Below are 144,179 nucleotides of genomic sequence, written 5' to 3' on the forward strand. Positions count from 1 at the left end.
GGTGCTGGAGGGTGGAGCTTATAGGGGGGCTGCCGGTGGGTACTCAGCACTCACCATTTTTTTCCATGGTGGGTAGCAAGTGGGGTGGGCTGTCCAGGCTTCTTGCTCCAGCTCCTGACTGGGAGCTGGGTCAGAGGGAAGCCACCCTGGCTTCTTGTCCTGCGGGCTCCAAGTTGGGAGCAGGGGAGGGGGAAGCTGCCCCGGCTTCTTATCCAGGCTCCCAGGGAAGCGGTGGAGGATGAAGCTAAGCCTTGTTCCTGCTTTGATTATCTTTTGTCTCGATACTGCCTCCTCCTCTTCCTTTTCTGGCAGCCCTCTTGTGTCCATTCTCTCCAAAATGCTTCAGCTAATAACATTTCCCACTACTGCTGCTCCAATCTCTGTCACCCCAACTTTTAAAATTATTTCCCCCATCTCTTTCTACATTACTGTCATCTTGAAGCACAAGAGATTTCCATGCATCTCTCTTTCTCATTAGCCTCAATGAAATGGACATTTTGAGATCAAAATTTACCTGCTAATAGACTTGGTCAAAAATTTCGGACAGAACAATTTTCTGTTGGAAAATACTGATTTGACTAAATCAAAACACTTTGTGGGAATGTATCTACTGTATTGTAAAAAATTGGACATGAAATTATAATAAAGTTGAAATGTTTTTACTTTTATAATATTATAATTTATTTTAATATATACTGTAATATATAAATAAATTTACAATTAGGACTATATTGTAACAAAAAGTTTAAAAAATCAACTAAACATTTTAATATGGTTGTTTTGATGTTTCCAAATAAAATATCTGGCAAATCTTGTTTCATGGGAAATTTTGATATTTCGACCTTGTTCCAATTTAGGATGAAAGGGAATTTCAAAATGTCAATTTCCCAGAGATCAGAAATTCAGTCTCCAGACCACCTCTACTTGGACAATAACAGGTTTGTAGTTTTAATTTTCCTTTTGATCTCTGATGGAAAGTTTTATGTAATTTTCATGATGCAGATCATGTTATCGTTGGTAGTGATAGCTTATTAACTCCATAGATGCTTAGAATTTGAGCACTATATATCAAGTTTCTGTGTGCATTCTTTTATTTGATGCAGTTTCTAGTTCTAGCTTCATTAGTTACAAGTTAATCCATCTTCATCACTGCCCCTGCTTGGTTCAGACTAATTATCAGAGGCATAATGCTGTATTTTACTATCTTCAAATGGCAGACAGAAATGGGATAGATGTGATGTATGACTATTTTCTTCCAAAGTTTTGGAAATCTATGGTATGATAAATTGTGCAAAAAAAATTTATTTTCCAAATAGGAGTGCATTGTTAAAACAGCATTATCTACTTGACGCAGTGCATTTTTGTCAATCCTTAACTGTCACAACATTTTGTAATAAAGGCATTCTCTGGTCGTTATGTGTTGATTAACCACAATATGGGGCTCAACATTTTTTCTTATAGATAAGGAAAACGTCTCCTCTCTAGCATATATATATATATATATATATATATATATATATATATATATATATATATATATATATATATATATATATATATTGGATGCAGTATAACGTTAGCTTAATACATTACATTTCAGATTAGCTATAAAAATTTCACTGGCTATTGCAAACTAAGTGATTTTTTTCCATCTTTGGTAGTATAAAGGCAATGTCAGCAGAGGCGTCCCCCCTCCAGAGCGAGTTTAAAAACTTTATTCAGTGTTGTTTATAAGCAAAGCAGCCTTGGAAATTAAAATGTTTCCTTACCAAATTTATTTTCCTCTGACATTTGTTCATGATTGTAGGGCTCGTTATGAGCACTGGCATGCCCGCATAATTTTCTTTTCAAATTCAGGGTGCTGAAAAACTGTTCTATTAATAATTGTAATAGCACAGAGGCAGTTTACCAAACACTTCTAATGAAAAGTGCTCTCAATATAGATGCCAGTGTGTTAGCTATAAAATGATTTGTCACATGGAGGAGAAAAAGGTAGCAAATGATAGAATTCGATATTAAGAATGAAGTACAGACAATTTCCATCACTTCTTGCACTTGCTCATGGTATTTTTCTTGAGTAGCTTAAATAATTCAAAGGATGAGATCATCTTCTCTTAGAAGTTTTATCTGCAGATTTTATTTTCTTCTTTAAAAACAGAAACATAGTTTAACGTACGTTTCCTTAAAAGTTGTAAGGATTGACAATTAAAGGTGAACTCCTGGGTCTATTAAGATAATGGGAGTTTTGTCATTGACTTTGGTGAGGCCGGGATTTCATCTTACATTTTATTAGCATTGGTATTTCAAGCTACTTGAATATTAACTTACTTATGAAATAATAATTGTATTCTGGACTAAATAAATTCCAAGGCCAAAGTCCAAGTTTTTTATAGGAAATAAACTCCAAAGCGAAAGCCGGGGTGTTTCTTAGGCCCAGAAAGATTTATGATTGAGTTAAAAGGGTCATCTGTTAATTTCAGTGTAACAACAAAGAAATATCATTAATTTTAGCATGGTAGTCCCTAAAAGCCAGGATTCCATTGTGTTAGGCACTATGCAAACATAGAACAGAGATGGTCTCTGCCTCACAAAGCTTACAACCTGAGAATAAACTAAGAGATGGATGCAACAGACAGATTGGGGTAACACATGGAAGCAATGAGATGACACCAGCCATCATGATAAGCAGTGGTCCCAGCATCCCAGCTGCCTAACCACAGCTGAGTTTTTGTAGCCATCCTGGCAGAAAGAAATTTTAAGGCAGACTTTGAAAGAGGATGATGAGGTAGTTTTGTGGATATTTACTGGTAGCTCCTCCTTAGCATAAGGGGCAGCATGGGAGAAAGCATGAAGGTGCTTTTTGACAAATGTTACCATTGGGCAATTAAGATTGGCTTCATTTGCAGAATGAAGGTCTGAGATGTATGGTGAGGATAGGCTGTGAAGGCATCAAAAGTGATGACAAGTTGTTTGTGGTTAACAAGGTGAGGAAGGGGAAGCTAGTGGAGGGATGCAAAGAGAGGGGGCTTATAAGGTTAAAGCAATGAGCCAGAAACATGATCTTTGCAACAGCATTTTGAATGGCTATAAGTGGAACAAAATGGGATTTATCAAAAACAGAGAAGACAAGTATACAGTAGTCAAGTCATATGATGATCAGGACCTGAATGAGAGATTTAGTTGTATGGATGGAGAAAAAAGGCTAACTCCTAGAGATGTTATACAGGAAGAACTAGGGAGATATAGAAATACTCCTCTTTTACTCTTGCACTTTGCTGGCTACCATATATCCCTGTGAACTGTTTGGCTGCTTCCCTCAGTACTCGATAGCCCCATGCCTTAGTTTGGGAAATAACTGGACAGTGATTATGCAAATCCCTACACTCTCTGTGATTGGTTGAGGATTATTCTTAGCTAGAGTCTATGGATTTGCTTTTGGATGGCTATTGAAAATAACGGTACAGTAATTATTAATATTACACTACCCTGAGCTTCTGAGAATTGCATAGCTAAGACATAAGCCCCAAACCAACAAAGCACTTAGGATAACTATAACCTAATTATAATCTTTAATGTGACTACTCACAAGTTTATGTTAAACAGGTGCTTTTCTGGATCGGGACCTATGTGTATAACTGGGATTGCCATTAAAAGTCCACATTTCCCTGCAGGTGCTACATAGTTAAGACCGGTATTTTGAAGGAAACCTTATCCTTACCTGCAGTGCCTGTTGTTTCAAACCCTGAGTGCTCAGCATTGGTTTACCATTGAAATTAGGCGAATGCATGCTACGTGCTTTGGAAGATCCCACTCATTGTGGCTGTTCCCTGCATAGGGGGGGTCTCCTCATGACTTCTTCCCTGCCTTATACACCTTGCAGGGCCAGACATCATCTGACCTTAAAGTTCTTTTGTAATTTAGATATTTTTTAGCTATTGGCAACTTGGCTTTACAGGCAGAGGGGAAAGATAGTACTAATAAAAATGTCTAAAGCTCTCTAAAATGATCAAAAATAATTGTAGTATAGTAATATAGATGGCATAAATAAAATGTGTGATAATATAAAGGTTTTAATGGGGATAACTTGCTTACCTCACAAGTTTAGGATGACTGCAGTATTCAGATGAATTATAAATCCCGTTTGTGTGCCAGTAAAACCATAGAACAAATGGAAAATGGGTGCACAGCAATAATTAATTATAATTGTTGCTCTTGTTCAAGGGATCAGAAAATGATGTGCTCAAAAACAGATGTGGTAGCATAGATAGAGTGAAACGTACCCTTTCTGTAGAGTGCAAAAGAAGAGAAGAAACACTAATAATAATAATAAAAAGTAGAGGACTGATAGCAATAGAATTCTGCGATATGAACAAGGGGAACAAGTGGTCCTTTGGACCCATCTAGTAAAGATCCACTTTCGGAAATAAAAGATGTGTTATGCATCCATCTCCAGTTCTAGGAGGAGGATTACATAGCCATTTGTTTGAAACTGAAGACATGGCTGTGGAGACAATTGTATTTACTGCATATAACAGAAAGAAATGTTCGATGGAATGGTAAGGCCTACAGTTTGAACCTTCCTCAGTAGGGTGTGTTTTAATTTGTTGGCAGTACTTTATGTCTATGGGAAACTATACCATACAAATTAAAATGTATATGTATCAATGTCTGTATATCTCCTATTCTAGGAGGAGGACTACATAGCCAATTGTTTGAAACTTTATAGTCCAGTAGTCTTTTCAATGCAAAATTCTTTATTTCCTGAAACTACCTGGTTGTACTGAAAAGATTACCTGACTAGGAACACTTAGAGGGTTTACTAGCTATTCCATGGATGGAGTTCATACACTGTAGTAGATCTTTTCTCAGCCTCACAGGAGTACAAAAGTTTTCCTGTGATTTAGATTTGATAAACAGATCACACATGATCATTTTGTCCAGGAAATTAAAGGAGACCTAGAAAACTTAACATCTTGTCTAGCTTTTTATAGTTATCAAAAGCAAAGTACATTGAGATTCTTAGATGGAAGGCACTATGCAAGTGGTTGTTACTATTATTATTATATTTTATTATTACTACTTAGCAAGTTTTGGTTTGTTGAAACAACAATATATTTTAGACTGCTGGATGAGACATTAGTCAGCCTCCAGCAGTGTTATCATTCAATTTCTTACACTATTCTCATGCAATCTAATCAATAATTCTTCTTGTCATAAAAATACAAAATCAGCAACAAGCAATTCATGAATTTTATGACATAGCTAAATTTCCATTAGTCTTGGGATTTATAGATTGCACACTCATCCCCTTTCATGCTCCTGCACAGAACAAAAGCATATTCAGAATATGAAAGCTATTAAATTCCTGAATATGCAGATGATGTAAAATGCCAAGGATAAAAGATCCCACAGGGAATGGTGTTGGATTCAGTTTTATTTCAAATTCTTATTCATCATCTGGAAGAAGAGGGAAAAGGCCATTATTTCAAGCCCCTATTCCTGCAAACCTTTGCTAACACAGGAAATACTTACTCATGTATGTAGTCCCATTGACCTCAAGTGGACTACCGGTGTAAGTAAGGATTGAGCCCTAAATTTGGCAATGATACTAACAATGGGAAACATTACAACATTTCAGATACCAATGTGGGAAGTGAAATGATATGGAGTATTTAAGACAGGCCAGACATATGGCTAGGGACCGGAGAGGCAAAGTATATTAGACATGGGTCTGAAAGGAAGCAGATCCTACATTCTAATTCTGACTCTGGCAATAGACTTCTTCTATAGCTTTAGTTAAGTCTTAACATTTCTGCCTTGGTATCCCCATCTTACAGGAGTGTTGTGGTGATTTAAGCAGTTTGTAAAGCACTATCTATGTGCCAAAATTAATCAGAAAGCACAAAAAGGAAAAAAAAAAATCTCCAGTGATCAGGAATCATGCTTCTTCCTTCTTCCCACTCCCAGTTTGTTTGGACAATTTTCCTTTGCAAAACTCATTTAAATGTTGGCACTGGTGCACAGACCCTAGGATGAGCAGTTGGACTCTATTTCTGCAGCAGAAGCTGAGGAGTGGGGGAGATATCTCCACTGTAGCACACACTGTGTGTAACATGAGTCAGTTAAGTTTGTCAGTTGAGTTTGGCGTGTATCCCAGAGAATCCTCTTGCTTCCCCTATGGTGTGTATAAGTTGCTTATGCATTTACAGGCTTGATCAAAATGATAGGGCTGGCTCTTCTTTTAATATTAATGATTTGTTATGAATCTTGGTCTAAGAAGAGTTGTTCCTAATCTGGATAGGGTAACATCTGATAAAAGATTCTCCAGTGGCTATACCTGCAGGTGAAACATGAAAAATGAGACTGGTCTTAACTGATATATATGGCTAATTAAATGATGTGCACCTCTTCAAAAAAACATCTGCTTGATAGAGATAAATTCTCAGCCTATTTCAAAAGGAATTATCTTCAGCACTGTCACTTAGCAGTAACAGTTACATTGTACCTACATTTGTAGTAGTGGCTGGCTTTAGAAAAAGATCACTAAAGTAATTGCACTTAGGAAAGTTCATAGCTAAATATTTATTGCAGTCCTGAATAATTTTCTCTTTAAGCTATGAAATGCCTACAGTTGATTGGCATAACACACTAATCCTGGGTCATAAAAGGATAGCTACAGAATAGGAATGAAAGGGGTAATAGGTGTTTCAGGAAGACTTGTGCTTTAAATGAAAGGTAAAAAAATTAAGACAAAGCAAACAGGAATAATGCTTATGTCAGGTAAATCATGCTCAATGAAGGATTAAGCTAGCAAGCTTTCATATTAATCACACAGCCAAAGTGCTATAGGCAACAAAGTCTGCTTTTTGAACCATAGTGCTGGTTAGCAGTTATACAGAAAAATGGCTTATCAGAGCATACAGTTACTGACAAGCTTCCATGGCAACATTTGTGAAAAAGAACCTTAACCTAAACAGAACTTGCTTATATGAATGAAACATTTCCAGTGTTTATGGAACTGAGGTAGCCTCCGAAGCAAGGATGGAAACCATGGTTATTTTTGTTGTTACTGCTACGTGAGATGAAAAATCTAATGGTGATGACAAGTACTTATAAGCTTTTTTTCCATGGCACTTTCAGTAACTCAGCAAAATGGCTCTTTAGGAGAACAAATATTGCAATCTTAGGTCCCATTCCAGCTCTTATTGGAGACAAAGTGGTCTGAGCAGGGGCTGCTATGTGATTTGATCTATTTGCAGTACATTCACCACTGTATTATTCAGATAACATACAAAATGTAGAGTAGTATCACTTGTTTGGAAAAGGACCAGACTCTACTTCTCCCTCATTTTACTTTGTATTCTTACGGGGGATTATTCTTGGTGTTGTTTGGCAATTTTCAGACCATTCTGTAGTCACCATTATTGAGGGAAGGCTTATGCAAAAAGATGTCTTGCATTGTTCCTTAACACTGGTAAGACAAAGACTCATTCTGATATTTCAGTGGTTCCCAAAGATTTCAGGATCCCCCCCTTACTCCTGTCTGCGCCTCCCCCTGGAGCAGGGCCATGGCTCCCGGGAGGGGGGGAAAGGAAGAATGTGGACGGGGTTAAGGGGGCCAATGCTGGGGCCGCAGCTGGGGATGGGTCTGGAGCCACGTCTGGGGGCAGAGTCCCAGCCGAGGCTGGGGGCAGTGCCGGGGCTGGAGCAGAGCTGGGGACAGAGCGGGTGTCAAAGTTCTTTCCCCACTCTGAACTTTAGAGTACAGATATGGGGACCTGCATGTGAACCTCTAAACTGAATTAACAGCTTAGATCTGGTTTTGCTGCCACCACTCCCAAATATTAACTCCCTTCCCTGGGTACCCTTGAGAGACTTCTCCACCAATTCCTAGTGAGTCCAGATCCAATCCCCTTGGATCTTAAAACAAGGAAAAATCAATCAGGTTCTTAAAAAGAAGGCTTTTAATTAAAGAAAGAAAGGTAAAAAATCATCTCTGTAAAATCAGGATGGAAATTAACTTTACAGGGTAATCAGATTCAAAGAGCCCAGAGGAACACCCTCTAGCCTTAAGTTCAAAGTTACAGCAAACAGAGGTAAACCCTCTAGCAAAAGGTACATTTACAAGTTGAGAAAACAAAGATAAACCTAACATGCCTTGCCTGGCTGTTACTTACAAGTCTGAAATCTGAGAGGCTTGTTCAGAAAGATTTGGAGAGCATGGATTGATGTCTGGTCCCTTTTAGTCCCAAGAATGAACATCCCCCAAAACAAAGAGCACAAACAAAAGCCTTCCCCCACCCCCCACCAAGATTTGAAAGTATCTTGTCGCCTTATTGGTCCTTTGGGTCAGGTGTCAGCCAGGTTACCTGAGCTTCTTAACCCTTTACAGGTAAAAGGATTTTGGTGTCTCTGGCCAGGAGGGATTTTATAGTATTGTACACAGGAGGGCTGTTACCCTTCCCTTTATAGTTATGACAGCGGGGCTGGGTGGTGCTCCCTCCCGGGCCCCCCCCCCAACCTTCCTCCAAGTCCCCCCAGGGGATGTGCCCCACCATTTGGGGACCACTGTGATATCTGTACAGGGAATTTCACAGATAAGGTTCTAAAACAGAGATATTTATGCTCTCTGGCACCCAAAATTTACCTTGAGGATCATCAGTCACAATCTCCCACTACATTTCTGTTGATATGCTAGGGTGTGGAAGTAGCAGCAGCTTTTGAAATGACTAGTTTGTAGGTCACTGAGGGCTTTGAAGATTAGAACTGGTACCCAGTGTTGCCAACTCTCATGATTTTGTCATGAGTCTCATGATAATTGTTTTCCTCACAGTCCCAGGTCCTGGAATCAAGTGGATATGTAACGATTTTAGCCTTCGTTCTTAAAGAAAAAGAGAGTTTCTAGCCCTTTTGGCTGTGGAGAAAGCTTCAAAATGTGATCCTAGTGGACCCTAAAGCCTGAAAAAGAAGAAGACAAATAAAAAGAACACCAAATCTATTCTTCTTACATAATCTCATGATTTTAAAGCTAATCTCATGATTTGTGGTGTGCCTGACTCCTGATTTTTTGAATGTTTGGGGTTGGTAATATTGGGTACCAGAAGTGTAATGAGAATTAGATAAGTTGGCAGAAGGATGCTCCTTTCCATTTAAATAGAGCAAAGATTTTATGTTGCTCAAGAAATATTTTGCTGTTGTTTTAACCCAATAGAAGGTCTTAGATTCATCAGCATGGCCAGATTCACCAGTGTGGCGCCAGTTATCTCAGAGACATTCTCACCCCTATTATGACTTTTTTATTTAACATCACAAATTATAAACATAGTACTTAAAAGTACCATAATTGTGTCTGGATTTGTTGTTGGCTGATAGCTCAGCAGAGCAAATTTAATCCAAATAGGTTTTGAAGCTGGACACATCTTGATAAGCATAAAACAGAGACTTTAATTACTCTAAAACTGCCATATGAATTTGTCATTGAACAGAACTTTAACATTTAGCAAAATGACAGTAAATGCCATTTAAAAACCACAGCCCAAATTTTCACATTTGGATGCCTAACAGAAGACACCCAAATCCATGTTTAAGCATCTAAATAAATAGTTTGTTAGTATCATCTCTTAAATTGAAACTGTTAAGTTTTCTCATGGTTTACTGAGTCTATCAACAATCTAGCCTGAGACACTAAACCCTTTGGAGAAGGAAACTGATCTTTCTATCTGCCTGTAAAGCATCAGGAAGTTTCACTATATTTTTAATAAATAACACTAATCTTCAGGGAATAAACTACTGTTAGAATTTTATTGCCTTCTCAAATAATTGTCTGTTTGGTATATCACAGCTACAAATAAATAGTTTTCATAGAATCATAGAAGATTAGGGTAGGAAGAGATCTCAAGAGGTCATCTAGTCCAACCCCCTGCTCAAAGCAGGACCAACACCAACTAAATCATCCCAGCCAGGGCTTTGTCAAGCTGGGCCTTAAAAATCTCTAACGATGGAGATTCCACCAGCTCCCTAGGTAACCCAATCCAGTGCTTCACCACGCTCCTAGTGAAATAATTTTTCCTAATATCCAACCTAGACCTCCCCCCTCTGCAACTTGAGACCATTGCTCCTTGTTCTGTCATCTGCCACCACTGAGAACAGCTGAGCTCCATCCTCTTTGGAACCCCCCTTCAGGTAGTTGAGGGTGTCTATCAAATTCCCCCCCCCTCTTCTCTTCTGCAGACTTAATAAGCCCAATTCCCTCAGACTCTCCTTATAAGTCATGTGCCCCAGCCCCCTAATCATTTTCGTTGCCCTCCACTGGACTCTCTCCAGTTTGTCCACATCCTTTCTGTAGTGGGGGGGGGGCCCAAACTTGACTCAATACTGGCCTCACCAGTGCCGCATAGAGGGGAATAATCACTTCCCTCGATCTGCTGGCAATGCTCCTACTAATGTAGCCCAATATGCCGCTAGCCTTCTTGGCAGGAAGGGCACACTGTTGACTCATATCCAGCTTCTCATCCACTGTAATCCCCAGGTCCTTTTCTGCAGAACTGTCAGTTAGCCAGTTGATCCCGAGCCTGTAGCAGTGCATGAGATTCTTCCGTCCTAAGTGCAGGACTCTGCACTTGTCCTTTTTGAACCTCATCAAATTTTGTTTGTCCCTATCCTCCAATTTGTCTAGGTTTTGTCCAGACAGACTGGATAACCATAACTGAGCTTATACATGGCATGGGTCTTTGATGTTTTTCAGTTGTATTAATGTTTTCAATTTCATTGTCTAAATAAGTTAATCTGTGTCTCTAGATGACTTCAGGGAACTTGGAAGGGTGCAGTAGGAGAAAAATGTCTAAGTAGGGTGACCAAATAGCAAGTGTGAAAAACTGGGACACTTTTTTTCTTTGTGTGTGTGATGGGGGGGACAGGCGGCAATATAGTTGCATATATAAGACAAAACCCCTAATATCCGGACATCGGTCACTCTATGTCTAAGTGATCTTCTCAGAGATCCTTCCTGTCCTGCAAGTGAAGGAAGACACAGGAGGAAAAAAGACCCCAAATAGTTTTTAAAAGGTCCCTCTCTCAGCAGGGAAGAGACATAGTTGAGGGAAACAGACTGACACCCAGACCTGAGAGTTTTAGAATATCTAAGAATGAGAGGCCTGCCTAGGGGCTCTCCCAAGGGATGGTAAACCTCTAGGTAAGATAGGTATGAATGTAGACTTTTTGTTATTTTAACAATTAATTTTCTCTTAAGTTTTGCTTTATTCCTACTGTTAAGATTCAACAATACTTTGGTTTAAGAAGGCTGTCTGATGGGAGAATTCACCACTGATCACAAACTCCAGAAGAAAAGAACCACAGGTGCTAAACCCAGTCAGACCTTATCATAACTATAAAGGGAAGGGGGTAACAGCTGTCCTGTGTACAGTACTATAAAATCCCTCCTGGCCAGAGACTCCAAAATCCTTTTCCCTGTAAAGGGTTAAGAAGCTCAGGTAACTTGACTGGCATCTGACCCAAAGGACCAATAAGGGGACAAGATACTTTCAAATCTTGGCGGGGGGGGAGGGGGGAGAGAAGGCTTTTGTTTGTGCTCTTTGTTTGGGAGTTCGTTCGCTCTTGGGACTGAGAGGGACCAGATATCAATCCAGGTTCTCCACATCTTTCTAAACAAGTCTCTCCTATTTCAAACTTGTAAGTAAATAGCCAGGCAAGGCGTCTTAGTTTTACTTTGTTTTCTCAACTTGTAAATGTACCTTTTACTAAAGTGTTTCTTTGTTTGCTGTACTTTGAACCTAAGACTAGAGGGGAGTCCTCTGAGGTCTTTAAGTTTGATTACCCTGTAAGGTTAATTTCCATACTGATTTTACAGAGATGATTTTTACCTTTTTCTTTAATTAAAAGCCTTTTTAAGAACCTGATTGATTTTTCCTTGTTTTTAGATCCAAGGGGGTTGGATCTGTATTCACCAGGAGTTGGTGGGAGGAAGGAGAGGAATGGTTAATTTCTCCTTGTTTTAAGATCCAAGGGGTTTGGATCTGTATTCACTAGGGAATTGGTAAAGGTTTCTCAAGGCTACCCAGGGAAGGGAATTAGTTTTTAAGAATGGTGGCAGCGAACCAAAACTAAGCTGGTAGTTAAGCTTAGAAGTTTTCATGCAGGCCCCTACATTTGTACCCTAAAGTTCAAAGTGGGGATACAGCCTTGACAGACCTGCTTGGGCAGTATGATTGAGACACAAGGTATAGTAAGTAGCCCAGGTCCCGGTGTAGGAGTGGGAGAATCATGGGACTCCTACCAGGAGAGGTAAAGGCTCAAGGTCTGAGACCTGAGTAGGTGCACCCGGAGAGAAGATGTAAACTGTAACTCTGCCATTTTAGCTCATTTTACAAAAGTAACTTTACAGCCAGTGAACATCTCTCCAATACTATTTCTTGTGTGATTTTTTTTATTTTGAAAGTTTTAATACTAAGGGATACATGATTCTCTATTGTCTCCTTTGGGCACTGACTACCTGACAGGCAGCTGAACTGATGTTCTGCTGAACTGGGGGTGAGAGGCAAAATTTACAGAGCATGTGGTAGAGATGGAGGTGGGGAATGCAGTGGTTAGCTTTTAAATTAGATGTGGCTTGACCTTCTTGGCTATAATGTATATATTTTTATACCATGAAAACCATTTGTTTTCTTTTTCTTCTTCATTATATAATTTGTTTTTTGCATGAAGTTTGCTTTGCCTTGGCAACTCTTTCCACTTTTGTAGCATGATTTCCTTCTGCTTGAGTTGCCCATATAATTTTCTATAGTTTTGTTAATATGAAGTTTCCCATTATCTTTTTCAGAATCTCACTGCAAACTTACAGCCAAATTCAGCCATATACATTAGTACCTTACATCATTAGTCTCATGATTTAATGAGATTATTCATCAAGTAAGATACTACTCAGAGTGAATAATGGTGGCATAATTTGGCTTTAGTAATTTACATGATCCATTTAGTTGCTTGCTAATGTGATCATCTCCAGCATACACAAATGTCGTTTTTAGCTTTTCTTTAAGTGATTGACAAATTGATCATAGTCCCATTTTCTTCTTGCATCGTTTGTCTAAACAAATGTCTGTCACATTGGCAGATTTACATATGCTGCAAAACAGTAATATGCTTTTCAGACTCGTTTCCATAATTACAGTTAATTTCAGTATCCATAATAGGATCAAATATATCTTTAATAGGCAAACTTCACAGTGTAACACTGCACACCAGCGGTTTGTCTGTGGCTCATATACAGAGTTGAAATATCTCCTTCTATGTTTTTTCATCTTCTGATGTTGCCAATTCACATGTATAATCAAACAGCTCCATTATTACAAGGCCGCAGTGTTTGTAGATAGGCTTATGCTCAAACCTTAATATCTTTCTGTCACTTAGTGTTGGAGTACTTAAAATATAATTAGGCACACAATTAATGACCACTATTCATTTGCAGATTGCAGTCATATTTATGGTTAGCATCCCTATGATAGATACATATTGTAGCACCTACACCCTCTGCTGTTTGTATTGAATATAGCTATTAAAATGATTACATTTACTTTGCTTTCTTTATTCTTCACTTCAGAGAGTGAATTGGAGTACATCCTGTGCCAGCTTTGTTACAGTATTTGTGTGCATGAGGACAATGAGAATTAAGATTTCAGGACCAAGCCCCTGTGTGGTTATCAGACCCTAACATCTTTTTCTCATTTGGTGGTATTCCTCAAATACTGCCGTTTTCCCCTGCATGCTAAAGTTTCAGTTATGTATTTTTCCTTCCCTTAAATGATACTTGTTTTGCATATTGTGTGCTGCTGGGTTAGTGTCAATGCAGTTTTATAAAACCTTGGAATTCAGTTTGAGTTGTGTGTCTGAAGTACCAGTGATTGCAAAGTCACACTGAATCTTAGCTCTTTACTGATGGCACTACTTGCAGGGTTTATTGTTTTGGTATCACTGATTTTTTTTTTTTAAAAAAGGTAATTCGCTCAAAATTTCTCCCCATCCCAACACTTCATGAAAGTCTCAATATCTTTGACCTGCATTGGTGATCCTGCTTGATTCCATTCCCTCTTAGAATCAAGCATGCTCTTTGTGGTGTCAAGTGAACAGCTTTGTTGTTATGTGTGTATATCATTAATTAGTTAACAATTAAGATGTAAAGAGCAAGGCAATGGCACAAGAGAACAAAGAAGTGGGAGAAGCTCAGGCTCTATGAGTTGTGAGTTGCCTATGCAGAGTCAATGTATTTTTCGTGTAACCAACAGACAGATGGTGATTGAATAAAATTGCTATTTCTTGGTAGTCTTTTTTTTTTTTTTTTTTCTCCAGCATCTGGTATACTCACTCCATCTTATCTGTTCCTTATTTCTGTCAGTCTCTTTTTCCATCAGGCTTAGATTGTTTACTTGCTTTTCCGATGTCTAAGAAGCACACTGATGACACAGTAGTCTAAAACACCCAAAATCTCTCTTGGTGGTTTCTGTTTAAACATAATTCAACAGGAAAAGAAACAAAATTTGAGTCTTCTGGAGTTCAATAGCTGAAATCCATCTGGGAAGAATAGTAGTCATTTTAGTAGACAGCCTGCACAACTCAGGGATCTTTCCAAAAGAAATTAACAGAACTATTTTAAGGTGATTTTTGACTGTGAAGCCCAGCAGTGACTTCTACAGCATCTCAAGTTCTAAAATACAGAAGTCTACTGAGAGATCAAATAGTATCAGCACTAGCAGCTGACCTCTCTCTATTCTCCTGAGCAGATTATGAACCACTGACACTAACATTATTGCCATATCTTGTCCAGGCCTATATCCTACTTGATTGGAAATCAAGGAATTGGAGGATATCAGATGCTGTTGGAGTTGGTCAAACATTACCTTCCCAATGGCCTTCCTCAAAAGGAGTTATTAGATACCAGACAATAATTAGGAGAACATTAAGGACAAGAAATGGTTTCCTGAGTATCCTCAACCACAGGTTGAGAAGTTGCTCTCTTTAAGGAAGGTACTAAAAATCTCTGCCAGTAAAGGGTTCAGGTATTCTCAGTAGGCTTCCAGCAGCCATGAAGATTTTGGATGCAAACCACAGGTGGCTGACTGCAGCTCTTCTGGAGCATTAGAACCTCTAGTTGCAGAAATTGGATAAAAGTCAATCAGGGAAGGAGGTGCATTTGCTCCCTCCTGCTTTCATATTGTTACCATAGATACTGTGAGATTGCCCTGAATCTGGTTAATGTTATGAGAAAAGTAGATTAAAACTCCTCACAATGGGAAAGTGCCCACTGGGAAATTGCCTAAAGGCAATCTGGATTGATTGTATGGACCACCACCATCTCCAATAGTTTTACTGGTTGTGACTTCATAGAGATTATCACAGAGGAGAAGGACCTCTCTGTCCATTTGATTTAGAAATTAAATCCTTGTGTTGCAGTTAGTCAGATTTGGTGCTCAAATCCTTATCCTCCCCCTCCTTTATTGACTCAGCATCTTTACCACACTTCATTCAGAAAATATTTGGCAGGTACTGTGTCATTGTACTTGTAAACTCCCTAGTTGGTTATGTTTCACTGTAGGGCTCCCTCTTCTATACATCTTTCTGCTAGAGGAAGTCTGAGTTCTGAAAAGAGAAGAGGAAGGTGACCCAATGCTTGGTTGAGCTTTTTTCCTGAAGAATCAATGGATGGCAATACCAATGACTTACTTTAAAATAGAATTTGAACATCTTTCATTGGCAGGTAAAAATGAAGCCTCCTGAGAATGAAGTTTACAATACAGTATATCTATCTACATGCACATGAACCATGTAGGAATAATTATTTTATGTTCTTTCCCCCCCCCACAGGAACAGGATAAAATATAAATTCCTGACAGCTAGTTTTCGCACAGACAGCTATCATTTCTGAATGTGTGTAGACAGGAGAACTTGGTTCCCTTAGCAACCAAAGCCACTTGAAAGCTCTTTAAACTCTCTCTCATTATTCAGGTTCTCTTTTATTGTAACCGTTGGTCAACCAGGTAGCAAAGAGAAAAATAGTTATCAGGTGGATTAAAATGGAGCAAGTTAGCAGATATTTGGGGTGGGGGGAGTGTGACTACTTATTGTTTCCCAGAAGACTAAAAATAGGTCTTGCAAATGATCATAGTCCCCACACCAAAGCTTATGGCTGAAATTCAAGTTTTCAGCTTTCTTCAGAGTTTAACTTACAAACCCCAAAAGACTATTCCATCTTCGGGGAACAATAATTGAAACTGAAGCAGAAAATGAGACTTTTTTTCATTCAACAGGGGGCTTCACAGCCTAATCATCTGGCATCTGGCAAAATGACAGAGACAGCAAGTAGCCTGCAGAAACACCACTGTTTGCCATGATCCAGTCAGCTTTCAGAAGATGAATAGGGTTAGCACTTAGATGGGAGAGCTTCAAAGATACCTAATCTTCTGAGATGGTGATGTCAGTCCCATGCAGCAGCCTGCCACATAGGTGCTAGAGAAAGTAATGCTGGTGATTCAGTAGGTTTTATTCTTACATCTGAATCAGTACTGAATTAATGTCCTCGTATATTGTTAGAGGGCACTGTGCTGATGGATATGCCTTTTTATTTTGTTTTCTAATGAGATGATGAGCTGAGGCCCTGCCTGCTTGTTTTCATTAAAGATTCTAGTACATACAGGACAACTATATGTTAATTAGGTTACAAAGTCACGCGTTTGACAGGAAATGTCAGATATATGGTAACATGTGCAAGCACATTTATGTTGCATAGGCAACCATGCATCTTGCTACCTTGTGCATCCAATCTGTGCAGTGCAGGAGGCAGGGCTCGTATGGAAAAAATATGTGATCATGTGATTATAGAATACCATAGCACATATGCACAAGGGGGAACCAAATCTGGCATTTTTAAACTTTTTGGTTGTTTGAATTTGCAACCTAAATAATAATCTTTTAATATACTATTTTGTATGTATTCTCCTATTTTTAAGGGGAAAAAGTAAAAACAAATTCCACTACGTATATCAACCGTGTATCCCCACCCCCATCATCAGATCTGGAACCCTTTATTTTCATTACTGTAGCACAAACTATTACTCAAGCTGCAAGACTAATTGTTGGCACTATCTGCTGGGTCCACGGGCGTGGCCTGGCTTGGATTTCTCTCTCCCCACCCCTCTACCACCCCAGGAGGCAGGGGGATCTTCAGTTCCATCTGGTGTCCCAGAGAAGGACATGGGCTGCTGAGTGGATTGCTAAGATCTTTTTTCTTTCTCCCCTTACCCATGTGAGTTGAAGGATCTCCTGTCCCTTGTGATGACAGTTACGCCATTCAGTCGAGGATAGGGTTGCCAATGTTGGTTGGACATATTCCTGGAGGTTTCATCACATGACATAATTTTAAATCTTTAATTCCTGGAGTCTCCAAGACAATCCTGGAGGGTTGGCAACTATAGTTGAGGATAAGCATACCTGTTTGCATAACTTTTAGTACTTGGAGATCCTTTGAGATTTATAAGCCACAACCATACTCAATACTTAGCTGGAGAATGGAAGTTGGGAAGAGGAAGGGTGGTCCCTTATCTAAACCTTTAAAAAGTTAGGGGTCAATTATTAATTAATCTAACTGTATTTATTCACCCTTTTCATTTTAGATTTGTCCGGAACATTCAAAATAGCAGGGGGGGGTTTCTCCATAAGAACATTTCTGATCCACCTAGAGTAACTGGAGAACAACAAACCACTTCCTCCTCATCCACCCTATCTTCAATGTAACAATCAGAAGTCTCGCTTTATTGATGAATTGACCAGAATGCAGCCTATATATATATATATATTATATGCTGACAGACCCAGACCAGTGGGGTACAGGAGTCTGGTAGAGGGCAAATATACTCCTCACTGGATGAGTAGTTTTCTGTTCCCTGAGTGACCAGAGCAGGGGCTGTACTAGAGTAATCAGGAACTTGCTAGAACCAGCTAAGGCAGGCAGGCTAATTAGGACACCTGGAGCCAATTAAGAAGAAGCTTCTAGAATCAATTAAGGCAGGCTAATCAGGGCACCTGGGTTTTAAAAAGGAGCTCACCCCAGTTTGTGGTGGGAGTGTGAGGAGCTGAGAGTCAGAGGGTGTGCTGCTGGAGGACTGAGGAGTACAAGCGTTATCAGACACCAGGAAGAAGGTCCTTTGGTGAGAATAAGGAAGGTGTTTGGAGGAGGCCATGGGGAAGTAGCCCGGGAGTTGTAGTTGTCATGCAGCTGTTACAGGAGGCACTATAGACAGCTGCAGTCCACAGGGCCCTGGGCTGGAACCTGGAGTAGAGGGCGGGCCCGGGTTCCCCCCAAACCCTGGACCGTGGGTTCTCCCAGAGGGGAAGGTCTCTGGGCTGTTCCCCAACCCACATGGTGAATCTCTGAGGCAAGAAAATCCGCCAATAAGCGTAGGACCCACCAAGATATAGGAGGAACTTTGTCACTATATATATATATAGTTACATGTTACCTATGTAATATGGAACAGTTCAAATAAAATGTTAAAAGTAATTGAAAATTACTGAATTAAAGTATAGATTAAAAGTGACAGCCAGTAAATTGCCCACTAGCCAACACTTCAATCATATAGGCACCTATTACCCCCCACCCTGTCCTGATTTTTCACACTTGCTCTTTGGTCACCCTACTTCAGTCAGGCCCAGGTTAAAGAAGGTCGGATCTCTGTGCACTATGGAAGTTGGGGAGCCCCCACCTTCTGTAAACTAGACAGAAAAAGTGTCCCTGCTCCATATATACTCCACCCAACACAGACCCCAGAATTTCCCTCTCCTCACCACACACACAGACACCTGAATGCCTCTCCCACCCCGTTTATATCCCACCAACTCTCCACCAGCCCCCACCCCAGAAACCCTGACATACACCACACTCATTGCAGCCCCCAACACCTCAGCTCCACCAGCCAGAGCCCCCAACATTCCAGTCCTCAACTCCACTGCTGCCCCACCCCCATCCCCACCCCCACTCACGCCATAGCCCACCAGCAACTCACCTGCAGCTCCTCATCTGCTGCCCCCAGGACCCATCTGGTCACTCTCCTGCGCACCTCTGGCTCAGTGCTTTGCTCTCATCCCAAGCCCGAGTGGCTCCTCCTGATTCTGGTGGCCCAGTTCTGCTCATTCCCATCACCTGCCCTGCACTTACACAACCCCCACGCCACTCAGGTTTAGCACACCTGCCCCTCTGTCATGATGGAGGGACAGCCAGGCCAAATTTGAGCAGTGCCACTCAATTTTTTTTTTCTCCTGGTCGTCAGGGGCCTCCCTCAGATGTGGCTGTGCAAGTGCACAAGTGCATATTGGTTATTCCAGGTCTGACTTCCGTATGTTAAGATTGGCCTATAGGCTGCAGCTGAAGGAAGAAGAGAAGCTGTGGGGAGCAGCTTTTTTCATGGCAGTCCATAGGTCATTGCTACATCTTTGAAATGCGTATGACTCACTCAGGGACGTTTCTGTCACGTTTTTGTTGCATCTGTTGTTTTTGGTAGTTTCAAATTTATTTAAAACACTACAGCTACATCTACATATTGGAGAGCAGAGAAGTATGCTACGAAACATGGTTTGGTTTTGGCAAAATGTCAAGCATTGTGATTGGGTTTTCAAACCACATCGGCCTGTGGGTTTGGAGCCCCTTTCTAAGATGTTGTTAGTAACTCTTCAACTGAAATCAGAGCATGGAGTAAAGTCTCCGCATTACAAAAGGCGCAAGAGGAACACATACCACCCTGTTGAACTCCACCAAAATGCACAGAAGCACTTTACATTCAGTCACCTGCCGTTGTCTTCTTCAGGGAAGCCCTGCTTACCCCATTGTCCGTCCTTACAAAGACAGCTAGTCTGTTTCCTCTCTCTGCTGCAGAGTGTGGGCCTAGAGAATCTTCTGTTTCGCTCACCAATTTGGCATTTAGAGAGAAACATAGTGGAGCTCTCCACCCCCAACTGGGGTCAGATTAATTAAATAGCATCCAGAATCATGTTCAGGATCCAAATACCTGCATGACTGAATATTTTCATCTGATATTCAACTTCTAGGGATTTGGGTTGTGTACCCCCTCCCCCCCATATGCTGCTGCTTTGGGATATAGTTTATGGTGGAATCCCTCTAAACACATATCAGGTCCCTGGGGGGTTAGTTTCTGGTGGAATGTAATATTATGATGTTATGTGACAATGGCAAAGACTCACAAAAGAGCTGCTTTCTTTTAACACTGTACAAGGAAGCTAATGAGAAAAAGAACAAGGATATTTTATCTAAATCTACTGTCTCACTCTCTGCTTCCCTGCTGAGCTTCTGCCTATAACTGTCCCTAGACCCCTCCTAACTGACTTCTTGCTAATGAAATATTACACAACCTCCCAATGAGGAACTGTTTGGATCCAGTTTCATGAATCTACATTCTGTCCTCCCCAAAATATATTATGAAACACCATGTGCAAACTTTCCATTAATAGGAAAAAGTCAAAAGGGTTTCATTTGAGATTCCTCTTTTGTCCAGTGTGTTCTAGTTAGCAAAATTTGGAATATTCAGTAAGGGAGCAAGTACCATTGCATGAAGGCCTTAAAACTGCCTACGAGGGAAAAAAAAGGGAAAGACAACTTGGAAAAGTGTATAGAAATGATACATTCATTTAGTGTAGAACTTACTGTCTGTCTTTCCTTTCAACTTGTCTGCCTGTCAGTGTTTAGACAGAAGTCATGTGAGCTTTTGAGCTGCAGGGACTGAGATAGAGGAGAATGTGTGCGTTAATGCAGAGTGCTACTGGAGACCTGGCAGAGTGAGAGTGAGACAGAGAGTGTGTGTAAAAGGGGGAAGTGCTGGGAGTTGTAGCAGCAGCAGCTGCTGCCACCTCGGAGCTAAAGATTCGGATTCAGCTCCATCTCCAGCACGTTTTCAGCTCTCCAGAGGCATAGATGCTCCAGGTTCAAAAGTCCTAGAAGATCAGTGACACCTCCAAGAGCTGAAAGGATGCTTCTTTACTACTCCTAACAGCATTTGGGGACTCTGCTCCTTTTTCAGGACTGAAAGAGGTAATTATTGAAATTTCGTTGATCTCATTTAAAGGTGTCACATCTGAATGTGGAAAAAACTCAGGGCAGAAAAGCACACCTTCGTGGTGAAGGGGGTGGATTTCCCCCCACCCCCTTTTCATTGTAGTCAAGGCAGTAAGAACATCTAGAGATTAAGACACTGTTTGACTTAAAAAAATGTGGAGGGAGGGGGAAACCAGAGGAGTGGAACTGAGCCGTTTCTAAATTGTTATGGTCTCTCTTCTGTTTTGTTCCTAATGTGTAATCTCTAAGTGGAGGAAACTTTAGCCATGCATCTCATAGAGCATTTACCAGCACTTACCTCTTATATTAAACAATGATGAGATTTTAAAATATTGCATTTAATTAAATGGGATTTATTTAAACCTCTGCTTATTAAAATATCCCCCTCCCCACCATTGACCCTCCCATCCCCCCCACACATGATTTTGAAATGCAGGTCTGTTTGAATGGAAAGTTTGCACAGTGTGTTTCATTCTCTCTCTTCTCTTTCAAGCCTATTTGCCTTCTGCTGTCTCCATCCTTGTCCCATCCTCCTCTCTGCTTGTGGTAACAATGGACCCTATGGAGCCCCCCGTGCACATTTTCCGTGAGGAGCCACCCTCCACCTGCTCTCCAGGTCCCTGCCTCCTCCCCAGCAGCAGCAGCTGGCTCCTGGACTGGGCCGAATATGGCAACAATGCCAGTGGTGGCTTTGAAGACCTGCAGCAGAACCATACCAACATTTCCCCAGCTATCCCCATTATCATCACTGCTGTCTACTCTGTGGTCTTTGTGGTTGGCTTGGTGGGCAACTCTCTGGTCATGTTTGTCATCATAAGGTAAGGGATCTTGGGGAGAACTGTTTGGCTTTTGAGTACCACACTAAGGAGGCTTCAAATGATACCCCATTGGAAGGGATATAAAGGAAGGGGTGGGGAGAAAGCTCTTTGGGAGATATAAGTGCATATCCTAGGAACCATAGGGAAGTGACTGAGCTGAGTCCAAGTGCTAGTTGTTAGCTATTTACATTTTTGACTTTTGCCTGGGAGTACCACTAGAAACCCAAAGGAGAAATGGATTAGAAAGTTATAAATTCTGTAGCCTGTGAGTTGGAGGAGAGAAGGTGCTGCCTGGCTGTGTACTGGAAATGTGTGGATAGACCCCCCGCAAGGATCAGAAGCAGTTAATGTTATAGAAAACGATGAACTAGTATAAGGAAACTTCTTCTGCAAGGCATCCTTTTCCTGGGCAAGGCACCCTAAAAGAAGGGAATTGTTTATGGTTCCAGTATGCATTATCGTATTATCATATTATCTTTTACTGACTTTTTTTTAAGATAAAGACTTCATAAAAAATTGGAAATTCTGAATATAAAGATGGGAGAGCTTTTTCTTTAAATTAGGCTATTATGATAATTTCCAGGATTAAATGCCATTATTGTTTTTAGGCCTGATAAAATCAAAGTAAGCATTGTTAGGGGTTGCTTTTCATATTCCAAATGACAGGAGAAAAGAGATTTATTTGCACTAATTGGTGTTCATGCTAAACAGCTCATTTAAATGCACTCATATTTACACTTGTATATTGATGTATATCTTTAATCCCCTGGAAATGATGCGGTGTGATTTTTTTTTTCTCTCTATTTTTATAATTTCCCTGTGCAATTACTGTATCAAAGTATGCCATATAGTGCAGCTCAGACGGTTTATAGCTCAATTCTCTGTGAGTGAAATCACTCAACCGTTTGGTCTCCTGCTTCATAATGTATTTGAATCCTGCAATAAACACTGTGCAGTTCACTTTCTGGAGCATTTTAGTGCTTGAGTAAAATAAGTCCATATATGAAAATTAAGCTGACATGAATTCAAAAGGTTCTGGTGAAGAAAACTGGCCTCGTTTGGGTCAAGCAGTTCCAAAATGAGGAAAAAATGTCAAGATTGACTCAGATTGAAGTTAAGTGGAAGACAATGTAGTTGTTATTTCCAATGTACTTTAGGAGAAACACTTACTATCAGGTGAAGCCCCTTGAAAATAAAAATAAAATCCCTTTAAAAAATCAACACAGTAAATAAGATGCCTGTTTGTCAATGTGAAATAATTAGTTTGCTCCAGGCTGCAAATTTTATACTGCTACCTGCTATCTACTTTGTCCTTTACATACAATAGAAAATAAAATCCCTAATGTATAGGGAGAACTGAGTGTTTCCTTGACACACCCTCAGTCATAAGGGGAGAACTTCTTTAAGCTGTCAGTCTAATAGTGACAATTAACTAGATGGGCAGGCAAAATAAACTCAGAGCCTCAACCCTGAAAGCAAGCTAATATGTATTATACTGGCTTGTGTGTATTTCCTCTTTCCCTCTTACTTCTTCCCTCCTGAGATTTTTTTTTTCCTGGCATCCCCTGCTAGTTATGCATTTCTTTCTGTTCTCCACCCCAGCTCTTTTGTTGCTCTTTCCTCTTTGTGTCTCCCCTACCTATATTTCTACATGGAAAACCCTGAGATTGTTCACAATATCTTTCCCCTTCCCCTCCCCTTATTTTTCTGTGGCAAATGGTTTAAATGTTCTGACATTTAGAATATATAAAATATATAATAAACCCTAATTTGAAATATTCCAATTGCTGTTGCATTGAGTGTCTCTATCTGATTTTTCATAATCCAGTGAAAAATATATTTTATATGTTGCAACAAACTCCTTTTCTCCACAAACACCAGCTCTGTGGGAAGCTTTGGAGAAAGCGGCGTGGGAGAGTCATTTCCCTCTGCCATTTCATTTCTTTATTCTTCTCCTTTCCCTGCTGCCCCTAGTAGTCTCGAGGGAGAGGATGATGGCATTGTTGCTACTCTTTTTTTTTTTTTTTTTTTTTTTACTCCCCAGACATGTGGGGGAATTCATGTGATGTCCCTCACTGCTGTTTCTACTCCGTACAATCCCTTCAGGCTAATGCTGCTGTTCCCTTCCTAACATCAGTACTGTTGCTAGGCATTGATGCTGAGATGGGGAGACTCCGGCTTACTACTTTTTTAGCTCTTCAGGTAATCAGTTGCCTAAAGGAGGCGGGGCTTTAAATAAGACACCTAATGTCATGAGACTCATGATAAGATTGTGAAAGTTGGCAATATTGTATCACATGCAGGAGACGAACAGAAGTATCGGGGGACCTGCGGAAGGGCAGAAGAAGTGAGGAGAAGTCTGGAGGGCTCCATAAACCAGCTAACATCCAGCCAAAAGCTGCAGAGTAGACAGGTCTGCCCTATTCCTCACCCCTCTTGGAGCTGTCAAAACAGCTTTTTGCTAAACCACATAGAAAAGGAGGTGTCTCTTAAGCTGATTTTCCTGACACAAAAAGACTGACTTAATTGGCTTATGAGCAGACTGGGATGAAACTGAGACTTTGATTCACTAGCTGTCTTCTCCCCCTCCCTTCTAGATGGCCAAATGGGGAAGAATATCTAGTCAAGCTCTCCAGAGAATGTTCGTTCTGTTTCATGCAAACTTCTGAGGTTTTGAAATTTGTCTTTGTGCCAATGTGGAACAAAACCAAAACCTTTCAAAAATTTTAGTGAAGTGGAATTTTGTTTAAAAGTCCATTGTTGGATCAAAAAGTTTGGGTTTTTTATTTGACTTTCTCTCTCTCATGTGCATCCGCCCCAGACCTGAGAAACTTTCTCATTTAAAATTTCATCAAAATGCATCTGTGAAATATTTATTTTTTAATTTTGGCATTTTTCATCAGTAACAACAATAAAAAGACACAGTTTTGTCAAAAAAAATTCCAGGCAGCTCTAATATGTAGCTGTTGTCCCTGACTTAGACCTGTAGTGTCTGAACTGACTGGTGGTCTGGATTAGGCCTCTGGTCAGTAAATTCAGACTTTCAAAGACTTCTGCCTGAGCACCAGCTGTTCAGAGGGCTATAGTAACACTGGAGGGAAACGAAGTTTACCTCTCCAGAGCAGGGAGGGGGAGAGAGAGCAAGTCCTCACCTGGGGACTACATCCCCCCATGAGAGAAAAGGGAGGAATGAGAAGAGAACTCTTTAACTGCATCCCCTTGGAGATAGGACCAAAGATGAAGAGAGAGAAGTAGAGAAGAGCCCTACCTCAAGAGACAACAATGAGAAAGGAAAAAAGAACTAAGGGGCAAAGACAGAGTGAGGAGAAAACACCTACCACGTGGGAGATTCTTACTCTGTGAGAAGAGAGTGGGAGAAAGATAAAAGAACCCCTGATGGTGGTGGGAGGAAAGGGGAGAAATGAGAATCCACACCTGCAGGCCCATCACCAGGGAGGATAAAAGAGAGAGCTTCTGTTTTTGTGGTGAAGGGGATTGGGGAAAAGAAAGGGTGGGGGAAAGAATGAAAAGAGGAGCGAGAGAAAGCAGACATCCAATGAGGCCCTCATCAACGGGGGAGCCTGTAGAAAAAAGGGGAGAAGAGGTAGGTGGTGAGAATCAATGGGGAGGGAAAGAGGAGTGAATCTCCACTTCAATAGATAAGGAAGGGACAGTGGAGAAAAAGGTGGAAGAAAAGGCACTATAGGGAGTAGAACTGGAAACAGGATAAAGATACCTAGGCTTCCTCAATAACACCACATTCAAAGGGGAGGTGTGGGCACAGAATGCACAAAATAAGTGAAGTCTAGTCACTGGTGCCTTAAGGGAAGAGAGAAAGAAAGGAGGTTGTCTTCTGTGACTGGCCCTGAAGGGAGAGGGCAACTGGAGAAAAGGAGATGTCTGTGGCAGGCTCTACAAACAGCTAAACCCCAGTTAGACTGCCTGGAGAGACTGGGAATAAGGATCCAGCCTGTGGAGAACCAAATTGAGGGAGGAGCTCTAGGGAGGAAGCCCCAAGAGTCAATGACTTGGGTAGAAGCTGGGCCAACAGGAAGAATGTACAGAGAATCAGTACTTGGTCTACACTATGAGTTTCAACACAGTGCTGCGTGAAACTTAAGGAGCTGAGACAAGCGTACCAGAAAGCCAAAGAATCAAATGGACGCTCACGGAGGGAGGGAGGGGCGGCTGACGACTGTAGCTATCCCACAGTTCCCGCACTCTCCGAAAACCATTTGAATTCTCGGTTGAGCTCCCAGTGCCAGAAGGGTGAAAAACATAGTCGCGGGTGGTTCAGGGTATATGTCATCAGGCCCCCACCCCTCCCGTGAAAGCAAAGGGAAAAAATTGTTTCTCGCCTTTTTTTCACTGTCCCTGTATGGGTATGTCTACACTACGAAATTAGGTCGAATTTATAGAAGCCGGTTTTATAGAAATCGGTTGTATACAGCCGCTTGTGTGTGTCCCCACATAAAATGCTCTAAGTGCATGAAGTCGGCGGACCGCGTCCACAGTACCGAGGCTAGCTTCGACTTCCGGAGCGTTGCACTATGGGTAGCTGTCCCACAGTTCCCGCAGTCTCCGCCACCCATTGGAATTCTGGGTTGAGATCCCAATGCCTGAATGATGCAAAACAGTGTCGCGGGGGGTTCTGGGTACATGTCGTCAGGCACCTCCCCCTCCGACAGAGCAACGGCAGACAATTGATTTGCGCCTTTTTACCTGGGTTTCCTGTGCAGACAACATACCACGCCAAGCATGGAGCCCGCTCAGCTCAGCTCACCATCACCATATGTCCTCTGGGTGCAGGCAGACATGGTGCTGCATTGCTACTCAGCAGCAGCTAATTGCCTTTTGGCAGTAGACGGTGAAGTATGACTGGTAGCCTTCATCGGCGATCTGGGTGCTGGCAGACGTGGGGCTCGCAGACGTGGGGCTGCATTGCACACAACAGCAGCCCCTTGCCTTTTGGTAGAAGATGGTATATTACAACTGGTATCCGTCGTCATCGTACTGCAGTGGCTGTCAATCATGGGCACCTGGGCAGTCTTGACGATGATGGCTATCAGTCGTAGTATGCTATTTTCTGCCAAGCACCCAGAAGATGCTGAGGGCTATCAGTCATGCTGCAACGTTGTCTGCCAGCTTAAGATGTAAAAAATAGATTTGTTCTGTATTCATTTGCTTCCCCCTCCCTCCATGAAATCAACGGCCTGCTAAACCCAGGGTTTTGAGTTCAATCTTTGGGGGGGTGGGCATTCTGTGTGACAGTTGTTCGTGTTTCTCCCTGATGCACAGCCACCTTTGTTGATTTTAATTCCCTGTACCTGTACGCCATGTCGTCACTCACCCCTCCCTCCCTCCGTCCGTCAGATACTAGTTTCATGCCTTTTTTCAGACCAGACGCCATAGCACTGGGATCATGGAGCCCGCTCAGATCACTGCGGCAATTATGAGCACTGTGAACACCATGCGCATTGTCCTGGAGTATATGCAGAGCCAGGACATGCCAAAACAAAACCAGGACCAGCCGAGGAGGCGATTGCAGTGCGGCGACGAGAGTGATGAGGACATTGATATGGACATAGACCTCTCACAAAGTACAGGCCCCAGCAATGTGCAAATCATGGTGTTACTAGGGCAGGTTCATGCTGTGGAACGCCGATTCTGGGCCCGGGAAACAAGCACAGACTGGTGGGACTGCATCGTGCTGCAGGTGTGGGACGATTCCCAGTGGCTGCGAAACTTTCGCATGCGTAAGGGCACTTTCATGGAACTTTGTGACTTGCTTTCCCCTGCCCTGAAGCGCCAGAATACCAGGATGAGAGCAGCCCTCACAGTTGAGAAGCGAGTGGCGATAGCCCTGTGGAAGCTTGCAAAGCAAGACAGCTACCGGTCAGTCAGGAATCAATTTGGAGTGGGCAAATCTACTGTGGGGGCTGCTGTGATCCAAGTTGCCAGGGCAATGAAAGACCTGGTGATATCAAGGGTAGTGACACTGGGAAACGTGCAGGCCATAGTGGATGGCTTTGCTGCAATGGGATTCCCAAACTGTGGTGGGGAGATAGATGGAACCCATATTCTTATCTTGGCACCGGAGCACCGGAGCACCAAGCCACCAAGTACATAAACCGCAAGGGGTACTTTTCAATGCTGCTGCAAGCCCTGGTGGATCACAAGGGACATTTCACCAACATCAACATGGAATCGCTGGGAAAGGTACATGATGCTCGCGTCTTCAGGCACTCTGGTCTGTTTCGAAAGCTGGAGGAAGGGACTTTCTTCCCGGACCAGAAAATAACCATTGGGGATTTTGAAATGTCTATAGTTATCCTTGGGGACCCAGCCTACCCCTTAATGCCATGGCTCATGAAGCCATACACAGGCAGCCTGGACAGTAGTCAAGACCTGTTCAACTACAGGCTGAGCAAGTGCCGAATGGTGGTGGAATGTGCATTTGGACATTTAAAAGCGCGCTAGCGCAGCTTACTGACTCACTCAGACCTCAGCGAAAAAAATATCCCCATTATTATTGCTGCTTGCTTTGCGCTCCACAATATCTGTGAGAGTAAGGGGGAGACATTTATGGCGGGGTGGGAGGTTGAGGCACATCGCCTGGCCGCTGATTATGCGCAGCCAGACACCAGGGCGGTTAGAAGAGCACAGCGGGGCGCGGTACGCATCAGCGAAGCTTTGAAAACGAGTTTTGTGACTGGCCAGGCTACGGTGTGAAACTTCTGTTTGTTTCTCCTTGATGAACCCTCCGCCGCGCCCGCCCCCCCCCCAACCCGGTTCACTCTACTTCTCTGTAAACCAACCAACCCACCCTCCCCTCCCCCTTCGAGCACCACTTGCAGAGGCAATAAAGTCATTGTTACTTCACATTCATGCATTCTTTATTAATTCATCACACAACTAGGGGAATAATTGCCAAGGTAGCCTGGGATGGGTGCGGGAGGAGGGAAGGAAAAGGACACATTGCAGTTTAAAACTTTAACTCTTATTGAAGGCCAGCCTTCTGATGCTCGGGCAATCATCTGGGGTGGAGTGACTGGGTGGCCGGAGGCCCCCCCACCGTGTTCTTGGGCGTCTGGGTGAGGAGGCTATGGAACTTGGGGAGGAGGGCTGTTGGTTACACAGGGGCTGTAGCGGCGGTCTCTGCTCCTGCTGCCTTTCCTGCAGCTCAACCATACGCTGGAGCATATCAGTTTGATGCTCCAGCACCCGGAGCATCAACTCTTGCCTTCCGTCAGCAAGCTGACACCACCTATCATCTTCAGACCGCCACTTGCTCTGTTCATCCCGCGATTCAGCCCGCCACCTCTCCTCTCGTTCATACTGTGCTTTTCGGTAGTCTGACATTGACTGCCTGCACGCATTCTGCTGTGCTCTTTCAGCATGGAAGGACATCTGGAGCTCCGTGAGCATGTCATCCCGAGTCCCCTGTTTTCTCCTTCTAATCTTCACTAGCCTCTGTGAAGGAGAAACATTTGCAGCTGGTGGAGGAGAAGGGAGAGGTGGTTAAAAAAGACACATTTTAGAGAACAATGGGTACACTCTTTCACGTTAAATTTTCCTGTTCACATTACACAGCACATGTGCTTTCATTACAAGGTCGCATTTTTCCTCTTATATTGAAGGCATGCTGGTTCGGTGTGAGAGATCATTCACACAGTGCCAGGCAACAGAATTCAGCTTGCAGGCAGCCATGGTAAGCGACAATCTTTTGGCCTTTTTCACCTTCTTAATATGTGGGAATGGTTTCAAACAGTAGTGCTCTCATTTCCCATACCAAGCACCCATTGGGTTGGCCATTTAAAATGGGTTTGCAATGTAAAAGGAGGGGCTGCGGTTCCCGGGTTAACATGTAGCACAAACCCAACTGACCCCCTCCCCCCCACACTCAATTCTCTGGGATGATCACTTCATCCCTCCCACCGCACCGCGTGCCTAACAGCGGGGAACATTTCTGTTCAGCCGAGCAGGAACGGGCACCTCTGTATGTCCTCTTAATAAAATCACCCCATTTCAACCAGGTGACCGTGAATGATATCACTCTCCTGAGGATAACAAAGAGCGATAAGGAATGGATGTTGTCTGCATGCCAGCAAACACCGGGACCATACGCTGCCATGCTTTGTTATACAATGATTCCAGACTACGTACTACTGGCCTGGCATGGTAAAGTACCATGGCGGACGGGATAAGGCAGCCCTCCCCAGAAACCTTTTGCAAAGGCTTTAGGAGTACATAAAGGAGAGCTTTCTGGAGATGTCCCTGGAGGATTTCTGCTCCATCCCCATACACGTTAACAGACTTTTCCAGTAGCTGTACTGGCCGCGATTGCCAGGGCAAATTAATCATTAAACACGCTTGCTTTTAAACCATGTGTAATATTTACAAAGGTAAACTCACCTGAGGTCCCCAGTGTGCCCTCAGGGTCTGGGAGCATGTCTTGGGTGAGTTCGGGGGTTACTGGCTCCAGGTCCAGGGTGATAAACATATCCTGGCTGTTGGGGAAACCGGTTTCTCCGCTTCCTTGCTGCTGTGAGCTATCCACATTATCTTCATCCTCCTCTTCCTCGTACCCTGAACCCTCTTCCCTGTGTGTTTCTCCAGTGAAGGAGTCATAGCACACGGTTGGGGTAGTGGTGGCTGCACCCCCTAGCATGGCATGCAGCTCCGCGTAGAAACGGCATGTTTGCGGCTCTGCCCCGGACCTTCCGTTTGCCTCTCTGGCTTTGTGGTAGGCTTGCCTTAGCTCCTTAATTTTCACGCGGTACTGCTATGCGTCCCTGTTATGGCCTCTGTCCTTCATGGCCTTGGAGACCTTTTCTAATATTTTGCCATTTCTTTTACGGCTACGGAGTTCAGCTAGCACTGATTCATCTCCCCATATGACGAGCCGATCCCGTACCTCCCGTTTCGTCCATGCTGGAGCTCTTTTGCGATCCTGATGAGCTCTGTGTGGTCACCTATGCTCTCCACGCTAGGCAAACAGGAAATGAAATTCAAACGTTCGCGGGGCTTTTCCTGTCTACCTGGTCAGTGCATCTGAGTTGAGAGTGCTGTCCAGAGCGCTCACAATGAAGCACTGTGGGATAGCTCCCAGAGGCCAATAACGTTGAATTCCGTCCACACTACCCCAATTCCGACCCGCTAAGGCCGATTTTATCGCTAATCCCCTCGTCGGAGGTGGAGTAAAGAAACCGGTTTAAAGGGTCCCTTAAGTCGAAAGAAAGGGCTTCGTCGTGTGAACGTGTCCAGGCTTAATTCGATTTAACACTGCTAAAGTTGACCTAAACTCGTAGTGTAGACCAGGCCTAAGTCTACTGGATGTTGCTGGCAGATGCGGTGCTGCAGCGCTACACAGCAGCATCCCCTTGCCTTGCCTTGCGGACGGCAGACAGTACAGTATGACTGGTAACCATCATTGTCGTCCCGTGGGTGCTCCTGGCTGGCCTTGGTGAGGTCGGTCGGGGGCGCATGGACAAAAAAGGGAATGACTCCAGGTCATTCTCTTCTTTAAGTTTTGTGAAATGGAGATTCAGTCCTGCCTGGAATATCATGCCAGCTGGAGGCTTCTGCCTCAGGCTGCTCTCCCAGCCGGCAGCACCGCACGGTCGCACCTACCCCAGCCTACCCCTTGCTCCCAGGTCTCACAATCAGATACTTTTTGCTGCAAATAAAAAAATAAAGCTGCCGTTTAGAACTGTCCCCCAACATACATATCCTGGGACATTTTGTATTTTACCAGTGTCAACCAAAGGCCCACACACAAATGGAGATTCAGTCCTGCTTGTGCTTCTATCCTAGTGCTTATCACAGATTCCCATTTTCAGCATAGGCTGAGCAAGTGCAGAATGGTGGTTCACTGTAAGCCAACCGCCCTCCCCTCCCCCCCTTGATCTCTGCTTGCAGAGGCAATAAAGTCGGTGTTGTTTCAAATTCATGCATTCTTTATTACTTCATCACACAAAAGGGGGGATAACTGCCAAGGTAACCCGGGAGGGGTGGGGGAGGAGGAAAGCAATGGGTGGACTTGTTGTAGGGGCACCCCCTAGAATGGCATGCAGATCATCATTTCTGCGGGATGTCTGGGGCTCTGAGCCGGAGTGGCTGTTTGCCTCTCTGGTTCGTTAGTAGGCGTGCCTGATATTCTAGGCAGGACTGACTCTCCATTAGACAAAACTTAAAGAAGAGAATGACCTGGAGTCATTCCCATTTTTGTCCAGGCGCCCCCAACCGACCTCACCGAGGCTGGCCAGGAGCACCCATGACAGCAGCAGACGGTACGGTATGACTGGTAACAGTCTTTGCCAACTTGCAAAGGCAAGGGGATGCCGCTGTGTAGCGCTGCAGTACCGCATCTGTCAGCAGCATCCAGTAGACATACGGTGACAGTGAAAAAAGGCTGAACGGGCTTCATGGTTGCCATGCTATGGCGTCTGCCCGGGCAATCCAGGGAAAAGGGCACAAAATGATTGTCTGTCGTTGCTTTCACGGAGGGAGGATTGACTGACGACATTTACCTATAACCACCTGCGACAAATTTTTGGCCCCATCAGGCATTGGGATCTCAACCCAGAATTCCAATGGGCGGGGGAGACTGCGGGAACTATGGGATAGCTACCCACAGTGCAACACTCCAGAAGTCGACACTAGCCTTGGTACATGGACGCACACTGCCGAATTAATGTGCTTAGTGTGGCCGCATGCACTCTATACAATCGGTTGCCAAAAATCGAATTCTGTAAATTTGGAGTAATCCCGTAGTGTAGACATACCCTATGAGAAAGCAGGGTAGAAGAGTAGCTCAGGAAGGGTGGAAGACTCATTTCTTTTACATTTCCTTTGGGACTATTGTTTAAAATTATCAGCACCATGTTCTGAAAGAGATGATGGGCAAGGTGTTCTGGGGAGGCTGACCCTGCCACAGAGGCCGTATCAGAGCCTAGATAGCAGAGTAAAGAGAGACCCTTCATCACCATTGTAGGACTCTATATCCTACTGGTGGGAGGTTAGAAGTGGGAGAATGCCAACTCAGCCATTCCATCCCTGGTGGGGTGGGGGGTAGAAGTGACGTAGAAGATAGAAGAGGGAGCAAGAAGTCAGTGGTACTAGTGGAGAAGTGTGGCCTGGTGGATTGGGACGCCAGAGTCGAGCTGGGTGAAATTTTTCAACAAAAACTGTAGTTTGTTAGTTGAAAAATGCACTTTTGGGTCAACTAAATCTATTAGTGAATTCATGTTGAGTTTGCTGATTAATTTCAATTGAAGTTGAAATGGTCAAAATATTTCAGTAATGTTGAACCAAAACATTTCCTTTCAACCCAAACGTTTCCTTTTTTACTTTTATTTTGACAAAAACAAAGGAAAGGATTCATAAAATGACTGAGGCATAGGAAGCAACTGATCTCCCCTTATACACGTTAGCCTTGTCCCTTATAAATTTAGGGGTATATAGCTGGGTTGTGGGAGATCCAGGTTCAATTCCCTCTTCTGCCTGATGAGATAGAAGGATTTGAATGTGGGTCTCCTACATTGCAGAAGAATGCCCTAACCACTGGCTTATAGGATATTCTGACTTGGGGATTTCTCAATCTCTCCTCTTGAAGCTGTTCTGCTTTTTATAAATGATTAGTCACTGGAGCAAGGATTTAAACTGGGATCTTCCAAATCCCAGGTGAGTGCCCTAACCACTGGGCTAAAGTTTGAGGGAGTGGGTGGCACCATCACTGCTTCTCCTTCCTCCGGTCGTTTTATGAATCGTTTCCTTGGCTTTTGTCAGAATGCCTGAGGGTGAAACAACGTGAAATGTTTCCTTTTAACAGTACCAAAAGATTTTGTTTTGACTCAAAACTTTTCAATTTGTTGAAAAATGTCATTTTTGGTATGACCCAAAATTAAACTTTTGTTGATTTTTTTTTTTTTTTTAAATTGCCAGTAAACTGGAAAATCCATTATCTGCCCATCTCTCCTCTGGAGACCTGGTTCCTATTTCTGGCTCCGCCACTGACCTGGATCCTGAGCAAGTCATTTCACCTCCTTTTGCCTTAGTGTCCCCACCCATAAAAGGGTTCGAATATTTATCTCCCATGTAAAGTGTTTTGATATCAATGGATGAAAAGTGCTATATAGAATCTTGGTGGTATTATAAATTGTTGGGGTTCCTTCGAGAACTCTTTCACCCAGCTGCCCGAGAACTCAGTTCCACTCCACTCTTGTCACTCAGAATCATTTATCAGGCATACAGCTAATACAGCAACACAGCTTTTGGCATACAGCAAAGCTATGTTGAATTGATTAGACTCAAGCACAGGGGGTGGGTATCAGGTGTACCACACATCCAAAGTTACACAGAAAACATCTTCCTATATATATATTTACACATTACCTGACATATACTATACATCGCATTACACGTTTTGGGATTGACTTGGTTACTTTATAGAAAAGAATCCCTGTACCGCATGCTCTGTCCACGTACAACTTAGTTATTAACCTCATCAGAAACTTTTCTGATTGGCAGTTATAGCTGGTGTTTCATTTATTTTTTCCTTTAACTTAGCACTACAATTTATTATCTCCCTTTTCTGTGCCCAGGTTACATCCCTACCAGTACATTGAGAAGCTGTTAAGCCCTATTTCCTTTTAAGCGATTTTAATTAAATCATCCAGAGTTAAACAATTTAAATCAGATTGTCCCTGTGCCTGCACTTATCCCTTAACTTAATACTCTTTGCCTGAAAAGCTGTACTCACTAAATACAGTCCTTGAAGGATGGCTGCTTTTTACTTTGGATTTATGCAAAAAGGTAATAGACACTGTTTTCTTTCTTCCATTTAGTCTATTTCCTCCTCTACAACTCTGATTTCTTCTTTGTGCTTTTTTGTGTTCACCCTTCTGGGTAGCACATTTCATTTGTAAGTTTTAGCCACCAGAAATAATCTTTGTAAAATTGCTGCTGCATTGATCTGGACTCAGGATTCAAAACAAAACAAAACAAACAAAAAAACTAGATCCTATTTTTCCATGGTTGCCAATGGGTTCTATCTTTTGAAAATTTCAGTGGCACCCAACAGACCTTTGCTGTGCTCTTCAAATAATTTATTTATTTATGGCATTCAACGGAGCTCTGCTGTGCTCTGCTAAGCATTCTTTTTTTGTTTAATCTAATACCACTCTCTGGATTTCCTTTTTCACCCGAATACTTCTCTAGGGTTTACCCCTAGATTTAACTCACTTCTTCAGTGTGGGGCCTCATATTTAAACCTTTAAACCCTTCCAATGCAATTTCCCTTAATGCTAGGTTGCAACCCTCACACTAAGGGATGTATACATTATCTGCTCCAGATGAGGGGATCTGAGTCAGTGTACCATGGTGTTGGAGTTCCCCCGAGTCCTCTTGCACTCAGTTGTCCAAGAACTCCATTTTACTCCAGTCTCTTCACTTAGATTCCTTTATTTAGCATACAGCAAAGCTACACTGACTGGCTTAGACTCAAGCATGGGGGGAGGAGTGTAGGGCATACCACACATTCACAGTTAAATAGAAAATCTCTTCCTTTATATACGTTTACACACATTACGTTGCATTTACTATACATTGCATTACATATTTTGGGATTGGCTTGGTTACTTTGCAGAAACCAATCCCTTTACAGCATGCTCTGCCCACACACTGTCCATACACGATTTACTTTTCACCTCATCTTACATTCCAGGCCTTTTTTGTCTATTGTTATCTTGCCCATTATGAATGATTCCATGGGTGTTCCCCCTTATCTTAGGTAGTACAGACATTGTTTCCAATCTACTAATCCATTTACCTTCCTGATACGGTCTCCCAAGAAATGAGGCTTCACCCATGTCCAATTACTCATGTCAGGCCAGGCCTACATAAATCACTGAGCAATGTTTATATTACATTACAAGACTTGGTCTACACTCACCCCCCAAATTGAACTAAGGTACGCAACTTTAGCTACGTGAATAACGTAGCTGAAGTTCAAAGTACCTTAGTTCGATCTTACCTCGGTCCACACGCGGCAGGCAGGCTCCCCCGTCGACTCCACGGTACTCCTCTCATCTAGCTGGAGTACCGCAGTCGACGGCGAGCACTTCCGGGTTCGACTTATCGCGTCCAGACAAGACGCAATAAGTCGAACCCAGAACTTCGATTGCCAGCTGCCGAACTAGCGGCTGGGTGTAGACATACCCCAAGTGTCTATATTACATTTCTACAGCAAACCATTTTTGAGCTATGACAACATCAAAGACCTTAGAATATGCTTCTAAAAGGGAAAAACACATTTTTAAAATTTCATATGCAAACAGGCCTTGTCCCCTTCCACCAAAACTTTTCCTGCCTCCTGCAAATTCGACTCTGACTAGGGACTTCACAGGAAAAAATTCAGGCAAAATGGTGCTTTCTTGAGACAGCTGGAGGGGATGAAAAGGCGTATTTTTAATGGAAACTGAGTTACAACTTTAATTATGGAATTGCTATCACAGTGTTGTACACAGCCACCATGGGAGCTATGTGTCTGTTGTTTCACTCATTCTGGATTCACCTCTTCAATGTGCTCTGTCTTGATTGCCCCAGGAGGTCACCTACTTGGAAGAACTGCTGTCATCAAACTCCAAGACAGCCAATCCTGTATTTCTTTGAAAATTATTTAGCAAGCCTCCAGTGGTCTGAATAATTCTCTAGGATTAAAAACAGTTTTAACAACAGGCAGTGTCACAGCTATGTGCGTTCATTCCTAAGGGAAAAGAGGAGCTTGTACGGCTCTGGTTTGTCTAATGTCTTAGGGGGAAAAAAGCATCATTGAATTTAATGGCATCCTGTGTTACAGGAATACTCTATTAAGAAATGTCATAATGTAGTCAACTCTTTCTCAGATTACTTTTATGTGCTACTGCTATAAAGATATTCTTTGTCCCTTGTCAGTCTCTTACTACTTTTTTGTACTTTCATTAACTTGCGTGCCCCCCCATCCTCAAATGTTTCTCCATGCCTCCTGGGGGGGTACGGGCATGCCTCACAGTTTGGGGACCACTGTCCTCGGAGGTGGTGCTATTAATCCCATTTTACAGATGGGGAATTCGGGCCCAGAGAAGCTAAATTACTTGCTTAAGGGCACACAGAATGTCTATGATGGAGCAGGGACTTGAGCCAAGTCTCCCACATCCTAGTTTAATGATCTAACCACTGGATCCTTGGTGGAGCTGGGTGACACTTGGACTTCCAGTTTTGAAAGCCAGTATTTTGAAATTAATTCCGCATTGGAAAGAAAACAAGCATTTTGGAATTTTTCCATTAAAAAAAATAAAAAATTATCAATTCTAGGTCAACTGAAACATTCCATTTTGATGAAATTTAAATGTTTTCTTCCAATTTTGTCTTTTAAAATTGTTTTATTCTATTATAATTTATGACAGAATATAAAATTTGAAACAAAAATCATTTTGAAATGAAAAATCAAGATGTTCCATTCCAACAAGGTCGACCTATTGAAATGTTTAGTTTCAACTTTGTATACATCAAATTTTGTTGAAATTGACACATTGCCATGGAAAGTTTAGATATTAGATGAAATGACACTTTCTGATAGAAATGTTTTCTGCTGGACAATTTTTGACCAGCTCTACTCCTTGGCAAGTTACTTAGCCCCTCTGTGTCCAAGTTTTCCCATCTATAAAATGGAGATAATTCTTATTTATTTACCTAACTGTGGTGTACAGCCCATTGCCTTATTGTTTCAAACAAAGCTAACACCACATTTACTAGCACTCTCATTTGTTGAGTTGGAAAGGTGCCTTCCCAACAAACACGTGCATCAGACATGAGTGTACTGAGATAGCTTTGAGAGAAGAAACTTGGGCAAGGAAAAAGACTTTAATTCTTAGGATATATACATTGAGTGAGGATGGGAAAGGGAGGTCTTTGACAAAAGTGATTTCTGCACATAAAGAAAATGATTTAAAAAGGAAAGGAGGGAGAGAGCAAAAAGAGGCACAATGGATCTTTATGGCCCTGCTGGGAAGCCTTGTTTACTGCTCAAACCATCAAGTTTGGAATATTCTTCCTGGAGCCACAGGTTCAAATCTAGTCAGGTTCAGCCTTTCATTCTCGGGGGAAGGTAAAATGAGTTCCATACAGTTTACTATTTGGACCATTCAGACCAGGTCAATATGCCTCCTTTCCCCACCAACGATGCCCAATACTTAAACATACCCCTTTCCCAGCACTCCACCCCAAAGGTAAGCTTCTGGTTTACAGTTTAACTCTCTCAGGGGCATGCACCAGTGTGAAGCAATCAACACACACACACAGATACACACACACTTTGACAGCCTAACATCCTTTTATATCTATTTATATATATTTATATATGCATTTTATATTTAATCATGAATAGTACAGAACACACAAAACAGTCAACCATCCTAAATGCAATGTCCCTCACTAGCTCACCCTTCCCTTGGGAGTCCTTGGGGGAATCGCCTGTGTTCTGTCACTTAGGCAGGCAGGCAGGGTCCTCTGCCCCTTGCCTACTCCCTGCAGCAGCCTCCCTTATCTTAATTTGGTGCAAAATGGCTCTCCCCCAGTTCCCTCTGTGAGTCCCTTTATAGACGCCTCCTGAGGTCACCTGCTTCTTCAGTTCTGCCATTTGGTACTTTTTTCATTATTCCCAACCTGTTCCCCTCCTTCAGAGCAGAGGAGGAGGTGTCTTGTGCTATGTACTGCAAACCTATGGTCCAAAGGTGCTCTACTTTGCTCAGTGCTGATTGCTCACTATTGTCTCTGGCCTGGCAGAGACGTGACACAAACCTGCTAGCAGGGTGGATCCACATACATGACAGGCTTTTCTTTCCACAGTAATTTCATGACACAATTCATATAACCATTTCCAATTCAGAAGTTGTGCAGACAGAATCCCCAATTTGTCACAGCACATGCTGCGGGATTCTCAAAACCTAACCATACAACTAGGCTGGTAGATAGGAGCATAAATATCTATATGTAGTTTTGAGTGGGAATTTTCAAAGGTCCTTTTAAGTGTCTATTCTTAAAAATCTGACTACATAGGTAAGTGCACAGACAATGGGAGCGTCAGGTGCTCAGCACCTCTGAAAAGCAGGCCCTAGTTATCTCAAGTTGGACACAAGAGCTGGCATTGAAAACTGTGGCTTAAGTTATCAATCACATAGTTAAGTGCACAGACATTGAAGGCTAGTTTGGTCAGAAGCTGAGGGTACAAGAACAAGTGCCTGACAAGTTAATGGTGGGGTAGTTTGGTGGCACTCTGTTTCACTGCATAATTTACAGCTGAGTTTCCTGCTGCATGGACGTGCTACAAAATTAACTATGCCTTCCTTTATGTGTCACATGGTTTGTTGCATGTGTAGGAAAATGTCCACAGTTTACTTTTCTTAATTCTTATATGTTTAATCAGAAATGCTTAATGTCTTCAAAGTATTTTCTCCCAAATCTTGTGGAAGAGCTGCAGAAGACACCCCGAATCTGCTCTTGGATCAAGCACTCTTGGACAATGGTGAGCACCCTATGTATTATTACATTCCTGACCTTTGCTAAATGATTTGTATTGACAGTGGGAAAGAGGGGGCATTGCTTGCTGTTTGCTAGGCAGGTCATACAGTGATCCACATTATGTTGCCTTGCAGGTTGAGAGAGACAAAAAAATCTTCATTTCCCCTGAAGTCATCAGTGCATTCCTCATCATAACAGTGATGTTCTTCAATAACTTTTATGGAAGATCTTCAAAATATTCACTGGAACTATTCAAAAGAATATGTCCTGGGATTATCACCACTTGGAGAGGGATAGTGTCATGTGGTGGGGGCAGACAATACCAGGAACTGGCAAGTAATGTCAGCACTCATCTGGAGGATTTGCTCCTTTAATACCAGAAGTTTGGAGACATTTCAAAATCAGGATCAATGATCTGCCACTCATTAGCTGATTCACTTTCCCCCCTCTTCCTTCCTCTTTCATCTATCCCACTTTGTCTTCAGCTGTCAGGGAAAACTCCAGATTCCATGTAAGCAGCTGATTGGGACTGTTCTACATAGCTGCTTCCATGGGTCTTGCCCATGGACAGATACCTCATAAAGTCCAACTTTTCTTTCTTAAATGAATTGTTTTTGAGGAACCATTCCTGGATGGAATCCCCTTTCTATATGCACTGGAATGATGTGGTAATAATAGAATCATAAAGGGAAGAGTCACCAGGCTCTGTTGGAGAAAGTTTTCCTCCAAATCTTGTTGAATATTGGAGGAAACCTGTCTCGTGAAGTATATGCAAGATTATGTATAGTCCCAGAAACATACTGGCTAAACAAGGTAAGGCCAAATATTTACCACTTCATCTACTTAGTCTTTTGGCTCCTTTTCTGTTATAGTGAGGCTCACTTGCCTCCCTCCGAGCGGGAGAGGGGGAAACCATTAGATGCCCCTCGGAGGGCGGAGCCTAGATCGCCCTGCCCCCCTCACAGGAAGTACTGGGGCATGGCCGGAAGTATAAGAGGCCAGTCCTGCAGCACAGTTGGGGGAGAGCCTGTGAAGGACACTCTGCCTGTTCTCCCGCGACCCCGAGAGGAACCTGCACCTGGTTGTTCCCGATTTCCCAGACTCTGACGAGGACCTGCCTGGAGTACCTACTGCCGTATATCCCGAGGAGCCGGAAGAGGCCTGGAGGCCACAGGTACTAAACCCTGGGGAGGCAGGAAGTGGCCCTGGGGCAGCCAGCTGCAGAACCAGGGGTGGCTCAGTCGGCGTGTTGTGGTTGGATCCCCACCGACACAGAGACAGCCAATCCTGCCCCTGCCAGGGCCCTGGGCTGGGACATGGTGGAGTAGGGTGGGACTGCGTCCCCCTGCCAACCCCACCCCAGGGTGGCTGACCCCCCTACACTGTGCAAGGAGGCTCTAGCTCTGAAGAGGAGCCTCCCTTACCAGTAGCCCTGAGAGACTGTTTGTTTGCTGGCTGCCTGAGCTCCGCCCGGCTAAAGCCAGCCCTGAGAGACTGTTCTGCTTGTTGGCAACCTGAGCCTACTCAAATCCAGGCCCCAGCTCACCTGTAGACTGTTTTGGTTTGTTGGCTGCCTGAGCTCTGCCTGGGCCAAAGCCAGCCCTGAGAGATGGTGTTTAAGGGCTGACTACTTGAGCTATCCAAGCCCAGGTTAAAGCCTGACAGGGATTGTTAATCGCCCAGCCCTGTTGTGGGCTCTTGGCTGTCTTGCAGACTCTGGTCCTGGCCAGACAGGGCCAGCCTGAGTGGCCTCCCTCCAAGCGGGAGAGTGAGGAACCATTACATAGTCCCATCTTGACTGTGTCAAGTAATTTCTGGTTCAGGCCAAACCCAGTGAGGCTGCATTTCTTGGCTGATAACTGCATTCCACACAGAATCATGTGAGAGAGTGGCAGATTATGAAAGTGTTTTCTCTGAAAAGATTTTACTATATGCTCTGATGAGAATGGGGAGGGAGTTGCAGTGTAGAGTTGCAGTCTCAAATAGAGGAAGGGGGTCCTAGAAGGTCTGCACTAATCAGGAATAAAAATGGGAAATGGCAACATTATATTCTAAACACAGACATCAGTTCCTGGCCCAGCTAAGTCTTCGTTGTGCTGTTTGGCATGAAAGAGTGCTGGGGAGGAAAGGGGAGATGGCCAGAACATCATGAGTTCTGGCAAACATGTAAGGCCATAGGAAGGCATTATAAGTCTGCACAAATTAGAGCAGTCCTGGGGCTGCTCAAGCTTGTGTGGGGCCAAATTGTCCCCCAGCATCCTCAAGGATGGGGAGGATGTGAAGGTCCTGTACATCCACCATTGCCCTCCTCACATCTATGCCAAGTAGAGCTTAGCCAAGCCCCAGACAGTTTAAAATGCGCTCACCAAACTATGCTTTCAAACCCTACTTGATTCATCAGAAAGTCTTCACCATAATGACTGCTAAGGGCATTTCAGGCAGGAAGGGCATCCACCAGTGCTGGTTCATGGTATGTGACAGAGTGTGTGTGTGTGTGCAGGTGAATTTCCTCACCCAAGACAGGATTTTTTAAATCTCTCAGTTGATGATCAGTGAATATGAGAATCAGCTGCTGTTGAGATGTCAGGACCTCCTTCTAGAGGTAGTCCCAGAATAACTGGTTTGTCAAACACTGTCCAGAAGGGGAAGGCTAATTAGTCTCCAGAGAAGATCTGAGTTTGGCCCAAATGATCCAAGAGTGCTATGTCTGCCCTGAAGTGTCCCATAAGGAAAGATTATACTTGATGGAGTGAATGGTATGGGAGATAACTGGAGAGGTATGGAGGCTATTAAGAAGTGGGTGGTATGCAACAATGAGGTGAGGAAGCTAGAGGAATGCATAGAGGCCAGAAGTAGATCCTACGTAATCTCTCCCAAGTGGAGACACTAGAGCTGTACCCCACCCAGACCATCAACAGGCTATGGGGACTTGAGACCACCCTAATGAACCAGCTCTTCCCAGATAAATACACATGGAAATGTAAGTCATATAGTGTGATTTTTATTTCTCACAACTTCTGAGATGTATAGCATCTTACGCTTACTACTCTGAATGTTCCCTGATACCCCAGTGAGCATTAATGGAATGCCTATTTAAGATGCAACTCCCATTGTGACGTTTCCCTGGTGTTATCTGTACCAGTGATCTGCTAGGTCACTCTAATCCTCGAATCTGGGAGACAGCCTTACCCTGTTCTGCTGTGAGAACTCCCACTCCTGGGCTGTTCACGCACAGCCTCTGGCATGTAAGCTGCTCCCAGCTATGTGAGTGAGCACTTTTGGCCAGCCGCTGCTTGGATTGTGCAACCAAATGACACTAGCCAATATCTCCGGTCCCAGACTCAACCCTAGGAACCTCCGTCTTGCAGTATCCAGTTGTGCCCGCTGGACGCTGCAAGCTTATCTGAGTTCGACAATTTAACAAAGAAATTGATATGTACCAGGCTTGTTAACCCAAGGGGAGTCTCTGACATGCTTCAAACCAAATGCACTGCTTCAGGTAGAATAAACAAACAAATTTATTTACTACAAAAGATAGATTTTAAGTGATTATAAGTCAAAGCACAACAAGTCAGAGTTGGTCAAATGAAATAAAAGCAAAATGCTTTCCTAGCTGATCTTAACACTTTCAGTGCCCTTACAAACTTAGATGTTTCTCACCACAGGCTGGCTGGCTTTCCCCTTGATCAGTGCTTCAGTCGCTTGGTGGTGGTGTCTGTAGATGGAGGTGGAAGAGAGAGGAAGAGCATAGCAAACGTCTCTCCCTTTTATCATGTTCTTTCTTCCCTCTTGGCTTTGGGGGGAGTCAGGTGAGCATTACCTCATCGTAGTCCCAAACTGACCAAGGAAGGGGGGTGACTCACTCGAAAGTCCAACAGCTCCTTTGTTGCTGCCTAGGCCAGTGTCCTTTGTTCCTATGAGGCTGGGCTGGGTTTGTCCCATACATGCCCTGATGAGGTGTGAACTGCCCCTCTGTTTCTGGAGAGTTTTGCCTGGACTTGTTTTAAGCCATGAGGACACATTTTCAGCCTCATAACTATATACATGAAATTACAACCTATAATATTACTATAACAACAATGCTCAGTCATCATGAGCCTTCCGAAGACACCCAACATGATAAACTTTGCACTGGATACCACATGATCATATTATAAGGATGAACTTGGGGGTGCAGGGTGTTCCCCTGAGATACAGAGTGTCACAGCCATATGTCCTAATTTTCAGCTATACAGTAATCAGATGGAACATACCTAATGTCAGCTACCAGTGCTCTCTTCTATCTCCATGGCAAGGCAGAGGCCATGTGCCTTGCTCTGAGAATAGGCTAAAGATGTTTCCCCATGAGTAGTATTCATGCCGCATACACACCGAGCCTCTGTTTGTGTGTATTGAATTTTCCCCCCTTTTACTCTCCCCCAGAAACAGCCTGACCAATGCAGTTCCCTTCATAAGATTGGGCTGCCATTAGTCAGGATCTTCAGAGGTAACCATTCCCTAGCCCTTCAGATGCCACAGTCCTTGCAAAGGAAGAAAGGGGGAAATGGCACTCTGACAACCTTCTACTGGAGCCATTATTGCTTCTCCCCATGAGCAAAGAGACCTGTGCCCTCCTCCAGGTGACACCTGGCCCACAGCATCCATTCAAGTGAAGGATAGAGTTCCTCCTTGTTGGACCAACAATTGACGTGTACGACGCACCTGGTTCTTCAGGAACTGCCAGGCAGAACCTGGAACCTTTTGTCCCAGAGCCACTGACACATACCAAGGGAGGTTATGGTGTCCTGCAACAAAACCTCACTGCAGGAAAGAGGAACATTGAGGCTGAAGAATGCTACGTGGACAGAGGAGCAGCATTCACTAGGGAAGTGGTGAACTGGACCCATGTGAGTGCAGAGGATCCGAGTGGGTTATCCAGCTCCCTATATACAGAGTTTCTGACTAGTGTGGCTGTTTCCAAGAGCCGCCATTTTGCCTTATATTAGAAGATCTTCTCCTGTCAAAACTGGAAGACCGTGATGACTGCAAGGCTAGTGAAATGGCAACATCTCAAGATTTGAGCAAGAGAAAATTCAGCCATTGCAAGAGAAAGAGATTTGCAACCAGATGGTTTAAAAGTTGTAATTTTTGTCTGTTTTTATTAAAACCTATTTAACTTAAATCACTACATTTTTGGATAAAGGAAGTATTTCTTAAAATCTTAATATCTTTCTCCTTTCAAGTATGAGATGTCCTTGAGTCTGATTGCTTTCTCAGCAAAACCATGGGACACCAAGCTTGACATTACTGCTATTAGTAAAAGTAAAACAGAAACTTTCTTCTTAATTAAAAATGAACAACGTCTTTGAATCTTCTTTATCCAAAGGTGTGGGTGTGTGTGTGTGTGGGGGAAGATGGATTCATAATGCAGCGTGGCTTTTTCCTCAGTGAGTGACTTAGACCATGTTTCAAGTTTTATGAGGCTTCTCCTGCCCTTGAATGTACAAATCCCGTACTTTAGCTCAAGCATAAAAGCTCAAACTTTTTGACCTGAGTTCAAGCCCCATAGATGTCTCATTCAGGGGTGTAGTTATAAATGGAGGCCCATGTGAAGATTTTAACCTTTGAAAGTTGGGATGAATTTCTACAATCAGGGATATGTGTAATTCATATCAGCATTGTGTGGCTCTTTATCCTCCTCTAGGGCTAAACCATATATACAGGATTAAGTCTATTATTTCATTTGAGCTATTAGACCTGGTCCTTCAGCTGTAGCATGTGAGGTTCATGCTTTTTGATCCAGAGTTCCCAGGTTGACTCCCGACAGATGACCCAGCCAGCACTGATTTTGCAAGGGAACTGACCTATTTAAAAAAATCCTTTGCAATTTATATTTAATATTTTAATAACAATTTTTGTACAAAATTTTAACTAGTTACAATAAGATTTATAATAAAAAGTAAACATTATGGCAAGGATTTTAAAAATGAGCATCTCAGGTTTTGCTCCTAAGTCCATATTTAGGCAGCTAAATAAGTGGCCTGATTTTTCAGAAGTGCTGTATCAGTAGGAGCTGTTGGGCACTCACCACTCTTGAAAATCAAGCCACTTATTTAGGTGCCTAGATACAGACCTAGGAATCTAGCTTTAGGCAACTTTTTTTAAGTCTTAGCCTATAATTATTATGTTAAAGCTAATTCAGTGAGAGGCAACTCTTGAATTTGTGTGACAATAATAATGATTACTATAAACGTGTGAATTTGTTTTCTGGGCTCCCTACTACTAAAAAAACCTGATTTTTACACTCTATGCTGGCTCTGTGTTAAGTTTCATATTGACGTAGGCTTTTTTAATGACTTTTAAGAGTATAAAAACATTAGATTCATTCTACTTCATATGTCCCCAGTCTTTAACTATGTTCTGATTCAACTGGTAGTGACAAAAAAAAGAGGAGTCCTTGTGGCACCTTAGAGACTAACAAATTTATTTGGGCTTAAACTTTCGTGGGCTAGAACCCCTTCATCAGATGTATGAAGTAAAAAATACAGCAGCAGGTATAAATACATGAAAGATGGGGGTTGCTTTACCAAGTGTTAGGTCAGTCTAACGAGAGAAATCAATTAATAGCAGGATACCAAGGGAGGAAAAATAACTTTTGAAGTGGTAAGAGAGAGGCCCGTTACAGACAGTTGACAAGAAGGTGTGAGTAACAGTAGGGAGAAATTAGTATTGGGGAAATTAAGTTTAGGTTTTGTAATGACCCAACTACTCCCAGTCTTTATTCAGGCCTAATCTGATGGTATCTAGTTTGCAAATTAATTCCAGTTCTGCAGCTTCACGTTGGAGTCTGTTTTTGAAGTTTTTTTTGTTGAAGAGTTGCCACTTTGAGGTCTGTTATTGAGTGACCAGAGAAACTGAAGTGTTTTCCTCCTGGTTTTTGAATGTTATGATTCCTGATGTCAGATTTGTGTCCATTTATTCTTTTGCATAGAGACTATCCAGTTTGGCCAATGTACATGGCAAACGGGCATTGCTGGCACATGATGGCATATATCACATTGGTAGATGAAATTGGTATTGAGTTTACCCTAAATATATAAATATTGAGATCTGGGGCCTTTCCCAGTTATGCCCCTTGTCTTTGCCCCTTGCTGCTGCTATCCATGGGAATTTCACACAAGGGAGCCTAGCACAATAGCATCCATCTGTAGCTTAAAGAAATGTTTGACATTTGTTTTTTGTATGTTTTAATTCATTGTGACAGCTGTCCTCCTATACCACTTCTTTGCTATGCCTCATTCTATTTAATACATTTTTACTTCACATATTAACCACTATTGTAGAATGTTGTCGTAGTATATTTGTCATTCTTGCAAAACAAATTGATCTCATACTAAAGTGAAACATTTAAGCCTGAAAATGTTATTTTGTCAAAGTTATGTCTGGATGAAAAATGATTTTGAGCCACCTTTTTAGCTTTAACTAAAATCATTAATGCAGTACTATAATTTCTATATCCTCATTCTCTTTGTCACTGCTTGCAATAGTATTGTCAAAGAATCCTTACATATTAGTAATGTATATGGATACTTTTCTGGAATGTGTACCAATTTGTTAATAACACTGTGCCTACCAAACCTCAAATCTCCCTGTAGGTTTGTTAGCTTTTATTCCCCCCCCGCCCCCCGTTACTCGCTGTCTTGAACAAATGTATACGTGTTGATGTGTCCTGTTAAATAGCTGCTACATCCTACTCCAGAAGTGAGTGCATTGCAGTGATGGATGAAATAAGAAGTGGGGTAAATTTTTCAAAAGTGCCTAAGTGACTTAGGAGCCAAAGTTCATTTAACGTCATTGGAAGTCAGTAGGCCTTGGGCTTCCAAGTGCTGAAATTGCTTAGATGCTTTTGAGAATTTTACTCATAATTTGTAAGCAGACAAATGGCATTTCCACTTTGCTCCTTACAAAGTGGACACACTTTACGATCATTTTTCTTCCTGGGGTTTGGTAACTTAAACAATAATATCCAAACATAAATTTAAGCCAAAGTTTTTCCTCTGGGATATCTCTATTCCTCCCAGGTATGTTAGTACCAGAGAGGCTCCAGCCACCCCTATTATATGCTAGCTGGAGATAACAAGATCCACCTAGGAACATAAGACAGCAGAAATTATTCTGCATCTTCATACAAGCTTCTAGCATCTGATCTTATGTTGACTGAGGAGAGGAGCCTTTCACTTTTATGTAGGATCGTCAAAACTGCCACTCTGTTACATTTCTCATTATATCATGGACTATATTTGACCCTCTTTCTGTGCACAGAACTTCCACTGAAGTTAATGGGGGAAAGGGGCTGGGGTTGTACAAAGACTGAGGGTAAAATATGATCTACAGTTTATAAATATTTTCTAAAGGCTCTTTGAGAACTTTAGATGAAAGACAGTAAATGTGAGTCATCTTATATGTGCTGCATTAAATCCAATTCTGCTCTTAGTCCCATACTTGACATTTTAAAACAGATACTGATATTTTCCTCAGAGCTGAAGTTAAAGTATTGGATCAATAATTTTAATTTTCTGCGGCATCCCTAAACTTTTTTTTTTAGGAAAACATGACGTTTTAAGTCAATACTTTCACCCTGTACAAGTGCAGGCCTGTGCAAAGCAAGGTACTTGGCAAACCAGACTTCCCATAAACCATTGACTTCCATTGTCTGAGGTCATTAAAAAAAACCAGGGAAGAGAGAGGACAGCTAGTCAACCAGATATCTGTTCACGTTTTTGTCGTGTGTTGGAGAGTACAAGTAATATGTGATTTTTGAAAACTCAATCAGCAGATTATGGCATCTTTCTGGTAGCTTCTACTGTGCATTTACTAATTGTCTGTCAAAATGTCTTCCCAAGAAGCTGTCTGACTCCAAAGCAGACCCCATAGCTGATAATAGAAGCATTTCTGAATCTAGCAGCAGGCAGTCACAGCAATGAAAATGAACCTAACTCCATTCCATGTTTTTTGCTGGTAACTGATCTTATGACACCAACAATGATAAAGCTAAAGGGGATAAGGTGCTGGGCCAGGATATGTCTGTGTGTGTGTAGAGGGAGTCCAGCCCTGACTGGTGCTTTCTCTCTCTTCCCCCGCATCTTTCTCCTGCTCCTGGTGTTGGGAGAACTCCAACAGGTGGAGGAGAATGGGCCACTGGGACCATGTGGTGGGTTAAGGGGCTTATGTGGGGGCATTTGGGTTGGCTGTCTGTTCTCCCCACCCCCGGTTCTCTGCTCCAACAGCTCTCAGGTATTCTCACTGCAGTGTGGGCTGCTTTGGTGGAGACATGAGCCTGACTTTTGAACAGTCAGTGACTTTGGCAGGCTGCCAAACTTTTTTTGTGGTTGCAAGTGAGAGAATGAAAATGGCAATTTGAACACTTTCTATCTCAGCCAAGTCTGAATGGGATTTCATGGGATAAAGAAAAGTCACTTTTGTAGCTCAAGGGGATCCCCCTGCTAAGTATCAAAGGCCTCTTGTCGACAATGATGACAAAGTAAAAGTCACAGAATCCTCTGTAATGTAAAGTGTTAGGCAACTGCTACCAGCTCCTTCTATAATATATTGGTAAAGTATAGGTTATTGCTAGGCTACAATGAAGCCAGGTGCCCTCTCACCCAAGCTCACTAGAGCTTCTGGGTGAGAGATTCAAGTTCCCTCAACTTGCAGGTTCAGGAGACTAGCAGAAAAGACAATTTTTCCTTCTAATCTATGAGAGTCTTTGGACAGCAGTAAACAGTCTGATCCCCCATTGGGCAGGAGATCTGTGAAAGACATCTGCTACTGCAACCTGATTGGACACTGATCTCAGGGCCATAATGCCCATAAGCCTTAGCTTGGGGGCGCACTTGTGGAGAGGTAATTGTGTGGGAGGGCTCACAAAAGTCTTCTCATTACTAGATTTTGTACATTTACTTTTATATTAAAAATTAAGATTTTAGGAGAAAGTGGCTGTGTTACAAAGTGTGGTGCTCACAAATCCTAGGTTTTCAGGTACAAATCGTTAATTATACACCCAAACAGGTAGTTAGGCACATTAATGCCTATTTGCACACACATTTGAGATCTGTGGATAGAACAAGTTTGAACAAGGAAAAGTTGTTGTGAATCTTATAATACTTTCAGATCTCTAAAAGAAAAGTAGTAGAGTCAAAAGCAGATCCAGATTTCCTGAGACCCAGTCTCTTGTACAATCAGCAAGACCACAACTTCCTAGAATAATAGTGCCTGACTAGTGTTTATCAGCATATTCACATCGACAATGATGAGAAACAATGAATATTCTGTTGTGTGCCACCTCAGAAACTTTAAGGGCCCACCGTTGAAAATGTGGCCCCCATAGTTTTGTATGATATTGCAGGCCATGTTTCTTAATCGGTGTTACACAAAGCAATGAAATATCAGTTTTGCTTGAATGTATATCGAGAAAATAGTATTATGATTAATGTAATTTTTATGGACTCTAGTAGCCTATTTAACCAGGTATCTTATTCTACACTCTACAGGCCACTCAGCTTGTGTAAATTGGCATAGCTCCAGTGAAATAAATTGAGAGATGCTAATTTACACCAGCTGAGGATTTGGCCCTGCAAGAGTAATGATTTATTCATGCCGTAGCATGGTGAGACGAGGATACCCATTACTTCTGTAAAAAAAAACCCAGCAATAGGCAGTAAGGGTACATCTAAACTGCAATAAAAAAGCCATGACACCCAATCTCAGAGCCCAGCTCAGTTGACTCAGACTCATGGGGCTCAGGCTGTGGGGCTAAAAATTGCAGTAGATGTTTGGGCTCAAGTTGGAGCCTGGATTCTGAGACCCGACTCCCTCTTGGGGCTTCAGAGCTTGGGCTCCAGCCCGAGCCTGAACATCTACACTGCAATTTTTAGTCTCACACTTTGAACCCTGCAAGTCCAAGTCAGCTGACCTGGGCCAACCACAGCCATGCTATGGATCTTTGATTGCAGTGTAGATGTATTTTCAGATGCTTGTAAGGAAAGGAACTGCTAGAATTTTCTATCACTTGCAAATGAAGCAAATTATTTTCTCATTTATTTGCAGTTGGATTTTAGAGGATGAAACTAAATCTAGCATCTTTATAATGGCTTGACTAATTTACATGATCCCATTAAAATTACTCAAAAATCCATTTTTGCCTCTGGCAAGTAAATCTAAGTGGTGATACAGCAGCAGCAACATAGCTGAGAGACTAAATGCAACATATTTAATATAATCCCTCAGTCTTGAACGTGCTTGCATTTTTGTCCAAAAGATTGTTACAACACAGTTTCCTTAATACACTAGCTTCATGTGTGAATGTGTTGCTATAATTAAGATTTATTTTTCTTCTACTTCAGGTATACAAAGATGAAGACAGCAACGAACATTTATATTTTCAATCTGGCTATGGCAGATGCTTTAGTTACTACGACTATGCCTTTTCAAAGCACTGAATACCTGATGAACTCTTGGCCATTTGGGGATGTGCTGTGTAAAATAGTTATTTCAATTGACTATTATAACATGTTTACCAGCATATTCACATTGACCATGATGAGTGTTGATCGATACATTGCTGTGTGTCACCCCGTGAAAGCCCTGGACTTCCGCACTCCTCTCAAGGCAAAGATAATCAATATCTGTATCTGGCTATTGTCCTCATCTGTTGGTATATCTGCCATAGTCCTTGGAGGCACCAAAGTCAGAGAAGGTGAGCATAATTTTGATAATTTTAAACTCAAATTCTTTTGCTTCTAAAATAATATAAATGTAACTTGGAATACTGAGTAGAGTGGAACCTTATTGAATCCCACTTCACTAATATGTACATCATTTAAATTGTACATAAAAAACCTGGTCACATTTTCTCAGCAAAATTGTAATAGTGGAATACTTCTCTAAGAACTCATATTTCTAAGACTTCAATACTTAAATATGCTACAGAATATTATAGTATGAAATATTAAAGTTAAAGATAAGATACACTGGTCAACTAAATGAACAAATGACATTTTATGATGCATTATCCTGATACATCCAGGAGGAAGAAGTCAGCATAAAGGTCTGAGATTTGGCTGGAGAACTTCATGATAGAAGTTTCAGTGGAGATCAAAAATGGAAGCCAGATTGGTGTTTGAAGAGCGTCAAGCAGAATTAGAAGTCAGAGGCTGATTGTAAATAACCAATTCAAGGAGCTTAGAGAAAAAGAGGGGAAAGAAGATAGGTCATGGTAGCTGGAGAGAAAAGTATGTCAAGGGAGGAGTTGGGAGTAGGAGCAAGATAGGGCAACAGAGAGGCATAGGGTCTATGGGACAGGTATCCCACGCTCCCATTGCCTATAATGGGAACTAGCATTCTGAGTAAGGACTGCAGAATTACCCCTTAGAAGCAGAGTTTCACTGTAAATGGACATACATGCACAAATGAGTTTCAGTGAATCTGAGTATTCTGTTGGCCTAATAGATCAGTGCTTTAAACACATACCAAGTGAGTGTAAAGCGCAACCATCCTGATGAGGTAGAGTTGAACACTTAATTTGCACACGCTAAAAAGTAGAGGGCAGCAGAGAATCGGGCCCTATAAAGCAGAATGCTCTATATTCCAAATGGAGGAACATCTGAGGAAAAAGAACATTTTGATGCCATGCTTCTCCAATGAAAGATTTAAATGCATAAGATTAGTAGCTCTTGACTTTTTTAGGTAGTCAGAATAAGTACTACTTAGAAGACCAAGAAGCCATGTATTGTAATCTATATTCGGGTTCCTCTAAATATTTGTGTCACTTGGAAGATTATGAATTCCAGTGCATATTCAGTGACTTCAGATTCCATCTTAAGTAAATGTAAGCCATATTATGAAGCGCCCCTGAGAAGATGAGGACAATTGTAGCTCTTGTGCTCTCTCTTACTCAAGAACTTCATTGGGTTAGCACTTTGAGCCACCCAAAAAGTAGGTGAGGATGGAGTAGCGATGTGCTGTGGCCAAGACCCCACCACTATAGCATCGAACAGCAGACCTGGTCAACTGTGGAGTGGAGCTCATATTGTCCCTCTTATGGGGCGTAATAGTAGCTGCATATCTCTAAACACTGTGGAACTCCAGCAGACAGGAATTTATGAATTTTATGGAAGACTGCTCTACCCATTTATGAAAGCAGCTGCTACTGATTTCAATTTCTGTTAAATCGTTTGGCATAGATCCATGCAAACAAAGCATTAGCAAGTTCAGAGAGAAAACTTGTTGGCTATTGGTCTGCACTGGTGTGCAAAACGTATGGATTTTGTTCCTGATCTTGGGATGCATTCAGACCTTTGGAAAGAAAGTGTCTTCTCTTGCTCTGCAGCAGTGGTTCTCAACCTGCGGCCCAATCAGCACAGAGCTATGGTCCATGTGATATCCTCAGGGCCATACAGCTATAGATTCATAGATTATAGGACTGGAAGGGACCTCGAGAGGTCATCGAGTCCAGTCCCCTGCCCGCATGGCAGGACCAAATACTGTCTAGACCATCCCTGATAGACATTTATCTAACCTACTCTTAAATATCTCCAGAGACGGAGATTCCACAACCTCCCTAGGCAATTTGTTCCAGTGTTTAACTACCCTGACAGTTAGGAACTTTTTCCTAATGTCCAACCTAGACCTCCCTTGCTGCAGTTTAAGCCTATTGCTTCTGGTTCTATCCTTAGAGGCTAAGGTGAACAAGTTCTCTCCCTCCTCCTTATGACACCCTTTTAGATACCTGAAAACTGCTATCATGTCCCCTCTCAGTCTTCTCTTTTCCAAACTAAACAAACCCAGTTCTTTCAGCCTTCCTTCATAGGTCATGTTCTCAAGACCTTTAATCATTCTTGTTGCTCTTCTTTGGACCCTTTCCAATTTCTCCACATCTTTTTTAAAATGCGGCGCCCAGAACTGGACACAATACTCCAGCTGAGGCCTAACCAGAGCAGAGTAGAGCGGAAGAATGACTTCTCGTGTCTTGCTCACAACACACCTGTTAATGCATCCCAGAATCATGTTTGCTTTTTTTGCAACAGCATCACACTGTTGACTCATATTTAGCTTGTGGTCCACTATAACCCCTAGATCCCTTTCTGCCGTACTCCTTCCTAGACAGTCTTTTCCCATTCTGTATGTGTGAAATTGATTTTTCCTTCCTAAGTGGAGCACTTTGCATTTGTCTTTGTTAAACTTCATCCTGTTTAACTCAGACCATTTCTCCAATTTGTCCAGATCATTTTGAATTATGACCCTGTCCTCCAAAGTAGTTGCAATCCCTCCCAGTTTGGTATCATCCGCAAACTTAATAAGCGTACTTTCTATGCCAATATCTAAGTCGTTGATGAAGATATTGAACAGAGCCGGTCCCAAAACAGACCCCTGAGGTACCCCACTTGTTACGCCTTTCCAGCAGGATTGGGAACCATTAATAACAACTCTCTGAGTATGGTTATCCAGCCAGTTATGCACCCACCTTATAGTAGCCCCATCTAATTTGTATTTGCCTAGTTTATCGATAAGAATATCATGCAAGACCGTATCAAATGCCTTACTAAATTCTAGGTATACCACATCCACCGCTTCACCCTTATCCACAAGGCTCGTTATCCTATCAAAGAAAGCTATCAGATTGGTTTGACATGATTTGTTCTTCACAAATCCATGCTGGCTGTTCCCTATCACCTTACCACCTTCCAAGTGTTTGCAGATGATTTCCTTAATTACTTGCTCCATTATCTTCCCTGGCACAGAAGTTAAACTAACTGGTCTGTAGTTACCTGGGTTGTTTTTATTTCCCTTTTTATAGATGGGCACTATATTTGCCCTTTTCCAGTCTTCTGGAATCTCTCCCGTCTCCCATGACTTTCCAAAGATAATAGCTAGAGGCTCAGATACCTCCTCTATTAGCTCCTTGAGTATTCTAGGATGCATTTCATCAGGCCCGGGTGACTTGCAGGCATCTAACTTTTCTAAGTGATTTTTAACTTGTTCTTTTTTTATTTTATCTGCTAAACCTACCCCCTTCCCATTAGCATTCACTAGGTTAGGCATTCCTTCAGACTTCTCGGTGAAGACCGAAACAAAGAAGTCATTAAGCATCTCTGCCATTTCCAAGTTTCCTGGTACTGTTTCTCCCTCTTCACTAAGCAGTGGGCCTACCCTGTCTTTGGTCTTCCTCTTGCTTCTAATGTATTGATAAAAAGTCTTCTTGTTTCCTTTTATTCCCGTAGCTAGTTTGAGCTCATTTTGTGCCTTTGCCTTTCTAATCTTGCCCCTGCATTCCTGTGTTGTTTGCCTATATTCATCCTTTGTAATCTGTCCTAGTTTCCATTTTTTATATGACTCCTTTTTATTTTTTAGATCGTGCAAAATCTCGTGGTTAAGCCAAGGTGGTCTTTTGCCACATTTTCTATCTTTCCTAACCAGCGGAATAGCTTGCTTTTGGGCCCTTAATAGTGTCCCTTTGAAAAACTGCCAACTCTGCTCAGTTGTTTTTCCCCTCAGTCTTGATTCCCATGGGACCTTACCTATCAGCTCTCTGAGCTTCCCAAAATCTGCCTTCCTGAAATCCATTGTCTCTATTTTGCTGTTCTCCCTTCTACCCTTCCTTAGAATTGCAAACTCTATGATTTCATGATCACTTTCACCCAGGCTGCCTTCTACTTTCACATTCTCAACGAGTTCCTCCCTATTTGTTAAAATCAAGTCTAGAACAGCTTCCCCCCTAGTAGCTTTTTCAACCTTCTGAAATAAAAAGTTGTCTCCAATGCAGTCCAAGAATTTGTTGGATAGTCTGTGCCCCGCTGTGTTATTTTCCCAACATATATCCGGATAGTTGAAGTCCCCCATCACCACCAAATCTTGGGCTTTGGATGATTTTGTTAGTTGCTTGAAAAAAGCCTCATCCACCTCTTCCACCTGGTTAGGTGGCCTGTAGTAGACTCCTAGCATGACATCTCCCTTGTTTTTTGCCCCTTTAAGCCTAACCCAGAGACTCTCAACACTTCCATCTCCTATGTCCATCTCTACCTCAGTCCAAGTGTGTACATTTTTAATATATAAGGCAACACCTCCTCCCTTTTTCCCCTGTCTATCCTTCCTGAGCAAGCTGTACCCATCCACACCAACATTCCAATCATGTGTATTATCCCACCAAGTTTCAGTGATGCCAACAATGTCATAGTTGTATTTATTTATTAGGACTTCCAGTTCTTCCTGCTTATTCCCCATACTTCTCGCATTTGTATATAGGCATCTAAGATACTGGTTTGATCTTTCCTCCCAGTTTTGTCCTGACTCTCCTTTCTCTCTGCCAATATAGCCCACACTCCCTCTCGTTTCCGACCCATCTCCCCGGTCTCCATGTTCCCCACTTACCTGTGGGCTTTGCTCACCTGTCCCCGTCGAACCTAGTTTAAAGCCCTCCTCACTAAGTTAGCCAGTCTGTGTCCGAATAGGGTCTTTCCTCTCCTCGAAAGGTGAACGCCATCTCTGCCTAGCAGTCCTTCCTCGAATAGCATCCCGTGGTCTAGGAAGCCAAAGCCCTCCTGGCGACACCATCTTCGCAGCCAGGCATTCACCTCCATGATGCATCTGTCTCTGCCCGGGCCCCTACCTTTGACAGGAAGAATTGAAGAGAATACCACCTGCGCTCCAAACTCCTTCACCCGTACTCCCAGAGCCCTGTAGTCACTCTTGATCCGCTCAGTGTCACACCGCGCAGTATCATTTGTGCCCACATGGATGAGTAGCATGGGGTAGTAGTCAGAGGGCTGGATAATCCTCGACAATGCCTCCGTAACGTCTCGGATACGGGCCCCCGGCAGGCAGCATACCTCCCGAGATGAAATGTCAGGGCGACAGATGGGCGCCTCCGTCCCCCTCAGCAGAGAGTCTCCAACCACCACTACCCTACGTTTCCTATTCGCAGTGGTGGCAGCAGACTTTCCAGCCTTAGGGGTATGAGGCTTCTCCTCCTTTACTGTAGGGAGTGATTCCTTCTTTCCTGTATCAAGAAGAGCATAACGGTTACCTATAACCACGGCAGGAGGGTTCGGAGCAAGGGTGGAGCACTGCCTGCTGCCAGAAGTAACCAGCTGCCAGTGTCCACCCTGAGCCATCTCCTCCTCCACCAGTGGTGTATCAGCAGTCCTGTGTACTGGGACAGCTACCTCAGCTGTCTCCACATGGACACTGTCAAGGAATTGCTCGTGGATACGGATGCTCCTCAACCTAGCCACCTCCTCCTGTAGCTCTCCCACCTGCTGCCTGAGAGATTCCACCAGCAGGCACCTCTCACATTGGATTGTCCCCCCAGCCTGGATATCAGTAAGTGGAAATTGCAAGTTACAGTCTTTGCAAAACCACACCAGGATCTGGGTAGAGGCATCCATGCTTAGGCACTCTGTCTGGCTACAGGCACAGGTGGAGGAGACAGTAGCAGTGCTGGCACAGGTGTTGCGGGTCTTCCTAACCATCGTAAGCCTCCCTCTGTCAAACTCCTGTCTGCAGCCCCCTGTCAGCTGAAAGGGTTGTTTAAGCAAAAAGTTATGAATGTAGTTGCTTTATAGGTATTAAGGGGAATCAAGAGAAAACAGATGGAACTGGCAAGGGACCCTTGCCCCCTTCCTAACTCCCTTGCGAAACTCCCTGTTAGCAGCCCCTGGTCGCAAAGCTCCCTGGTCGCTTGTGCGCTGCTTTATAAAGCCCTGGCCTGTATGAATGCCCCGCCCACTGATGAAGGCTCAGCCACTTACCAGAGGCTTCTAGCTTTCAAACCTTCCAACTGCCAGCCACAGCACACGGTCCTTCAAACAACCAAAACAAACAAACAGACTGACAAACACAAGCTCAGCACACAGCAAGTAACCCTCAAACACAAACAAACTAGTATTGGATGTGGCCCACAATGGTAACTAGTTTGAGAACCACTGCTTTGCAGGAACTTTTTTGACTAATAAAGCATCAACAGTCTCAATAAAGCAATAACGGGCTCTGGAAAGAGTCCCTTTCAGGTATCCTCAGCTGGGAAGCATAGTTGTCTGGCTTGCTTATATAATATTTTTAAAGATGTGAAACACTTAAGTCAGCAAGGTACCTAGGAATGTGCATAGCTTTTTAAGCACAGCAGTAATCCTATTCACTACAATGGGGTAGAGGTACTTAAGGGTTAGTCATGTACCTAAGTATCTTGCTGAATCATGTGAGTGAGCTTCTTCCTCCTGAAACTGGAGACTGATAATTGTGCATAGTGAGATTGAGCACTATTTGCAAATACACTTCGGTGCTGACTGCAAAACCCCTGCATTTCTAATCGTCAGCCTCATTTGAGTAATTACAGCCAACTATATTGTCTGGTGCTTATTTGAATTCAACAAATAAATCGGGAGTAGGATGAACAGAGACATCCCTTGGGTATGGTGAATCGGGGCGACTGCTGCAGGCCCTGTGCTTTGGGGCCCCACGGTCCGGTGCGATTGGTCGGCACGTTCGGTCCCAGAAGTGACGGGTCGGTCCCGGAAGTGACGGATTCGTCACTTCTGTCCTGACTCCGCAACCCCCTAGGGATGGCCCTGAGGATGAAGTGACCATGCTACTTTTTTCACTTCCAACCAAAGCTCAGGTTTAACCTCTAATTCTCCAGTGGGGAAAAGTATTTCTGGGTAGGACCCTGTGTGGTCAATTTAACGTCTGAGCATCAAATAACCTGGCCCATCTCTAAAAATTATTCTCTTAGATTGTCTAGCCCATCTAGTTCTCCTAATGCAGGATTATTCCCAACAGTGTATTTGCTAACACTTTCTTCCTGCAGCATAAGCTTGGTATGTCTGACCTTAGTAGAGTTTCTCCTTTACTGACAGACCAATCTCTTTTTAAAAAATGTGGAATTCTAGTTTCTTCCAAGGCCCTGGTCCTGCAAACTGGCCATGAACAAATTCAGGCTGGAAATTAGAAAAAGGTTTCTAACCATCACAGAGGTGAGGTTCTGGAACAGCTTCCCACTAGGAATTGTGAGGGCAAACAACTTCGTTTTGAGAGGGAGATGGACAAATTTATGAGTGTGTTTGTGCAACAGGGTTTCTTGTGATGGTGGGGGGTAGGTCTCAATAGCCCTGGGTCTTATTTCTGGATTATGTCTTATGTTCCTAAGGTTTCAGAGTAGCAGCTGTGTTAGTCTGTATCCACAAAAAGAACAGGAGTACTTGTGGCACCTTAGATTAACAAATTTATTTGAGTATAAGCTTTCATGGGCTACTGCTGGAGTGTCCGGCTTTTAAATATTACCAAGTTGGCAACCTTAGTTGCTTGGCTGGCTGGTCCTTGCTCACATGCTCAGCATCTAACTGCTAGCCATATGTGGGGTCAGGAAGGAATTTTCCCCCAGGTCAGTCTGGCAGTGACCATGGGGGATTTTCACCTGTGTGGCTGTGGGTCATTTGCCAGGATTTTCTGGGTTTATTTTACTTTACCATTCCCCTGCCATTGTGGGGACCTTGGGTAAGTTATAGTAAATATTTTACTAAAATATATTTAGCTAGGGTGGAATCTGAGTCAATTCCAACAGTTTCTTATTATGTAATTGAAAAATTTAAAAAGACGATACTGGATCTAAATCCACAACAATGTACAATATTCTGCACTTTTTTGAGTAACTGAAGTAATTTTTAATTTAAAATTAAAGGAATGTGGATTACTGATAAGTGTCCATGTTCTTACTGAACTACTTACTGTCTATATATTCAAAGCTAATTTGGTAAGTAATTGGTTTTACCAGTTCTTTAAATTTCAACCTAGAAGACTTTAACCTATTAGAAGTTCAAAGATCTGAAAATAGCAGCTTTGAAATTCACATGCACAAAACTCATAGAAACATGAAAAAGGAAATGTGTAAATTGAATATCTTCCAAATGTTGCTCTAATAGGTTTGTTAAGTTAATAATTACAAATGTGCAGGAACTTTTTTGGATTTTTTTTTTTTTTTTTGGAGGGAGTTTCATGACTTTGAAATTTTGTTTTGTTCCAGGAAAAAAAGAAATGTTTTTGAATGCCATTGGGGTTAACAGGGAACTTTTGTGCTATAGCCTTTAAACAGGGCCAGTCTTAGCATGTTTCCAAGTTTAAAAAAATATTTTGCTTCCACCTTCTTTCTCAGCTCCCTCCCCCCACAATAATGCATTAACTGTGATACTGCTTCAAAATAACAAATCCAGGGACTTGCTATGGTTTTCAAGACCTACACAATGACCGCTCTGGATGACCATGAGGACATTGTGAATAATCTGAGATCATTAGGAAATGCAGGGACATGTTTTCAAGGGTAATGATCATTTTAACATCATTTTGCTCTTTTGCTACAAGGAGAAGGTCTAGAAACTTTTCCCAAAAATGAAAGCTAAATCTAATATCAAATTCTCCTTTGCATTTTTTTGTTTCTTTGGAGAACCACCTCTTTCTTTAAATACAGACAGTGTGAGGGAGGTCTATATTGTGCTTTCTGCTACTTAAGAAATGCATTAATTGCATTGCACAAAAATGAGATAGCTAAAAAATATAGACACTTGTTCCCAGACTCCATAAAGCTGTCACATTTATTAATTAAGAGAGTGTAAAAAGAACTGAGTTGACATCTAAATCAAATATTTGCTGTAATTTATCTTGCAAAAACATGCAATACAATATCAAAGATGTGGTGAATACTAGAACTGAGAGGACGGAGGAAGAGCTGTTTCACAAAAGATTTTGAAATTTGGCTTTATTCAGAATTGGAACAAATCCTGAAAATTTCAAAATTCTCCATGAAGAAAAATTCTGAAAAAAATTAGTTTCAGATCAATCAAAATTTGACAACATTAAATTGAGTATTTTATATTTATACATCTATTCTTGTAAATATTATAGAATATATAACACAATACAAGTTACATAATTTTGAAAAAAGTCATTTCAAAATGAAAAATCAAAAAGTTTCATCCAAAAATGTTAAAATAGGATGTATCAACACTTTCAGAAGTTTTTTCCCTTCAATTTTTTGGTAAATGAATTTGCAACAAAATTGACCTAATTTCATTAAGTGTTTTGATTTTGACAGAACTGCATATTTTGACAGAATATGGTTCCATCAAAGTTTCTCTGACCAATCCTAGTGAATAGTCTGTTGTAGATTGTTAAGAAACAATGCTGTACAAATAATATATTGAATCTTGGCTCCTTTTGAATCCTGATCCAGTAAATGCCAATGCATAACACTTTGCAGAAGAAGAATGATTCTAATGGAGGAAAATGAATATGAACATATGTAACCTTTGGGTGGGCTAAAGTTCACTTCATTGCCCTTTTCCAATGCCTAAAAAAACCCAACTACCACAGAAAAGCAGCTGGAGACTTAGAATTAGTCTCTAAGGATTTTCAGTAAGGATTGCACAGGGTCAGCCTCCCCACATTCAAGTCCCCAAAAGACCAAAAGGAATGAACTTAATTAAGTACCAACTGTATAAAGTCTTATGATTAAAGAAACATAATAAATAATAATAACAATGTTTATAAGAACAGGAGTACTTGTGGCACCTTAGAGACTAACAAATTTATTAGAGCATAAGCTTTCGTGGGCTACTGCCCACTTCTTCGGATGCATATAGAGTGGAACATATATTGAGGAGATATATATATACACACATACAGAGTTTATAAGATGGCTATTTTATGTTTATAAGATGGCTATTTTATAGTCCATATACATTATCTTCACTATTATACATAAATGTAAATAAAGAAAACAAATTAAATCTAAACAGGTCAGTCCCCGCAGAAACACAGTGAGAAGAAACTAAGCGCTTGTCTATACTTGCACGCTGGTTCGGCGGCAGGCAATCGAACTTCTGGGTTCAATTTATCGCGTCTTGTCTGGACGCGATAAATCGAACCCAGAAGTGCTCCCCGTCGACTCCGGTAATCCTGCTTGGTGCGAGGAGTACGCGGCGTCGACGGGGGAGCCTGCCTGCCGTGTCTGGACCGTGGTAAGTTCGAACTAAGGTACGTCGACTTCAGCTACGTTATTCACGTAGCTGAAGTTGCGTACCTTAGTTCGAATTGGGGAGTTAGTGTAGACCAGGCCTCAGAGTTCCCAAAAAGCTTAGGTTGAGTTCACCCGAGTATCAGAGTCTTTGAAACTCAAATCTATAAATCTGCTGAGTCCAAAGCAACATCTTCCTTCCACTTGCTTGTAAGAATCTTCAACTGGAATCCATGCAGACTCTTCCCCTTCCTGTGCTGAAATCACAGTTAGCCAGTCAGCTAACTGATTAACCAACCACTCAGTTAAGTATATAGATTTAAAAAAAAAAAACTGTTACAAGAAAAATGCAAAAAATGAGAAAGTAAAATGACTTTTTCTCCATCATCACATTTAAATAAAAGAAAAGTTGGTGAATCATATTAGTTGAGACAATTTAACTACATTCAAAATTTGAACAACATTCAAAATATTCAATTAAAATAAAAGAAATGAGTTTTCCCTCCCGATTTTCCCTTTCTATAATTAACATTGCCCATGCTTCTCTTCTGGAGGGTTAACAATATCACTAACCTGCTGCAAAATAATTCAGACCTAGGAAAATACCCCGCTTCCTTCTCCTGGGCTCAGCTTCTCCCAGCCCACACAGGACACATGGCCTTTTGTATAGCAGCTGCCCTGATTGCTTTCCCTCATGGAGTCTGACTCCAGCAGCTAGGGATTCTATTGAGCATACCCCAAACTACCACACCCAACTCCAGAAACTTCTGGATGTGGAGTGCTAATTGTGCATCTGCCTAGCAACAGTGACCCAGACCCAGCTCACTCCTATCCACCCCTCAATAGATCTCGTAAAGAGATATCTCCCTAGTAGGCACATGGATTCCACAGACAGGAATGAAAGCCAAACTACCAGTCATAGTGAAAAATACCCAGTAAACAATAGTGGAGAATCTGACCCTTTGTCTTGTTTTCCCATTTATCTTGTGTCTTGGTTTATATGATGGAATACTACACTGACATAAGCAAGTGAACTTAAGAATATCACACTGACTACAAGCCTCCTGTATGATGAAGTAAGACTAGAACATAAAATAAAATGTCAGCATGTGACCCCCATTCATAAAATTATAGCAAGAACAGAAGTGAACTGATGTTAATGGGGTCAAATCCTGCAGTCCCTACTCAGACAGAATTCTCAATGAAGTGTTCTGCAAAAGGAGCAACTCAGTTAGACTCTGTGTATACCAGTTTGCTTTACCTATGATTCATTTAAAAAAAGATATTATTTCCAAGGGATTGCAGCACTTAGACTGCATAGCGTTTGCACTGAAGAAAGCATGTGGGAAAACATTTCTGCAAACTAATTGTCTCATTGCAAGATTGTCTCATGATGGCAGAAATCTCACGAGATCAGCTAACCTCATGAGATTTCCACCATTCAGGAAGGCAGAAATCTAGCCTTTTTTTGTGGAAATAGCATAAAAGCAGCTACAAGATTTCAACTCAGTTGAACCGGTGGTGGAGCTAATAAGGAGGGGTGTGTGTGTGTGTGTGTGTGTGTGACTCCACCGCCCCTGCTAGCCTTTGGATGTATGTGTATCAGCTTTGAGTCCATCCCACTCTCACTTGGCAGAGGCAGTTCCTGTCCTGTGGAGCTGGGCCCAGCTCCTCGCTCCACGTGTTGTGACACCCATGTGCAATGTCACAATGCCACTCACTTAAATTTGGCCCACACAAACCTCCATCATGATGGAGAGGTGGCCGGGCCAAACCTGAATGGTGCTGCGGCTCCAGGCACCAGGCTCCAATGGCCGGAGTGAAGAGCCAGACCTAGTCCTGTGGGACAGGACCATTGCTTCCCAGCGAGTGTGAGGCCTCCAGTTCACCAACAACCCATTGCCCCTCCCTCAGTTGCAAAACCTGGCTCTGCCACTGCATGGAACCTGGCCTCAAATCAAATTGAGATCCAGAGCCTAACAACTATTCAGTGCATCTCTATAGATTGTATTTTTGTGCCTCTGTAGGTTTTATGCCACTCTTGTGCACAAAAGTTTGTATGTAATGTAATACATTTTAAAATATTCTTCAACTAGTCCTGAAAGACAGCAGTGGAAAACTAGTTTCAATGACAACTGAAAGCAATTATTGGAGTGATTTAATGATAACTCCATTTATTTGTATCACATTACATGGTAATCACTTTTGCAAGCTTATACTGTAATACAGATATAGGTTGGAATGTCTAATAATAAAGCAATTTTCTTCTTCTTCTTGCCTCTTCCATTTATAGATACTGCTAGTACTGAATGTTCTTTGCAGTTTCCAGACACTGATTATCTGTGGTGGGACATCTTCATGAAAATCTGCGTCTTTGTCTTTGCATTTGTTATTCCAGTTCTCATTATCATTGTTTGCTATACCCTGATGATCCTGCGCTTGAAGAGCGTACGACTTCTCTCAGGGTCTCGAGAAAAAGACCGAAACCTTCGTCGGATCACCAGATTGGTGCTTGTCGTTGTGGCAGTTTTCATTATCTGTTGGACTCCCATTCACATTTTTGTGCTGGTTGAGGCACTAGGGGATGTGCCCCATAGCACTGCAGCAATCTCCAGCTATTATTTCTGTATTGCTTTGGGTTACACCAACAGCAGTCTAAATCCTATCTTGTATGCTTTTTTGGATGAAAACTTCAAGCGCTGTTTCAAGGACTTCTGCTTTCCCTTTAAGATGAGGATGGACAGGCAGAGCACCAGCAGAGTCAGAAACACAGTCCAAGACCCTGCTTACCTGAGGGAAGTGGATGGGACAAACAAACCAGTATGACTAGTCGTGGAGATGTCATCTTACTGTCCTCAAGGAAGAGGAGAATCAAATGATCTTGGACTAACTCAAATAACCACTGTGGTTTGAGACATTTTTGATAATACTTAGGAATTCTCATAGTTTGAACTACAATACGTTATTTGCTTAGGACAGGGAATTCCCCAAAATAAGCTCAAAGAAAAAAGAAGACTGCCAGATTTTGGAACCATATTTACAGTGGAGCTGAGCAAGTGGTAAAATACCCACTTTCAGCAAGGTAGGAAGTGCTTCATATTGTATCAGGTGACTCTGGACAAGAAAAAAATTGAACTGTTCTTCTTATAGCGTATATCTGCCACCATCTAGTCTATACCAAGCAACATTTGGTGGTAACACTAAATCAGGTTATGGCAGAAACTCTGTTTTGACCTAAAAATCTTTGCTTCAGAAACAAAAAGAAGGCATCTTAACTTATTTTGCTGCCTTACAATGAATAGTATCAGTTCTGAGACTACAAAACATGGCAGAGCTATGAAATCAAAATTCTCATTAACTACTTTGTGTGAAATAACATACATTCGTCTGTATTGTGGAGATCCAGTTTAAGCATGATCTGACTTCTGACCAAAATGATTTTATTGTGTCTGTGTATTGTGAAAATTTTCAATGTTTAAAAAAAAATCAAGATTTAAAGATAATCCTTAATATATTTTAGCACATGTTAAGTCACATACGATGCGTACTGTTTTTATATGTGATTCTCCAAAAGATGTATATTTATTGATTGTGGATATTCCAGTATGCCTTTCAACAACTTGTTTTTCAGCAAAATGCTAGAAAAATGCAAATAATTCTTGACTGGTCATTAAATCGTTAAAAAAACAATATAACACAAGACCCAACAGTAAAAGAGCAAATAGGCATGGCTAAAATTATTATATAAAAAAAAATTAATGGCGATATCTTATCTCCTAGAACTGGAAGGGACTTTGAAAGGTCATCGAGTCCAGCCCCCTGCCTTCACTAGCAGGACCAAGTACTGATTTTGCCCCAGATCCCTAAGTGGCCCCCTCAAGGTCTGAGCTCACAACCCTGGGTTTAGCAGGCCAATGCTCAAACCACTGAGCTATCCCATATGTTAGCTGGCTTTGATCTATACACCATTTAAGCAAATTTTAAAAAGCAAAGACTGTATACGATGACTGGTTACTAAAAATGTAATAAATTGACACAAAAATCAATGAGAGTTAATTGTATTTATAAGTACACACTATGGCACTGGCTAGAGAAAGCTCTCATTACACATTTAGTCACATTGATACATTTAGCCTCAAAAGAGTCTTATACATTGAGTAAGTAATACTACCTCCATTTTTCAATAAACGCATAGAAGCCAAGGCAAAGAGAACTTAAGTGACTTGCCCAAGGTTATAAGGTAAGTTTATGGTAGAACTGAGACTAAACTACGGAACATCGTCTCCCACCCATGTGCTTTTAACTACTAGAACAACTACACCATCTAGGATCTTAATCTTACTCCCATTGAAGTTAATAGGAGTGTTGCTGTTGTGTTCATTGGGAGCAGAATTAGACACCAAGTGAACACCAACTGTTTCATCATTTTCATCACTCATGGTAAAGACTTGAGGTCACCATCATAGTTTACAGTGCAATTCAACTAGAGGCTGTTTTGTTGGTGCCTAAAGCTGCCTCTTAACTCCAAGCAGACATGTATGATTTTAAATAAAGATACACATGCCAATATTTTCAATAATGGGTGCCTAAATGTAGGCTCCTACGTTCATATTTAGGTACCTAAGTGAGTGCAGAGTCCACAGACTGCTAGGTGCCCAGCACTTTTGAAATTCATGCCACTTACTTAGGCACTTAAGTATTTAGAATCCTAACTTTAGGGACCTATTCTTGAAAATATTGGCCACAGTATCTGGTTAAATCTAGCACTTTCTGATTGTGCCTATATGGCCAAAATTTAATCATTTTTGTTGCTCTCCTCTGGACTTTCTCCAATTTGTCCCCTGAAATGTGGCATCCAGAACTGGACCCAATGCTCCAGCTGAGGCCTTATCAGCATGGAGTAGAGTGGAAGAATTACTTCTCATGTCTTGCTTACAAAACTCCTGCTAATACATCCCAGAATGATATTTGCTTTTTTTGCAACAATATTACACTGTTGACTCATATTTAGCTTGTGATCCACTCTGACCTCCAGATTCGTTTTCGCAGTACTCTTTCCTAGGCAGTCATTTCCCATTTTGTATGTGTGCAATTGATTGTGCCTTCCTAAGTGGAGTGCTTTGCATTTGTCCTTATTGAATTTCATCCTATTTACTTCAGACCATTTCTCCAGTTTATTCAGATCATTTTGAATTTTAATCTTATCCTCCAAAGCACTTGCAATCCCTCCTGGCTTGGTGTCATCTGCAAACATTATAAGTGTACTCTCTATGCCACTATCTAAATCACCAATGACAATATTGAACAGAACCGGATCCAGAACTGATCCCTGTGGGACACCACTTGATCTGTCCTTCCAGCTTGACTGTGAGCCACTGATAACTACTTTCTGGGAACGATTTTCCAACCAGTTATTCGGGCACCTTATAGTAGCTCCATTTAGGCTATATTTTCCTAGTTTGTTTATGAGAAGGTCACACAAGACAGTATCAAAAGCCTTACCAAAGTCAAGATATAGCTTGGCCTTTTTAAATTTTGTTCCTACATGCTTGAGTTATTTATATTCAACCTTCCTAATTTGACATAGTTTCTGTAGGACGCCTTTCTGAGTTTCAAATAATTGAAGATCTCCTGAATAAGCCAGGGTGGTCTCTTGACATACCTCTTATCTTTCCTATGCACTGGGATAGTTTACTCTTGTGCCCTTAACAATGTCTTTTTCAAAAACCTGCTAACTCTCTCAAACTGTTTCTCCCCTTAGATTTTCTTCCCATGGGATCTTACCTACCAACTCCCTGAGTTTGCTAAAGTCTTTCTTCTTGAAATCCATTATTTTTATTCTGCTGTATTCCCTCCTACCATTCCTTAGAATCATGAACTCTATCATTTCATGATCACTTTCACCCAAGCTGCCTTCCACTTTTTAATTCACAACCAGTTCCTCCCTATTTGTCAAAAATCAAATCTAGAACAACCTCTCCCCTGGTTGCTTTCTCCACCTTCTGTAATAAAATTTGTCTCCAATGCATGCCAAGGACTTTTTTGGATAATCTGTGCCCTGCTGTATTATTTTCTTAACAGATGTCTGGGTAGTTGAAGTCCCCCATCACCACCAAGTCCTGTGCTTTGGATGATTGTTAGTTGTTTAAAAAAACCTCATCCACCTCTTCTTGGTTAGGTGGTCTATAGGCTCCTGTCATGATATCACCCTGTTTTTTCTAACTTTTATCCTTACCTAGAAGAAAAATTGGGTTTGTTTAGTCTTGGGAAGAGAAGACTGAGGGGGGAACATGATAACAGTTTTCAAATAAAAATAAACAGTTTTCATTAAAGGCTGTTACAAAGAGGTGGGTGAAAAATTGTTTTCTTTAACCTTTCACGGTAGGACAAGATGCAATGGGCTTAAATTTCAGCAAGAGTGGTTTAGGTTGGACATTAGGAAAATCTTCCTAACTGTCAGGGTAGTTAAGTAGTGGAATAAATTGCCTGAACAGGTTGTGGAATCTTCGTCATTGGAGGTTTTTAAGTACAGGTTAGACAAATACCTGTTAGGAATGGTCTACTTATTACTTAGTCTTTGAGTTCAGGCTACTGGAGTAGATGACCTATTGAGGTCCCTTCCAGTCCTACACTTCTGTGATTTGATTTGTATGTGCACATCTGTGATTTGCAGACGTAAGCCAGGCACCTGCAACGACTGCACATTCCCAACTCTGAAAACCTAGCTCATAATTCTTTAGTTAAACTTTGCCTAAGTGGCTGTACTCCTTTCTAAATAATCTAACATTCAAAGAGATAGTGAATTTTACCCTGAGCTATGCCTAATGTACTAAGGGCAAAATTCTAGTCTCTAAAATCTCAATGTGGATCTACATTCTACTGCATATCTGCCCTCCTCTATGAAGAATTCTTAACTTGAGGTTCTGTGCAGTGTGCAGAGAATACACAATTAGGTTCCACATTGTGGATCAGAGAGCCATAGGATATATATGAAATGGATTTCGTCCTTCATATGGCATTAACAATGTATAACTATAATTTAAATAATATGGTATGTGAAAGACGACAATTGAAATGTTTGGAAAGCAATCCAAAAACCCTGTTCAAAATCATACGTGAATGGTAAAGCATCTTTCAGTTATTTAAAATAAACATAGGGTTATTCAGTAACTTCATAGTATCATCTGGGGAAATGTTGAAAAAGATGAGTGAACGGACTTGACCCCATGAGTTCTTCTCATTCTAAAAAAAAAAGAAAGTGTATTTGTGTTCACATTTTGCTAGTGTACTGTATATATGTACATGTGTTTAAATAGAGGTGTTATTCTCTGCATTATGTGCATTGCCCTGCCTTGTAATGAAAAATCAATGTAGCTCTTAAGTTGTAAAATAGAACTCTAATAATCAAATTTGTGTTTTGACTTGGTTATTTATTTAAATCACCTGAACTGCCTTAGTGGGGAAAGATATCAGCGCGTAGTAATTTTTGTATGATATACAAATGTTATACTTGCTGAAGAATCATACAAATGTTCTTAAGGTTGTTTTTTTCCTTGGAAGATTAATGGATGAATCAGTCTGGATAAAGAAGCAGGGGGTGAGAAAGTCATCTATGCTAATTTGCAACAGCTGAAGATGTGACCTTACAACATTTACTTCATCCTATTTGCAAGGCTAAAACATTTCTTAGAGGAAACATGAAAAAAGTGGATTATGCAGAAAACACATTGCACTAGTTGCAAGGTTTTGGTAATGCTTCCAGAAAACACAATTCCAAGGGATTATTACTGAATTGTATTGAAACTTGTACACTTAGGCTATGTCTACGCTACCACTTAGGTTGGTATAACTTATGTTGCTAGGGGTGTGAAAAAACCACACTCCTGAGCAACATAGGTTACACCAACATAAGCGCTGGTGTAAACAGTGCTATGTTGGCAGAAGGGAGCTTCTCCCACTGACATAGCTTCCACCACTTGTTGGGGTTGATTTAATTATGTCAATGGGAGAGCTCTCTCCCGTCGGCATAGAGCGGCTACACGAGAGATCTTACAGCTGCAGCTGCATTGGTACAGCGGTGCTGCTGTAAGCTCTCTAGTGTAGACATAGCCTTAGTCTCTTTTTTGAAATCTCATCTAGATCTCTGTGTCATAATGGGTGATAGCAACTGGAGAGATAGGTCTGACTGCATGGTATTCCATATTTATATCTTCTAGGTCCATCCCTTCTCTGATACCATGGTTAGCTCTCCCAGTGACTGGGGTGGGGAGAGGTTGCCTTTTCTGCAGTTTGGAGCCAGGGTTGCTGGCTAGGATCATCTGGGTATATCTCACTTAATCAAATTCCCTTGGGCATTGGTGCACCTCACTCCCTCCTATTCTCTGCCTGTGGCACACAATAGTTTAATCTCCTGAGGATCGTAATATCTTGGTCTAATGCCAGTTCTTGGGTTAAGGTGTAGGTGGCTGGGTGATGTTGGTGGCCTGTGCTCTACAGGAGCTCAAATGTCGCTAGATGATCTGGTGGTCACTTTTGGCCTTAAACTCTGTGATTTTTTCTTTGGCTAACCCAATGCTTTGGTTTACAATGATCTCACCCACAGGATTGATTGAAATGACTAACAGTAATTGAACAGTCATGGACTGAAAGCATTATAAGCACTAGCTAACACTTATTGTTATAAGCTGTAGTCATTTTTGTGCACACTGCGAAGAATAGACACAAGCAAAGAATCCTTAAAGATGTAGCTCATGCTTCCCTTGATTCCCATACCTTTACTCAGCTCAGCCTTCTTTTTGGCTAAAGATAAACCCCTCTTCTCATGATGTTTTGAATTCCCCAAGAAATGATCATTAACAAAAAGAATTAAAATCCAGGTATGTCACAGTACCATTGCTATGTTGCTTCATTTTACTTACTGCCCTGTATCTTACATAGATTGTACACAGTGACCAACACTACTGGAAACATCTCGATACCTAGATTTAGTCCTCTCCTAATTCCATTCCCAAACTAGAAACAAGGTCATGTTGCCTTCAGTAATAATAGTTAGATGGGTCACCGTTTCTTATTATCTATGAATAAATTGTGCCAGAAGATTTTTTCTTTTTGTTTTTTCAGCCACAGTTATTTTTTCTTATTAAGCTAATGAAGGCAGAGAGAGAGCAAGAGAGAAATTATTTAGCTAATTTCCAGCCAGTTGTAACTCAGAGACAGAAAGAAAACATTATTAGATTACAACCAGTCTCTACTAACACACAGGACCAGAAGATCTCACTTATGCAAGTGCCTTTGAGTGAGTGAAGGAAAGTTTCCCCTCACAGATTAAAAAGGCTACTTTTGTGTATTACTTCTGACACCCTAAATAAATAAAATGTAAGAAGAAACAAGTTTCAGGCATTATGCTCTTTGGTCATCTGCTCAAATAAAATTTTAAAGAGTAACTATACATTATTCCTAATAAAAAATCCAACCTGTTCTGTCAGCATCAGTGAATAACAACATTGAGCACACTTTCAAGTAGTGATCATACTAGTTTGAGGTGATTAGTTTGGTAGTTAGGGTTCAAAAATGAGCTAGATAAATTCATGGAGGATAGGTTCATCAATGGCTATTAGCCAGGATTGTAAAGTTATTTGGTTTATTTGTGATGGGTGTTTGGAAACCCTTTCTTTAACAAGCTGCCCCAACGTGAAAGGGGTATAGTAACCCTGTGCGCGCAGACTCTGGAGGATGGGACAGCTCGCATGCAAGTCAGTGCAGTTAATGTTCAATGCATGTGCGGAGAGAAGGAGACAGCTCTGAGAGGCAATGTCTCTATTACCTACCTCCTGATCGTGATCTCAGTCCTGATCCGGCTGCTGTTGGTCTGAGTTCCTCCTGTGCTTCCTGACATCCCTGAACACCAGGGGCAGCTCTAGCTTTTTTGCCGCCCCAAGCACGGCAAGCAGGCTGCCTTCGGCGGCATGCCTGTGGGAGCTCCGCCAGTCCCGCGGCTTCAGCGTACCCGCTGCCGAATTGCCGCTGAATCCGCAGGACCAGCGGACCTCCCACAGGCAAGCCGCAGAAGGCTGCCTGACTGCCGTCCTCACAGGGGCCAGCAGGGTGCCTCCCGCAGCTTGCCGCCCCAGGCACGCGCTTGGAGCACTGGTGCCTGGAGCCGCCGCTGCTGAACACAGTGGCAGGTCCAGATCTAACCTCCCAGAATCAAGGCAGAAAACCAGAGGAAACCCTTTCTGGATGATTTTGATCTGTAAAGTACAAACGTCTCCATATATTATACCTTAGGGGAAAAGGGGTCTGGGCTTCACGCCCTCACAAACCTCCGAGTCATATCTTTATGTATCTACTTACCCCATATTTAATAAACCACTTTCTAGCTTGTTTAATTTGTTCCTTATTAGTCTTTCACAGTAAAACCAGCAGGTGACAGATCCTGACTCGGGGATAATCTGTGCCTGTGTCTTCTTTAGTAGGGGTCCTTTAACATTTTTCTAAATTACCCCATTACAGGATGGGCAGGAATGGTGTCCCTAGCCTCTGTTTGCCAGAAGCTGTGAATGGGCGATAGGGCATGGATCACTTGATGATTACCTGTTCTGTTCATTCCCTCTGGGGCACCTGGCATTGGTCACTCTTGGAAGACGGGATACTGGGCTAGATGGACCTTTTATCTGACCCAGTATGGCCATTCTTATGATACTATCTGATTAAATTCCAAAATAGTAAGAGAAGAGGCAACTTTAGCAGCATTTCTGGCCTACCCAATACCAGAAATCAATGAAAATCCAGGGGGAAAACCACTTCTTAGGAGCTATGTAACCCACTTTGGCAGACCTAAAAATGTCAGATAGTTTAAACTGTCAGAAAAAAGTGCAAAAGCATTATAGTTACCTTTCTCAGACATAGTACCACCATTCAGTAAGCATATGTCTCAGGATGGATGCAGCGTTTTGTCCAGACTGCGAATATAATCATTTTTACATGTTGCCCAACCAATTTTCAAAGCAGGGTAGTGAGAGATCTCCTCTCAAAATTAGCCAATCAAAATTCTCAAGTAAAATTTCAAATCCCAAGGAACAGGGAAGAGATTTGAAAAAGCACAAAGGGGACTTAGCTGCCCAATTCCCATTGAAAATCAGTGGGCCTTGGGTGCCTAATTCCAATTTGTGCCTTAGAAAATCTCCTTCCAAAATGCCAAGTTATATGGCACTTCATTCCAAACTTGGGAGATGAGACTCAGACAACCTGACCCAGATCCTCAAATCAATGGGATTTAGGTGCCTAAATATCTTTGAAGCTCTGGGCCCCAATGTTTTTCTATGCCTAGCTTCAGGAAGAGATAGGGATGGCTATGATTTTCAAAGAAGAGTCTTAGAGTTTCATGAAACAAAACATTAAAAAAGGTAACTGGAGCTATATTGATTTAAACCTGGTAAAAGTCTAGCTCCTGATGTTGACTTTGCAACTGTTAAAGAGTTGTCCAGCACCCTGCTCATATTGCTTGCTCAAGGAGAGATGACATCCAAAAATGGCTGGCATTAAGAAAACAGGACATGCAACTCCCTATCCATTAGAACACTTAAAGCTATTTAAAGTTATTATAGGTGTAAATGGGTCACTGCTGAAAGGGAGAGATTGCTTGGTGGAAACATTTTGCTATTAATTCCACCCAGCCTCTTTTCTAATACAGGGGGTTGGAACTATTACTCCTAGGGGAATTCTGCGCCAATGCACAAGCACAGAATTAATGTCCCCCACAGATTGTACTCTTTCCCAGAAGAAAAAAAATGGATTCACATGCCCCTTCTGGGAAGCAATCAGGGGTGTGTGTGTGTGTCTGGTTCGAGTAGCCAGGGGAGATGTAAATTATTGCCTTGGGGGGTGGGGCTGGGCTTTCTCTGTCCCTCTCACTCGCTATCGTGGTGTGCCCAGGGCTGGGGATGTCCTTGGCTGGTGGCTCCTACTGTGTGCCGGGATCCAGCTGCTTCTGGCTGGGCTGAGGGACTGGGAGACAGGACTGCCTCTTCCCCTCCACAGGCCACTCCTAGGGCTGGAGCTCGGTCAGACTCATCTCCAGGAACTTCCCCCAAGTGCAGGAAGTTCCATACCCCCTCCCACTTCATGCCCCCATTGCTCCCCAGCCATGGGGGGAGGGGTCAGTGTATGGAGAGGTGCCCTCCATCTGCCCAACTCCCATGCATCCTGACCCCTCTGACACACACCCAGACCCCCCTTGCCAAGCCTCATGTCCCTGCATCTGGACTCCCTACACCCACACTCCCACGCCAAGCCCCACCCACACTCCTCCTCAGCACCTACCATTTTTTCCTCATGGGTGCTCCAGTCCTGTGGTTCCAACCTTACTAAAGACTCATGTGGATGTCAGTGCAATACCACACGATGGGCTTTTTTTCATACCTAAGGCCATACCCCTCTCTTTAGCATTTCTTATTGGCTAGCTCAGATGGCTCCCCATTCAACTTCTGTGAATTCTATTCTTAGGTGCCTAACTCTCCCCATACATTGTATAGGGATCCTGGGCACCTAACCAGGGGCTTAGGATTCCACTGGGTGGCAGGGTAACCAGGGTTAAGCATTGCAATGCTGAGCCTAGATCCCCTTTGTGGGTCTAGCCCTAAGTGTCTTGACCCAATGTTAGAAAGACTTGGTGTCAGAATTGCAACCTAAGACCTCCCAGCCTTTAGTCAGACATAGACTGAGGCTAGAGCAAAACTGAGTACTAGAGTTAAGTTTTAGTTTTGTTCTCTGGTTCAGTCCAATTATTGATTATGCACAAAAACAAAAGGTTTAAGCTAAATAAAATGACTTTTATTTCCAATAGCCTTTTTTCTGCTCCAACTATTTACAAAGATATAAAATTTCTGAACTTCTAGGGTTCTGTTATATATCAGAAACTGACGAAGAAAACAAAGAGTAAGAATAATTGGTCCAGAGGGACCTAACCAAGCTAGGCCATTGACCAACACAATGGCAGAATACAAAGAGTGAAATGCTGGTCCCATTAAAGTCAATTCAATACTCCCATCGACTTCAAAGGGACTAGTATTCCACTCAGTGTTGAAAAATTAATGCAATGCATATTGGGACGAATATTTTCATACACCTTATAAATTAACTATAATACCTCAGTAGCTGGTTGAAAATTCAACAAAAACGGAAACACTTTGTGAGAATGTATTTATTTTTGTTGAAATTTTTAAGGGGAATTATCACAAGATTTCATTTTGCTAAGGTTGAAATGGTTCATTTTGACTTACGTTATAATATTTGAAACATTTACATTGAGTGCATATGATAAAATTGAAACAAATTTTGATAAGGTCAAAACAAAATATTTTGAATTTTTTTCATGAAAAACTGAGACTTCGTCCCAATTTGGAGCAAAACCAAATTTTAAAATCTCAAGATTTCCTACTGGATGGAAATTTTGTTTTTTTTGACTACCCCTGCCACATAGGAAAAAGACAGAGCCATTGGTATGGGCAGTTCGTTGTAAACCTCTGCTTCATGTGCAGTGGCAGTCAATAAAGAAAATAAAATGTTAGCATAGGCCTGGCTTGATGTGAAAGCATGTTAAGCACCGAGTGACCGCTGAACACCACAAGCAGGATTCAGAAAAGGATTACTCATTTAGGTTGGATAATAAGTAAAGGCAATGGAAATCTTCATGCTTCAGGGCATAAGTCAACACCTAACTGACAAAGCAGAAGCTTCACCTATGGGATGTGTTGCTGTAAGGGTAAGCATAGTGTTACCGGCACATACCTTTACTTTTCCATGGGCTCACGGCATAACCCAGTTCATCTAGGCACCCTCTCCCTTATCCAGTTCCTAGGGGCTCAGGGCGTAACCTTATGCGGGTTTCTGGGGCCTTTTACCAGTGAAAGAGCCTTACACAGTAATATCCTTTACCTCTATTTATTAACAGTTACCAAAACAGAATACACATGCTAAGCACACTATTCCCAATAAGGCAGATGAATTTTTTTTGGTGGCCAGTCAAGATTAGATCATCTGGGAACTCTGGCTTCTGCACAGTACGATTGGCAGGGTGTTGAGGTCTGGCATCTCTGACCTTGGACTGTGTCCTGGAGTTAGGTTCCAAAGAACTTCATTTTGGACCCCAGTTTATATAGTTTAACTTGTGTCCTTCTTAGCTATATCTTAATCAATCATTTTAAACTACAGTACTAAAAAACAGCATTTTTCACAATCCTAGCCCATTGGTTAAAGAACTGTTTTGTAATCAGACCCCACCATCTTAGCTGGTTTACACCTAGCAAAATTTGTTATGCAACAGACAGAAACAATTAAGAATCAGACAGAGACCATACAAATAAACAATAGAGATGTAGGGACCATAACGGCAAAACAATAAAGCAGAGATTTCACAATTACAACTGTTGATAACTGACTCCTTGCCAGACAGAATACAATCAAACAACATTGTCTTTAAACATCTTAAGAGCTGTTTCTTTTTCTGGTGATGGTAGGTAGTATTAGGATGGGAGGGCCTACTTAAGATCCTGATATTGTATTGTTTTGATGCAATTTAGATGGAACATGAGGATGTGACTTGCTGCTGTCCTACTGTGGCTGCTGCTTACTGCAGAAAAAGGCCTCAGACCTTACAATGGATCCAGTTAGTTCTATTCCAAGTTCCAGTTCAGAGCAGCAGGGCATTCTGGGAATTGTAGGCTAAGCTGCAATGCATGCTGGAAAAGAAAGCATAAGTTATAAGAGGCAGCCTCCTATAAGCTGTTTCTTTTCCAGCATGCATTATTAAATATTTTCCTTTGGATTGATCCTAGAACTCCAGATGGAACTCCTCTTCACTTCAAAGTAGGGTTTGCAAGATCATTCCCCAAGTGTATCAAATGGAGATCTTCATGTACTATAAATAGAAGGTCTTCAGTCACAGAGTATGATAAAAAAGCTACTCCTCTCTCCTTTCTGTTTTGTTATACAACACTTGTCTTTGGTACTTATTTTGTAGTGTATCTTTTTACTGTGCATATATAGTCAAATCCATGTGAGACTTGTGTGAGCAAGGTGTGCAGGGTTTGTCGTTCCTCCTTCAAATAGGAGCACAACTTAATGTGATAAGGCGATGATTCCATCAAGTGGTTCTAGTGGCATCCAAAGAAAACACAACTCATTTTGTACTGTCTTTCCAAGCAACTCTGCTTCAAAATGACACATAGAATTCACCATTACAAAACTAAAACAAAAAGTGAAAGCAGAGACATTAGGATGTATGGGCCAGCAGGACGAGAGGAGTTTCAGACCCAGGAAGACTGTTTTAGATAGCACAAGCTACAGAGAAGAATGTTCTCGTTTCCCCCCCAAAGGAATGAGATTGTGTACAAGGAGAGAGAGGAGAGTTCTTCTAGGCAAATAGGGAAGAAAGGAAAGGCTAGACAAGGGTTTTAAAATAAAGATAACAATTTTAAACTAAAACCCAAAATGAATGGCAAGCCAGAGAGATTGTTATGGATGGGACTAATGTCCTATCTTTTTGAGTATGTGAGATTAGAGGCATTATGTACATGCTGGATAATAGAGAGCTGGTATTTGGGAAAATTACAAAGATAGGAAATGGTGCTTTCATTTTATTTTTTAAAAAGAACAGTTTTTTGTCTGGCTAATTTTGCAGGAGGTATTGTATGTATTATGATGCACTTTAATGGATAGATCAGAGTTTTTAAAACACACGTTACCAAAACCATTCATATTGTCATTCTACTTAGTACAAAAATGGTGTTTAGGTGAAAGAAGCAGATGACAACCATGTCTTCTGTTTCAATACTTGTCCTTGTGTCACAGATGCTTAGTAATATCAGAATTAACTTAAAAATTAAGGCTCATTCTCAAAATAGCTTAAATTCAGATAACAGCATTTGCACATGCAAACAGTATTTATTTGTAAACCTGTCATGCAAAAATACTTTCATGTACATGAAAATTCTATTTTTGTATGTAACTGTTTAAGTCTGCAAATTCAGGCCCTGATGAGCAATGTACTTAAGCACGTGCTTATCTCTAACTACACAAATAGTTCCAAAAATTAGGCATATGTGTAAGCAACTTGCTGAACTGGGACCCCAGATAACATTTTTGTATTACTATATTCAAAAAGCAATTTTTTTATCTACATCTTCAAAATGATTGAAACACATTTTCACACCAAAACACTCAAATGATTATATACCATTTGCAATATGAAATCTAGACATGTTACTCCTTCTATGACATATGTGCACCATGCTAACTAATACTATACACCTTTACCCCAATATAACGCGACCCGATATAACACAAATTCTTATATAATGAGGTAAAGCAGTGCTCCAGGGGATCAAAGCAAGTTTGATATAATGTGGTTTCACCTATAATGGTAAGATTTTTTTGGCTCCTGAGGACAGCGTTATATCGAGGTAGAGGTGTACTCTAATCTTGAAGATACTTTGATATAGTAAATAGATGGAAACTTCTTATTCTGACATCAGGTAAAGTGCTGAAGCTCAAACTTTAACAACAAATGTTAACACAGGCAATGGAATGCCACAAAATAACATTAAAAGGAGAAATATTTTTATGTCTCTATCTGTTACAGTATTTGCAGCCCCAATTAGTAGTGCTATGAGCCTTGTTATGCTACCTAAATCAGAATTTGGCAGCTTCAAGAACTTCCTTGGGCTAGCTCAGAATTGTGTACCATCTGGTAATTAGGAAGCTTAAATGTTTATCATGGGTTTCAGAGACTTCTATGCACACTATTATTTGCCCTCAATGATGCATTCCTTTGCTAACAAGGAAGTAAACATTCTCCTCTTTTACAGCTGAATGTAAAATTCTGAGCAAAAGCAGAGCGATTTTTGGTAATCCTGAGGACTAGCAATATTTTTTGTTAAAAACAAACAGCATTTGCTGTAATGTTTGCTTAATGCTGACACCCCTGGCTGAGTCATCATCTGCAGGGATCAAATGTGAGACCTCTGGATCTTCATACATCAGCCTCTATTTCCTGTGCTAAACGGCCCAGCTCTCAGCCAATACAGTGGCAGGCTTATTAACCTATGTGTGGCCTATCCACCACAGAGGTGATAGTTGCCTACACCAAGCAGGCCTGGCTTACATTCCACAGGCTGGAGGTTTTTTAGTTCAATTCCCCATACAGGGCACCACTTGTAACAGATCTTCTTCTTCGGCTATCCCTCGATGTGAGGTTGATGTCTGCCAAAGGGGTTCATTGATGGGTTTTTAGGTGGCTAAGAAGCCCAATTCGTGCCCTGCAGATTTTCCCACAGAAAATGACAGTGACAGGTGTGATCTTGGAGGAGACATAATAGTGGGCTGCAGTGTTGTGCCCTCTTTCCTCCTTTGCTGCTTCTCTGTCTCATGAGCACGTCTGTTCTCCTCAAAGTGGGCTGTGGCTTGGAGTATGGGTGGCACTACTGTGTTCTGTTCCATGCCAAGTCCTCCCAGTTTGTTGGGTTGATGCCTCCTTTTATAAGGGGTATTTTCAGTATGTCCTTCCACTGCCCTCTGTGAGCACGTCTTCCCTTTCTTAACTGAGAGAAGAGTACTTGCTTTAGGAGGCGACTGTCAGGCATACGTACACAGTGACCAGAGCAGCGGAGTTGGTATTTCATGCCCTGCGCTTCTATACTGCTGATGTTGGCTGCAGAGAGAACGCTGATGTTTGTGCATTGGTCTTCCCAGCTGATTCTAAGAATCCTTCTGAGGCAGTGCTGCTGGAACCACTCCAGCTGCTTGAGATGTCGTCTGTAGGTTACCCAGGTCTCACACCCATAGAGAAGGGTGGGGATGACAGCTGCCTTATAAACCAAGTGATCATCATCAGCAGAGAGTGAAACTGGGACCTCTGGCTCTTAAGGCATCAGCCTCTACTGCCTAAGCCAATGGTCCCCAGACTGTGGGACGTGCCTCCATAGAGAGTGTGGAGGAACATTTTTTGGGGGGAGGGGGCGCGTCAGCGCCTGGCCAGGCCCCACGGTGGTGGGGAGGGAATGCCACCTAGCTCTGACCCCAGCTCTGACTCCAACCCCAGTCTGACACCAGCTCTGCTCCGGCCCCACCCCCAGCATTGGCCCCAGCTCCCTGCCCCATGCCTGGCCCTGCCCCCAGACTTGGCCCCCGACTGTGGCCTGGCTTCAGCTCCACACCTGGCTGTGGCCTTGGCTGCTGGACCCCCACTATGGCCCGGACACAGCTCTGCTCCCAGCTCCGGCTCCAGCCCCAGTCCCGGCCCTGGCCCTGCACCCAGCCTCGGTCCCCACTCGGACTCTTCTCTCAGCTCCACCCCCAGACTTGCCCCTACCTGCAGCCCCCTTACCTCTGCCTGTTCCCCCCCGGCCCAGGATTTGCGGTCCCTCTCCCAGCCCCAGGTCCCAGGGTGTGTGTGGAAGGTGAGGTAAGGGAAGGGGGGGGGGTGCAACCCTGAAAAGTTTGGGGACTACTGGCCTAAGATAAAAGACCCAGCTTTCTTACAGTGGCTGCTATCATTGGCAGGTGAACCCACTTCTCCACAAGTTGTCCCACTAGCTGGAACCAATTGTCGGTTGTGGATGTGGGGGAAATATCCCCGGACATCAAATCTTTTAAATCCCTTAGAGTATTTCCTTCCTGTGCTAGGAAAGGCTGTAACTTGGCATTAAAATCATAGGCGCGGGGCCATTCTTGCTACACCCTGAACCACTGTCCTGGAGGATGGCTATACTTCAGATGTTAGCGCCTCCTTTAGTACTCTAGTGGCCATTTAGTACTGCAGGGCACTATATCAAGGCACTGGGGCCCCCTGTTCTGGTGCTGGTGGTGTGGTGTGACTCTTCGCCAGACCTTCACAGTGTTGATAACACTCATAATCTGTTCCTTTGGAGTTTCACAGAGGATTCATGTTCCCATAAAGGGTTTGTAGGGCTCCAAGCCTCCTGCTTTGCTCCACTCACAAAGCAAGGTGCTCCCTATCTTCTACTGTAAAGCCTGATTGTCTAGGTGACACTGGACTCACTGCTCCCAGGCAGAGCAACGGCTTTTGAACTGACACTACTTGCCTATTAAAATCTTCTAGTAAATTAAATCCTAGGAGTGCAGCCATCTGTGGCCCCTCTCCTGAATTATGGCTCTAACCTCCTCCCTGCTGCTTGCTATGGGGAGTGGCTTCTCCCATCTCCTCACATTGGTTGGGTTCTGGGTTCTTTTTCTGACACCTGCTGCCTCCACCCAAGGTGTCTCCTCATTGTGCCTGAGATACAAGGGGTGCTATCCCCTGGGAAAATGAATAATGCTACTACTTGGCACCAAGTATAAAACACAGTACTCAAGAAACAATAAAGCACATCAGTGCAACCCTAGCAAAGAACTGATACAGCCCAAAATAAGTGTACCAAGGGACTTTACGGAGAACAGGCAAATAGGGGTTGGCAAAGGAAAGGGTGAAGGGCTAACTAATAAGCATTAAGCATTAATGAATCAACACATGCCCCCGACCCCCTTCCAAGGTGGGTGGTACACTGACGATGAGTCTGGAGACAAGTGTTGCAACACTGTGAAGTGTTGCCTAGCTTAAACAAAAGGAAGGAGTCTCCTTACTGAGCTACTTACCCTACTGGGGTAGGGTCCCCTCCTGTCTCCCTGGTCTGGAGTCCTGTGGGGGTCTTAGCTGGCTCTCACTAGCTGGTGCAGGGGCAGATCTCTGCCCCTCTTGATGCAGGTCTCTGCAGGGCTGGAACTGCCTGACCCATGCACTAAATCCCACAGCAGTTCAAAGACTCCCTTTGTGGAGAGGGGGCGTTAATCAGAGACTCCCTGTGCTGTTCTGCTTCTGTCTGAGGACCCAAACTGAAACCTCAACACTGAAACCAAAACTAGTTTCTTGTCTCTAAGTCAGGCTGTCCCCTCCCACTGAGAGGCTGAGCAGCCATGGCTCAGCATTGGCCCAGCAAAGTGCTTGCCCATATCAGGCCACACAGAAGCCTCCCTACTGCTATCAGCAGGAGTTTCCAGTCAATTCTGTGTCCCCCTCCCCACCCGACTCCAAGCGTGCAGGGAAATGGTGTCAGAGGGCTCTGGGAGCCATTGCTGTTGTCCATAAGGTAAGACCCCCCACTAGAGACTCAGTTCAGAATTCCAGGAGCTGATAAATATGTTTGTCAGTTTATAGCCTGTCCAGACCTTTCTCTTCAGATACCAATGTAGCTGTGTGCCAAATGTCAGAGAGCCATTAGTGTCCAAGGAGCTGACACTGTCAACAGTCCCATAATGAATTTCACTGAAAGACGTTGTAAGCTCCAAATGTGGGTTTGCACCTCTTAATGAAAAGTCCCAAGGTGAGCAGGCGCCATCTAACCACTTGTTAATTTTGACATAAGTGGCATGTTAACATATTCTTTCATTGCAGGGATGTGACAGGGCAAATAACTGGCTGTATTAACTTAAATTTGCTGCATGAAAAACAAAAGTTCTAAAACCATTACTGTGTTGTGTGACTTGATCTGAAGAGCTATAATAACATGTGCTGTGTAAATAAACAAGATCAGTACCTAGTATCCATATGTGTGTGGCAGGAGATGGGCTGATGGTTGGTTTACTTTAGTTTAGGTAATTGTCATTTGACTAGTGGATTTTACTGACTTATCTACAGGAATCCTGTGTGACACCAATCAAAATAAAGAACGTTTACTCATCCTGTTAGGGAACAGTTAAGATAGGACCTGATCTGAGCCCACTTAATTCAGTGGAAATTTTTCTATTGATTTCAGTGAGTTTTGGATTAGGCCAACAGATAGGTAATGCATGCCTCCTCCATATTGTGAAATACTGAGATGAGTGCACTTTTTTTTCTTATTGAGTATATTAGTGTCATGAAAGACTGACGGTTCTGGGGACCAACATTTTCTACTTTTTCACCAACAAGAGCAATATCCACATTAGTATAAATTTCCCTAGACTCCACTGCAATGTCTAAATCCAAATCTGAAATTTCGCGAAGATTGGGTGAAAACCTTGTTGAAATGGGTAAGTATGACAGCTACCTTCCCTTCAGGATAAATGTAAGAAGCAGTTAAGCTCTTTCTGGGGTAGGATGACTGAAACAATATATAGTCCACATGCAAGGCCGGTCAGAAACTGAGCTTTGTGGGCAGAGGAGTTTTTGATGGGCATTGTTTAATGGAGGGGTATGTCTGCAGTCAGAAACAGGCAGAGAAAAGTAGCGTAACCCAAGCGGACAGCATGACAAGGACTGGAAAGGCCCTGAGAGAAAGTAAAGAGAGGGAGATTTTTGGGTAGAGTGCTGGCTGAAATAGAGTTCAGAACTGCAAGCAAAGAAATTGTCTCCTGCTGTTTGATTCCTACAATATTCAGGGAAACAGGATTTTATGTAAATTATTTGTAAATAAACAGGATTGCATCAAAGAAATACTTGACTCTAGCATCTATTTTTCTTCCTAATGTAAACAACAGCAAGACCCCAAATATTACTTAATCCCCGGGGCCAAAATGGCTGAGGGTGTTTGAATCCAGACTTTATTTTGCCCTAATATAGAGATAAGAATTGGATTTATATCCATATTTCCCTAAGTACAAGGATGTTCACATATGAGGCTTTGATTTAGCTCCATCTGTAACTTAAACATTGACTTTGCTTGTTAGCAAATGAAGTCTTCTCTAGCACAAGCTAAAAATGTTTGGTTTCAGTTTTTACTTCAGACATAATAGGTCTAAAACCTGCTCAGCTCTCCATCAGCATTGGAATGGCCAGTACAAGTCATAAAAACACAGCCTCATGATTTCAGAGTTGTAGGTCACTGGACATCATGAGACTGCCAAGAGCCTTTGGAAAGCAGAACATTATTGGTAGTGCTAAAACTATAGATTTGGAGCCCCTGTGTACTATAAAAATGCCAGCTGAATTGGTATTTATAAAAACAATGGTAGGCAGAAGCTGCAGAAATGGAATCCCTGGGATTTATAAAGAAACTATTTATGTGTCCTAATCCTCTTAAAAATGATAGGGGTCAGAAAAATGTGATTGTTATGTGTTCTAGTACCAATACTCATGTAAGTTCTACTAATAAAACAATTTTGTCTGAACTGAAATATTGGTGGTTCAAATTGCTACTTTGTGGGAGACTCAGAAATTGGACTTAATTTTCAAAAATATTGTGGAGAAACTTTTTTTAATGGTTCTCAGCATGGTGATTGGTTTAAATAGTCAGAGCATTGAAGATCTGGCATTGCTTCATGTCTGCCTTGTCAGGTTCAGTTTCAGTGTGAAAATTTGAGTAAAACATAAAGACAAACTTTTTGGCTTTTTAAAGACAGTTTCGAAGTTTTCCATATGGCCTAGAGAGCAGGGCTTGGAGATCAAATGTCTTATGTGCTTTCATCTATGACACTGAATGGTTTTAATAATACAGCTGGTTGAAACACTTTTCTGTCAGACAATACCACACAGTCAAAAATCAACATTTTCCAAGGGAAACTCAGCAATTTTGTCAAAATTGACTAAAAAAAAAAAAAAAAGAAATAAAGTATTTAAAAAAATGAGCCAGTGTTTCAGCCTTATTGGAATGGAAAGTTGGGGTTATTCTTATTTCAAAAATGGCTTTTCACTTAGAAACTTTTATATTATCAATTATAAAATTAAAAAGGTAAAACTAGAACAAAACATTTCAATTTCATCAAAACAGAACATTTTGATTGACCCACAATCATTTTTTTTAAACTTCATCAATTGGGAAAAATATGAAATTTTGTTTTTGTTCCTATTCAGAATAGAAACAAATATTGAAATTGCAGAATGGCCCTCAAGACAGCTCAGACCTCAGGTACATATACAACTCTACTTAGCAACAGAGGAGCAGTTGTTGGAACTTTGGTCAAGGTTTCAAAATACTTGTTATGAAATCAAAGGGACTCAAAGCAGGAAAATCAAGACGAACGTAGAACACGGTTGCTAATGTTCAAAATCAGGGCTGGAAATTCAGGGAAAAAAGTTTGATCCTGTGGAATTGTTGTTGGATAGCTGTCACTCTAATGCCAATTTCTGGAGGAATAGTTATTTATCTTAGTATTACAGACTCGCCATTCAACACTGAGTCCTCTCTCTCGCTCCGAAAATGTGTTGTTACTTAAATATATTTTCCTGAGCAGAAATATTCGAAAAGCAAGGTCAGAAGGCAATCACAGAGACAATCTGTACAGAAAGTAGCTCATTAGTCACTACTGCTTTTGTGGATGAGGACCATAAAACTATCAAGTATATAGTTTTCACTAATTCTGAAACTCTGAAATAAGACATTCAAATTCTTCACTGCTCAGCAATGTCTTGACTTTTCTGCCAAAATGTTTTGTTTAATATGAAAGTATAGCATGCCTTGACAAGTCCAAGTGTTATGTAGGAAAGGAAACTGCAGAAAGCATTATTGTGAAACACACTCCTCCCCTTTTTCTCCCTTCCTGTCTTCCCTCCTCCCCCCACTCTCCCAGAAAAAGCAAAAGCAAAAGCCTTTTCTCTGTAATTAACTTAGATCCTGGTAAAAGCTGTCATGTCAGGCAGTGCTCCCAAAGAGCACTTACTTATTGGTAAGTAAATTCTGTTCCTCCAGCCATGTCTAACGTGACCTGTGTGGACAACCAATATAAAATTATTTCATTTTTTTCTACGGTCAATTTTGACAAAATTGACACCTTGCCTTAGAAAATGTTGATTTTCGACCAAGTGGTATTTTCTGACAGAAAAGTGTTTCAACCAGCTGTATTATTAAAGCCATTCAGTGCCAGAGATGAGTCAGTGAGGCTTGTCCTTTTTTTCCTTTAGATAATGCACATCACACAAAAGGGCCCACGACGGAGCACACAAAAGGGGTGACAACACTATCTATTGGGGAAAATGGTCCCCCCCCAGCAGTTCTAAATTGTGGTTTTAAGCCACAGCCCTCAGTAAGTGACAGTGTGGAATTCCACCCCTCAGTCAAGAGCACTAGAAGTTATTGGGAAAGACTCCTCATTGCCTGATGGTTCTGCCAGCCCTGTGTCACCCTCAGGGAAACCCCCAACATAGGGGGCAATGAAGGCAGGCTTGGGACAGGAGGCTTGGCCAGGGCAGCCCCACACCCCAGCAATTGCCCAAAGTGCCAGCACAGAATGACTGCTAGTTATGCCTAAAATAGATACAGTGCTGGTGGGACTACAGAGGTAACACAAGTTGACAATTTAGAGAGAGTTTAAATACATGATCCATATGGGAACCCACTTCCTAGCTGAAAAAGTGTGGCTCAGGAATTTATTACCCAGCCTTAAGTTATTATCTGGAAATCATTAGTTAGATTAGAATCCCTTTTTCTTCACAGCAGCATTTAGCAACCCTCCAGCAACATTTAGAAACAAAAGGCTCAGTGATTCCCCTCTCCCTATATGGGTTAGATCAGTTGTTCTCAAACCTTTGTACTGGTGATCCCTTTCACATAGCAAGCCTCTGAGGGCGACCCCCCCTTATACATTAAAAACACTTTTTTATATATTTAACACCATTATAAATGCTGGAGGCAAAGCAGGGTTTGGGGTGGAGGCTGACAGCTCGCGACCCCTCCCCATGTAATAACCTCACGACCCCCTGAGGGGTCCCAACCCCCAGTTTGAGAACCCCTGGGTTAGATTAATTAAATCTCCTTGTCAATTAGCTGACAGGTTTTTGGCCAGATTAATCTGAAACAAGTGCAACATTGCTTTCTAGGGGGTTCTGAGTTTGCATGCTAGCAGATGCATTTATCTCACACATGTCAATAGGCATGGGCAGTGCTCCCAAAGAGCACTTAGTTATTGGTAAGTAATTTCTGTTCCTCCAGCTATGTATAACATGATTTGGTCTGACCTGTGTGGACAACCAAAGTTAATTATAAACCATGTTACAGGCCTCTAAAGATCAGGACCATATAATAGTATTTGTTCTAGCCTGTAGATGGGATCAGACCCCTTTAACCATGTTAAGTGGAAGACCGTGTTATAAGCCTGTGCAAATCCGAGCTATAACTCAGCACCTATGAAAATCATCCCACTTATTTAGCTACTTAAATATAGATGTAGGGCTTAACTTTTAGGAATCTACCTATGGGAATTCTGGTCATGACTGAAAAAGGGTTTGATCTGATCCACACAGGAAAAATACAACCTATGTTGTAACGGATGAAGGACTATCCACAGCGACATGTTACAATCCATTGACATGATTAGTGTACTCACATGGACAGCTGTTTAGACTCCTTGGTGAAGGAGAAAGCAGGCGAAGGGATATAATGAGTGGTATTTTTCAATAATATGACCTTTAAAAAAAATTAGGCTGTAGACAGCACTGGCTCTATGCTGTTCTGCAGGAGGCATTCTTTGATGTACCTTCCACTGCACAGAGCAGAGAAATAAATGAAAATAATAAGTCTACCTTTTTATAGCATCTTTCATCTAGATGGGTTCCCAAATTGCTTTATAAAGCACATGTAGTATGTAGACATTGCTTGTTCATGAATGTAATGCAGCAACTTGTTTTGTATTTTACAAAGGAAAGTGGAGAACATTTTTCTTCAATTGTAAGTACAGGGGAATGTCAGTAGATGATACGTAAATGCCCACCTTGTAATTTGGCCAGGTGAATGCAGTTAATGCCTTTGAAGATTAATGACCATGAGCAGCCAGGGCTTTTGGTCTATTTGATCACTAGTAAGGGCAACAAGAGCCCTGAAGGGCAAATAAAATGGCCCATCCAAAGAGAGGGGGAGAAAGGAAAAAAGACATTGGGGTTAATCATTTATGGGGGACAACTCATGAGAGCAGGAATGGGAGTGAGATCAAAAGTTCAATAAAAGGCTGTCAGAGGAGGCACTGAGGAGAGAAACTCTGACAGGCCCCACTGCTCGGAACCAGGGCTTTCAGTTTGACAGTACGTCTGATCCAAATGGCTTATGACTAGAGAAGGGGTTTGACTAATTAGATGACACTGGAAGGTGCTCTGCTTACACAATAACTGAATCTGGGCTAAGTGAATTCAAAGCTTAGGTGATCATCAGTCCAACATACAGTTATTGTTGAGGTAGTAGGAAGTACCTTCCAGTTATCAGCAAGAAATACACTTACCCTTCCTTCACCTGCTTTTTCAACACCTCTCTCTGTGAAACCCTCTCTCTGCTCAGAAAGGATCAATGTTCTCCCCATGAGAGCTGTATATTTACTTTAAAAGCTCCCCATCCTTTCTCCCACCATTATATCTTCCTTCCACTTTTCCTTCCTCTCAAAAATAGTATTATTTTCCTCTTAACCTGATTTCAAACTGCGCTGGGTCTTAGGGCACTAGGTTCCCCACTCCCACAAGCACTGAGGGAGAATTTTTAATATGAACATATTTAATCTTTCTTAAAATTAAGTTTTGATGGCTTAGCTTTCCTTCGGGGCAAGGAGCAGCCAGAATGGGGACATCTGTGAGGAGAGGTTGAGCTGGAAATTACAGGATCTTGGTGGTTGAGAAGCTGAAGTGGTCATGATCATTTTGAACATGTGGCTACTACCTTTTTGAGGGCTGTAGCCAACTGAAGCTCAGGGGGATGCCTGATACTAGTCATAGTGCAGGGTTTTGCATGACTGAGAAATAACTACACTTGTGGTCGGTAACTCAACACCATCTCAGTGCTCTGCAATTCTAACTCTGGTGTGTAAAACATAGGAACTTATATTGCATGTGACAATGGGGCCTATAGAAAATGTGTGTTTTGCCCTCCTTGGGGCTAATCTTTGGTACAGTCTAATGTGGAAATCCATGTGAGAGGATGTTCTAGTGGATAGGGTACAGAACTGGGACTTGGGAGGCTTGGGTTCAGTTCCTGGCACTGACACAAACACCCTTAGGTGACCTCATGGAAGTCACTTAGTATACTCTGTGTCTTGGCTCTTCTCTGTAACATGGGGCTTCTGCGTCCCTATATCTAAGGGCATGTCTACACTGCACCTGGGAGGGAGCTTCCCAGCTTGGGTCCACAGACTTCCAGATTCAGTGTAGCCCTGAGGGATTTGGGAAGGACAAAATGATTGTGAGATATGTGCATACTATGGTGATATGAGCCATATAAATACCTAAATAGATATTTACTTATGGCAGAGGAGCTGAAATCCAAATACCGCTCGTCAAAATGGAATGTGGACAATTAAGGCTAAAAGAATGTATTGGTAACTTACTGTGACATAGTACAAGAAAAGGATTGCTCATATGTGCTTTGAAGCTGTTTTTTAACCTATTTAATCGCTAATATAAAGATATAACTTTGCTGCCAGAGCAATGCAATAAAGCAACAGATCTTGCTGCTCTATCTCCATAGTATCTAGCTTATCCACAGCAGAACTTTCGAGACACACTGAAGCATTTCATCATTTTTTTTTTCAATCTAACATTCTGTGGCAGCCTTATGCCACGTTATAAATGACATATGCAAAACCATTCTCCCCTAATGAAAAATTTCTGCTTCCCCAGCATACACAGAGAGGAATTCAGCCAGCTTGGCTCAGAGGCAACAAAAAGAACAATTGAACCTAGGCCAAAAATTGTTCTCCCTCCACCACCTGCCTCTCAACCAAACTTTGGGATTTAGGGGATACTTAAAATGCTCTTCTTAAGGCAGGTCTACATTAGAAGAGTTACACTGGCGCAGCTGCACGAATGCAACTGTGCTTCTCTGGTGAAGACTCTCTATGCCGATGGGAGAGAATTCTCCCATCAGCATAATAAATCCACCTCCTCAAGAGGCGGTAGCTATGTCAGCAGGAGACGCTCTTCTTCCGACAGCACCGTGCACACAAGTGCTTAGGTCAGGGTAATTGACGTTGATCAGGGGGGTGCCTTATTCACACCCCTAGTAATTTATACCAAAAAAAGTGGTAATGTAGACCTGGCATTAGTCACTCCCCCATTCTTTACTGTCCTTCCCCTTTTCAAGTTATTCATAGCTGTAGCTTTGGAAAGGTGCTTTGGAACTGAATACAATCTCTCCTCAGTAACTTAGGGTCTGATGTCTCTCATTCCTGCCATGAACAACCAGGAGAGATTGCTGTTAATGAACTGTTTCCCTTTTCTACTCTTTTCCTACCTGACTCTGAGTCACTGAAATCTTTACTTTAGGAATTTTAATGTACAGTCAATGCTGCTTATGAGCCCAGCCCCCAGCATCTCTGCCAAGCTTTTACTTCTTTAAAAACCCTATGATGAGGCCAGCCTGGAGGCTAAGAAGTCTTTCTAAGAGCAGGATTTTTAAATGAATTGGCCCCATCCTGTTAGCACAAATAGAGATTTGAGTCTGGGGAGCTGAGGGAAGTATATCTGTGGATTGCTGCAATATGAATATTCTCCACTGAAATCCACAGACTATGTTGCACTAGTATAGGTCTGATCTAGGAAGAAAAGGCAAAAGAAGGGGATGCTTGTTTCCAGTAGGAAATGAAAGAAAAAGTTTGCTTGGGTACCAGCTAATCCTTCAGTTGCTTGCATTTACTTTGTTGTAACTTCTAGAGGTTGGCTGGCTCCCCTGTCACAAACCCTTCCTTCCCACTACCACCAAAATGTCTTTCAAAAACATTATTCATGTAATTGTTTTAAATAAGCCAGGTCTGTTTCTCCATCACACCCTTCAGGAAATAGGTTTGCCATTTAAGAGGATGTAGAGGACAACCTAACACTATAAAACTTATTTTAAGTAGTCTATCCCACACAGCCAAAGGCAAACTGACACAGCTGTCAAGGGAGCCTGGAAACTTAAGATAGCTCACTGACAAAAGTTATGTAGCCAATTCTTAATGCTAGTTGAAGCCTTGTTCCAGTTTTAGTGCCAGGTTAGGTACTCAACTTTTCCTTGCATCATAGGTAGGTTGTCTCGTGTTTTATTCTGCACAGTCTTTTCTGAAGCAAGGAATCCAATCGTTATTAAGAAGGCAGACTTGGGGGCGGGAGGGGGCAGAATCAGTTTAGTACAGACTAATTGGGGACTTCTGACCCTCATTGTATCTCATTGGCAACTTGTATCTGTAAGCATTACAGGCACTTGGATGCTGTTTTTCCAAAGAGCGGAAATAAAAATGACATATGTTAGTGATGTATATTATGGTGCCAGTATATGGAGTTAAACTAGATTAATGCAAACTCTTAAATAATGCTGATTTAATCAACTGTGACCAAGACAATTCTTAGAAAATTATAAAGGTGGGATTGGAAGTATATTTGTTTTTTATTTATTTATTTTTTGGCAACTACATGTACAATTTTTAACTCTTTTCTGACTGGTTCCATTTAATAAGTCTTGCCACAAATTCCTCCTGCCTTTCACCCTGGCTTCTATATGGCTGCTTTATCTAGAATCTTAATAAAGGAAAGTGGAATGTTTATGTTCTTTAAGCACACTTAACCACTTACATGCATCTATTCACTACTTTTATTTGAGGTAACCATACCAGCCTGCTACTTTTTCTCCTGATCATCTCAAAACTTTTTTTTTCACTTTTCTGTTTGTCTTGCATCTGAGGTTGACTTTATCATGGACACAAAGCTGCCATCATGCTGCCTTTTTATAGTCACAGTGCATATTGTTGTGAAAAGGTCTCAGTACTCATGGATGCAGTGTGGATTTTTGTCCAAAAGTGAGATTGTGCCTCTGGTTCTGTCTGTTCAGGTCACACCTCTCAAATGTCACCTGTTTCAAGGGAAGCCATTCATTTAAGTCCCAAAGCGACATACGTTTGACACACATGTGTGTCTCACAGACTCATAGACTCTAAGGTCAGAAGGGACCATTATGATCATCTAGTCTGACCTCCCGCAGGATGCAGGCCACAAAAGCTGACTCACCCACTCCTGGAAGAATTCTCTCTCTTGACTCAGCTGTTGAAGTCCCGAAATCATGATTTAAAGACTTCAAAAAAGAGAATCCTCCAGCAAGCGACCTCTGCCCCATGCTGCGTAGGAAGGCGAAAAACCTCCAGGGCCTCTGCCAATCTACCCTGGAGGAAAATTCCTTCCCGACCCCAAATATGGCGATCAGCTGAACCCCGAGCATGCGGGCAAGATTCTCTAGCCAGACCCTCTGCTTTTGCTGTTTAAAAAGTATTTACATCAGAAATAAAGAAACATGAAACTGAGGCTTATAGAAAGTTCATAGACTAGAATAGAATATACTGAGCTTACAGGAAATTCTAAGGAATTAATATAGCTTTTTAAATGTCCTTCCTGAATAATTTTGTCTCTCATTTTGGGTCTTTATCATACACTGTATATCTTGTTTGGATCTTGACAGGTTGAAAGGTTTGGTTCAAGTATATGTGTGTGTGTGTGTGTGTGTGGTTTTTTGTTTGTTTTTCTTCTAAGTAATGTAAGTAGGTAAATTCATTTATTTTTCATACCCTTAAAGGGGCCGTGAAGGCATTTACCATAAGCAAGATAGCAAAGTTTCTAAACAGGTGCATAAAAGTGGAACCCATTTAGAGAATTATCATTTTAAACTTTTTTCTAAATTGCTACTACCAAACTCAGCCAAACATTGAAAATGTATTTAACACCCCCTCCATTAAACTATCACATACAATGCTGTCCTTGTATTGCCTTTCCCACTATCAATAGCTACCAAAATATATGGGTCTGATGAAACTTCTCATTTAAAGGAGTGTGACGGGGTGTACATACCCCACACTAGGCAGGAAAGGGTTAATCCCACACTATGGGTGGAGGAAGTCCTGCCCCTCAGACTCTGCTGGGCATGCTCCAACTGCTGTGCTAGTATAAAGGAGAGCAGCCCAGCTCAGTCTGTGCTGACTGCCAAGAAGGAAGGATGCTTAGGGGAGGCTCCAGTCCAGGAGCCGTTACAGTCCTTACCCGCGGGACCTGGAGATCCTGAAACCCAGACAGGAGACCTGTTGCCTACAGCTGACTAGCTGGAGTTGGAGTCCCAGGGAGTTACCTGAATTGAGGAGCCCAAAGACCCTGTCCTCATATGAACTGCAGCTTCAGGAAGCCCAGGGAGGTGGAGTGAGTGGTATCTCCCACTCATGTAAGGTCAGCATGTTGCAGTTGGATTCCCTGCTGACCCAATGATGGACCCCTCTGCCACTGTTAGGGCCCTGGTTCAGAATCCAGTGGAGTCGGGTGGGCCTGGGTCCCTACCCCAGCCACCACCCCTTTTGGTAGCAGCCCCCCTGATTGGACCACTAGGCCACACTGCCTTGCACTCACAGGCTGCCGTGTTGACTCTGGCCACTAGGCCACGCTGCCCTGCGCTCGTGGGCTGCCGTATTGACTCCGGCCACATCGCTCCATGCTCGTGTGTGGCCAGTTTGTCTCGGGCCATTAGGCCATGCAGTCCAGAACCCAAGGGCAGCAACTTTTACTGTGGCCATTGGGTCACACTGTTGTGAGGCCCAGGGCAATCTGGTAGATTGTAACCATCATGTCAGCGCACCCATGATTAATCCTGAAGGGGGATGGGGTGTGCATACACCTCCACAAGGAGCCTATTCCTTTACTAGGTTTATTACACTGTTGCTATGACAGCAGAGTCATACAGAGTACTTTGGAAAGACCACAGCCCCTGTGTCCACAGAAAATTATGTGGAAGAAGCAGAGCTCTATGAAAAGCTATGTGAGTGAGGCCAGAAGGAAGCAGTGTAGCTTGCTTCCATCTCTATTGAATGTAATTCATAACTGTGGAGAGAGAAGTGAGACAGAGGATTTGAAGCTCCCAATGATGATGCAAGACCACGAGTACCAATCTCAAGGCAGACTATTAAAAACCAAGGCACAAACCCCACATTGACTGAGCATTCTACATTTAAATTCCACCAACCAAGTGCAAACTCCTCAGGTGCTTTAACAACCTTAACACGAAGTCACATACAGTCCCCTGAGGTATTCTGGTCTGCCTTGTCACCATGTGAGCATATGTCTGTGATAGACGGCCCCTTACACCAAGAATCACAGAAATATTCATGGATCAGAGGGGTAGCTGTGTTAGTATGGATCTGTAAAAAGCAACAGCGAGTCCTGTGGCACCTTTAAGACTAACAGATGTATTGGAGCATAAGCTTTTGTGGGTGAATGCCCACTTTGTCGGATGCATGTGAAGTGGGCATCCGACGAAGTGGGCATTCACCCACAAAAGCTTATGCTCCAATACATCTGTTAGTCTTAAAGGTGCCACAGGACTCTCTGTTGCTTTTTACAGAAATATTCATGTTACTCTTAATCCCAAAGGACCAGTCAGTTATCCCAGGTCATTTGTACTTTAGGTCTCGCACCAAAGACAACACTCGTAAACATGAACATTTATTAAATAGGAAAAAGGCAAGTAGGGAGTTATTTACAAGATTAAAGCAATCAAATAGAAACACAAATGGGTTACAGTCTTGGGTTTCAAAGGTAACATAGGCTTCTATATCAGCAAGTTCTATTTTACCTTTAGGGGTAACCCATGCTAAGAAGTTGGGGGGGTGTCTTGCTTATGCCTAGAAACACTCTGCCCCCCAAAGTCCAAGCAGCATAGAGCTCTTTAGTTTCTTTGTTTTGGGGTTTTTATTTTCCTCCTGCCATGTGCTCTGAGCTGAAAACACAGCTGATGGAGGAGACCACTTGCATCACTCATCTTCAGGAGTGGGCAGGGGAGGGGAGAGCAGAACAACAAGTCTTTACTCCTTTTGTTGACAGTTTTTCTATCCAGATGTAGGAAGTTTCCAGCTGTAAGATCCAACCACAGCCCTTCTGGTACTGATGGATCTCCTCTTTCAGGAGCGGGAGGAATTCTTCACATTAGTGTCCCTCTCCTGTATTGTGATTCATACAATCAGAGAGTCTCACAATACAACCACTCAAATATTACATTACAATATGTGACACAGATATTACAGGTAAAATAAGTGTTTGCGGCATCTCATAAACATTCAATAGTCTAAACACTAAACACTTCTGATTGTTCTAATACCTATTTTATCAATATTAACCCACAAGTGAGCCAGAGAGATTCCAGCTATATATCTGTCAGTATACAACTGAGACATGGGGACCTTGGCATGAGGTAGCACCCGGCTGGCCAGTGTCACAGAGGGCACATAGCTAAAATTCCCATGTGAAATATCCATCTAGGCACTGTTGGCAGCAGAGAAAATGCAGACACCACAACTGTCAAATATTTTATAACCTCAGAATGGCATTGTGTACCGGCACAGTATGTGCAATGTACCTCCCTTATTATTATAAATAAAGAGGAACTGTGGAAGAGGCATAAATATTTTTGATACAGCTCCCTGGGACCTAGAGAAAAGTTTTGTATCAGAGACCACTCCCTTCCAGCATCCTGAGACTAAAGCAATGAATATTCCTTGCATGCTTGGACAAAGTTAAACCTGAAAAGATAGAAGATTCAGCCTGTGTAACCCAGGCTATGGGGAGTCACTAGCCACAATATTCCCAATTTTGGGGGGACTGAGATTAGCATCAGAATTGGCAGAGTCTGAGCTATCTCTTCACCCTTTTCAGCTTTCTGTGAATGTACAACATGATGGCCAGAACTCTGCAGTTGGGAACATAGCATTTAGGAGTCTTTCCCTGTGAAGTGGGACTATACCTTATTTTGGTATTTAATGTATTGTCAACTGCTCCTTTTTTTTTCTTTGTAAATTGGAGGGAAACACGCAGTAAAGATATTGAATTATGTGCATGCCCCAAAGGGAAACTTGATATCAACATCTGGCAGGGGGCCTACAAAAGTTAGTACAGTATTTTCTCTCTTTATCCCATGTCTTTCAAAATTAGTTGTTTTTTGGGTGGTGGAAGAGGTGGTGTTCTGGATCCCAAATAACTAAGCAACTGAACGGACATGCCAGGTCTTTCAAATGTCCTGAGATACTCTAACAGCACTTCCTGGTAAATCAGCCTATTTGGTCAGTTCTTTTAGAATATGACACAATATAACCCAGGGGAGGAGTACTCTGTTTTGTAAATCCTCCACCTATTCACATGCAAACAGGGTTTCCATAAAACTATATGCTTCCTTATATGATACTTATTTGTATTGCAAGTCATATACAGATATTCAGAGGAATAAGCACCACTCAATACCTACAGTGTGATATATCTTGTCTTTTACCTCTTGAGTGACACTGGTTGTAAAATTTAGTCTCTTGGCTCTCTGTAAGTAGCTCTTATATGTATCACCCACACATCATATGCTCAGTATGGTGGCCGCTCTATTACTTGTTCTGTTTGTAGTTATCCATGCTAAGAAAAGGGTAATCAAATCTCACGCTTCACACACTTGATCACCACTGGGGTCAAGAAGGAATTGTCTCTCACGTGCAGTATTGCACAATTGGCTAGGTGTCTTATGCATTATTTCTTCTGCTGAAGCATCAGTTATTGGTTTCTGCCAAAATATTATACCAATCTTAATGGAGCAATGACCTAATTCACTACTGGGAATCCTATGTACCATAGAGCTTGCTGATGAATGGTTTAATTTTCAGTTAAATGTAAAAGACATAGAAAAGTTCATGCAACAAGAGTACGAGGATATGTAATCTTGCTCCTGTGGTACATAAGGAGCAATAAATAAGCAAGATTCTTCTACGATATATATCCATTAAGTTTCAACTTAGTACAATAAATGAGTTAAGAGGAGGTTTCTATTCTCTTGCAGATTCCCAAAACATTTTTCTCCATGTAAGCTAACCTTTTCCCTTTCTCCTCTTGCAATATATCATCTCCTAGAACTGGAAGGGACCTTGAAAGGTCATTGAGTCCAGCCCCCTGCCTTCACTAGCAGGACCAAGTACTGATTTTGCCCCAGATCCCCAAATGGCCCCCTCAAAGATTGAACTCACAACCCTGGGTTTAGCAGGCCAATGCTCAAACCACTGAGCTATCCCTTTTTGTTTCTTTGTTTCCATTGTGCATACAGCAGCTGGGCACACTGAAATTAAATCCTGGATTAACCATCCTAAATGCTGAGCTAATGTTTTTAAGTTTTATGTTCTCCTTTTAATTTTTTTTATTTTCTGACTGACAACTTGCCAAAAACATTCTGTCAACTACTGTAATTAGCCATGAAAATTAGTGGTTATGCTTTCACTCTTATAAACAACCAATAAGCCTCAACAAGTCCCTGTATTACAGTGTATTGATCCCATTATGAGAGAGCCATTAGAGCTGGTTGCGAACTTTTCAAGTAAATGTGTTTTTTTTTTTTTTTTTTTCCTATTGGAAAAGGTCAATTAGTTAAAACCGAAACTTTTTGCAGAAACATATTGGCTTTGACAAAACTTTTGTAGGAAAGATATTTCTGGTCCAGGATGGAACTTATGATTTAAAAAAAAAAGTGAGTAAGTACTGGAATAGCCAATAGTTAAGTGGTTGTTTTAACAGAGTCATTGGTGTGCAAAGTGCTCTTAAGAAAAGGTCCTTCTTCTGAAGAGCTTGCAATCTATTTATATTTCTTTAGTGAGTTCTGCAAGGAAAAAAAATGATGCTTTTTGTGGTTATGGACTCAGGAGGTTGGAGTTCACTTCCAGGATTACCCAAGGTCTCAAAAGATATTGATGGTAAAGTCCCACAGGTCAGCTTTTAAAAGGTGTTTGGGATAGCTCAGTGGTTTGCGCATTGGCCTGCTAAACCCAAGGTTGTGAGTTCAGCCTTTGAAGGGGCCATTTAGTCCAACCCCCTGCTCAAAGCAGAACCAATCCCCTGACAAATTTTTGCAAAAATTTGTCTGGGGATTGGTTCTACTTTGAGCAGGAGGTTGGACTAGATGACCTCCTGAGGTCCCTTCTAACCCTAATATTCTCTGATTCTATACTTAGGGGTATCTATGGGCTTTAGGTGCCTACTGGGATTTTCAAGAATGCCTAATACTCATAGATTTCAATGGGAGCTAGGGGCCTTAAAAAAGTCTCACCAAGTTAAGTACCTACCTACATCTTTAGATGCCTAAATGCCCACAGGGATTGATTCAATTCACATTGAAGCCTTCAGTGGGAGTTGGGTCAGCCCCCTCACCTCTCTGTGTCAGGTCCTTACTTGTAAAATGGGAATAATACTTACTTTGTCTGTTTAGACTGTAAGCTCTTTAGAGAAGGGCCTGTCTCTTCCTATATGCTCCATAAGGCATGGCAGTTTGTTCTAAACCCTCTTCTATGGATGTCTCAAAGGCCAGTTATGAAGCCCATTACTGTTTCCTGGAACCAATGAGTAGGCTCATTCTATAGCAATTGCTGTTGTCGTCCCTCCTCCTATTATGGCATCCTTGCAACTAAAAATATAGCTGTCTCCCAAATGTTCCATTCAGGTCCGACTCTACCTGTAAATGAAATACAGCTATGGAGACTGAGCAGTCTAGGACAGTGGCCTGACAGCTTCATATTGAAAAAGAGGATAATCAGGTCAACATTATTTTTCCCTTGATGATATGAGGTGGGTATGGTGGCTATTGCAGTCCTGAGACTCATTTAGATAGATCCCCATCTCCTCACCCTGCTCATGTTGGGAATCACAGACCTACATCAAGTTGGGGCAGTTCCCCTCCATCCCTATCATACACTGCCCAATTGGAACTCTTCATCCTATCCGAAGTTGACAAGGAGACTGCCCCGTGCTGGAGGATGATGGCTTGGTCTCAGTTCATGGGTGTATTTTGGGGGGGCATTGCTCCTCCAAACTGCAAGCCGCATGCAGGTGTGGAATTCTCCCCCCCCCCCATGTGTTGGCCTGACTGGAGCTGCCTCCCCCCAAATACAGAAGTCAATCTATGCTTATGCCTCTGTTATACATGTCCAGAGATGAGGTGACAAAGACTACAACAATGCAATATACCTGGGCATGAAGCCATCTTCCCTTAAGGAATTCCAACTATTACAGAATGCTGCAGGATGTCTTCTGCCACAAGCACATCAGACATATCCTTCATTCAGTGCACTAACTTCCCATAGAATGAGTTAAGGTCTTGGTCCTTATATTCAAGGCACTCAATGGTCTGTGCCCAGGCTACCTGAAAAATCACCTGTAGTTCCAGGATAAGGTCTGTGGTCAACAGCTCCTCTCCTTAGGCACAATGGAACTTTCTACCACAAGTGTAAAGCTCATCTGTGCAGGAGGCAGAGTTTTTTCAGGATCTGATCTGAGACAGTAGAGCAAACTCCCTCAGGAAACTAAGGCTCATCACAAATCACACCATCTTGTGCTCCAAGTGCCAGGTGCTCTTCAACTTTTTCTTCTCCTGGGGAAAACATGAGAGAGAACATGAACCACAAATGATAGACGTTTGTCATGTTGGTTGGTGCACTATTGGAAAGCACTTAGATACTATGGTGATGAGAATGATATAAGAACCTGAATAGAAAAGAATAGTCTTCAGGATTTGACATTTTAGTATGGAATTTTCTCATGTAGCCTTTATTTTATCAAGAACTGGTGTCAGGATATAGCCCATAAGTGATGAAATATCACTTTTGAGGATGTAAGAGTGTGAGAATCTGAGAAACTCTGGCCAGACAGTTTAAGAAAAACTAAACTCCTAAATAACACGTTTAGATTTCAGAAGCATGTGAATTAGAGCAGAAATTCCTCAGTGTCTCCTATCTGGGATTAGAATGATACATAGGAATAAACTAGCAATTCATTTTTTTTGGAGATTTCACATAGGAAAATGTTTGCGATAAATGACAAATATCTTTTAATCTTTGTTCTTATCTTATTCGTAAGGGATTATATCCCATGATTTCAACTACTAAGACATTTGTTATGTTTTTTTTTAAACAAAATAAGAGACAATGAGGCATGCATCTCCTAAAAAGCTCCTTATGGTGTTCATTCTGTTGCTGATGACTTGTTTAGTTTGGAACAATTCTTTTCTGTCAACCTTCAAATGTGAATAGTATTCAGTTACTTTGTTTCTCTAGGGACTTTGAGTTAAAATCCCCAAAGAGGCACAGCACAGAACTCTCAGCCCATGAGGTGGGTGGGCTAAGTTGTCTTTAAGCACACTTTGCGCCCTTCTGATTTTTAGGCTGTGCAAGGGGTTGGCCCATGACATAACTTAGACATCTGTCTAGGGATGCCTGAGTTACTGCAGTTTTTTCACTGGCTTTCTTGGCACTGCCAGAATCTTGGCAGCTTCACCCCACACACACATCCAGCTCTGTCCCTTGCAAGTTTTGTTTGATAAATGTAATAGTGTTGACATAATATACTTAGACTTCTGTAACGTGTGTATTCCAAATGTCATACAGTAGTAAGTCAAAAACACTAGAACAATATCAAATTAATATGGCACACATTAAGTGGATTAAAAACTGGGTAACTGATAGGTCTCAAAATGTAACTGCAAAAAGGGAATAGTCATAGAGCGGCCGTGTTTCCAGTGGGGTCCCTGAGAGGTTGGTTCTTGGCCCCATGCAACTTATTTTTCCTTCCAGGTCACTGATAAAGTTGTTCATGCAACACTGTTAATGTTAGCAGATGATACACAAATTGGGGGAGTGGTAAATAATGAAGAGTACAGGTCACTGGTTCAGAGCAGTCTAGATCATTTAGTAAACTGGATGCAAGCAAACATGCATTTTAATAAAGCTAAATGTACATCTGGGAACAAAGAATGTAGGTCCCATTTACAGAATGGGCGACTCTACCTTGAGAAGCAGTGACTCCGAAAAAGATTTGGGGTTTGTGCTGGATAATCAGCTGAACATGAGCTCCCACTATGATGCTGTGGCCAACCAAGCTAATACAATCCTGGGATGCATTCGAGGACAACCTTGAGTAGGAGTAGAAAAGGTATTTTACCTTTGAATTTGGCTCTGGTGCAACTACTGCTGGAATACTGTGTCCAGTTCTGGTGCCCGTAATTCAAGAAGGATGTTGGTAATTGGAGAGGATTCAGAACAGAGCTACAAAAAGGATTAAAGGATTAGGAAAAAAATGCCTTATAGTGATTGAGCTCCTGGAGTCTATCTACTTAGTTTAACAAAGATAAAGTTAAGGAGTGACTTGATTACAGTCTTAAGTACCTACATGGGGAATGGGCTCTTCTGTTTAGCAGAGAAAGGTATAACATGACACAATGGCAGGAAGTTGAACCTAGACAAATTCAGACTGGAATTAATTAAATGTTTAGTGGTGAGAGTAATTAACCATTGAAACAATTTACAAATGGTCATGGTGGATTCTCCAATACTGGAAATTTTAAAATAAAGATTGGATGTTTTTCCAAAATAATATAGTCTAGGAATTACTTTTGGAGAAGTTTTATGGCCTATGCTATAGAAGATATTTGACTAAGTGATCACAACAGTCCCTTCTGGCCATGATATTTGAGGTGAGCCCTTTGTCAGGATTTCAGAGGGGGTGCTCTGAAGACAGCCACAAGCTATCCCCTTCAGCTCCTGTGTGGGTGGAATCCTTTCTTGGCTGGATCTAGGACTCTTAAAGATCCTTTCTGCTGCTCTGGCCCTTTTACCTAGTGTACAGGGGCTGGAGTGGGAGTGAAAATCTTATCCTTTGTATCTTGTGGCCTTGGTTTGCAATGAGAGCAGTTTCCGGATGCTGCAAGTACTGTATTTGTAACAAGTGGAATATTAAAATAAAGGTTTCCTTATTTGCATAGAAGACAACTTTATGATCCAAAAAGTGAAGATTGCAACAAGAGCTGAAGCCATGTTGGGTGTAATTGATATTTCAATACAAAATTGATATTAAAAAGTTATTTTTTTAATTATAGCTTACCATAACCATTTGCGTGTGGAACAATTTACTTTCTGACTACTACTTTTAGCCAAACTGATCTCAGCCCACTGATATAGAGTATAGAAGAAAAGTTTTGTTTCTAAAAAGGGGGAAAAGGAGATGATGGAATATACGTAATTTTCCTTCATTACAAGGGATTTCAGATTCCAAATGCAAACTTACCTCCATTGCCAATAAACCTAGCATTTCCCTCCCCCCGCCCCACCGCTTTTACTACTATTTTTTTACCCTTTAATAACACACTTGAGCTGAGGATCCCAAAGCATTATCAAACACTAATTTAATAAAGCTCCACAACAGCCCACCAGGTATGTAGTGTGAACTAGGGAACAGATGCTAAGAAACTTGCACAAGACCGTATAGTGCATTAGTGGCAGAGTCAGAATAAAATACTGGATCTTTGACCCAATGTCGTGGTCTAACCACTAGGAATCTTTTTCCAGTCATGAAAGTGGGGTTAAAGAAAATGTATTCTATGCTATCAAAATTAATTCCATGCCATTTTAAGTTTTTTTTTGCCTAATTTCCTTGTGTGCTTATTATGGATTTCTGAGGTACTTTCAGACTGAATCTAGTTTAAATTTATATGGAGAAGCTTCCAAGAAAGAGAGCCTGAAGATAAATGTTTGACCATTTCAGTTCTGCCATCCAGCTTATGGATGTTATATTAATTGATGGCCCTTAGTACATATTGGAAAAAGTTCTAACTTAATAATTTTTATCTTGCACGTCTAAGTCATCTTTCTCTGAATGACATTTTCAAATGAGCCATACTTCATCACTGCAATGACATTAACTGACTTTCTGCATGCATCATCTGTGCCAGAAGTCAAAGTCCTATTATTTCAATCCTGTATGATGATCTATTTTTCATGGCATGTATTTGCAATGCAATTTCTTTGACAATGTAGAATGACCAATGGCTCAGTCCTTAAATTCTAGGTTATCATTCAGCAATATACATGGTAAGTAATTGAGTTCCCCATCAAACTGAAACAATTTCTTCTTAAGAAGAACAATGTAGTATCTAATAGTATAGTAAAATTAATGGAAAAAATTCTATTATGTTTGTTCTCCTTGCAGAAATCTCCATTATTTATTAATAGAACAAGGTCTCTTCCTTCCAGTCAGTGATGTATTTGCTCACTATATTAGTTCTTCAGATAATGCTCTGCTACTTGAAACAGGTCAGACAGAATAAGTACTTAACCAAACACTTATTCATTCCTTGAGCCTAAGTCGTCCCCCACCCCAGACCACCTCTTCTCTTCCACCAGGAGGCATCATTCCCAAGATGGCCAGTGTTCCCTCTTGATATTCCAATGATTCCTCCATAATCTTTACCATTAAAGTTCTGATTTTGGGGGACTCAGGACTTGTCAACTTCTCTGCTCAGTCTTCACTACAAATGAATGAAACCCTTGCATATTCCAAGAGGTATAGTCAACAACCAGCCTAGGAATTTTTACATAATGTCAGTAGAACCCCTCGGCAAAGTTGCAGGGGGACTGTACAAACCTTGGCAGGATTGGGACCTCAGTTTCACTTCTCTCATTCCCACATTTGAACTAATCAGTTTATTCTTAATCCCTAAATATAAAAAACCCATTCAACATAATTTCTATATCCTTGCCGTAGATTTGACCTCTGCCCTGGAAATATTTGTGATAATTAATTCAATTGTATTAAAATAAATTATCATAAAATGAAGAGATATTTTAAATCCGTGTAATGCAGCATGTAATCGATTAACTTCAGTTTACATAGTATTATCTCAAACTTTAGGCACTGAACATTAATTAAATATACCACACTTATAAATCAAAACTCTAAAAATACAAACAAACATAACCAAGTGTAGTTAAGATCTACTCTAAATATGACTGTAGTCTCTCCAGCTAGTTTGCTTCCAAATCATATTTGTTTACTTTTGTAACAAAACTAAGGCTTTGTCTACACTGGATTTTCGTCAGTAAAACTTCTGTCATTCGGGGATGTGAAAACACCCCCCTGAACAACAACAATTTTACTGATGAAAAGCGCCATTGTGAACAGCAATTTGTCGGCGAGAGAGCTCTCCTGCCCACAAAGCTACTGCAGCTTATTGGGGGTGGAAGATTTTGTTGGCAGGAGAGCTCTCTCCTGCCGACAAAGATCGGCTACACTTCACATCTTTTAGCGGCCCGGCCGTGGTGACACAGCTGTGTTGCTAAAAGGTGTGTAGTGTAGACATAGCCTAAGTTTTCACCGTTTCTTGCTCCAATTAACACTGCAGAGCTTAGGAATGAGCTGGATTCTAGTCTTCCTTTTGCAAAAATCAACACACTTATTTACAGACCCAATTAGTTTAATTCATGAAACAATGGCAATGGAATTGTAAAGAAACTGAGGACCTGAAAGTTGAACAGCTGTAACACAGGATAGAATTTGGCCTGCAGACCTTTGTTACTGTCAGTGACCAGACAGCAAATGTGAAAAATCGGGACAGGGGTGGGGGGTAATAGGAGCCTATATAAGAAAAAGATCCAAAAATCGGGACTGTCCCTATAAAATCGGGACATCTGGTCACCCCTAGTTACTGATGAGAAGAAAATAACTCAGCTTGACTTTGACTGTAAGTCATTTGCAGGTCTGGAAGTTAGAAAAAGATCTCTTTAGTTGTAAACTGAGCCCAGCTGATATGGAAGATGTTACCACAATAAACATAGAGAACTACAGCACCAATTTTATGGCATCACTTTTCAGAGAAAAACTACATTTTAAGGCTGTTCATTCATATGCACTTAATGTACCTTCAATCCAGACACCCCTTCCAATGTCATTTTCTGATGGACCCTTGTCAGAAGTCAACTTTTTGAGGTTCACTCAAAGCTGGTGGTGGCTTTTTAAAATGAGTTGCCCAGATGGAGCAGACCATGTGAAAAGTATAGTGTCTCCTGTCTCAGGAGACGAATGGACTATGATGATTTGGTTGGAAAGAGTCAAGGACTTAGCTCTGGAGAAATGGAAAGTCTAATCAAATATCCCCCAGCCATTGAACACCTTCCAAAAAAATCAGCATTAATTCCTTAGCTAGGTTCTGAGCACAAGAAGCCCACTGAGCTTTTAATAATTAGCTGATTTGGAAGTTAAATTTGGCTACCTATACTGTGTGGAGATGTCATTAATGTAGCATCAGAAACCACTTCATGGTGTGCAGTCTAGCCTACATGACTGAATTCTAAGCCAAGTCAGGCACAGCTTCATAAATACTATGGACCTGGGGGCTATATGAGTATCTAAATAGAAATACAAGGGAAAACCATCCTCTATGGTCAAGCCAGATATACAGCAAAGGGGCAAGGACTCCATGCTGGTCATGGCTAAAGGAGAAGGCAATGCTGATTCAGAATAAGTTTCTCACATCCACATCTTTAGATGACATTTTGTGACTTGTCTGAACTGCACTGCCCTGAAAGCAGAACAGGAAGGGAAAGATCTCTTAAGAAGTGCCACCAGGGCCGGCTCCAGGCACCAGCGAAGGAAGCAGGTGCCTGGGGTGGCCAATAGAAAGGGGCGGCAGTCCATCCGTTGTTGAGGCGGAATGTCCGGGTTTGCGGCAGCAATTTGGTGGCGGGTCCTTTAGTGCCTCGCTTCCTCTTCGGCGGCACTTCGGCGGCAGTTCATTCGCTCCACTCAATCAGGCTTTTTTTTTTTTTTTTTTTCTTTCTTCACCGCTTGGGGTGGCAAAAAGGCTGGAGCCAGCCCTGGATACCACCAGTGCTATCTAAAATATTCTCATGCAAAGAGATAATACTCTTCACAGCATCATCTTTTAAGGCAAACTGGAAACCGAAGTGAAGAGGATAGAAGGCACTGTGACGAATCAACACTTCAAATAGATTAATAACTAAACACTTGAAAAAACACAGGGAGGCACATGAAGATTTTCCAATCCCTTCCCCTCAGATTCATTGGAGCTATGCTGCTTTACATCAGCAGAGGTTCTGGTCCTTGAAGTGCAAGTGAGGTTGCAATAGTAAACACACACAATAGGAAAAACAAAACAGTTGCTGGAGGAATTCTGACTGTGCAGTGGTAGTACAACAGAGAAAGGGTAGAATTGGGAAGACAAATACATCCTAATTTCCCCATTCTGGGTCTTTCACCAAAGAAAGAAAATAATCATGTGTTCTTTGAGGAAAGCCACACCAAAATGTATGCAGGAAAACTGTTGATGGTAAAATGATTCCATATTCAGAGTGATCCATTAGAAACCTTTGTAAAGCAGATCTCACTTAAAAACAAATCAGATAAAGGAGAATAAGCAGCCTTTTGAATATCACCACAGGCTGAAGATGTCAGGGGAAGAAAGCTTGCAGGTTTGTATGAAAATAAAATTATGCAGGCTAACTTTTAATAATCCTTGGAGGGCCTATAGAACATAGTGGGAGGGTGTAACTGTGTCCTTTTTAAGGTCAAAATATTGTAATCTGAGAATCCCAGCACTGCTGGAAGTTAAGTATGAGCTGTTACTTTGGTGCAGGTTGCTTGCTCTCCTAGTAGAAGAGCATTACCACAATACCTATATATTTGTGTGGATTTACTTCCAGAAGACACTGTACTAAACGTCTCCTTGTACGCCAAGCAAACTCCTTTGCTTCAGTAAATCCTCTTGAAAATCCACTTCTTCCTGAAAGTAATAATTGATTTTCCAGTCTGCATGCTATTATTCCCATCAAAGCCAATCTGAAATTAATTTGGAGTGTGTAAGATGCTATAACATCCAGTCTATAAGGTGCCACAGGACTCTTTGTCACTTTTTACAGATCCAGACTAACACGACTACCCCTCTGATACTTAACAAAACAATGTGATTCAAAACGCAAAGACTAATGGAAAAAAGTTCAACCCTTTGTAATAATATTGAGCTTTAAAAAAAACCAGTGTGAGTGCATTTAACCTGAGAAGTTAGGTAGGTTGCCTAGGCAATTTTCAATTACAATATTTATGGCCACAGCTTGCACTTCAGAGACAAAAGATGTAGCTTTAAATTATGCAGTTATTTTATTACTTCCTGGAAGCATTGAGTGGTAAAATATGCATTTATCAAGTTCAAAATAAAAATATCCTTCTACATAAAATGAAGAGGAGGAACAGGAAGGTGGTTCTATATTCTCCCACTAAGTGGCCTAGTGTATTCCTGTCCTCCTTGTAATGCTGAATTTTTAAGACTAAGGGCAGGTCTACACTAGAAGCACTACATGGGCCAAACTGCACCGATGCAGCTGCACCGCTGTAGCGCATCTGGTAAAGATGCTCTATGCCGATGGACAGCGCTCTCCCATGGCATAATTACTTCGCCTCTGTGAGGGGCAGAAGCTGTGTCAGTGGGAGAGCATCTCCTGCTGACATAACGTGCTTAGGTCACTGTAATTTGTGTTGCTCAGGGGAGTCTCTTTTTCATACTCCGGAGCGACATAAGTTAGATTGATTCAAGCAGTAGTGTAAAACTGCCCTAATATAAGACAGGAATATTTTCCTTGAGCAGAGGTAATTATTCAAGCACCAGGTAATTCAGAAGGAAATCATCAATCCTTTCTAGCTGATCGAGAGCTTGAACTACTTTGTCTCAAGAATTAGAATGTAATTTTTCACAGGTAGGCACTAAACTTTAGGAACCTAAGTAAGTGACCAGAATTCCAGAGGTACTGAGAATTTACAGCTCCCACTGAGGCCAAGGGGAGTTCTCAGTGCTCATTACTTCTGAAAATGAGGCTATTTATTTGGGGGACCAAACATTGATGTAGGTGTTTGATTTGATAAATAAGTCTGGAAATTTTGGCTTTTTCATCAAAATGAGCACTTCAACAGGGGAAAAAAAATATAGGCATCTTTCTGGTTTTTCCCTTGAAGAAAAACTTGAAACAATTTAAAAAAAATCCCCATAAAAATATTCATATTTTATTTATTTGGTCAATACCCAATAAAATGTTATGGGAAAATTTGAAGAAAACAAACTAGCAAAATTTCCTATAGGGGTGCGGGGTGGAGGAAACTTTGCTATTTTCTAATTAACTGTAATGAACACCTTAAAAAGAGGAATATAGACATTATGAACTAGAAATAATAGCCAGTTCACTTTTAATTGAACCATCTTGAGAACCGTTAATCAGACACTGAACAATATCAGGTGATCAGGTTTTAAGCAAAGCTTCCCATTGAAATTTATTGAGAGGACAGACCTTTAGCATGTGTAAAACTGTGTAGCTTCAGAGCTACATTGATTTACCCTGGCTGAGGGTATGGTCTGAAGAATTTTGATTTAAAAATACAAAGTATAGTTCATTGTAAATTACTTTGGATAAGAAATCAGTGCAAAATTAGGATAAATGATGAATTTAAGATGTTATGACAACACTAACTTTTGCTCTATTTACTCTCAATTCTTGGCAATGGTAATCCAGATTCACTAATGCTAACCTTAAATTAAATCACATTAACTACGAAAGCCTCATCATGACAATGGCTTAAGTATCCACATATTTAATAATGCACTTTTTATTAGTACAAAGATTTTGATGTGTAGTACAGCAGTTAATTGATTCAATTACGAGGCAGTCTGATCCAGATCTTGCATACATTAGTGTAAAATGGGAATAATTTCACCAGTGTCAATGGAGTCATATTGTTACAGTAATGTAAGTGAGATAAAAATTGACCCTTAAAGCTGGTTGTAAGTTTTATGGTATGATATTAGAACTGAATTGGTCTTAGATTTTTGTAAAACAATTGTATATTAACAGATGCAATCTCCACAGAGGAGGTAAGTAGTTCACAGAGAGAGGCTAAATTAGTTTTTCCAAAGAAATCCAAGCAAAGTAAAAACTAGTCTGAGAACGAACAGCTAAAGTCACAGAATCATTATTCTCTAGGTAAGGTGCCAAATGATTGAGCCACAAGGTATGTTCAGAGCAGTTGAAGGATTATGGTAAAATATCCTCACAATGGAAGAATATCTCTGTCCTACTCCATGCCATCCACCACTTTATAAACATTTTCTTACCAATACTGGTATCTCAAGGAACAGACACTGCAGCTTCTTTGAAGCACTTATTGGTTAATGCTACTTCCACTATTTTATACTTTTGGGAACAGTTATAGCTCAGATCGGTTGGCTGCCCTGGTAAAAATGGGGGAAGTTCATGGCTTTGTCACAGTAGAAAACTTAGATTCATAATTTGATTTTTAATAGAGAAAGTGGTGACACACAATAGTTTAACTCTCATTAATTTGTTCTTATAAGAGATTGAAAGAAAAGTCAAATATTTATCTTTGTATTTAATACATAACAGATAATTCAAAACAATTTTTAGACTGGTTGTCACTTGTCGTTTTGCTTGTGTAAAGAAAGCTAGATCTGGCCCAAAGCATTTGATGTCTCATTGCAGTTCTTTTGCATTCACTTAACTTCTTCACTCTCACACTGATCTGTACTTCATTGACAAGAAAAAGTCAGCAAAGGTTTCTGCAGAAATTGCAGAGAATAATATAAATCAGCGTGTGCTCTTTAAGGAACGTGGAAATGCCTTTTTTATCTCTTGGGAGTTATCACTGCATTTGTCATTGCACTCTGTCAGCTATCTTTTCTTCCTAGTCTGACCGATATGAGCCTTTACTAGAATTTAAACTGAAATCTTTTCCCCAACATATTTTATTGTTATAAATTCTACATTAATTTTCTCTTTATCCCCTAGACTCTTTCTAGCTGAACTTAAACACTTCTAGATATGATACCCAAATCTATAAAGCCTTTAATTTTTCAGCCTTTTTTCATTTTTGCCTGCCTTACTCAATTCCAGTTTCTGCCATTACTTCCTTTAACTCAAAACTAATATTCTCATAACTCATAAGAGCACAGTCAGCCAGAACTCTAGTTGTGCCTTCTCCATCTTCTTCTACCACCTCCCAAGTCTGTACAAATGCCTAATGTTACTTCCAAAACACTGCCAATATAAGATAACATGAGCTTGATTATCTTCCTTACATGATATAGGCCCATTTACTTCAACTATGTTGTTCCTGATTTACATCAGTATAAATGAAAGGAGAATTGGGCCTTATCTAAACAAATATGCTGAAACTGCCATTCATGGCTTCACCACGCCAAGTCTCAACTTTCCAAACTAGCTTGTCCCAAGTGTTGGCACCTTTATCTCTTAATCTACACTAAAAAATCCCACCTTATTCCTTGGAAATCTTCACTATCTTCAGTCCATCTCAGAATCTGGCACAAAATCTACTTCGTAGTTGTTGATATCTTTAGATGACGTACTCCTCCCTGTCTCTCTAACTTCACATTTCCATTCTGCTGTCAAAAACCCAAACTACTTCTGTCTTCCTATCCCTGTACATCCATACTGGATAGAAGATCCTTCTTCTAAATTGCACTCACCAGGCCAGCTCCTTAGCTGGTGTAAATTGACTTTAAAAGAGCTACCACAGTCCACACAGGTTGAGGGACTTGGGAGGAGGAGGAAGACACAAAAAATACTTAAGTTTACAATTACATGCCACTGCAAACAATGATAAATAGTAGAAATATGAAAATTAAATGCACTATTGAATCTGTCAGTATGTTCTCCTTTTACATTGTAAAATAATCTAACCAGCTGCTTCAGTATTTGAGGCATCCAGCTTTAGTATGTTTAATATGCATCATTTAAAAATACCAGTAAGTTTGGCTCAGTAAAATAGTTTTCAAAATTGGTATGCGTGCTTTGTAAAAGGAATTAATATAAATAATAATAAATCCTTGCTCTATAGCACGGGCTCTAGAAATTCCACTAGCAATCATAGTGTTTTCTAGTTAGCCATAGTAGTTTTTTCCTCAGATGATTCATAATTCTGCTTATTTATGATCTGGCAGAATTATAAATCACCATGGTGATTCAGATCTTTCTTAGCTTTTGATTTAATACAAAGTCCAGTATATCTCAGGTTTAAAGTTTCATCCGCTGAAATATGTTTTGAGTTTACGTTTCTTTGGTGTATGGATCATATAATTCCTTTCAGCCTCTATGGATGGAAAGAACAAGATCAGGTAGGTCGTGATGGAGGCTTGGGAATAGAAAAGAGCATGAATGCCATGTCCGTGGAAGACCTTGTAAGGAGACATAAAATAAATAAATAATATATGGAGATATCCTATCTCCTAGAACTGGAAGGGACCCCAAAGGGTCATCGAGTCCAGCCCCCTGCCTTCACTAGCAGGACCAAGTACTGATTTTGCCCCAGATCCCTAAGTGGCCCCCTCAAGGACTGAACTCCCAACCCTGGGTTTAGCAGGCCCCAGAGTAAAACAATTATCTTCAGCTGCACATTCGGCTGACAAACCAGTTAGTTTTCCTCTCTTATAGGGAAGTGGCAACAGCCTAGAATAAATATCTTGCAGTTGAATGTTCCTATACACTTTGGAAATCTCACAAAACAAATTTTAGTAACTATAATCTATAGTTTATAACTATAAACTATAATCCTTTTTCACATATTGGGATTGCCACATTATGTATCTATCCCCCAGGGAAAGTCAGTGCATTATTAATGTTAGTACGGAGAATAGCCTATAGGGCATTCTCACTCTGGCATGCATTGTACCAGACTGTAATTAGTTGGGACCGGGAACTAATGGTTTTTCTGCCATACTATCAGATCTCTACTTCAAGTGATGGGTCAGTATGATCTAGAGATTAATGTGTGAGATTGGGTTCCAGGAATTGCTGAGTTCTAATCCTAACTCCACCAATCATTGACTTGCTATTTGGTATCTGGCATTGATGCCAAAAGAAGTCAATGGGAGTCTTTCATGCATCAGGACCTCATAATCCTTCTGTTTTCAGCATCTCCATCTGTAAAACTGGGATGAGAATGCTTTCCTACTTCACAAAAGTTTTTTGAGGATTCGTTAATGTTTGTACATCATTTTGAAGATGTAAAGGATCTGAATTTTCTAAAGCAGCCAAATACTCTTAAATGGTGCCAAATTGGCAGTGTCTTTTGTCCTCTGTTGTAAATATGAACTTCCAAATGCAGAAGGTAAATGAATGCAGAACACTTAAGTATTTGAATATGGATAAGAAGTTTGCTCCGTGCATGCTTGGTGCTTAGGCACCTGTTACGTCTCTTAGCTATCAAATTCTGATGATGTTCTGCTAGGCTCATTTTCCCCATAGTCTTGTGTTATGATTTCAGGTTTTGCATTGTTCGTAGGAATTTATGTTTGCCTGATTTTTAGTAGCCTCTCTACATTAATTTGACTAGGGGAAAAATCTCCTTTTCTTTTCTGTTGAAGGATCACCTGAATATTTCTTTGCTTATTATCATTAACACCCCAAGGTGGCCTCCCCACACCATATCTTATTAATGGTTGGGCCGTCTGCCTCAGTTATCTGTCTAGTAGAGCCCACAATATATTAGAGGTCTTAAAAACATAGGAGGCATGATCCTTGCCCCGGGGAGCAAGCAACCTGAAAGACAGACAAGTAAATAGAGTGAAGGAGGGAGTGGAGCAGGAAATAAACCTTGTGATTCCAAATATAAGTAATTCAGGTAAATAATACTTAGGCTACTCCTGGAGTGTGACAATGTCAGTGAATTTCTCATTGGCACCACAACAGAAAGATCTTCTGAGGTGATTTTTGAAAGTGCAGAGGAGAGGTGGCTTGTGGGTGAGCTCAGGAAAGTCCCTCCCATAGAAGGAGGAGCAGTGGCACAGAGACTATGACAAATAGTGTAAGGTGGGCACATGGTTCAGAACTTGACAAAGGTAGATAAGTAGAGTCATGAATATACAGATGAATGATTTATCAGCATCCCATTCCTTACTCTGGGCCTGTTACTACTGTAGTACTTGATTCTAATCTTCAATGTCAATACAAATGGATTCACACAAACATCCCTTATGAATGCAAATGTAGCGTGTGGTAATGTGAACCTTTAAATCTGTATGTATTTATAGCTTGTTTTTACTTTGACCTTATTTTTTCCATTGCCTTACATGAAATGAGAGACTGCATATTTATTTGTATTACAGTGGTGCACAGAGGCCCCTAGCAGGGATAGGGCTATGTTTTGTTGGCTATTGTGCAAACATGAAATAAAACAGAGCCCAGGCTCCAAAGAGTTTACAGTCTAGATCGGGGTAGTCAATTATTTTTTGTCAAGGTCCAAATTTCTTGGTCAAGATATAGTCATGGTCCAGACACCAAAGAAACATTTTTCACACCACAAGTGCCCCTGTTCAACAAACACACACAGTGCTGTGTATAATATACACAAGGCTTATATTTTTAGTGCATTGAATGAAAATAAAATCAAACCACTGTATAACCTAAAAATAACCTCAAGAAAGATGTCATAAATTACATCTGACACTTTGAGAAAGTAAATAGATAAAATGTCAAATAGATGCAAATATGAGCATTAAAACACTGTCAGACAACTCTTAAATTTTGAATTTGTTTTGAGTTTATGAGTATTAACTTTGTTTTTGCCAAAATTATTGTAGTCACATAACCCCCAATTGCCCCCCCACCCAGCTTAGGGTTGCCATATTTCAAGTTCCCCAAAAGAGGGCATTATTGGGGGCAGGAAGGGGAACTTAAGGATGTGGTACAGTTGGGGCCTGCTGAGAGGGGGTATTTTGGGGTGCAGCCCCACTCTCAAGGGGGAGGCAGTGTTGCTCCTTGTCACTACGACAGGGCAGCTGGTGCATACCCAGGACACAGTGCCAGCCCGTCAGTCCTCCCTGCAGGCCTCTCCCACACCCCAGGGTGGGGAGCTGGGGCCTGGCTCTGTCACCCTGGCTCTGTCACCCCTCCCAGCTGGGCTCCAGGGTTCCATAGCTGGGCAGGTGCTTAGCAGCTCTGCTTACCTGGTGGGCCAGGTGGCCCAGCTTCCTCCAGCCTTATGATTGCCTGCCAGTTCCCCACCTGCTCCCACCGCCCGACTCACTGAGCCCAGATCCCAGCACCTGCTCTTTTGCCCACATGGCCCACTCGCCCCATCCCTGTGCTGCTGCCAGCCGGCGGAGGATGGAGCTGGTGGGGCTGCAGCTACACAAGCAGCTGCCTGGGGACACACTGTGCCTCACACTCCTGCCCAGCTGCCCACCCCTTACTGGGGGGCCCTGTGCTGGGGAGTGGGCAGAGCTTCTGTCCTGGCTTGGCTTCAGCCCGTTTGACCTTTGCGGTCCACTCAAAAACTTCTGGCAGTCAGGATTTGGCCCACGGTTTGCCTATTGACTATCCCTGGTCTAAATCTGTGTGAAAAATCTGTGTGAAAATGTGCCTCTGCATGTATTAGTAGAAAACCTCCTAATAGGTGCTTCCATGCTTTTAAGGAAAACAAATTTTAATAAAAAGTAAATAAGAAAATATTTATACTTCTCTTGGACGTCTATTACTAAGGAGCAAAGTCTGACTCCTCCCCCCCTCTTATTTTGCTCCGTCTCCTAAAATCACTTATTATTCAACCACTTTTGTTACATTAAAATCAATCAGGGCCTTTCCATTTGCTTCAATGGGTTTTGAATCAAGGTCCGCTGCATTAGGGTACATTTATGTAAGTAGCAAGGGAGCATTTGATAATGGCCTTCGAAAATTAATTTAGCTGATGGCCTATATTGTTTGTATCTAAAAGAATAATAATCCAGGGTCAGATGTATTGAAATTTCTACTTGAATTTCCTGGAAACCTGTAAACAAATTCATTTATTTTCAGTATTATCCCAACTCTTTATTATTATAAAGAGACTATCAAAAGAAGAAAATACCTGCCCACTGTTGTTGTTCTAGTAAGTAATGCATTATGTTCTCACAAAGTATTGAAAGCTTTCAGTGATATCAAAAGCTATTCTTTCCTCAAGGCTATGTAGAGTAAAAGAAGAACCTAAATGATTTTGTCTTATGCTTTACCCCCACTGTATGGGTGTCAATCATGAGTTTAGTAAGTATTATAAACACAGGAAGCTAAAACATTCAAAAATATGAATTCATCTGTTGCTGGGAGATGAAGACATGGTCATATGGAACTTACATAATCCTATTTGCATACATATTTGTATTCTAGCTCTAGTCTCAGAAGAAGCTTTTGTGTTAGAAATGGTCTTAAAATTCTAACTAAAAAGAAATATTAGATCTGATCCAGGGTGCATTGTGGCTGCTTTTCTAGGTTTCTCTGATCCATTGAGCATCATTCCTAGTATATGCATTTGACTTTGCTTACAACCTACACGTGAAACTCTAGAATTTGCAACTCAAAAATATTGTGAATTTTTTTCAGATAAAAAGAAAACATTTCCATTAATTTCAGGGACCATTTAGCCCCCCCCCATCCTTATTTTAAAGAAGAACTCAAAATAATCCCATGGCTCTCACAATGTTTTTTTTATTAGGGTAAAATGTAAATTGTTGCATTAAAAATGGGTAGTACCAAACACCAAAAATGCTGGGGAGGAAAGAGTAGATTTCATTTAATAGACTTGTGCAAAAAAAAAAAAAATTAAAAATAATAATCCTTATTAAGAAATCATCACAGTGGATTTGCTTATTTACGTTCCACAGAAATCTGAGTACAGCTGGTCAGGAATCGTCTACCAAAGGGCTTTTTTGATGGAAAATGTAGTTTCTGCATATTGAAATTTTCGGCTGGAAAGTTTTGATTTTGCTGATTTCCCCCCCCCCCCCCCCCCAGCCCTTTGTGAAAACTGAAATGAAATATTTTGTTTTGGGTCAGTGGTGCTCAATATTAATCTGAGGTGCTATAACATCTCACAGGAGTTGTCACTCAAGTGCCTCATGCCTCTCTGTTCTCCTCTCTAGGGCAGGCTTCCTAAATGGACTATAGCTCGTGATGCACTAGTTTCCTCTCTGGTGCATTATGGGAGTCACATGGCCACAGTGCATCAGGGAGATGTAATCTATTGGGGGAGCTCAGCCCACAGACGAAAATGTTGCCATGAGACATCAGAACTATACTCCAAAGAGGCATTGTGGCAGTTCAGGGGGACACCCAGGGCCGGTGCTAGGATATTTTGTGCCCTAGGCGTATAATGTATGTGATTTATAAATCACATACATTATACACAATACACAGTCACAGAGTAACATGTTATAATTTAGAATTAAAGCAAAGCAATTTCAGGGGCCCCTTCCATAAAAAAAAAGTTGCAATACTATAGTAACGTGTATTTGGAAATGTAAAAAATAACTAGTGAAATACATTCAAAAATTAATTTGTAATAATTTGAAAATACACTAAATACATTATTTAAAAAACATTAAAAGCTGTAACGGTATGTGTACATTTGCAATTACATAATGGGCTGTTGCTGGGTGATGGTGATGGTTGGTGCCAATGGGCTGTCGCTGGTTGGGGGTGGTGCTGCTGTTGCCCAGGGCTGGGTGGGGAGCTGGGCTCTGGGTTGGGGAGTGCCCGGCTCACAGGGGCTGGGCTCATGGCTGTGGGGAGGATGGGGTCGGAGGGTTTCCGGCTCAGAGGGGCTGGGCTCGGACCTGGGGGTCAGGGCTGTGGGGGGGATGGGGTCGGGGGGTGACCGGCTCAGAGGGGCTGGGCTCGGAGATGGGGGTTAGGGCTGTGGGGGATGGGGTCGGGGGGTTGCCCAGCTCAGAGGGGCTGGGCTCAGAGCTGGGGTCAGGGCTGTGGGGGATGGGGTCGGGGGGGCGGACCTGGCCCCTTACCTGGAGCTCCCAGGAGCCCCCAACATACTCATGGGGCAGAGGGAGCCTCCGACATACTCGTGGGGGCCCCAATGGGGCCCAGGGCAAATTGCCCCACTTGTCGTCCCCCCCCCCCGCCCGGGTGGCCCTCAACTCAGACACTGGGCATGACAGAGGCTGAAGCAGGGAGAGGGGGGCACTGGGGCAGCTCAGCTCTGCAGGCTGCCATCCTCTCCAGGCGCCCACGCACAAGGGCGCATGAGGCCAAGCTGTGGGGAAGCACTTACCTTGCCCAAGGCACGGGCGTCGGGGTCCTCTTTCTTCCTCCGTTCCACCAGACCGCCGCCCGAGCCTCTTTTCTTCTCTGTGACCCCCACTGGGGTTGACCGGGGAGGCTGAGCCAGGAGGCAGCCGCCCCTTTCCTCCAGAGGCCCTGCTGTTGCGCCCGTTGCCGGGCTCGTGCCATGTGCGCTAAGCAGAGCTGCGGAGCTCTGCCCAGCCGCCGGTGTCCCTGCCGGCAATGAGAAGAATCGCATGGGATGTAGCGGTCGCTGCGCTGGGAGGGAGAGGGAGTCTGAGCCACACACCATGTCAGTGCGCTGGGCTCAAACGCTTTAAAAAAAATTTGGGGGTGCCGCTTTTTGGTGCCCCCAAATCTTGGCGCCCTAGGCAACCGTCTAGTTGGCCTAAATGGTAGCACCGGCCCTGGGGATACCGATTAATGCCGAACTGAACTGGAAAGAAACACTTTGAGAGTTGCATGTTGAAAACTTTTTGAACTTTTCACTTCTTGAAAAATTTTGATATTTCAATTTTCCATCCAGTTTCCAGCCATCTCTACTTTTGAGCTATAATTTTTTTTTTAACTTCAAACTGGATGTGTGGTGGTAGGTTTTTTGTTTTTGTTTTTTGTTTTGCAGGTAAATTAAAGTACAAAAGTGTAACCTGCTCTAGGTGCCAATTGATATGGCCAATCTCATCTTCATGTTAGGAAATCTAAGTTTTTATATTGCCTTTTTTCACAGCCTAATGAGGAAACATCAATAATGCATAGGCGCAATAGTGATTTAATTAGCAGCTGGAGAGGAAGATGTAATTGATATCTTTATTTACAACACAACAGAATATTATTAAAATGCTTAGCATTTAGAAATACTGAAGTTGTTTTATGAAGATTAAAAACCTTAAATAAAACTTTCTTATTTGAGTTGCTGTTCTCTGAAACAATAAACCAATGTTTGATGAATAAGTCTGAAGACAGCAAGATTATTCTCATTTTGCCCATTTGTAAAGAAAGGTTATTATTCTTAGAAACTAATAGACTACAAAGTTAATGAATTTTGCTATATGAAGAATCTGATACAGAAAAATTTCCGGGTGTTTACTGCCCCTTCCCATAGAAATAATACTGAGGTGTGGCTCTGATGTGGAGCAAAAGAGAAGAAAAACTCCAACAAGGGTCCCCTGCTGTTGTTTTCCTGTGGTTGTTGTGGGTGCTGGTGGGGATTGCATCCGTACAATAAGCCCCAATTCCACCCTCAGAGCCTGACTATCCCCGGGAAGATTGAGAGTGTATGGGTGCTGTTTCTTTAGCTCTGTAGCAAGAAGGTGTCTGGGCGGAGTTCCAGGAAGAAGGGAAACACAGAGTAACATAAGGGATAATAATGTTTACCTTGTTCTGACATTGAACAAAGTGACTCTTTCTGTGGTTTGTTACTGTGAAAGAGGGAAAAGGGGCACTACCCTTTAGGAGACAGGCTGAAGACTACAGCCTGGGGATAATCAAAAAGATCTTGCCCTGCACTAAGGCCTGGGTGATATAAAACAGGAAGAGGAAGCAAAGTGAGGGGAGCAAGAAGGTAGTGAAAGCCAGGATGGTGGCAGTTGCCCTGTGAAGTATCTGGAAACTAGCCTAATCTAATTCAAAGACATGGGTGAGGACTGTAAGTTTGGGTGCCCTGAAACTAGGCCAGATGAAGTGATGGTTGTAATGCTTCTTCTGCTGATGAATGATTTGCTATAATGATTCTTAGACTGAAGTCTTATTAAAAGGGACATGGCATCTGATGAACAAATGTTGGCGTCTGCTTTCCCCTGGGCTGTTAAACTGAAATCTTTGTTTCTCCCCTTGTGGAGTTACAAATGGGGTACACCTGCAGCACCACAAAGGCCTACAAGGGAGTGCTCAGGGACTGCTGTCACCTTTACAGTTGCCATGACGATACTCTGTGTTTTCATGCTGCCTTTGGAGCCCTATGCCTTCCTCCTTGAATTGCACCTCCATAGGCGCCATGCAGTCAGGAAATTTTTCAGAGCAGAGAGGCCATGGAAATATCAGTACAAACTTAAACTGCACGAACGTAGCTTTTTCATGGGGCAGATAGCTGGTGAGTGGAGGAGGAAAGTACTTTCCTCAGAGCCTGCCTGTCCTCAACAGCAGATTCCTTCAATATAGAGAGCTCTTGTGGGATCCAGGCCAGGTGGAAATGATGCTGCAGATGCCCTCAAAGATTAGGAATACTAGGATGGGGAATTTGCATTTTGTTCTCATTGGAGGTGAACCATTTGCTAGAATATTTTCTTTTCAATTTATTATTAGATTTCATGTTCGTTTATTCCATGGTTGCTTCAATGCACAAATGAAATTCCACACAAAATGCCCTTGAAATAAGACACAAATGGCTTCATTTGGCAAGTAGATCAAAACATTCTTCTTTCACCTTGTTAGTGTGCATTGTTCTAATTGTAAGGGCTCTTCTGTAAATAGTACTGTCAAGGCTCCTTCCCCACTCTGAACTTTAGGGTACAGATGTGGGGGCCTGCATGAAAACTTCTAAGCTTAACTACCAGCTTAGATTTGGTCCGCTGCCACCACTCCCAATGGGCTAACTCCCTTCCCTGGGTAGCCTTGAGAGACTCTTCCATCAACTCCCTGGTGAACACAGATCCAACCCCTTGGATCTTAAAACAAGGAGAAATTAACCATCCCCCTCCTTTCTCCCACCAACTCCTGGGGGCTCCAGATCCAACCCCCTTGGATCTAAAAACAAGGAAAAATCAATCAGGTTATTAAAAAAGGCTTTTAATTAAAGAAAAAGGTAAAAATCATCTCTGTCAAATCAGGATGGAAAATAACTTTACAGGGTAATCAAACTTAAAGAGCCCAGAGGAACCCCCTCTAGCCTTAGGTTCAAAGTTACAGCAAACAGAGGTAAACACCCTAGCAAAAGGTACATTTACAAGTTGAGAAAACAAAGATAAAACTAACACACCTAGCCTGGCTGTACTTACAAGTTTGAAAAATGAGAGACTTCTTCAGAAAGATTTGGAGAGCATGGATTGATGTCTGGCCCCTCTTAGTCCCAAGAGCGAACTCCCCCAAAACAAAGAGCACAAACAAAAGCCTTCCCCCCCCCCCCCAAGATTTGAAAGTATCTTGTCCCCTTATTGGTCCTTTGGGTCAGGTGTCAGCCAGGTTACCTGAGCTTCTTAACCCTTTACAGGTAAAAGGATTTTGGAGTCTCTGGCCAGGAGGGATTTTATAGTACTGTACACAAGAGGGCTGTTACCCTTCCCTTTATAGTTACCTTACTATATACATTCATGTGGGCTTGTGAAATAACTGAGGGAAACACTTATATTAGTTGTTAATTGGTGCAACATCTCCCTTTTGGTTGTAGAAAGACAGGCCTGAAAGACACGGGCAAGGGACTTCATAGGCAATGCGCCACTTTTGTGGAGGTTGGAGGGATATAGTCTCAATGAAGATATAAATACCCTCAAGCTGTTGCACTTCCGCCATCAATACCTAATTGGGGTTAATTGTTGAATTTAGTCTCTTAGGTCTTGTCTACACTAAAAAAACATTTTACAGGTATAGATATACCAATCTAGCTATACTGGCAAACTCTCCTGATGTTCTTTTGCTGGTATCACTTATACGAGTTCCCAAACCAAAATAAACTATATTGGCAGAAACACTTTTGTACACTAGGGTTTTTGTCAGTATAAAAATGTCATTGTAAAAAAACAAACACACCCTTAATCATTGTTATTTATCGACCAAAGTTTCTAGTGTATACGAGATCTTAATCACCAAACAAGGCCCTTGGAAGAGAGGTTTGAATGATACTGTATTTACAAGGATAGGCTTGAAAAAAAATTAAGAGAAATTTAACCTGAAAAATCTTCATTTGAAATTTCAGATGTTCCAAAAACTTAAAAATTATTAAAAACAAGAGGTTTTTGTTTCAAATTGACATTTTCAAATGGAAATATTTCAAATTGTTTTGAAATGAAACACATGTTTAGTTTGTTTCAATGTAAATGATCATTTTGGGTTCCTTACTGAAATGCAACAACATTTATGTCAGAATGAAACACTTCCATTTGTTTTGAAATGTTGATTTGGAAAAAAATGTTTTTGTTTTGAATTTTCCATGGGAACTGAATTGCTTTTTTCATCAGAATGGCTGCTTTACCACAAATAATGATTCTTTTGTGTAGAACATTTTCCCTCAGAACAATTTAACCAGCTCTAGTACTTATGAAAAGAGCTGTAATTCTCAAAAAGGAAAAAATTGTGAGGAAAGTTTAAGGCCTTGATCCTGTAATGTCTTGTACACATCGTACCATTGACTTGAATAGTGCTTTGTGCAGTTACAGGCACTTGCCAGCTCACTACATGTTGCAGGATCAGGGTCACAGTTCTTCAGTTATAAAAGTGATAGCTGAAATGGATTCTGAAGACAGATTTTCACTTCCCTTCCTTGATCCTCTCAGCTTTTACTTTTGGCATCATTCTTCATATAGCCACCTTTTTTTCCCTTCCCAAAGTATCTACTTCTGATTCCTATTGCTCTGGGGTTGGTTTCCCTGTAGGATATACAAATTATTATATTTTTTAAAATATATCACTAATAAACTGATCTTTCAGAACTCAGACTGTTCCATCACTCATCCAGCTTTTCTAGCTATTCCTTCTGACAATGACTACTTTGATCCTTTGCTCACAGAAATGCATTTAAAGAATAGCTTTCCTTACTTATGTCAAGGAAGCATAAAATGAGGCATTTTACGAGAAAACTATCCTGATATAAAATGTCTTCTGTTTTCTAGTTATCAATTGTAATTCTTCTGCACAAGCAATTATTTTGTCATAGATGGGAGTTTTTTCTGATCACAGCTGAAGCTGGCCCTCCATCAAGAAATTTTCCAGACACCCAAGTTCTATGGGCCAAGTTCAGAAGGCAGCTGCTGTCATTTACACCTGCTTTCAGTCTGGCCTTTGTGTCTGTAGTAGAAGACAAAAGTTGTGATTCTTCTCATTGCTGTCATATCTAGTTCATTTGAGTCTTCAGTTATTCTTGACATGAGACTGGCAGGTAGTGAAGGAGATAAGGAAGTACAATTATGCTATTTTAAATAGAGACCAGACTATTTTAAGTAGTATAATTGGCACCTCCAATCACCTCTGCGAGGAGTGAGACATAGGAGAATAACATGAATTAAAATCAAATCTTTTGTTTTTGTAATAGTGGCACAATAGCACAAGAAACCTGCATTAAATGGTCATTTAAATCTCCTAAACTCATCGGCAGCATATTATACAACAGGGATCAGCAACCTTTGGCATGTGGCCCGTCAGGAAAATCTGCTGGTGGGCTGGGACAGTTTGTTTACCTGCAGCATCTGTAGGTTCGGCCGATCACAGCTCCCACTGGCCGCGGTTTGTCATTCCAGGCCAAGGGGGGCTGCAGGAAGTGGTGGACGGCACGTCCCTCGGCCCACGCCGCTTCCCACAGCCCCCATTGGCCTGGAACGGCAAACTGCAGGCAGTGGGAGCTGCGATCGGCTGAACCTGTGGACACTGCAGGTAAAGAAACTGTCCTGGCCCGCCAGCAGATTTCCCTGACGGGCTGCTTGCCAAAGGTTGCCAATCCCTGTTATACAATCTTGACTTATTAGAATGTGATCTCTCATCTGTCTGTATCCATCTGTGACCTCTTATCCTACAATTAGACACTAAACTCTTTGGGGAAGAGAGAATGCCTTTATGTCTGTACAGAGCCTAGCACAAAGGCGCTGCTGACTTTAGATGCTTCTGCAGTCCACATAGTTAATAAATTTGCTGATGCTCTCACTAGTATGATTTCCTGGCCAGGATTAAAGCTACCGATTTAATAGTTCTTTTATCCTTCTGGTTCTTTTAAGGGACAGGAATCCCTGAAATATTGCTTAGGTCACAGAAATGTGGATATTGTTTGGTCATCGCTGATGTACATATTGTGACTATGACTGAGTGGAGCTGCACTGGTTCAGCAGGAGCACTGTGAAGCACGGTGCCTCCAAGAGACACAGTTCTTCCCTGAGCTTTCTCACATACAGAACTGGGTCCTTAAAGATAAGTTGAACTAGCTATGGAAAAAGTCCACACTTGGCTGTAAAGAAGTCTACCGGTTGGTATATAGCAAGTTTTTGAGCATCCTTAGCAGAAATACTACCCCTACTCCTACTATCCCTGGGAGCATCATTTCCAAGAAAGACAGTGCTGGAAATGCTGATTAGCTGGTATTGAGAAGGATTTCTGTCGTATATGCTTAGGAATTAGCATATAGCATTAGCTATCCCTTCCAGGGGGTAATAGAGATCCTAAAAGTGTCTGCCTCTTGCATGACCTGTGAGTCCCAGAAACTGTATATAGTACCCATCACTCCTGTGCCAGGGAGGGTATAATTTAGGCAGCAGGTTCATCATGTGACAACCAGCCTATAAAGTAATGACATTATGAGCCCTGAAGAAGCAGTGTCTTCCTCTGTCTTGTCCCAACATCCAATCATTGCTCTTTCTGAAAGTGCCTTGTTCTGGAGTGGTATATTGAGGAATGCTACAAAATCATGGTATGTCTGAGTGCCTGTGAGAATGTATGCAGTGTTGCTGTAGCCACGTCAGTTCCAGAATATTAGAGACATGAGGAAAGTGAGGTAATATCTTTTATTGGACCAACTTCTATTGGTGTAGCTCTTCTTCAGGTCTCAGAGAATGTAGTTATTCCTAGGTCAGAAAACAAGAATTCTACTTCATGAAAAATTTAGAGTGTTCATATTTGTTTTCATTCCACTTCGGAATGATACTGGGGCCATTCAAAATGGCGAGACCTACCCACTCCAAAATAGCCGATAGTCCAGTGATTAGGGCACTCAGCTAGAAAATAGGAAACTCAGATTCAAGTCTCTGCTCAGCTGACATCTCAGGTGGGTACCCTGACCACCAAGTTATAGAGGTGGGCTCTGTCAGTCTCTCCTATTGAATCTGTTTCACTTTGTATAAATAAATCTTTGGACCATAGACTGGGTCTATAGCGAAGTGGTTATGGCACTCATATGACCCATTTCCATGAAAAGTTTGTTTTGTCAAATAAGCTTTGTCTAACAAAACATAATTGAAAAATTCCTGACCAGCTCTATTTATTTTAGGTAATGGGTACTGTGTCTGTGACAGGTCATCTCTGGTAAGATGTTAATTTGACATTCTTATCTTTTACTCTGTAACATCTTTAATTTTTATACAGTTTCTTTTTATAACTAAAGAATAGTCCAATTAACATCGGTTATTTGTCTTGTCTTGTAACTACTTCATGATGTAAAGGCCTAATATAGACAGCAGGGTGAGCAGGAAAAGCTTTTCAAAGAGGTTGACAGATAAGACAAAGTAAAGTTTATTGATCAATGGCAACGGGTTATTCAAAAAACCTGACCAGTTATGGTCCATCAGGCTAACATAATTATTGGACCCTCAGGTCAGCCGCTCATGCAACTACAGAAACACAAAGCAAATGTAAAAAAAGACTATCCCAAACAATTCTACTCTCTAAAATGTTGTGGAGTCAATTCAGAAGATTTTTAAGACAAACATATAGACTTCTCTAAACCCAATTGCATATCTATTATTTTTTCCTACTCAAACAATGTAAAATATACATTAAACAAACAAAAAATACTTCAAGCAATATTAATGGATTAAGAATAATCTTACTTTACATGTACACAGTATAAGAAAAGTCCTTTAAAGGAGTATTTCTCTATATAGTTTATGGTAAAGTCAACATGTATCCATTAGAACACAGTACCACAACTAGATAATGTTTTTTCCACAATGAATCCAAATTTGGATTTAAGTTCAGATCCTCAGTCCTCACAAAGGGCCTTTTGTGGTGCTCCAGTAGCACAACTTAAAGCTATCTTAATCAGGCAGCCCAGGTTGCCCCAGTGCAGGGGAATCCTTTGATGGCATAAAGCTGGCACAGCTGGCTTTACACCGTGCACTCCTCCTCTCTTGGAATGGGGTGCATGTGAAGGACAAAAAAGATAGGGTCAGAGTGGCTCATAGGGGCTGCTGTATCTTGCACAATTTGGAGGAGTCTTTAGGCTGCTCTAAGTTACACCGGGGCATAAGGTTTGGTGGAGGCATAGAGATGGCTGTGCCACCTCTGCCACCAGAGTGTTGCCATTGCCATAGCCCAGAGTGTTTAGCACAACTGTTTCTGTCCTCACACTGATATCTTCCTGGGATTCAGGCCTTGTGCCAAAACACCACCTTGGGTTATAAAACATACATTGTCGAACTACAGACTGGAGACCAGACACAGTATTTATTACACTGTGTGTGAAATAGATTTTGTGTATTCGGTTCTAGCGACTGAATTATTGGAAGCACAATATGCCCTTTAATACTGTAGATTGGGATAAATCAAAAAATCTCTTACACCGGAACAAATACAGAAGGCTAATTTTGCACCAGTGAATCTTACAGCCTGTAATCAATTGAATTCTGATATTCCAGATATATAATTACACTGTGATTTTTTTATCAAAACTACATTCCACAATTTCTGAGTCATGACACAGTCTCCTGGGATTACAAAGATGGGGCCTGATTCCAAAAGTTGCTGAGCATCTAAAGTCAATGGAAGCTGCAGGATTTAGAATCTTTGGAAGCAGGGCCTTTGAAAATACACAGATTCCATTCCTCTCAATTATTAATGTCTTGGAGCAAGGGAAGAGGGGGAATAGCACCTGTAAGAATGTGAGTGGGAGGGGGGAAAGGGGTTAATTGATGAAGGGAGGTCTGGTGCTTGGGAGGGGTGTGAATCACAGTATGGGTTCATATAAGGAAGTTACTGAAGTGTGTATTGCTGAACATAACTGCATAGAGGAATAGTGTTTGCATAGTGATGTATCATTGTTCCTGATCATGTTTTCAGCTGTATTATCTCAAATCGTCATTGCATGATGTGATGCAGTGGAAAGCAATAGACTTTTTCTTGATGACATAAAAGCTTTATTTGTAAACATGTGTCAAAACAGTACAACAGTCAGGCCAGCTGCCATTTCAGCATCCCAAAACAAACTATAGAAGAATTTAACAAAACAAAACAAAAAGTTCAGGAAACAGTTTAAAGATGAGACAACCCTCCCCCTTACTGCTACATGTCCCCTGGCCCCATGTTCTTTTTGCCCCATTTTCTGCTCAGCTGTCCACAGGAGAAGTTTAAGAAGGAAGGTTTCATGGGGTTTGGTTGCCCTGCTAAGCTGCTCATGGGGCTTGAATGCACGGGCTGGCTGACATGGGGTTGTCCAAGCTACTTCTGGATTGAGGGTATGTTTCAGGGGGATCAGGCCATGGTGTGGGAGAGGCAGCAAGAACTGGTGCTCTACCAGCCATGATGGAGATGAGTCGCTCAAACAGTTCTCTCTGTTGAGCTCTGTCCAGCTCCCTAAGACACAATTCTTGTTCCAGGAACTACACTGCAAGTGTCTGCTACCTTGCTGAAACCCAGGCCTCCAGCTGCATGGAGAGCCTCTGCGTTTCCTTCTACCACTCGGCATGCCATTGCACCTGTCTTATGCCCCTCTGCTTCTGGATCTGGACCTGCTTGTTAGCTCTCTTAAGAACTTCAAACATAACTTCATCACGGAAATGCGTCTGCTTGGAACAGTCCATGAAGATATGTTGGGCCGGGGTCGAATTCTGGATGTACAGTAGCCAGCAGAAGTCAAGGAGCCTGAAATAGGACAAGAAACAGAGGGTTAATGTCTGAAGTAGCTCCGCGGAGGAGCACAGAATTAATTTGTGTGGAATCTCAAGGATTTAAAATGTTACATTTCAAATCTGAACCAAAATATATTGTGAAAGGGATGCTTCCGTCTGTAGCATCTCTCTGGACACAGCTTGGTTAATCGCAACAGCAGAAGTGCAGAGACAACGGTAAGTTTCAAATTACAAGCTTTTTCTGTTTTATAAAAATTGCATAACTACTTGGGTTGCTGAGGGTGGTTGGGGGAGGTGGGAGATTGCAACTGGCCTTGCAACAAAGTGTTTTTCTATCATTTCAGGCCTTTCACACTTTGGAGGATGTAACTGTTCTGATGGTGCCTTATTGGCAAAGGGAGATGTTATTCCAAGCTGCTGGTGGGAAATCTGCAGTGTATGCAGCCAAAGTATTCAGACATATAGTGACTGAACAGCACAGCTCTTAGTGGAGTGGGCTAGTCAGCTAAAGTAGGCCTTTCCCTGCAATGTGACTACCTATCCTGAATCAGGAAAAGTTTGCGGCAATCAGCAAGCATGGGTCAGAATCCATGAAGGGAATTAACCGGATACTGTGTTAGCTGACACATGGCTTACTCTGTTATGGCTGCATGCAAACACGCAGAACTCCACAGCCTTCCTCCTCCCTCTCCCTGCACATTTTTGGACAAAAATTGACACCCCAGTCATTAGGAGAAACAATGTTGTCACCCAGGCACAGCAGTGACTACCTTTAACTGAAATAGACTAGATTTGGAAATGGAACACAGTTTCCCAAACTCACATAATGTGTTTGCTGTTTACAGGCAGCTCCATAAACCGCTGAGTGGTTACAGAATGGCAGACATAGAGGCCTGGCAATGTAAGGTTATTATTGTTAAGAAACATAAATGGCTTTAGCCAAAATGTGTGCTTTTTAAGTAAAAATACTTTTTAAAGATATTTTTTACTCGTTGCAATTCCCGGTTGCCATTTTGAACTCCACGTGGTGGGCGTCACGGGGGAGGGAGTAGGGATGCCAAGGAGTTGGGATACAATCCGCCATTAGTGGATATACATTGGTAGCTGGGGCCTCTCATCAGTGGCAGTGGATGGAGCCCCGCTTCGAGGAGGCTGGCCTCCCCCACAGTCAGAGGCTCCCGGGCTGGCTGGCTGGAGCCCCCCCGGCCATGCCGCATCGTGCCTGCCCTCCTGAGACCCCAAGCCGCCTCATGGGAAAAGCGTGTTTCTTCCTGAGGAACCTGAGTTTTTTATATGTGCCATGCAGGTTTTGGGGTGGCTGAGGAGGTGGTATGGGCTACTCAGCTTCCCTCCTCACAGGGTCCCAGAGCTCGGTCTCCAGTCCAAACCCAGAAGTCTACACAGCAATGAGACAGCCCTGCAGCCCAAGCTCTGCAAACCCAAGCTGGGTTTTTCTTTTCTGTATACTCATAACCTTAGAGGCCCTACCTGAGATTGTACAGTGCCTAGGACGATGAGGCTCCACCCAAGGAGAGACAGTTCCTGGCCCTGCCTACAGTCTGACAAAGGGAGGGAGAGTGGGGAACAGAGGCATAGTGACTAATTTGGCCAACCACACACTGCAGGTCATAGGCAAGAACAGAACCTAGGTCTCCTGACTCGCTGTGCCAGAGAGAGTGATACATTATTTAGCAAATGAAAGGGGAATGCCCATTAATTTATTGTGATGAGCAAATCTAAAATCAATGTATCATTAAAAATAGAAAATGGTAAATCTGGCAAATGAATAGTTCTCTATGTAGATTCTGAAATCTCCTTTCCAAAGGAAGTCAAAGGAGGAGAATAAAAATGGTACAAAGGTGTCCTTATTAATTCTGCATCTTGGATAATTAGAAGAATGTTATTAGTGATGATAACAGGCTGCTCTGAGGGGAGTAAAATAAAATCCTATTTAAATGGAAACATTTACAACTAGGAAACAGGATCCTTCCTTTACAGTGTGAGCCCATTCTGTTCCCTAATCAAGTATATGATGTTCTTTAATTTTTTGAAATCCAGCTTCAAGAGCATTTTATAAAGATGTAGCTAGCCTGCTGTAGCAGAAACATGTTCTGAAAAGAATTCTCTACAGAAACATTACCATCACTTAGTTAAAAGAAGAGTTCTTTTGTAGATTAAGTGTCTTATTTCCTAGTATTGAAATAGTGCAGAAAGAGATAAAAAGGGGCTGACTGCCTTCAGAAGGTGATGGGTTCTTGTACATGGAACAGGTTAGTTAATGCTGTCAAAGCTGCACCTTTCTGTTTGTGAGAAAAATGTTTTACTGAGATCAACAGACCTTTTAGGGTGTATTCAAAGAGAGAACATAAGAGACGGCCATACTGGGTCAGATGATCCATCTAGCCCAGTATCCTGTCTTTAAACAGTGGCCAATTCCAGGTGCCCCAGAGGGAATGAACAGAACAGGTAATCATCAAGTGATTCATCCTCTGTTGCCCATTCCCAGCTTCTGGGAAACAGAGAGAGAGAGACAGCACTTACTATAAGGCAGTGGTTCTCAACCTGTTTACCATTGTGGGCCACATATACAGCTCTCTATGTGTTATGTGGGCTGCATCCACACAATATATATACTACCTGTATGGTCCTAAGGGTGTCACATGGGCCACAGCTGTGTGCTGATTGGGCTGCAAGCAGCCCACGGGTTGACAACCACTGCTATAAGGTATGGAGATATCACTTTTTTTAGACTCACTTTCATTGATTCTCACTCCTTCATGCTTTCCCTGTCTTTCCCCCCGAGTCTTCCCTGCCCATATTCTTATCCAACTCTGGCCGCCCCATTCTCTTCCACTGCCACATCTCTCCTAGTCTCTGTCTCCCTTCTTTTCCTGGTGCCTTTTTCTTGAGCCTTGCTGACTCTTACCAGTCTCTTTTACCAGTAGAGTGGCCCCCATCACGACAATAGTTCTTCTTAGTCTTTCTCCAGTAGAGTAAGGTCTGCATGGCTTACACAGTATTCTTGGTTTCTTATTCCCCATTTCAGGCAGGGAAATGGGACTCTTCTTGTCACTCAGTATTTGCTATTCCTATGGCCAAATAAAAACTACAATTTTATTAATCCCAGTCTGTCATTGGGTGGAGCAGTGATTTCTACAACAGAAATTCTGGACAAGTGGGTGAAAATTATTGGGGGAGGGAGTAGAAAGACTGTGATCCATTTAAGCACAAAAATGCATGTCCTAAATATCTAGACATATTTAGATGTGCTCATTCTTCTGATTTCTGATGTTATAGCAGATTGGGTTATTACACTTTTTCTTGCTGCTCATAAAATTATCTCAGTGTTACTGTTTTATTGCAAGGCTAGATGAGGTGTTAGCTAAAAAGTAGTGCACAAGTGAAGTTGGTGATATAGCTGGCAGATTTAACTTGATTTTGCTTATATAAAATCATTCAGTAATTTAAAATCACAGTTTATTGACCTTACTTTCAGCACACCTAGAGGGCAGAGTAAAATGTCATTCATTTTCAAATGAAGGATTAAACCCATAGAGTGTAAAAGCCTGAAGTCCTAGGAGAGCACTCTTTAGTGAAGAGAGAAAGTAATTTAAATTATTTATGACTGTGTCACATGCAGCACATGTTAAAGAAGGATATTTAAAAGATACAGTGTTAGACCAAATTCATACCTGGTATAATTCCATTAACTCAAACGAGTTACACCCGGGATTCATTTGGCCTATAATCTTCAATATTAATGCACAACTTTTATTTAAGAACTGCTGCTAAAGATTAAAGCTGTTAGTCATACATAGTTTTTAAAAATAATATGACTCACATTAGACAGTGGATAACTCACATCTGGCATAAGCCAGTGGTATTGTGCTCGCTTACATCAGCAATGAATTTGGCCCAATGGCTCATTAATAGAGCTAGCTGAATAGTGGGGAAGAAATATTTTGGATTCTTCTTGTGAGTTTTGAGTCCTAATTCAATCTGACAATATAAGATATTGATCATATCAGGTCAATAGAGGTATATGTCATTGGATTAGCTTCAGAACACCGCATGACACCATGTGAGGTATGCAGAGCTTCATGTTCTACTGATCCAATGGAGTATAGCTTTTGGGACATCCATACAGTTTTGGGGCTCCAAAAGAGTCCTGAAACCACTGAAATATTTTTTCATAGGTTTTTTTTTTTTAAAGCCAGAATGGTCCATTATATTGATCTAGTCTGACCTCCGGCATGACACAGACCACTAATTTCAAAGATAGTTCGCAGTAATTTCTGCTTCAAGCCCATAACTTCTGTTTGAGCTATAACATATGCAAATACTTATCTGGGCTCCTGCAACTTTGATTTGGAATAAAAATTACACAAACTGGTTATAAACAAAATGGTGGGTTGTTCACACAGATATAGCATTGGTGGTTCAGCAAAGGCCTTTAGCACTGGGAAGCTTCTGAATATAGCCCATTTGACCCTGCTTCTTCTGTCCTGTGATGAGGTGGCTGACAGATCTTGGGTCTGAGGCAGACAGGATATAGTGGGAGGCAGCCCTAGGAGCAGCCACATTTAGGGACCAAGCTTGGACTGGACTGAATTATGTTTCATTGTTCATTTGTTTGGTAATAAAGTCACACACCGGTAGAGTGCTACATTTGGACCCTGATCAAGAAATATGGGCTATCCTGTAGAGCGGATGGGAAAGTCGTCTGCTTGGGCACAGCACAGTGACTTCCTAGTCACTTCTTCCCCAATAATCCCATACCCCGGTGTGGTGGGGCAACTACCCCACACCCAGAGAGACTGGGCTGTGGCAGGCCTAAGCGCCTGCGTGGCCGCGCGGCCAATCAGGAAAGGGCTTACTAGGAGCCAATCAGAAGGCAGATTGGAGCCAGCCAATCAGGGCCCGGCTGAGCCATATAAAAGACTGCCCAGAGCCAGAGCAGTCAGTCTGTCCCAGGCCTTCAGAGGGGAAGGTCTGTCTCCAGAGCTGGGAGGCCAGCACCATGGGCAGTGCAGGCCAGCCAGCCAGCCAGCCAGAGAGAGTGGGAGAAGGCCCTACTCCATAGCCTGCTAGGCGGCAGGCCTGGGAGGAGGAGGCCTAGCATAGCGAAGGGCTGTTGGGGAAGCGGTCCAGAGGGATAGTCAGAGGAGGAAAGAGAAGGAAGACAGGGAGACTGTCACCCGAGGGCCTCTGGACCGGGACTCAGAGTAGTGGGCGGGCCTGAGTCCCCCCCCTTTTCCCCTCTTTGTTTGCTGTGCTGCCCCATGCACAGCCACAGGCCGCAGGGAGCGGCTGGTCAGAACCACACCAGGTCCTGGACTGTGAGGATTGGACTTGAGGGTGTGGGGCTGTTGTTTAAACCCCCTCCTGCCCCCCCCGGAAGGGGGTGTGAATGGACAAAGGGACACTGTTGGAGGACAGTGCTCCGGAAGAGGACGCCGATGTCGGGAGCAACGCAAGTCTGTGCACCCCACAAAGGCGAGACGACAGGTGGGACGCCACCCAAAGAGGGTGCTCTACTGGCGTGAACTAATTCCCTGAGGCGACCAGGAGGAGGTGCCGCAGCGGTGAGCAACCGACCCTGTCACACCCTGTTCAGACAATATTTCCCCTCACCTGCAATACACTCCTCCTCTTCCCACCCTTTTCTAAAATGCAGATAAAGGAGAAAATAGCCATAGCTTAGTGATATTTTAAAATGCACGGCTTAATTTTTACTTTATTTAAGTGGTGAATGGAAAGTAGTAACTTCTAACATAAGTATCATGCAAGAAGGGAAAATTCTTGAGGAAAATAACAGAAAGCAGTGGTCAAAAATGACTTGCACAGCACCAAGTTTTTCGGTACCAGTGTGTGTGTGTGGGGGTGGGGGGGAAATAATCTGCTGCTGAAACCTGAAGCTGTTTCAATTTCCTCAGTCAAACCAGTAATTGATAGAATTGATATTTGTTATTGGCTGCTAGAAATTCATAGATTATAGGACTGGACGGGACCTCGAGAGGTCATCGAGTCCAGTCCCCTGCCCGCATGGCAGGACCAAATACTGCCTAGACCATCCCTAATAGACATTTATCTAACCTACTCTTAAATATCTCCAGAGACGGAGATTCCACAACCTCCCTAGGCAATTTGTTCCAGTGTTTAACCACCCTGATAGTTAGGAACTTTTTCCTAATGTCCAATCTAGACCTCCCTTGCTGCAGTTTAAACCCATTGTTTCTGGTTCTATCCTTAGAGGCTAAGGTGAACAAGTTCTCTCCCTCCTCCTTATGACACCCTTTTATATACCTGAAAACTGCTATCATGTCCCCTCTCAGTCTTCTCTTTTCCAAACTAAACAAACCCAATTCTTTCAGCCTTCCTTCATAGGTCATGTTCTCAAGACCTTTAATCATTCTTGTTGCTCTTCTTTGGACCCTTTCCAGTTTCTCCACATCTTTTTTAAAATGCGGCGCCCAGAACTGGACACAATACTCCAGCTGAGGCCTAACCAGAGCAGAGTAGAGCGGAAGAATGACTTCTCGTGTCTTGCTCACAACACACCTGTTAATGCATCCCAGAATCATGTTTGCTTTTTTTGCAACAGCATCACACTGTTGACTCATATTTAGCTTGTGGTCCACTATAACCCCTAGATCCCTTTCTGCCGTACTCCTTCCTAGACAGTCTTTTCCCATTCTGTATGTGTGAAATTGATTTTTCCTTCCTAAGTGGAGCACTTTGCATTTGTCTTTGTTAAACTTCATCCTGTTTAACTCAGACCATTTCTCCAATTTGTCCAGATCATTTTGAATTATGACCCTGTCCTCCAAAGTAGTTGCAATCCCTCCCAGTTTGGTATCATCCGCAAACTTAATAAGCGTACTTTCTATGCCAATATCTAAGTTGTTGATGAAGATATTGAACAGAGCCGGTCCCAAAACAGACCCCTGCGGTACCCCACTCGTTACGTCTTTCCAGCAGGATTGGGAACCATTAATAACAACTCTCTGAGTACGATTATCCAGCCAGTTATGCACCCACCTTATAGTAGCCCCATCTAATTTGTATTTGCCTAGTTTATCGATAAGAATATCATGCGAGACCGTATCAAATGCCTTACTAAAGTCTAGGTATACCACATCCACCGCTTCACCCTTATCCACAAGGCTCGTTATCCTATCAAAGAAAGCTATCAGATTGGTTTGACATGATTTGTTCTTCACAAATCCATGCTGGCTATGGATAGCCATCCAATCACAGGCTGCAGCTAGCAAAGGAGGCTTTCTCTCAAACTGGAGTGGGACAGAATAGAGCCAGTAAATGTTCCAGTTTCTTTCTACTCCGTATATTTACTTTCAGAGAGAGAGAGAAAAGGAGGAGAAAACAAAACAAACAAAAAAAGAGAAGATCTCTGGCATTATAGTATTAAAACTGATTTTGCCTGAGTAGTTTGAGAAGAATGGTAGTGCTATTCAAGCTCCCTAAAAAGTGAGTCAGAATACTAAGGGCATTTTACTGATCAGCAAGTCACTAAGGTTGTTTTGAGTGGAGGAAGTCAATGACTCCTAGAGATTTAAAATACCATACAAGACCAATTGCAGTTTGCTGGAAGCATATGTAGGTATTGAATTGGACCACTAAAAGATAAATAATTTCTACTGGGATCTTCAAACTCAAGGGAATTGAGTGCTTAACTTCCATAGGTTCCTTTGAAAACTCCAACTCTTGTGTTGGAGTATCAGTGTATTTTGTATTTGCATGCTGTAAACAATTACTTACTAGTATAAGGAATTCTTTACCATGGGTGTAAAGAGGGGGAGAGAGAGAAGATAATGCTATTTAGTGGATCTATGGCAATTAACACTAGCTGAGGATCTGCCCCATCTCAACCTCAGATAATTGTTACTATGCTACAAAACAAGGTGACCCTGAATGGCTGATATTTGTGAGTGTGAATCTTTCTCCTTTTCCCCTGAACTGGGTTGAGGAGCATTTTAAAAAAACTGAAGGAAATGAGGGTGAGGTCTATGGAGAAGAAAAGACTTGTTTAACTTCAAATAGGATGATGTCACTCAGGCGCTTAGAGAAGCTTGGGATACCAAAGTGCATTTTTTCTTACTGATGAGTGAGATACTTTGTTTCAATTAATATTGAAGAACAGGAAAGACTCCTACAGCCTGTGTGAAACTCTGTTCTGAAAATAATAATTGACTCATGGAAATGTCTGATCTCTAGGATTTACAAATGTAAAATCTGCTCCCCAGATCTCAAACTACTACCCACAGGTAATACAGCCTCAGCAGGGAGGAAGCATGGTTCTGGGTGTGAGCATTTTGACTGATTCTATTGCTGTCTCAGCATCCAATCTTGCAAACAACTGTGCATAGGCAATTTGCTGTGCCTATATGGAGCCCTGTTGACCTAAATGTGGCCCCGGGAAGGCATTCTGCAAACTGCAGGATTGAGGCTTTGCTGTGTTGACTTTGGGGAAGTCATTTAATCTGCCTGCTTTATATTTTCCTCATTGGTAAAATTACCTACCTCCCAGGGGTTTGACTTTACAGTTTGTAAAGTGCTTTTGGTTCCTCACATTAGAAGTATTACAGGAGTCCAAAGTATTTCATATTTTTATGCTCTCTATTTACTGTTAGGGCCTCTGGCATTTCAGTGGCCCAAGATGAGTCAAATGCTGCCAATAGAAACATTATATTTGTATAGATGTATGACTAGCTTTATAAAGCTCCTTTTATGTGTCACTTCAAAATGATCTGCTATGCTGAGTTATGCCAGCTCAGAACTTGGCCCAAAGTCTTCACTCTCTTCTCACCTATACTCCGGTAAATAAGAAGCAACTGCACGGAAGTATAATTGTGTAAAACTGGTGCCAGTGAAAGGAGAATTGGGATGATAGCATTTGGTATAGGTTTAAGGGAAGGGAGTATAATTCAATGAAGCCAGAATGTAAGGGTCAGGCAACCATCATCCCAATCTCCAAGCAGGCCGGCTCTGTTCTGTTGTGCAAAGAGTTTCTAGTAATACTTTAAGCAAAGGTGACTAAGGACCAGATTTTTAAACACCTTACTCCATAAGCAGGCTGACTGATGCCAGTGGGGCTACTGGCAAAGTAAGGTACTATCAAACAAGAGTAGGGGTATGGAACCTTGACCAGTGTAGCATTAAAGATTCAGAAGGATACTCTAACATTAGCGCATTTGATTAGTTTAATGTTTTTGTTCTCTAAATTCTTGATCAATTCAGGGAAATTGTTTCATTTTCATGTAAAACAAATGAAAAAGGCAAAATTACAAAGGGGGGAGGATTGAGTTCTGCTCTGTTAAACCAGTGCAGATCTAATGGTGTTCAGTAATTGAATCACAGAAACTAGATTTGGTTGCCAAATCAACCGGGATTCTATCTCTAATATACTCTAATCCAGTAGTTTCAGTTGACTGGTTATAGGCATCTACTATTGTCTCTGCCTAAATAGTGACATTATCATTTTTATTACTGAGGGGAAACAAAGTGTTTTTTTCAGCTGCATGTTGCAGGCTGATATTTCTGATTATTATTTGCTTTCTCTATTTGAAAATGTCTTCTGACACCTGTGGGGAAATATGGTACTGAGCCACTGCATGTAATGTTAACAGAACACTGAAAGATTGCAGTACGTTCCGCATATTGCCCCAGTAGAGTATGTCTAGCATCACTGCAAAGTTAGATAGAAAGAGACAATAGTACCTGGGAGCAAAAGCTCCAGACATCTGTTTCATGGCATTATCTTTTTATCCAGATAGTGAGCTAAATTCATCCCTATTGACACTTTATGCGGTGGAGTTACCCAAAGCATTCAAGGCTATTTGCTATATCCCCAGTAGAATGATAAGCACCATGGCTGGAACTGCAGTTGTTGCATTCAGTGTAAAGATATGTGGTTGTACCTTTAAATTTATAGCAGGAATATCGGTAGAAGAGGAGAGGGGGAGTATGGGGAAGGCTCTAGGCAGAAGATTTGTAGTGAAACAGAGAGAACATAGGGATAACGTTGTTCAAATTATTCTAATAAAGTTCCTTGTTCAGTGTTAGAATTGACTTGTCTGATTCTTTACCATTATCATGTGACAACACAGTCAAGTATCACTTAGAAGCAGTGTGTTCATGGCAATACGACAGTGGTTTCCCACCATGGAAAAGCAGGCAACATCTTTGCACAACAGTGAGGGCAGTTTGTCCTTAATTCTTTCTCTTTTCCTGCTGAAACCCAAACTAACTGTTTCTCCTAAAGTAGGGTTGTTGCAGAGATTACAGAAAAAATACCTTATTATAGGCCAAGAATTTCAACCGCTGCTTCAGGAACCATCTAGAAGAGGGGAAAGAAAATGTTGACTCTTTGATGAAAGAATTGCAGGAGAAGTTTCTGAATAATAGTGGGATGAGATTAAAAAGTGCTATGAGAAAGTAAATAAAATTGGAAATGTGCTGGTGGATCACTTGGTAGATGGCAGATCTTCAACGGAGGCAGTAAGTATGTCCAGGACTATTTTGCTATAAACGAATGAGCTGTGGAAAAGTTTAATCACTGTTAGATTTTAGCCAGGTAGCACTATTATCTACAATTGGATTTGTAATGGACAGATTCTGGTATCCTTAATCAAGCAGATCAACATCTCACTTGGTGTGAAGTCCCACTGATTTCAATGTAATTGCTAGTCAAAGTAAGAAAGGGTGTCAGGATGTTGCTCTAAGCTTGCACAGTCCACGTTAGTCTAATTTTGGAAATCAATGGTACTGCTCAAGATGAGTAAAGATTGTAGACTATTTTGGTTTAAATTAAACTTGCTCTAAGTGGACTCAAGAGAGCCTAAAAAATGTTCCTCTTAAACCAAAGTGAGTGCCCACATGGGGGTTTGTACCAATATAACTATATTGGCTTACGTGCAGACAATAGGTTATACCAGTGCAATGTTCTTATGTATACAAGCCTTAAGTAAGTACAAAGTGAAGGACTTCAGGACTGGTCCTCTGTGCCTTTCATCCCAAAGGCTTGCTTTGTGCTTTACATAGGAGGTATCTCAAACACTTGGGTAGCATTAGGAGGGGTGTGAGTTAAATACCTAGATAGAGGTTCACTGGACTATCTACACACTGGCTCTGAGTATGCAAGAATAAATTGCTATATTACCCATCTTGGAGCAGGTGGAGATAGCCGGAAAGGGGAAACCTTGGCTCCAGGCCTCAATGCATTTGTCAGGACAGATGAGCTGGTGTGTGGGGTAGTGTCAGCTGGCAGCCTTTGGAACAGAGAAGCAGGAAGTGAATTGTAGCTCAGAGGGGTATCTCTGAGAGACAGTCCCTCCAGTTGGTTCATTCTGGAGTGGAGCACACCATCCTTTGCCTAACAGTGCAATCTAGACCTCAGTGAGTGCTCATAGAACCTGAAGTGCAACACCACATCCCCCTAAAGGCAGTACTCTACGGTAACAGGACTGTTGTGGGGCCTAATTTTGTTTGTAAAATGTCGAGAAAGTTGGATGAAAGATGCTATAATATATAAATGAATTGCAAATAGTTTGATCTATATATAATCCTTGTATATCACTGAATCTCTATGGCAGTAAACATACATTTAATAAACTTCCCTGTAGGAACATTTTTTAAAGTGTCGTCTGAAAGTACCATTTAGAATTTTATTCCTTCTAAATTTGTAAAGCAGCGAGATAACACAGATTACATAAAGCAGTGTTTCCCAAACTTGGGACATTGCTTGTGTAGGGAAAGCCCCTGGAGGGCCAGGCCGGTTTGTTTACCTGCCCTGTCCACAGGTTCCGCCCATCACGGCTCCCACTGGCCGTGGTTTGCCATCCCAGGCCAAAGGGAGCTGTGGGAAGCGGCACGGGCCGAGGGACATACTGGCCGCTGGTTCCAGCAGCTCCCATTGGCCTGGAGCAGTGAACCGCGGCTATGAGAACCGCCATCAGCTGAACCTGCGGACGGGGCAGGTAAATAAAGCGGCCCGGCCCGCCAGCGGCTTTCCCTGCACAAGCGGCATCCCAAGTTTGGGAAACAGAGAAAGGATTAGATTCACAAATGGCAGTTGGGTCATTGCTAAAAGGTTGGCCCCTTATTATTTTGTATTAATTCCAATTCCTATTACATTACTTGTCTCTTTCAGAAAAGGCAATGAATTGTTGCTCCCCAAATAAATAAGCCAGGGGAAATATGTTATTACTGTACAATAGATTTGTCATCTCAAATGTTCTGAAGAAAATATTGTTGTGGTGGAGAGGGAATGAATTTTTTTTCAGTGGAAATAACTCTGTAATCATTGTTTGCAGTGTTGTTTCCCTGACCTGAAGAAGACCTCTGTGTAGCTTGAAAGCTTCTCTCTTTCACCAATGGAAGTTGGTCCAATAAAAGATATTACCTCAACCACCTTGTCCCTGTAATCACTATCATTTTGCACCCCATGAAAAGCACGTTTGTCTCTGTACTGAGCTTGCTGTTTACTGATAACACTTGTGGAACCAGCAGTGGGTCACAGGGCATTAATATCACAGAGCTCTAGGCATTGTACACAACATGTGGTAATACAGTTTTTGTGTATGGCTTTTTCTCTCTCGCTTCTTAAAATAAATCTTTCCTCCCAGTTTGTACAGCATACAGAACAATTCCAGCTACAGCTCCTTCAGCTCTTCATAATTTCAAAAGCAAGAGGAAGGATGTTTGTAGAAGAATCTCACATTTCTCTAACAGCAGATGAGAGCAGTGCTCATTTGTACAAGAAAAACACAAACCAATCACTATATTCAGATATTTTAAAATAACCTTTCTGGAGTTACAGATGGTGGGTCAAATTCATGCCTGATGTATTATTTACTATTAGCCATGTGACTAACTTTTTATTACCCCTATATATTACACTTATACATTAGAAGTTAACTTTACATATGAGACTGATTGTTTCTATCTCTTTTGTTGTTTTTAGTATAATTCACTCTATATCTAAAGCTTCTACAGGGCAGCCAGGATTTTGGGCTATGCGGTCCTTTCTCATATTGTAGAGACATAAGAAATAGAAGCCTAAATTTTTGTTCTTTATCTCAGAATCAGGTTTCGCTCTATTGAAGAGTACTAGTGAATTGTAACACGTGCTGAGTGGTGATTATGGGTGGGATCCATGATGGTACTTAGGCACGAGTTCTGGCTCCATTGCTATCCACAAACTGCTGAATTGTGTAGGTGACTAAATTCACTCGGGGTATTTGTATGCTGCAATTAGACACCCACGGCTGGCCCATGCCAGCTGACTCAGACTCATGGGGCTCAGGCTAGACTTTTGGGCTCAGGCTGCAGCCAAATGCCTACACTGCAATTAAAGAGCTCTTCTACAGCCCAAGCCTTAGTCAGCTGGCTTGGGCTGCCCATGGGTGTCTAATTGCAGGGTAGACATACCCTTGGTAGCTCTGGTTTTTCAGAGTAAAAGATCCTTTAGCGCCTAAGTTTCTGGCTCTGAGCATGCACGCTGCTGCCTCACTCTAGGCATCCGGATGCCTGTCTCCTGCCTGAGATGCCACCTATCTTTTTTCCTCATTCTCCTCCTCCTGCTCTTGCGGCTACTATTTTGTTGACATCATTCCCTCAAAAAAACAGTTTAGGCACTTAAGCCTCCTGACTCCAGGCAGCAGATTCCCATTTGTGGATTGCTAAACTGACATAGGTACCTCTCCCATGCACCAGAGCCCAGATTTAGGTGCCTAGCTCCATGAGAGGGGCGCAGCTTAGCACACGTTCCTTTCCCTGGCCTCCCCCATTGGCTAGTTTAGGCATCTTCCTGCCTAGCATGCTGGCTTTTGTGGAGAAAATTCTCATTTCTAGGCCGTCTCGGAAGTGGAGGGTAAGGGGGAGCGATTTCCAGCCTGTTCCTGCCCCAAACCTGCAGGCTTCACAGCAGCCCCCCAGGCAGGGGTTAGTACCATCTTCGCCCGCCCCTCCCACTCACCGCCCTGTGTCCTGCCCCCAGGGAGCACAGGGGTGCCCTATCCCTAGTCATCCTCCCCTGCCGAGTCACCTCTCTGGCCAGGCTCCGTGGCCACTGAAGCACCTGCAGTCAGGTTCCCTGGGCCCTGGTGCACAATACAGCCTTAAGGCTTAACCCCTTCCTGCTCACATTGTAGCTCGGGGACAGGAGGCGGCTGGGTTATGTCAGTGGCCAGCAGCAGCCTGGAGGTGTTAGCTGCCTTTCAACACTGTGCAGGAAGGAAGGGATGAACTCTGCAAAGATATGGGCCAAGTCATCCCTGCCCCTTCTCGCTCCCCCACCCCATCATTGCTGGAAGAAGCTCCTGTCCCTTCCCTCCCACACAGTGCTGAAAGGCTGCTGCTGGCCATGTTCTGGTGTGAACCAATTCCTGGCAAAAATGGGGTGGGGAGAATCTGACCCTGCATGACCTCCCCATGCATTGCCTTAGGAAGACACAATGCTAGGTACTGGGAGAGGCAGGTCCACCCTGGGGGCCCAGCTAGGCCTGGAGGGTGGAAAGTGCTGAGCAGGGAGGGTTGGTAGTCAGTCATTTCCCCCCCTTCTCCCCATGTGATAGCGGTACAGGTGTGTGTGTGTGTGGGGGGAAGGTAGGGGTATGTGTGTCACCCCTGCCTCTGTGAACCCTAAAGTCTTAAAGATAAGAAGGTAAATAAAAAGAATCTGACTACACCGTATTTCTTTTCAACTGGGGCTCAGTCAACTTGGTGTTAATTTGAATGTTTGTACTGCATAGTTCTGATTGATTGCCATTGAACTTGCTTGAATACGAGTAATTTTACCAGGTGTCCCCGCATTCAGCATAGGGAAATATGGTCACCCTATACCTAGAGCCTGATTAGATATTATTTTTGACTAGGCTAGATTCACAAAGGAACTTAGGCATGGCAGTGCTCAGCTTCACTGCCCCTAACCTTTAGGTGCCTAGAAAATCACTGGGATCCACAAACTTCAGCACCTGGGCTCCCTATACAGTGAATGAGGAGAGGAGCATCTCAGAATGGGATTCCCAAAATCCAGCATTGTAGGTGGCTCCCTGAACAAGCTAACCAAGGGGGAAGCCAAGCCAAGGGTGGGCGGGGTGGGGGTGCTAAGCCACACCCCTTTCGTGGAGATAGGTGCCTAAATCCAGGCTATAGGCAGGCACTTCCCTCTGCTTGGACTTTTCAGCTGCAAACCCTCTCTTGGAGTCAGGGGTTTAAGATGTTTTAGCAAGAAGCTGAGGGTGGGGGTGGGAAGGCCCTCCCTCAAAACATTAACCCCAGTGGTTAGGGTACTCACCTGGGATGAGGGAGACTGCCAGTTCAAGTTCCCCCTCTACCTGAGGGGGAGAAGGCACTTGAAGTGGGTATCTATCACCCCTCAGGTGAGTGCCCGAGCCATAGGGTTTTGGGCTATGCTGATGTGGGGTTCCCTCAACCTCTCCTGTTGAAGCTGTTCCAGTGTGGCTAAATGATTAAAGAATCAGCCAGGGAAAGTCTTTGTAGCCTGGTGCTTGGGTCATTCCCCTAGGAAGTGGAAGACATAAGATGAAGTACCCCTGGTCCAATGACTTTATTATCCAAAGTGGCACAGCTTCATCTGGAGAAACTCAGGAAGCCCCACATCAGAATATCTTATAGCTCAATGGTTAGGACACTCACATAAGAGGTGGCAAATCCCTTCTCTCCCTCTGGCAGATGGGGGACTTGAACAGGGGGGTTTCTTACCTCCCAGGTGAGTATACAAACACTGGGCTAACAGTTATGAGGGAGGTGGTGGTCATCCTCTGGCTGTTTTGTGTAAACTCCAGCAGAGTGGCCCAATTCAGTAGGCAAGGTTTGAGCACACTCATTGGATCAGGCCCTGCAGGCAAGTTAGGTGCAGGAATACCCTAGTTCATGAATGGCATTGGGGTGTAGGCATCCAGACTCCTGATGTGCGGCTGCAGTGTGCATGCTCATGATCAGAGGCAGAAACAGAGGCGCCAAGGTAACCTTTACTGAGCAATTATTAGTTGTCTACATGCTTCAGGGGCAGCTGAGTGGGGGGTTTTGTGAATCCCAATCTCATTCTGGGAGGTAGGTGCCTAAAGTGTCAGTTATGTGTCCAAGTCCTCTTTATGAATCTAGCACACTGTATCTAAAGCCAAATAAATATGCACAGTGTTTTTCATTTTGAAATCTTGAAGTGACACAATTCACCTAACTACTGTCTGAGCCCAAGGTCCTCCAGGGAGCCACTAGTGGCAGGGATCCATACTTGATGGCTATCTGCATTGTAGTAGTTTTTTCTCTCCTCTTAAGAGTGAATGGGAATTAGGAGGAGGCATGTTCCATCCTACAGAGTAAGGCTCAATCCTACCATTGCCAGGAGACTAAGGTAGACAAGTTGCTGGCAGACCAGTGAGGCCTCTGAGGCCTTGACATGAGATGGCACCTGAACACTGACACATGACATGCATAGCTGGAAACCAATCTGACTTATTTGTGGGTCAGTATAGTTTAAAATAGATGTTTAGACTCTAAGGAATGCTTGTAGATGCTGCGTGTATTAATACTCCTTATAATATTTGTATCCTGTGTTATAAGGTAATGTTTGCTCTGTAATTATAAAACTGTTTGCCAAAGCTGTAAATCTCCCCCAGTCAGAGGAGCACTACCAAGTGTGAAATACTCGTTCAGCACAAGATGTGTTATCTCCTGCTCCTCAGGAAGGATTATTGAATCCAAATGGGACATTATGGAACAAAGAGTTTGTTGATTGCTTCCCCCACAGCCCTGAAGAGGGGACTTGGCCAAGCCCTTCCATATCCTAGCTTGAACTCTGTGGGGAAGGGAATAAAATTGCCTGCTAAGGAGAATTTATTATTCCTATGTTGCTTGAATCCTGAGGGTTTCTAAGCATGAGCAAGGAGTCCCCAACTGTTTATCTTGGGTTACCCCTAAAAGACATATAAAGTTTTGCTTATTATAGAAGTTTCTATTATCATTTGGAATTTAAGATGGTAACTCCATTTGTTTGTGTAAGCGTTACCTGCTTTAAATAACTCTCATTTCTTTATCCTAGTTAATAAACCTTTAGTTAGTTTGTTGCAGGATTGGCTACAAGCATTGTTTATAGTGAGAGAACTTTGTGCAATTGACCTGAGGTAAGTGAATGATCCTCTGGGAATGGGAGTAAGCAGAATATTGTTGTGATTTTTGGTGTAAGGGACCATCTATCATAGAGTCAAGCTTGTCTAGGTGACAAAACAGATCGGAATGCCCAAAGGGACTATCTGTGACTCCATATTAAGGCTGTGTATCGCCTGAGGAGTTTACACTTGTTACATGTGTGATAGGTTCCACTTGGAACTGGGGTACCACTGAGCCTGCCTGACCCACAAGCCTGGGCTCCCTTTAACTGTACTGCTGTGACAAGCTGCAGACATGCTCCCGGTCTCACATTTTCACCAGCACACATACAGGAAGGGACACACTCAGCTGTTGTAACATTCAAACAGGCTTTCTGATTAGCCCCTGCATGGGAAGGCTTCAGCTAAGGAACTGCCCAGATACTCAGGTGCACACCCTCTTCTAGAGTATAAACCCAAAATTATACTGTCTTGCACTGTACAGAGAACTATACAGTGTAAGCTCATGAAATTTGCCCCCTCCCTCAATGTGGAGAGATAGATGCAACAGCTTTTTGCCCCCCAGTTATGAATTCCATACACAGGGCTTTAGACAAAATAAAAACAAGTGTATTAACCACAAAAGATAGATTTTAAGTGACTGTAAGGGATAGCAAATAGATCAAAGCAGATTACCCAGCAAATACAAAAAAAATGCAATCTAAGCTTAAGATACTAAAGAAACTGGTTACAAGTAGTAATTTCTCACCCTAAATGTTGTCTTAGGCAGATTGCAGAGATTCTTGAAGGCCAGATGCACTTGCCTGTAGCTTAAAACTTCAGATATTTCACTCACAGGCTAGACAACCTTCCAGCCTGAGCTCAGTCCTCCTCTCCTCG

The 144,179-nt window shown here is 42.1% G+C and overlaps 1 protein-coding gene across 2 annotated transcripts; it reads left to right on the top strand.

The window, feature by feature from the left end:
* Positions 1-20,920: 20,920 nt before the first annotated feature.
* On the top strand, positions 20,921-64,691 carry OPRK1 (opioid receptor kappa 1). 2 transcript variants are annotated; one of them, XM_054020917.1, is made up of 4 exons: positions 20,921-21,100; positions 21,618-21,942; positions 50,883-51,235; positions 63,831-64,691. In XM_054020917.1, exons 2-4 carry the CDS (start codon positions 21,677-21,679, stop codon positions 64,361-64,363), a joined length of 1,152 nt encoding a protein of 383 aa, XP_053876892.1. In that variant the 5' UTR covers positions 20,921-21,100; positions 21,618-21,676; the 3' UTR covers positions 64,364-64,691. The 2 variants fall into 2 exon arrangements, with proteins under 2 accessions (XP_053876892.1, XP_053876893.1); XM_054020918.1 differs by lacking the exons at positions 20,921-21,100; positions 21,618-21,942 and adding an exon at positions 43,237-43,310.
* The last annotated feature ends 79,488 nt before the right edge of the window (positions 64,692-144,179 follow it).

The sequence above is a fragment of the Malaclemys terrapin genome, chromosome 2 (genome assembly GCF_027887155.1).
Source record: "Malaclemys terrapin pileata isolate rMalTer1 chromosome 2, rMalTer1.hap1, whole genome shotgun sequence".
NCBI lineage: Eukaryota > Metazoa > Chordata > Testudines > Emydidae > Malaclemys > Malaclemys terrapin.

Coding starts and splice junctions, on each gene's coding strand:
- OPRK1 (XM_054020917.1), top strand. CDS start 21,677: ATGGACCCTATGGAGCCCCCCGTGCACATTTTCCGTGAGGAGCCACCC. Junction 21,943..50,882: donor GTCATGTTTGTCATCATAAG/GTAAGGGATCTT, acceptor CTTCTACTTCAG/GTATACAAAGATGAAGACAG. Junction 51,236..63,830: donor AGGCACCAAAGTCAGAGAAG/GTGAGCATAATT, acceptor TTCCATTTATAG/ATACTGCTAGTACTGAATGT.